We start from the raw sequence: 144,179 nt of genomic DNA, 5'->3' as shown, positions 1-144,179 counted from the left end.
TGGCTTCCTGAAGCATAAAATTCCGCTTAAAATCCGAAGATTTTGTATTTTGCCGCAGCAGAGATCGCGTGGTTGGCTGGCTGCTGTCAGCGACTTCTGAGAGGGGCCCCTTAAGGGGGATCCCGATAGCAGTGTCATTGCACTTTACTGCATTGACTATCAATGGGGCGCTCACACAGTTTGTCGTTTCATTTTATTCTTAACCTGTCGCTGTCTTGGGGCCCCAGGCCAGCTCGAGGCCCCAAGCAATTGCTTGGTTTGCCTGCCTTGTCGCGACGGGCCTGCACACACACACACACACACACACACACACACACACACACACACACACACACACACACACACACACACACACACACACACACACACACACACACACACACACACACACACACACACACACACACACACACACACACACACACACACACACACACACACACACACACACACAGAAAGAGAGTTTAAAAAATAACACAACACTGCCACCCTTTAGTGAGGGGAGGGCAGACAGAGAATAAATATTCAGAAGAAATATATTAAATAAAATAAATATATTGATCTGAAAAATAGTATGATTATTTTAAAGCTATTTGGTTACATTTTAATAAAACATTGTTTTAGTATGTTTTTAAACACACACACATACACGTTGTAATACCAGTGTAATACCCATGTCATTATACAAATTTGTGTCCTCATAAATCACAAACAAGAGAGAGAGAGAGAGAGAGAGAGAGAGAAACAAGTTTTTTTTTTATCCTGCTTCAAAACTAATACAATGCTGCCATCTTGTGTTCCTTGAGGGGAGAGCAGCAGACAGATAATTTCTGTTCCCCTTTTTTGTCCTTATTTAATCCCTCGCCATGGAAACACCGTTTGAGATATCCAATATCCGTTCACATTTTAGCATCTTCAGTATCTTTGTTTCATGTTGACAGAGTTTGGTGGAGATTGAATAAAACGCCTACGAGGAGAACATAAAAACTCAGACCCCGATTTAACCAAAAATTTACCTTCAAACCAAAATATCTGACTTCCTGTTGGTCGGAGCTAATGACTGTAAATTAGAAAGTTGTCCGGCTCGATGAGGTCAATATATATACTGAGTTTGGTGATTGTAGATGAAACGAAGCCCTTCACTTTTGTCAAAAGGTGGCGCTAGAGAGCCCCTCATCCCCGCCCGTTTCTGAGGCTTTGTCCATGTGTACTGACTGACATCTCTGATGTGTGTGTTGAGTTTCAAGCAGTTTCAAGCAATTTCAAGCATGCTAAGAGCCTCAGAACAGCCAAAAGATTATTAAACTTTGACACGTTGCCATGGCAACAGTATTTGAAATTTCAGGAATCCATTTCATACGTCTCTATCTCTCATGTTTTCACATTATACTGATGAAGTTTGAAGTAAATGGGGTGAAAATAAGATGGTGATTCAAAGCATTTTTGAAAGTGACACACTTCCTGCTGCCAGTTGGTGGCGCTATAACTTTGACTCACAAAAGTCATATCCATGTGATCGGCCTCTTACAACAAACACACAGCTGAAGTTTCATCCAAATCAGTCAATGTTTGCACAAGTTATAACACACTTCCTGTTTCCCTTTTCTCGCCATAAATTCGTTGCTTCGCCACGGCCACACCATTTGAGATATCAAAAATCCGCTCGCAATTTAGCATCCTGGATATGTTCTCTTCATGCTGACCGAGTTTGGCGATGATCGAAACAATGGCCTCGGAGGAGTATATTAAATTCCAGAGCATGGGTTTTCCGAACAACCGATTATAGCTCACTTCCTGTTGGGCTGACGCATAACTATGAGCACGAAAGTTGTTTGGCCCGATGAGGTCTATATGTGTACCGAGTTTCATACATGTACGTGCAAGTGTGTTTGATATATGGACCAAGTTTTCAGACCCCACTTAAGGGGGCGCTGTCGAGCCCCCCTGCCACGCCCGGGTACCAGCTTCAGCCCGGCTCTGATGGCCGCGCATTCCGACGCCTGTGCGAAGTTTCAAGAGTTTTCGAGCATGTTAAGTGCCCCAAAAGTACCCGAGAAGTCGAAAAAAAAAAAAAAAAAAAAAAAAAAAAAAAAACAAAGAATAATCTGAGGAAGAACAATAGGGCTCTGCGCCCTTTCAGGGCTTGGGCCCTAATAATTAAAGCTGCGAGCAGCGATGACGGGCCCAAGCCGGTGGCACTGCCACGCCGGTGGCATCAGCATAACTGTGCACGGCAGGCAATATGCATTTAAACAGGATAATTTTTTTAAATCGCTCGAATATGTCACATTAACCGCAGCAGCTGGTGCCACTATCACCACAAGCCACACCCATGATGTCATTTAAATGTAGATGATTTTTAATGTCATGGGATGAAATAGATCTCTTTCAAATATGTGAAAAGTTATCTTTTCCTGCTCAAAATGTTATAAGTCCAGAAGGCCAGTATTTAATTCAAGGTATTTGTATAGTTCTTTTTTTACTTATTCACAAGTGATAGTTATTTGTGATAGTCTATGATATGAAAGGGGTAAATTATCATCATCAAGAGAGAAAGGCACACACACAAACTCACAGGGTGAGAGAGAGACCCCACACACACACACACACACACACACACACACACACACACACCCAGGGTGAGCCTGAGAGTGAGGGGGGAGGGGAAGGACTGAGAGAGAGGCAATCTGCACATTGAACAAGATTCACAAGATTTTAACAACAAAAAGAAATAAAATCGAAATGGTGGGAGAAAGTTTTTTTTACTTCAATCTCTGAAAACATTATTTTGAATATATTTGAAATCACAGATGTTGGGTGATGAGAATTGTAACTCAAATATAATTTAGAAAACTAGTCCTGTCTGAATAGTGATATGTCAGTGAGATCAGCTCGGGCGCGCACACCGTCTATGGGTGATGTCACGTATTTTGCGAAATGCGCAGTTAGGTGATGTGTCGCCCTCCACACGTTGCGAAACAGACTCCGAAATGGGGAAATGTAAATTTGCGGACTCCTGGTTGGAGTAGGATGAGTTTAAACAATGACCGCAGGGTTTTTCTATGGTTTTTCCTGCATAGCGGCCGCATCCGTCACATTTCGTGCCACCTCCGTCTGTCGACAAAACTCAAGACAGGCAGTCACTTGCTCAGATTAGGCATGTCGTGGTAATTAAATAATCATCAGAAATATATATTGTCACATGATCTTTCAGCAATCATTATTAGTATTTTATGATTTGCTAGTACAAAGTCATCTAAAGCCATTCCATAGCTGAATGTCTTTCCTCCGCTGTAGCTGTCCATCATTCTCCGTTCAGCATTCAAACTGCGCGTCGCGTTTGGTTACAGTCAGTCAGCTGCTCGGTAAAGCTCACTCCAAGATGATATATTCCCGTTATAATACTTGATATGCAGATAAAATAATTTATCTTCCTGGAGTTTATCTAGCGGTTTCTGAACGATGTTGTGCTCGCCACCCGGGTGACAACACAAGGCATCACACGCACAATAACCGGAATTTAAAACTGTGAAGAAACCGACCGATATACATAGTAGACTAGGATTTGTGCGCTCAACGCTCATCGTCTCTTTATGCCGTGAACTTTTTAATGTGCACTCGCGCTGCACTGCGCCCTCTGACTCCATGTTGCTTTAAGCACATCATTCTGCACCCGGGATGCGCATAAGCGCATTGTGCCGCGCTTTCATATATTTTCATAGTTTTGTGCACTTAAAGATGATTAAAAAAAATCTTGTTCTCACGTATCTATCATATATTTGTTGCCCCTTTACAGAGCTGCACATTACGTTTACAATAAACTATAAATCTTGAAATGTTATATTATTTGTGTAGGCCCATATAATTATTTACATTCATATATAAATTAAATATAAATTGTTTTTTTTATAAATGTATTTAATAAGAACACAAAGTAATTTGTACCTTTTCATTAACATTTTTAGATTTTATAAAATTAGTCCAGAGATGTTTTTTCAAGAATTACTTTTTGTAATCGCAAATTTTTTTAACTATCCACTCACCTAATTTAATATATATTTTTGTTATAGCTTATGATTATATATTTTTATTTTATTGCTCAACAGTAGTTCTCATCGCCGATGAGGTCTTTAAATATTTTGAGAAGGTCTTAAAAAAGTCTTAAAAAGGTATTACAATTTACTTCAGGATTCCTGCATATACCCTGCATATGCATCATATGTGATCTTGGCAAACACAGCACATGACATTTTTATTTAAAATTAGAAAGTTTTAAATTAGTTAAATTAGATTAGTTAAATTAGAAAGTTGTCCGGCTCGAAGAGAACAATATATGTACGGGGACACATGAAATGTCTACAAATGTATGTCCTCAGAAATCACAGAAGCACACACACACACACACACACCACACACAGAGAGAGAGAGAGAGAGAGAGAGAGAGAGAGAGAGAGAGAGAGAGAGAGAGAGAGAGAGAGAGAGAGAGAGAGAGAGAGAGAGAGAGAGAGAGAGAGAGAAACAAGGTTTTTTTTTATCCTGCTTCAAAACTAAGACAATGCTGCCATCGTGTGTTCATTGAGGGAAGGGCAGCACACATTCCCCTTTTTTGTCCTTATTTAATCCCTCGGCATGGCAACACCGTTTGAGATATCCAAAATCCGTTCGCATTTTAGCATCTTCCGTATCTTTGTTTCATGTTGACCGAGTTTGGTGGAGATTGAATAAATCGCCTACGAGGAGAACGTAAAAACTCAGAGCCTGAATTACACCAATATTCACGTTCAAACCAAAATATCTGACTTCCTGTTGGTCGGAGCTAATGACTGTAAATTAGAAAGTTGTCCGGCTCGATGAGGTCAATATATATACTGAGTTTGGTGATTGTAGATGAAACGAAGCCCTTCACTTTTGTCAAAAGGTGGCGCTATAGAGCCCCTCATCCCCACCCGTTTCTGAGGCTTTGCCCATGTGTACTGACTAACATCTCTGATGTGTGTGTTAAGTTTCATGCAATTTCAAGCATGCTAAGAGTCTCAAAAACAGCCAAAGACATTATTAAGCTTTGACACGTTGCCATGGCAACAGTATTGGAAATTTCAGAAATCCATTCATATGTCTATATCTGCCATGTTTTCACATTATACTGATGAAGTTTTTAAGTCAATCGGGTCAAAATAAGACAGTGATTTAAAGCATTTTTAAAAAAAAGTGACACACTTCCTGCTGCCAGTTGGTGGCGCTATAACTTTGACTCACAAACGTCATATCCTTGCGATCGGCTTCCTACAACAAACACACAGCTGAAGTTTCATCCAAATCAGTCAATGTTTGCACAAGTTATAACACACTTCCTGTTTCCCTTTTCTCGCCATAAATTCGTTGCTTCGCCACGGCCAAACCGATTGAGATATCAAAAATCCGCTCGCAATTTAGCATCCTGAATATCTTGTCTTAATGCTGACCGAGTTTGGCAATGATCGAAACAATTGCCTCGGAGGAGTATATTAAATTCCAGAGCATGCGTTTTCCAAACAACCCAAAATAGCTCACTTCCTGTTGGGCGAAGTTTATGACTATGAGTGCGGAAGTTGTTTGCCCCGATGAGATCTATATGTGTACCGAGTTTCATACATATACGTGCAAGTGTGTTTGATATATAGACCAAATTTTAATAGGGGGCGCTGTCGAGCCCCCCTGCCACGCCCGGGTATCAGCTTCAGCCCGGCCCTGATGGCCGCAGATTCTGACGTATCTGCAAAGTTTCAAGAGTTTTTGAGCATGGTAAGGGCCCCAAAAGTGCCCGAGAAGTCGATAAAATAATAATAATAATAATTAAAGCTGCGAGCAGCGATGACGGGCCCAAGCCGGTGGCACCGCCACGCCGGTGGCATCAGCTTAACTGTGCACGGCAGGCAATATGCATTTAAACAGGAGAATATTTTAGAATCGCTCGAATATGCCACATTTACCGCAGCAACTGGTGCCACTATCACCACAAGCCACACCCATGATGTAATTTAAATCTAGATTAATTTTAATGTCATAGGATAAAATAGATAAAAGTTATCTTTTCCTGCTCAAAATTTTGTAAGTCCAGAAGGCCAGTATTTAATTCAAGGTGTTTGTAGTTCTTTTTTACTAATTCACACTAAAGTGATAGTTTTTTGTGATAGTCTATAATACGAAAGGGTTAAATTATCATTCCCAGAGAGAAAGGCACACACATAAACTCACAGGGTGAGAGAGACACCCCCCCCACACACACACACACACACACACACGTGCGCGCACACACTCAAACACACACACAGGGTGAGCCTGAGAGTGAGGGGGGAGGGGAAGGACTGAGAGAGAGGCAATCTGCACATTGAACAAGATTCACAAGATTTTAACAACAAAAAGAAATATAATCTAAATGGTGGGAGAAAGTTTTTTTTATTTCACTCTCTGAAAAAATTATTTTGAATATATTTGAAATCAATATGTGTGGTCCAATATAAAAAATAAATTACAAAATTAATAAATGGAACCAAATCACAGAAACAGCAAAGATGATTTTAATATCAGTGTCAGGTAAGAGTAAGATGCGTGTCTACATTTTATGGAAGTTTATTATAAATAGACACTTTTATAAAATCATGTGAAATTTATGTTTTAATACATTTATATTATATCAGTAAATAATTAATTTAAAGACATATGCATCATCCGTGATCTTGGCAAACACATCACATGACGTTTTTATTTCAAGTGAAAGTTATTTGTGATAGCCTATATAAAAAGGGTTAAATTATCATCATCAAGAGAGAAAGACACACACACACACACACACACACACACACACACACACACACACACACACACACACACACACACACACACACACACACACACACACACACACACACACACACACACACACACACACACACACACACACACACACACACACACACACACACCGCAGCATAGCCATACAGTTTAAGTTCACCCACACTATATATTAATAAAAAGGTTTACAGTGCAAATACTGTTGTTGCAAATACTGTGCATAAAATTTGAAAACATTTGCAAAAAACACCACTGTATCATTACATTTTTTTTTTAAACCTTTAAGTAACCATTTTTTAAACATCTATAAACATTACATTTACATAGATAGACGGACCAGATATTCCTAACACTTTGGGAATACTTTAGGGTTACTAGTTGTTTTGTAAACTGTCTATAAACATTATCTGGATGGTTATTGTAAAGTTGCAACCGATGACTATAATACCTTGTTAAATAGTTTAATAAACAGTACCAGTAAAACGTGGGCAGTACCAGTAAAACATGTAAAAAGTACCAGTCAAACATGTGGGTTGTCCTGATACTGTACTTCAAAATGTAATAGTGTAAAAATTGCCACAGAATAAAGTAATTGTTCAAGATCTATTGGTAACTCATAAAAATAATGTCATATTTGCATAAACTGTCACTACCGTATACATCCCGACACTAGCACATTAAGATAAGCTATGAAAAAAATCATGTTCCTCTGCCTCTTTCTGGTTAAATAATGTTTATAATAATTGTTAATATAGCATGCTATATTAACTATTCCAGGTTATTTATGCATAGCATAAATAATAGTTAGTATAGCATGCTATGCCACTTTCATCAAAACATATTACAAAGCTATAGCAATCTCATGTCATTCCGTCTGTTCGAAAAAAAAGTTGCACTAACTGTTCGTTACAAGCAGCATTTGCCGTCAGGCAGGTAACGATAGCTAACATAAACATATTTTTGCTAGCCTACCTGCTGCAAACTTACACTTTTTTTGTACAAGACAAGTAGAGCTATTTTATCCAGTGTAATTTATCACATACCACTATCTTGTTTTTTCTTATCCTCCTCTTCCTTTCTCTTTTTTCTTTTCTGGCTTCCTGAAGCATAAAATTCCGCTTCAAATCCGAAGATTTTGTATTTTGCCGCAGCAGAGATCGCGTGGTTGGCTGGCTGCTGTCAGCGACTTCTGAGAGGGGGCCTTTTAAGGGGGATCCCGATAACAGTGTCATTGCACTTTACTGCATTGACTATCAATGGGGCGCTCACACAGTTTGTCGTTTCATTTTATTCTTAACCTGTCGCTGTCTTGGTGCCCCAGGCCAGCTCGAGGCCCCAAGCAATTGCTTGGTTTGCCTGCCTTGTCGCGACGGGCCTGCACACACACACACACACACACACACACACACACACACACACACACACACACACACACACACACACACACACAGGACATTGGCATACAGCGTGTTCTCTTGTGTCTTGTCGCGCTTGGAAGCATTTACATGAATAGGAGCGTGATCATGTAACGCTAAGCAAAAATGGATATAAAAACGGACGCTGCGTTATTTGCGTTAAATATTTTTAATGCGTTAAGCTTCCGTTTCACGTTGACCGAGTTTGGTGGAGATTGAATAAATCGCCTACGAGGAGAACGTAAAAACTCAGAAACTGAATTATACAAATATTCACGTTCAAACAAACTTTCTGTGAAAAAAGACACTTATAAACAGACACTTGTAGAAAATAATGTGAATTTTTTTTTTTTTTATAAATTTGAACTATGTCAGTAAATAATGAATTTAAAGACAAATGTGTCAAAAGTGATCTTTGCAAACACAGCACATGACCTTCTGTAAAGCACATGTATAGAAAACACACTCACACTCCTCTGTTTTAAAAAAAGAGTTCTGTCTGAATGAGTACATGAAATCACGGCTGTCAGGTGAAAAGAATTGTAACTCAAATGTCATTTAGAAAATTAGTCCTGTAGTGATATAGTGTCATAGTTCATGTCCACATTAACCACTACGTTGTAATATCAGTGTAATACCCATGTCATCATACACATTTGTGTCCTCATGAATCACATTAACAAGCACACATACAGAGAAAGGGAGTTTCAAAAATAATACAACACTGCCACCTTGTGGTGATAGAGGGGAGGGCACACAAACAGCCAAAAACATTATTAAACTTTGACATGTTGCCATGGCAACATTTTTTGAAATATTAGGAATCCATTCATATGTCTCTATCTGTCATGTTTTCACATTATACTGATGAAGTTTGAAGTCAATCAGGTGAAAATAAGATGGGGATTCAAAGCATTTTTGAAAGTGACACACTTCCTGCTGCCAGTTGGTGGCGCTTTAACTTTGACTCACAAAAGTCATATCCATGTGATCGGCCTCTTACAACGAACACACAGCTGAAGTTTCATCCAAATCATTCAATGTTTGCACAAGTTATTACACACTTCCTGTTTCCCTTTTCTCGCCATAAATTCGTTGCTTCGCCACGGCCAAACCGTTTGAGTTATCAAAAATCCGCTCGCAATTTAGCATCCTCTGTGTCTTGACTTCATGCTGACCGAGTTTGGCACTGATTGAAACAATGGCCTCGGAGGAGTATATTAAATTCCAGAGCATGTGTTTTCAGAACAACCCATATTAGCTCACTTCCTGTTGGGCTGACACGTAACTTAGAGCACGAAAGTTGTTTGGCCCAATGAGGTCTATATGTGTACCGAGTTTCATACATGTACGTGCAAGTGTGTTTGATATATAGACCAAGTTTTCAGACCCCACTTTAGGGGGCGCTGTCGAGTCCCCCTGCCACGCCCGGGTACCAGCTTCAGCCCGGCTCTGATGGCCGCGCATTCCGATGTGTGTGCTAAGTTTCAAGAGTTTTTGAGCATGGTAAGAGCCCCAAAAGTGCCCGAGAAGTCGATAAAATAATAATAATAATAATAATTAAAGCTGCGAGCAGCGATGACGGGCCCAAGCCGGTGGCACCGCCACCCCGGTGGCATCAGTTTAACTGTGCACGGCAGGCAATAGGCATTTAAAATGGGAAAACATAAAAGGACTATGTCAAAGTCATCTGAATTCACCACATTAACTGCAGCAGTTGGTGCTGCTATGACCACAAACCACAACAGCCACATCTATGAGATCAATTAAATTTATATGAATTTCATGTCAGATTATGTCAAAGGTCAAATTGGAATGAGTTCAGAATACCATTCGAATGCTGATGTTGTTTTATTCTAACACTTCTCTTCATGTGTTTTTGAGCTACCTTAGCTACCATTTGTGCACCAATCTTATGCACCATAAAACATGCTTTAATTTCAATATGGGTGGTCCAATAAATTTTTTTTAATAAAAAATGTATAAATGGAGCCAAATCACAGAAACTGCAAAGATGATTTTAATATCAGTGTCAGGTAAGAGTAAGATGCGTGTCTACATTTTATGGAAGTTTATTATAAATAGCCACTTTTATAAAATCATGTGAAATTTATGTTTTAATACATTTATATTATATCAGTAAATAATTAATTTAAAGACATGTGCATCATACGTGATCTTGGCAAACACATCACATGACGTTTTTATTTCAAGTGATAGTTATTTGTGATAGCCTATATGAAAGGGTTAAATTATGATCAAGAGAGAAAGTCACACACACACACACACACACACACACAATGATAGAGTGAGAGTGAGGGGGAGGGGAAGGACTGAGAGAAAGGCAAACACACAAACTCACAGGGTGAGAGAGAGACCCCCCCCACACACACACACACACACACACACACACACACACACACACACAGATAGAGAGGGGGAAGGGGAAAGACAGGCAGATGGCATTCCATAGACTTAATGGTTTGTATACTGTACAAACTGTACATTCTATCCCCCTACACTACCCCTAAGCCTACATATCGCACACACACACACACACACACACACACACACACACCATAGCTGTCAACCCTCCCGTTTTTTCCGGGTTTCTCACGTATTTTAGCTCTTTTCCCGCTGTCTTCCCGTTTTAGTATTTTCCCGTAAAATATCCCGTATTTTTACGTTCTGATTGTGTTAACTCAGAACACGCAACTATCTGGTTTAGTGCCAGAAGACGCGAATGAGAAGTCGCGCGCACTGTGAGAAAATTTTCCGTGCACTCATCCGAGAGCGCGCACACGTCTCTCAGCGCGCAAATATTGAGTTCTCTTTCAAGTCTTGCTCTTGAATGGACAAACTCACGCAAAAAGTATGTCAACATATTGATGAGTATTCTAGCAGACATAGTCTGTATATGGCTTAAGTAAGCTTTATACAGTCCAGAAAAGACGACGCATATCCGAGGTCTTAAAGGGGCAGTAGCCTTTACTGCTGTCTGTTTAATGTCAAACAAAAGACAAGGGCATCACTCACTGCTCTTGATTGAATAACGTTTGTAAGTTTAATAGGATTAATCTTTAATTTATACAGTCATATATGCAATGTTATTTTACATTTGATCAATTTCTGTACCTGAAAACTAATGTTAGACGTACCTGAAAAACCTGAAAAGCATAGTTTATTTTATTAGTATCTTTGCTCAATAGTATTTATTTGTGCTGCTGCTTGTATTTAAATGATTTGTTCTTATTATTTTCTTTTGTTTTATTTGACAGTAGTCCTTTTTTCCCTGAACATAGCAAATACTGAACCGTACCGAAACGGTGAACCTCAAACCGTGATACAAACCGAACCGTGAGCAATCTGTACCGTTACACCCCTAGCGTAACGTATGATAAAATGACTGAAAAAAGGTTGGGAAACACTGGCTTAGGCTACTATCGAAGAAGAAGAAGACAGTTGCAGCCGCGGTTGGGAGGAAGAGGGAAAAAGTAGCGGGAAGTAAACTTCAAGGAGAGTATAGTAATAATAAATGATAATAAATGGAATAAATAAATAATAAATGAAAATAATAAATGTTATATTTACCCATGGCCTTCCCTGTTATACAGAAATGTAATAGTTATCAAACCTTCCTTAACTGTATAAATAATAAATGAAATATAGATGAATCATCATTAAAGCTACAATTTTCTCTGTTCCCGTTGATCTTTGATGAACATTAATGACAGGCTGACTCCACAAAATGACTCTAATTTGCCTCTTTGAAAAATAATTCTCTAATTTAACCTTATTACTATACTAATTGTAATATAAATAATACAAATATTAGAAGAAAAATATTTTAAGTGGTCATTATTGACAATAAATATTGCACAACTAGTATTTAGTACCAAAAGATCTCCTCAAAATATTCAATAAATATTATTGAACTAAAATATAGAACATTTATTTAATTGAAAAATAGTTAAGGTGTATGGTCACATTTGACCATCAATTAGTATGAGTATGACCAATTAGTATGGAATACCTGAAGGCTAAGTACAATAAAAAACATTAACATTAATGTTAACATTGTTGCATTACTCTCCATTATAAAACGATCCTGTATGGTTGATGTAATAATCAATGCACACTATGCTGTACTGTTTACCAAAACTTGCTGCAAACCCCTGTAAAGTGGAGCTGTTGTGTATCAAGCCATTCAAATGTATTGACACAGCGCTAGAAGTATTGAGATTTCTGTGAAGCACGACTGCGCGCGCCGCCGGGAGATGATAGAGCATGTCGCAACTCCGTATGGTTTTTCAACACTCTGGCTTTAACTGTTATGCCATATTAGCGCCAAAACGCTATTTATTGTTTGAATTTCGCATTAAAACTTTAAAAAATGTAAAAGCTTAGACATTGTTTAATATCAAAAGCAGGTTTGGCAATTTGGCGTGAGATTAAGTTGGGCAGCGTGAGAGCGTGAGACAGAGCCTGAAAGCGTGAGTGTCACGCCAAATGCGTGAGAGTTGGCAACCCTAGGCAAAAGAGAACTCGATGTGAGCAGGAAACTGACGCGAGTCTATCTATGCATCGAGTGTGTGTGTGTGTGTGTGTGTGTGTGTGTGTGTGTGTGTCAGTGTCCCTTGAATAGCTGACATGAGACGCATCCACACAGACAGGACACTGACACACACACATACACATACACACACACACAGACAGGACACACACACACACACACACACACAGACAGGACACTAACACACACACAGACAGGACACTGGCATACAGCGCGCTCTCTTGTGTCTTGTCGCGCTTGGAAGCATTTACATGAATAGGAGCGTGATCATGTAACGCTAAGCAAAAATGGATATAAAAACGGATGCTGTGTTATTTGCGTTAAATATTTTTAATGCGTTAAGCTTCCGTTTCACGTTGACCGAGTTTGGTGGAGATTGAATAAATCACCTACGAGGAGAACGTAAAAACTCAGACCCTGAATTATACAAATATTCACGTTCAAACAAAAACTTTCTGTGAAAAAAAGACACTTATAAACAGACACTTGTAGAAAATAATGTGAATTTTTTTTAAAAATAAATTTGAACTATGTCAGTAAATAATGAATTTAAAGACAAATGTGTCAAAAGTGATCTTTGCAAACACAGCACATGACCTTCTGTAAAGCACATGTATAGAAAACACACTCACACTCCTCTGTTTTAAAAAAAGAGTTCTGTCTGAATGAGTACATGAAATCACGGCTGTCAGATGATAAGAATTGTAACTCAAATGTGATTTAGAAAATGAGTTCTGTAGTGATATAGTGTCATAGTTCATGTCCACATTAACCACTACGTTGTAATACCAATAGCCATGTCATCATACACATTTGTGTCCTCATAAATCACATAAGCAAGCACAGAGAGAGAGAGAGAGAGAAAGGGAGTTTCAAAAATAATACAACACTGCCCCCTTTTGGTGATAGAGGGGAGGGCACACAAACAGTCAAAAACATTATTAAACTTTGACATGTTGCCATGGCAGCATTATTTGAAATATCAGGAATTCATTCATATGTCTCTATCTGTCATGTTTTCACATTATACTGATGAAGTTTGAAGTCAATCGTGTGAAAATAAGATGGTGATTCAAAGCATTTTTGAAAGTGACACACTTCCTGCTGCCAGTTGGTGGCGCTATAACTTTGACTCACAAAAGTCATATCCATGTGATCGGCCTCTTACAACGAACACACAGCTGAAGTTTCATCCAAATCAGTCAATGTTTGCACAAGTTATTACACACTTCCTGTTTACCTTTTCTCGCCATAAATTCGTTGCTTCGCCACGGCCAAACCGTTTAAGATATCAAAAATCCGTTCGCAATTTAGCATCCTCTGTGTCTTGACTTCATGCTGACCGAGTTTGGCACTGATTGAAACAATGGCCTCGGAGGAGTATATTAAATTCCAGAGCATGTGTTTTCAGAACAACCCATATTAGCTCACTTCCTGTTGGGCTGACACGTAACTTAGAGCACGAAAGTTGTTTGGCCCGATGAGGTCTATATGTGTACCGAGTTTCATACATGTACGTGCAAGTGTGTTTGATATATAGACCAAGTTTTCAGACCCCACTTTAGGGGGCGCTGTCAAGCCCCCCTGCCACGCCCGGGTACCAGCTTCAGCCCGGCTCTGATGGCCGCGCATTCCGATGTGTGTGCAAAGTTTCAAGAGTTTTTGAGCATGGTAAGGGCCCCAAAAGTGCCCGAGAAGTCGATAAAATAATAATAATAATTAAAGCTGCGAGCAGCGATGACGGGCTCAAGCCGGTGGCACCGCCACGCCGGTGGCATCAGCTTAACTGTGCACTGCAGGCAATAGGCATTTAAAATGGGAAAACATAAAAGGACTATGTCAAAGTCATCTGAATTCACCACATTAACTGCAGCAGTTGGTGCTGCTATGACCACAACAGCCACATCTATGAGATCAAATAAATTTAAATTAATTTCATGTCAGATGATGTCAAAGGTCAAATTGGAATGAGTTCACAATACCATTCAAATGCTGATGTTGTATTATTGTAACACTTCTCTTCATATGCATATCAGGGTGTCCGCGGGGTCTTAAAAAGTATTAAAAGTTGATAAATTCATTTTTGGAAAATGAAGGCCCTTAAAAGGTATTAAAAAGTCTTAATCACGATTTTATGAGGTATTACATTTTGTTCAAGCTTTGTCAAAAGAGTTTGACTCCAAAAAGTATTCATGAATATATTTATTTTCATCCCCATAACTATATAAAAAAAAAAACCGGTTTGCTCGGTCAGTGAGATCAGCTCGGGGCGCGCGCACCGTCTACGGGTGACGTCACATATTTTGCGAAATGCGCGGTTAGGTGATGTGTCGCCCTCCACACATTGCGAAACAGACTCCGAAATGGGGAAATGTAAATTTGCGGACTCCTGGTTGGAGAAGGATGAGTTTAAACAATGACCGCAGGGTTTTTCTATGGTTTTTCCTGCATAGCGGCCGCATCCGTCAAATTTCGTGCCACCGCTGTCTGTCGACAAAACTCAAGACAGGCAGTCCCTTGCTCAGATTAGGCATGTCGTGGTAATTAAATAATCATCAGAAATATATATTGTCACATGATCTTTCAGCAATCATTATTATTATTTTATGATTTGCTAGTACAAAGTCATCTAAAGCCATTCCATAGCTGAATGTCTTTCCTCCGCTGTAGCTGTCCATCATTCTCCGTTCAGAATTCAAACTGCGCGTCGCGTTTGGTTACAGTCAGTCAGCTGTTCGGTAAAGCTCACTCCAAGATGATATATTCCCGTTATAATACTTGATATGTAGATAAAATAATTTATCTTCCTGGAGTTTATCTAGCGGTTTCTGAACGATGTTGTGCTCGCCACCCGGGTGACAACACAAGGCATCACACGCACAATAACCGGAATTTAAAACTGTGAAGAAACCGACCGATATACATAGTAGACTAGGATTTGTGCGCTCAACGCTCATCGTCTCTTTATGCCGTGAACTTTTCAATGTGCACTCGCGCTGCACTGCGCCCTCTGACTCCATGTTGCTTTAAGCGCATCATTTTGCACCCGGGATGCGCATAAGCACATTGTGCCGCGCTTTAATATATTTTCATAGTTTTGATTCTTGTTCTCACGTATCTATCATATATTTGTTGTCCCTTTACAGAGCTGCACATTATGTTTACAATAAACTATAAATCTTGAAATGTTATATTATTTGTGTAGGCCCATATAATTATTTACATTCATATATAAATTAAATATAAATAGTTTTTTTATAAATGTATTTAATAAGAACACAAAGTAATTTGTACCTTTTCATTAACATTAGAACATTAGATTTTATAAAAATTAGTCCAGAGATGTTTTTTCAAGAATTACTTTTTGTAATTGCAATTTCTTTTAACTATCCACTCACCTAATTTAATATATATTTTTGTCATAGCTTATGATTATATATTTTTATTTTATTGCTCAACAGTAGTTCTCATCGCCGATGAGGTCTTTACATATTTTGAGAAGGTCTTAAAAAAGTCTTAAAAAGGTATTAAAATTTACTTCAGGATTCCTGCATATACCCTGCATATGCATCATACGTGATCTTGGCAAACACAGCACATGACATTTTTATTTAAAGTGATAGTTATTTGTGAAAGCCTATATGAAAGGGTTAAATTATCATCATGAAGAGAGAAAGTCACACACACACAGAGAGAGAGAGAGAGAGAGAGAGAGAGAGAGAGAGAGAGAGAGAGAGAGAGAGAAAGAGAGAGAGAGTGTGAGAGAGAGAGTGAGGGGGAGGGGAGGAGAGGGGAAGGACAGAGAGAGTGAGATTCTGATTGAATAAAAACATTTTTAAAAAAAATCTAAACAGTGGGAGAGAGTTGGTATTTCATTGTCTGAAACTTTATTTTACTATAGGAATAAGTTTTATCTTCAAAATAGATTCTGCATTTACATTTTTAATAAAACATTGTTTAGTCTGGGGTTTTTTTGGACACATGAAATGTCATAAACCATGTAATACCAGTGTAATACCCATGTCATACAAATTTGTGTCCTCTTAAATCACATAAACAAGCACACACACACACACACACACACACACACACACACACACACACACACACACACACACACACACACACACACACACACACACACACACACACACACACACACACACACACACACACACACACACACACAGGCAGAGATGCATGCTTAAGCGGCCAACCCCCACCCCCCTTCAAACACACACAGTGAGAAAGTGAGAGTGAGGGGGGGAGGGGAAGGAAAGGCAGAGGACATTGCATAGACTTAATGGTTTTTATACTGTACAAACTGTACATTCTATCCCCCTACACTACCCCTACTCCTAAACCTACCATCACAGAAAACATTCTGCATTTTTACATTTTGAATAAAACATTGTTTAGAAAGCTAGACAGTGAATTAAAGCATTTTTGAAAGTGACACACTTCCTGCTGCCAGTTGGTGGCCACACACACACACACACACACACACACACACACACACACACACACTCACACTCACACTCACACTCACACTCACACTCACACTCACACTCACACAGACAAACCCCTTAGAGAGAAAGAGAGATGGGATTTTTTTATCCTGTTTCAAAACTAACACAATGCTGCCATCTTGTGTACATTGAGTTCATATATATATATATATATATATATATATATATATATATATATATATATATATATATATATATATATATATATATATATATATATATATATTCATCTGAAAAATAGTATAGTCATTCCGTTTCATGTTGACCGAGTTTGGTGGAGATTGAATAAATCGCCTACGAGGAGAACGTAAAAACTCAGACCCTGAATTATACAAATATTCATCTTCAAACCAAAATATCTGACTTCCTGTTGGTCGGAGCTAATGACTGTAAATTATAAAGTTGTCCGGCTCGAAGAGAACAATATATGTACGGGTACACATGAAATGTCTACAAATGTAGGTTCTCAGAAATCACAGAAGCACACACAGAGAGAGAGAGAGAGAGAGAGAGAGAGAGAGAGAGAGAGAGAGAGAAACAAGGTTTTTTTTAATCCTGCTTCAAAACTAACACAATGCTGCCATCTTGTGTTCATTGAGGGAAGGGCAGCACAGACAGGCACAATAGATTCAAAGAAATATTTATAAAATATGTATATATTCATCTGAAAAATAGTACAGTCATTTTAAATTAATCTAAGTTCAATTACCAAACATACAATCTTAATTTAATTGAAATCAAAATATGATTTTACAAGATATGAGACAATTTCTGTTCCCCTTATTTTGTCCTTATTTAATCCCTCACCATGGCAACACCGTTTGAGATATCCAATATTCGTTCGCATTTTAGCATCTTCCATATCTTTGTTTCATGTTGACCAAGTTTGGTGGAGATTGAATAAATCGCCTACGAGGAGAACGTAAAAACTCAGACCCTGAATTATATAAATTTTCACCTTCAAACCAAAATATCTGACTTCCTGTTGGTCGGAGCTAATGACTGTAAATTAGAAAGTTGTCCGGCTCGAAGAGAACAATATATCTACCGAGTTTGGTGACTGAAGATAAAACTAACCCCCCCACTTTTGTCAAAAGGTGGCGCTATAGAGCCCCTCATCCCCACCCGTTTCTGAGGCTTTGCCCATGTGTACTGACTAACATCTCTGATGTGTGTGTTAAGTTTCATGCAATTTCAAGCATGCTAAGAGTCTCAAAAACAGCCAAAAACATTATTAAACTTTGACACGTTGCCATGGCAACAGTATTGGAAATTTCAGAAATCCATTCATATGTCTATATCTGCCATGTTTTCACATTATACTGATGAAGTTTGAAGTCAATCGGGTCAAAATAAGACTGTGATTTAAAGCATTTTTTTTAAAAAGTGACACACTTCCTGCTGCCAGTTGGTGGCGCTATAACTTTGACTCACAAACGTCATATCCTTGCGATCGGCTTCCTACAACAAACACACAGCTGAAGTTTCATCCAAATCAGTCAATGTTTGCACAAGTTATAACACACTTCCTGTTTCCCTTTTCTCGCCATAAATTCGTTGCTTCGCCACGGCCAAACCGATTGAGATATCAAAAATCCGCTCGCAATTTAGCATCCTGAATATCTTGTCTTAATGCTGACCGAGTTTGGCAATGATCGAAACAATTGCCTCGGAGGAGTATATTAAATTCCAGAGCATGCGTTTTCCGAACAACCCAAAATAGCTCACTTCCTGTTGGGCGAAGTTTATGACTATGAGTGCGGAAGTTGTTCGCCCCGATGAGATCTATATGTGTACCGAGTTTCATACATATACGTGCAAGTGTGTTTGATATATAGACCAAATTTTAATAGGGGGCGCTGTTGAGCTCCCCTACCACGCCCGGGTATCAGCTTCAGCCCGGCTCTGATGGCCGCAGATTCCGATGTATCTGCAAAGTTTCAAGAGTTTTCGAGCATGGTAAGGGCCCCAAAAGTGCCCGAATAGTCGATAAGAAAAATAATAATAAGAATCCTAAGGAAAACAATAGGGCTCTGCGCCCTTTCAGGCTTGAGCCCTAATAATAATAATAATAAGAAACAGAGGAAGAACAATAGGGCTCTGCGCCCTTTCAGGGCTTGGGCCCTAATAATAAGAAACAGAGGAAGAACAATAGGGCTCTGCGCCCTTTGGGCTTGGGCCCTAATAAGAAACAGAGGAAGAACAATAGGGCTCTGCGCCCTTTCAGGGCTTGGGCCCTAATAATAATAATAATAAGAAACAGAGGAAGAACAATAGGGCTCTGCGCCCTTTCAGGGCTTGGGCCCTAATAAGAAACAGAGGAAGAACAATAGGGCTCTGCGCCCTTTCAGGGCTTGGGCCCTAATAAGAAACAGAGGAAGAACAATAGGGCTCTGCGCCCTTTCAGGGCTTGGGCCCTAAAAAGAATAATCCTTAGGGGAACAATAGGGCTCTGCGCCCTTTCAGGGCTTGGGCCCTAATAATCTGAGGAAGAACAATAGGGCTCTGCGCCCTTTCAGGGCTTGGGCCCTAAAAAAAAAAAAAAAACAAAGAATAATCTGAGGAAGAACAATAGGGCTCTGCGCCCTTTCAGGGCTTGGGCCCTAATTATTAATAATAATGCATTTAGTTGGCTATTGTTTTTGTAAGGGATAATCCATGGCTAGCTATGCATTAAAATCCTTTAATGCATGGATAGCCATGGATTATCCCGCTTATATCTTGGTTATTTGCCAAGTTAAAAACAAGTTAAAGCTGTAACTGATGTTTACAGTGTAATTTTTTAACAGACGGGTTAAAATGACAGTTATTTTCTTAAGTTACAGCTCAATAGTTCTAGCACTCCGTCCGCTTTAAATAAAGCAGAGCCATCGGATTGTTTTTATTTGAACGAATTATCACATTTATTTAAATTCATTATTAAAAGAGAGAGACAGAGAACTGAAAGAGAAAGATCAGAGAGAGAGAGAGAGAGAGAGAGAGAGAGAGAGAGAGAGAGAGAGAGAGAGAGAGAGAGAGAGATGCTTGCGCGAGTTACCTGCACTGTGTGCATCTCTTCTTTAAAGTCTAACGTACAGTCTGAAGTTCCCTCGTTGCTTAAACATATAGCTAACATAGGCTAACTTAATGATTCTATAATGGATTTATTAAAACTCTTTATGAATGACAGGCAACACTGACAGTGACAAGGCAATCTTTATTTGAACTAATCATGTAATTTATTTAAATTATTTATGTAGAGTGTGAAATAAAACCGGCGTCTCTAACCACAGTTTAGGCTACTATAAATATAAAGACACATTACATTTATTGAAATACATTCAATTAAATAATAAAAATAAAAAAATCAAACAGTTGGAAATTTTGTTTGGGGATGTTATACTAATTGATGTTAAACTCAACATTTCCATTTATCGTGAAATTAATAAATAATTTTTCCTGTAGCGCTTTAAAACTGATTTAAAGACGGCATTGCTTGACTTGAAGTCTTTATCACGCATGATGTTGTATTTTGTAATGTGACGGTTAATACCTGCTCTGAGACGCATCAAACTTGCAACACTGTATTTGCGTCCAGCGGTAGACTGAACAGAGGCATTAAACTCCCGCAATGTCTCATTTAAAAGAGAAGCAGAGTAGGTCTCAACATCACAATTGCTCTATCTTTGGCGCAAAAAGTCACTGAAAGTGTTAACTGCCCATTTATTGACCTCATCTTTGTCGTCTTCTATCTTATCTAGCTCTGCCGTTGTTAAATCCTTGTGCCGCTTTTTGTCATTCCACGTCTTCTCCAAGTCTGCTATTTTGTCTTGTGCCTGGGCCCATATCTCTAAATTGCCATATTCGCCGTACAAATTAAACAATATGCAAAAATCATCCATTTAGCCTACCTAAATGAATGTTTTAATATATGTCTCTCACTCTGTTTGCAAGCGTAACTGTGTTACTAAGGTTACCAATGTTTATAGTGGCGGATTAATTTCGAACTGTAATCAAACTGACTGGAACTATCTGTGCATTAAACGGTTTTACTGCACACCTTCCAGCCAATCAGAATCAAGTGTTTAAACAGACCATGGTATAAATATATTATAATTTGGTTTGTTTTCCCCCAAAACACAGTTCATAAAATGCTATAAAAGTCAGTATTTTGTGCCTTGGGCTGCTGAATTTGTTTTAAATAATTGGTCTCTCATGTTTTGTTTCTCTTTCATAATGGTACCATTATGTTTTCACAAAGTCTGCGTGAAAACTGGTGTTAAGAGCAAGAACTTCAGTCTGGTATTTGGTGCCTCTCAATTCTCAGAGCGCCTAATTAGTAAATTAATTATTTGGTTAACATTTAGGTAGATGCTTTCTTATCCAAAACAAGTCTCAATTCACTAATTGCACGGACCGTCCCTCTGGATCGTGTTAGCGTGGAGGACATTGCACAATGGCACAGAGCAGGATCGTGTTCTTGGTGATTCTCCTAATTGGAATCAAACATGTGTTTTCAGCCCAGATCCATAAATTGTTAGACTGCCAATACCAAAACACAAAACCCCTTTTCATCCCTGCTGAAGGGACTAGAAGGCTAGTTTATGCTGATTTGATACTGTTATACAGGTGCTGATCTTTTCAGCATATTCTTTACATTATATGTAGTGCTGGAGGCAGGATCTAGAAGAGATAAAGCTGTGCACATGACCATAAACTTGGCCAGCATGATTTGAGTTTCCCCAGCACTGAGCGTATTAAAGACCGTGTGTGTGTGTGTGTGCGCGCGTGTGTTTTATTTGTGTTTCCCCTGATGAGGCACACTGACTATTGCAAAACACTGTACTGAGAGGAGTTTCCTGCATTGTGGAAAGGTTGATGGAGGAAGTGAGAGACAAAGGCAAAGAAGAGCGTGAGAATCAGGGAGGAAGAGAGTGAATATAAAGATACATGTTTGGACATGAATGAGCATGAAGAGGAATCTGAATTATTATTTATGAATATTATTTGCATTTGGCAAACGCTCTTACCAATGCAGTGTTTTCAAGGTAATAATGTATCGTGTGTTCCCTGGCTGGGAGTCCAACCTTTGACCTTGTTGCAAGCGCCATGCTATGCTGGAATTTGAAAATCAAACTGGAAACACTATTAAAGGAAACCTGAAAATATCAAGCAATTTTTTACAAGTGTGATTTAAAAAATGTATGTTAATTTAAGTGTTTGGATGTATATAAATAGAAAATGCGTTTATAAATTCAGTATCTTAAATAACTGGAAAAGTCTCCAAAAGGTCATGGAAGTTTATTGGTCAAAATGTCTAAAGGGGTATTTGTATTTTGTATCGTGCATTTTATAAAATATGTGTGTGTATACAGGTCGGAGGACTTTCCCTCGGAGCTTTATGCCTCAAGAGAACCTGTTTCAGCTGGTCCCGTCCAGCCGTACACGCAGCTATAATGGGGAAAGCACTTTGCTGTACAGTGGAGATCTGCACACCATCAGCTGGACTGAGAAAAACTGCCAACGCAACAGTCCTAAATGTAAGAGCACACACATACATACACATGAGGACATTTATGCAGACAATTAGAAAAGAAAATCCCATTAAACACATTTGCATGCTTGCCTCCAGACCAGAAATGTCAGTTTTTAGTGTTTCATATGGAGGGCTGCACCCCTTTCTAATGCGGCTCAATCTATAGCACTGCAGCAAAATAAATCATATTTTACAACAAAAACACTGCACCACAAAACAATGGAATGAAACATCTTTCTATTGAGTTGTCCCTACGAACTGCATGCAAAAATACACGTATAACATGACCAGTTTAGTCCGATTGACAAGAAAATGACTCTTATGAACTGGTTCTTTTTAGGATTGAATAAAACAATACTATATTCTTGAAATACCTGAGTTCTAGGACCCAATTTTTTTGTGACAGCTCCACCCAGCCAGTTCTAGACCAGATTCAAACTTCAAACAAACAGATTCAAAGACTAAACCCACAGAAATTATTCATTTTTTCAATGATCTTTCCAGCTTATTTTAACGTAAGAGCAGCCATTTTAAACTTGTCAGCAGTCTCCAGTTATTATTTAGCTGTGCTGTTCGTTGTGCTGCTGTATGTTGTAACTGGTATTTGTTTTCAAATTACTTTAATTTATTAACATACTACTAAACAATAATTTGTAGGGCAATTGTTTTACCGTTTACTGAACTTTAAGTGTTTCACACATCAGACGTGAAGCGCCACACCGCATGCGCCGTGGCTAATAAATTGAAGTCTAGCACATACACAGAAAATGGTCTCTTTCAAAGAAAACTGAATTTAAAACCATAATAGAGGAGCTCATATATTGAAACAAATTAGGTTAAATATTTCAAGAGGGTTACCAACGGGTATGTTTAGGGTTAGGGGTCGTTTAGGACAATATATCAATTAAGTTTATACAATTAAACAGCTAAATCATTCCTGAAAAATAATAAAATACAGAATTGAATAGTAAGTGCTATAAAATAGTTTAAACTGCTAATACATAAAAAATAAAGCTTTCAGTCCTGAAACTGCATCCTCTGGTATTGCAGGAATACCCTACTCCAATACAAAGCATACACAATTGCCAGTGAAGTCTGATTCACATGCAAATGACTCTTATGAACCAGTACATTTTAGGGAATCAACAACATACAGCATGACCAGTGTAGTCCGATTCACAAGCAAATGACTCTTATGAACCAGTACTTTTTAGGGAATCAGCAACATACAGCTCAACCACTGTTGTCCGATTCACAAGCAAATGACTCTTATGAACCAGTACTTTTTAGGGAATCAGCAACATACAGCATGACCAAAGTAATCCGATTCACATGCAAATGACTCTTATGAACCAGTACTTTTTAGGGAATCAGCAACATGCAGCTCAACCACTGTAGTCCGATTCACAAGCAAATGACTCTTATGAACCAGTACTTTTTAGGGAATCAGCAACATACAGCTCAACCACTGTAGTCCGATTCACAAGCAAATGACTCTTATGAACCAGTACTTTTTAGGGAATCAGCAACATACAGCTCAACCACTGTAGTCCGATTCACAAGCAAATGACTCTTATGAACCAGTACTTTTTAGGGAATCAGCAACATACAGCTCAACCACTGTAGTCTGATTCACAAGCAAATGCTTTTTATGAACCAGTACTTTTTAGGGAATCAGCAACATACAGCATGACCAGTGTAGTCCGATTCACATGCAAATGACTCTTATGAACCAGTACTTTTTAGGGAGTCAGCAACATGCAGCTCAACCACTGTAGTCCGATTTACAAGCAAATGACTCTTATGAACCAGTACTTTTTAGGGAATCAGCAACATACAGCTCAACCACTGTAGTCCGATTCACAAGCAAATTACTCTTATGAACCAGTACTTTTTAGGGAATCAGCAACATACAGCTCAACCACTGTAGTCCGATTCACAAGCAAATTACTCTTATGAACCAGTACTTTTTAGGGAATCAGCAACATACAGCTCAACCACTGTAGTCCGATTCACAAGCAAATACTTTTTATGAACCAGTACTTTTTAGGGAATCAGCAACATACAGCTCAACCACTGTAGTCCGATTCACAAGCAAATACTTTTTATGAACCAGTACTTTTTAGGGAATCAGCAACATACAGCATGACCAGTGTAGTCCGATTCACATGCAAATGACTCTTATGAACCAGTACTTTTTAGGGAATCAGCAACATGCAGCTCAACCACTGTAGTCCGATTCACAAGCAAATTACTCTTATGAACCAGTACTTTTTAGGGAATCAGCAACATACAGCTCAACCACTGTAGTCCGATTCACAAGCAAATGCTTTTTATGAACCAGTACTTTTTAGGGAATCCGCAACATACAGCATGACCAGTGTAGTCCGATTCACATGCAAATGACTCTTATGAACCAGTACTTTTTAGGGAATCAGCAACATGCAGCTCAACCACTGTAGTCCGATTCACAAGCAAATGACTCTTATGAACCAGTACTTTTTAGGGAATCAGCAACATACAGCTCAACCACTGTAGTCCGATTCACAAGCAAATACTTTTTATGAACCAGTACTTTTTAGGGAATCAGCAACATACAGCATGACCAGTGTAGTCCGATTCACATGCAAATGACTCTTATGAACCAGTACTTTTTAGGGAATCAGCAACATGCAGCTCAACCACTGTAGTCCGATTCACAAGCAAATGACTCTTATGAACCAGTACTTTTTAGGGAATCAGCAACATACAGCATGACCAGTGTAGTCCGATTCACATGCAAATGACTCTAATGAACCAGTACTTTTTAGGGAATCAGCAACATACAGCTCAACCACTGTAGTCCGATTCACAAGCAAATGCTTTTTATGAACCAGTACTTTTTAGGGAATCCGCAACATACAGCTCAACCACTGTAGTCCGATTCACAAGCAAATAACTCTTATGAACCAGTACTTTTTAGGGAATCAGCAACATACAGCACATGCAGCGTAGTTATATTCACAAGCTAAGGACTCCTATGAACTGGGATTTTTTAATAAATCAAAAGCATTCAGCAAGACTAGTGTATTCCAATTCGGGAAATGAATGACCCTTATAAGCCGCTTTTATTGAATATTTTCTCATGTTTTTTTTATTTCACACACAAATAAAAACACTGCAATAAAGTAAAAAACTTTGTTTGCACTTATTTCCCCCCCACACATTTAACTGAATGAGGATGGAAAAAGATCCAAACAAAAACTACACAATGAGTAACAATCCTCACCCCCTACCCTCTGTGCAGGTTCTTTAATCAGCTCCATTAATCTTGGACGGGCGCCTGAATTTGACGTATGAACATGAATGCTTGTCTCTACTGCCTGCCTGTGGTTTTTTTCCCCCCCAGATCCTCCATAAACTATTCAGATAGCTTCATGTCAAATATCATTATAGGAACACTAAGTCGATTAAGAAGATCGTAAATGCTGACGCAAATGTGTCCGTCATAGAATAAGTGGTAAATGAATCTGAGAGATGTCTGGCGAGGGTTGTTCTCAGACTTGGGTGCAGTTTAACTGCATCCAGACATAAAGTTCATCTATCTATGATTAGATCCATACAGCATGTTTAGAGAACAATAGCAGAAATATTAAATACAGACACATATTGTGCTATTATGTATGTGGCTCATGATAGCCATCAGTCATACTGCGAATGGTTAGAGAGCCATAAAAAGAGATAAAACAAAACGCATACGCATTAATGTGTTAAAAAACACTCAGAAGGATTTGCTTCAGTTCCACATAGCCTTGATTTAAAGAAGTAATATTCAGGTGTGTAATATGTAGTTTTGAATAACTTGCAGCGACTGCCAATAGCTCACTGTCTGCCTCTCTGTTCATTTATTGCCTGAGAGGGGAACAGTTGCAAATAAATCTGAAAGTATAAATCTGTACAGCATCCAGTTGTAAATACAGTTGCGGTTTGACTTGGTGTCGTCAGCAAGTCTGTGTGTGATTTCGTCTGTGTTGAGTTACAGTCTGCGGCGTGCTGGTGAGGTTAACATGGTTTGTTCCTTCTAACCCTCAGCTCCAAGGGCTCCGGTAAACTGGCGTCAGGGGAAACTGCTCGGTCGGGGCGCTTTCGGCGAGGTCTACCTCTGCTACGATGTCGACACGGGACGCGAGCTGGCGGCCAAGCAGGTGCCCTTTGACCCTGACTGTCATGAGACCAGTAAGGTTAGTATGAAGTGTACTATGCTGGTGACAGTATTTATGCACTGAAGAGACGTTCTGAATTTTCTCTTTGTCTCACTCCACAGGAAGTGAATGCACTGGAGTGTGAGATTCAGCTCTTGAAGAACCTGCGTCACGAGCGTATAGTGCAGTACTACGGGTGCTTGCGTGATGCAGTGCAGAGAAAACTGTCCATCTTTGTGGAATTCATGCCCGGGGTGTGTATAAAACACACAGAGCATATTGTGTTTGCTCTGTTAATGCTATTTATTGGAGGAATTGGGAAATGTGTACTATTACTTTCACTCGTTAGTTTCAGCCCCTCTGTATCTATTATTGTTTGCTATATATTCATTATTTTGTTAAAGTTATTGTACATTTCATGCATACCATGGTACGCATGAGAAATCTTAATATTAAGTATTCTGTAATATTAATGGCCAATTCACACGGGGTAAGAAATCTCAGTAAAACTAGCAGAAGTGTGAGGGATAACTCAATGTACGTACCACCGTCTCCTCCCTGTCGTCATGTGCATACTAAAGGGTTAGTTCATCCAAAAATGAAAATTAGCCCATGATTTACTCACCCTCAAGTCATCCTAGGTGTATATGACATTCTTCTTTCAGACGAATAAAATCAGAGTTATATTAAAAATGTCCTGGCTCTTCCAAGCTTTATAATGGCATTGACTTGATGGGTCATTTTTGAAGTCCATAAAAGAGCATCTATCCATCATATAACTGCTCCTCACGGCTCCGGGGGTTAATAAAGGCCTTCTGAAGCGAAGTGGTGCTTTTGTGTAAGAAAAATATCAGGACTGGGTAAAAAATATCGATTTCTCGATTTTAATCAATTCTCATTTTTACGGAACAATATAGATTCGTAAATCCCAAGAATCGATTAGTCATCCTGTTTTCAGTTGATGAATGAACGGGACATTGTAGCGCACCTCCCATCCAATAAATCGCAATAATCTTTGTGCTTTGTTACTTTGGATATGAAACAAAGTCTCAGATTTGAAATTACGTCCATTTTATTACGTAATTCAAAAACATAAATACCATTTTGGCGTTGTGGCGCCTCAAGAGAAGCAGTAGTGCGGAGTGAACATGATCTTTTCCTCCGTCTTATACCAGTTACAGCGCAAAATAAACATGAATGATCATCTGAAAGTGTGTTAAAAGATACAGTACAACTTACCGAAATCCTTATCATGTCTCATGTAATCGCTCAATCAGTGTTTCAACCGCAGAAAGACGTCAGTAAAACGTGTAAACAATGTCATAATGTCACATTTACGTCAGAAAAACCATATCGAGTGTCCATAAACTCGTTAGTCAGCTAGAAAAATTTACTCTAGAGAGGAGCATTTTGCTAAATATATGCACCATATTTACATAAGCTATTCATCATCATTTTTAATGTATTTCAATATTTAATGCATGTAGGCTATGTATAAATCTGGCAAGTTTTTATGATGGCCACCATTTCAAAAAACGAATTGGAGTAGAAATATGATTACGTAATTTTAGATAAAAATAACTAACTTGCGGCGGTCAGCGCTACGCAAGTCAACTTGCGCTAAAAGAAAAACCCCTGAAGCGATGTACAGGAGCATCGCAAGCTTTGACGCCTCTCACGGATAGGGCTGGGCAACAAACTCAAGCCCCTCTTCTCTTATATCGAAATCCTCCGCCATTTATAGAGCCAGGACATTTTTAATATAACTCCGATTTTATTAGTGTCATATACATCTAGATTCTAGGATGACTTGAGGGTGAGTAAATCATGGTCTAATTTTCATTTTTGGGTGAACTAACCCCTTAAGTTGCTTCCTGATATCATGTGCGCAAACACATATATTCTATATATAACCTATAACAGTTAGGTCCGGTCGAACATTTTATTAATTAAATTATGATTGGATTCTGTTGGCAATAGGCATTTTCCTTAAAGCTAAATCGAAGTTTTGTGCATCTGACAAGTGCTTTCGACTTTTTATTTGATCTGAATTGTAAGCAGAAAACACTTGAGGTTTGCCACAGACTTGTCCCACCTCTCAGAATTCAACTGAATGCTTTTTCAACCGCCTCCATATTTAAAAAAACGTGGTATTTTTGCGTACATATTTATAGCGGATCTATTCCCACAGGATTAGTATTACCTGAGGTAATTTTTCCAAACCTTTTTACAGAAGGTAAAAGTCGGCGTAATCTTTACTGACATTGTCCAAAATAATTACTGAGATGGCACATTTGGACAGGACTAAAATCAATACGAAGCTCTGGTAATAATTACTTTACCCCACCTCTCCATATTAAACTAATCCCATCCGAATAGGGCTTTATTCACTGACAATCTAGTTTAACCAGACACTATGTCTAAATAGAACCGTTGGAGCACTAACACTCCTTGTTTCTATGTAAATTAGTCCTTTTATATATTGCAACTTATTTACAAAACGTAGTGGTGTTTCTTTGGTGCTGTTAATATCCACTGTTACCTGAAAGGATAGGGTACCATGAAATAATGTCAATGATTATCTTTCTATTGAAAATAGTATCATTGTAGCCCGATTCCTGAACAACTGACAAAAAGTCATTTTAACTAAAACATACAGCCTGTATAGTGTGGTCTGATTCACAAACAAAAGGTTCATATGAACTAGTTCTTTTAAGTGAATAAAAACATGCAGCACATCCATGCTGCATCCCAATTCCCCCACTTATACTACGCCCTGATAACTACGTCTTTAACAGACAGCTATGTCGCTTAGTTATGTGCATCCTGTCACCGTTTAAACTGCCTTATCAATCATCTTGTCACCGTTAAAATCCTCCACATTCAATTTAATTTAATGTCCTACCATTTCGGAGAGAAATGTAGTAGCACGTTGATCTGCCAGCCGTGGGTCTTTCATATGGAGAACTCTCCTCATGAGTTTGCATTTTGCATAATGGTGCATTTAAAAGTTAATGGTCAAACTTATCCCTACAAAAGTTCACAATGCTGCTGCAGATTAAATATAATGGGGAATGAGTCAGGTTAGATACTGATATGAATCACTCAAACCGCTTTATCTAAACCTCTACTTAACCGTCAGACTCGGACATCTGTCATGTTTCTAGTTTTTTTGTAGTTCTAATGGAATCCTCGTCCAACGCGCAATGGGTTGTGGGCTATATTAGCCGTAAAGAGTGTGCACAGATCTACACTTCGGATTCTAACTGGAAAAAGTAGACAATCCAGGTATCTTTGGAACACTCATTACAATATTTAGGACACACTAATTCTCATTTCGAATACTATTTAGGACGGATAGTATGTGCATTGGGACGAAACCAGTGTACCACTGATTCACAAACAAATGACTCTTATGAACCATTTCCTTTTAATTAATCAAAATATACAGCACAACCAGTGTAGCCTGAACTTTCATTGTATCTCAGTTCATGAATAAATTACTCTTAGGGGATCAAAAAGTACAGTGTATTTAGTGAATCAAAACATAAAGAAAGACTAGTGTACCTTGATTCGCAAACAAATGATTCTTATGAACCAGTTCCTTTTAATGAATCAAATACACAGCACAACCAGTGTAGCCTGATTCACAAACAAATTACTCATATGAACCAGTTTGTTTTAGTGAATCAAAACACTAAAAGCAGTGTAGGTCAATTCACTCTGATGAACTGTTTCTTTATGGTGAATCAGACTATAGTGTGACAAGTTTACAGCTTTGTAGAAAGACAGAATTTCTTCCATATGTAAGCAAATCTTAACCAATTGAGAGCTACTCATATTCCTTATTCTTTTCTTTCAGGACCTAAAAAAACACCGATAGCATGTGCAAAAAAAAAAAAAACAAGACTAAGCAGGCACATTCTCAATTCCTCCTTTTTGTGTTTCAAGAAAATGACATTGTTAAACGCACAATGAATCTGCGTTTTCCAAGTAATAACAAACCCACTCCAAAATGTCACTGGCTCGCGAACATATCCACAGTGTTCTTTGTCAGCACAACCGCACAGCTTTACGAGTTCATTTTCTCTGCAAATGGGTGTTTTAATGAGCGTCAGACGTGGTCTGTCCCATCTGTCAGCTCGATTTTAATATGCACAGACTGAGTGTCTTAGTCACATATTGTCTGGTAAAGGGGAATGTTTCACCAAGGTCTCTGGCAGACAGATGCATCGCTGCTCAGAGCCAAAGCCACCAGCCTCTCCACAGCACTGCTGCCTCCTGATAAGAGCAGAGGTGAAGGGAACAGGAGAAAGCGTTTGAATGAGTAGGATGTGGAATAGGGTTACATGAGGTGAGAAATGTATTGCATAATAAGGGATCAGAAGAGCGCTAGAGCCTGTAGTGGTGTATTACAGTAGGATTGCGTGTGCGGTACACATTGCTTCATTTTAATAAATTGAAAAGGACATTATGGTACTTCATAATACAAAATAATACTGTTTGGAAGGAGCTGTGCAGATGGATTATTGCTAGGAAGGCATTGTAGTTTGCGTCACAGGTGTTTCACGATGTTGTCCTTGAGGAGACATTGTTTCTTCGGCGAGGGGTGTAAACAGGAAAGCTGAGGAAAAATTGACTTTGTTTGCGCCAGTGTTTCAAAGAAACACAGACACATGTGAGGAACGTTTGGCACTGTGATCTGTTTTTCCAGAAAGTTAAAAAAAAGTTCACAGTTCTGACTAACTATATACTTCCAGCTACAGTTTTGTAAACACATCTGAGTGTGACTTCCTTGAAAACACACTGGTTTCAGCAAGTATAGCTTTATATACAGCTGCAAGAAAAAGTATGTGAACCGCTTGCAGAATCTGTGAAAATGTGAATAATCTTAACTAAATAAGAGGGATCATACAAAATGTGTTTATTTTTTTGTGCTGTCCTGAATAAGATATTTTACATAAAAAAAGTGTTTACATATAGTCAAAAAATAGCTGAATTTATTCAAATGACCCATTCAAAAGTTTATGAACCATTGATTCTCAATACTGTGTGTCTTTCCCTGGATGATCCACGGCTGTTTTTTTTTGTTTTGTGATGGTTGTTCATGAGTCCCTTGTTTGTCTTTAGCAGTTAAACTGCCCAATGTTCTTCAGAAAAATCCTCCCGGTCCTGCAAATTCTTCAGTTTTCCAGCATCTTTTGCATATTTGAACCCTCTCCAGTGACTGTATGATTTTGAGATCCATCTTTTCACATTGAGGACAATTGAGGGACTCAAACACAACTATTAAAAAGGTTGAAACATTCACTGATGCTCCAGAAGAGAGCACAATGCATTAAGAGAAAACTTTTGAACAAGAGGAAGATGTCCAATTTTTTCTTATTTTGTTTAAATATAATTATTTTTTCATTTAGTACTGCCCTTCAAAAGCAACAGAAGATACTTGCATGTTTCCCGGAAGACAAATGAAGTACAATTTACCTTGATTCAATAAGCTTTCACCCCCCACCTCCCTCCATATATATATATATATATATATATATATATATATATATATATATATATATATATATATATATATATATATATATATATATATATATATATATATATATATATATATATATATATATATATATATATATATATATATATATATATATATATATATATATATATATATATATATATATATATATTGTATATATATATATATATATTGTATATATATATATATATATATATATATATATATATATATATATTGTATACATTATATATATATAATGTATATGTATATGTATGTATGTGTGTGTGTGTGTGTGTGTGTGTCCTCTCTGCCTGATTTCCTTCTGTAATGTTATTTCTTATTGTATAACTATTATGTATAGCATTAATTTAATAAAAATATTATTCAGCATTCATATCTACTGTGTAAAAAAGAAATGTGCTTATTTTTTAATTATATGTTACACAGGATAATAATATTGATTATTTTATTAATAGTTTTATTTTTTATTAAAATGACGTGCATTATGCATAATGCATTATCTTACAATGTGCAGTACATTTGTTGCAATATTGATTAATCTTTTTGTTGAATATTAGTTAATAAAAATAGTTATTAGAATTATTAAATAATAGTTACAAATAATAACTTTTTTTAACTATTATTTTATACACATTTACACATTTTGATTTTAATAATGTATTTGTAAATATGTAAATGAACAATAAAGTATAAACGCATATTTTGATTTTAAATGATCCACTAGGGTTAAAATCACCATAGTTTATAAAAGTAACAGCACTACTCTCAACAAAATATGAGTTACAAAGCTATTTTTAATACTTTGTACTTGTTACTTAATACATTTTTAAATCCCTGCAAACAGTGTGAACAAAAATAATACAGCAAAACATTTGCAAACAGGAAATCTGGAATGGGTCAAACCATTTTCCTTTGCACTGTATCCTTTGGTAAACAGGTTTGAGTCCTGCTTTTATGTTTCCTGTCAAAGCAAATGCTGACAGCTTGTTTTTTCAAGTTTCTTAATAAAAATACAAAGCCTTTATAGTTCTTTCTGCTTTTAGAGAATAAAACACATCATGCACTTTATACACTGAACATGGTATCTGAATTCGAGCGGGATTCGTTGCTCTTGTTTAATAGCTCTCTGTTGAACAGTATGATAAATCTGTGTGTCCATGTGTGTCTAGGGCTCTATTAAAGACCAGCTGAAGGCGTACGGAGCGCTGACTGAAAAAGTCACCCGCAGATACACCCGACAGATCCTACAGGGAGTCTACTATTTACACAGCAACATGATCGTACACAGAGACATCAAAGGTAAATCACAGTTATCATAAATCACCTTCGGCTGTTGCTTTGTAATGTAAATCTAAAGGATAGTGTTACTTGCACTGCACTATCTGAAATGCATCTCTTGTTATTAAACGGTTATTTCACCCAAAAATGATAATTCTGTCATTTAATTACTCACACTCATGTCGTTCCAAACCCGTAAGACCTTCGTTAATCTTCGGAACACAAATGAAGATATTTTTGATGAAATCTGAGAGCTCTCTGAACCCTCCATAGAGCGCAAGCACTTCCAGAACGCTGGCTTACCATTGGCCGACGCTGTTCACGTGAGCACCATGACGCATGAGTCGCTCTGCCGTAGAACTAAGAAGCGCTACATGTCAACAGCGCAAGAGTCTGACACAGGCTAGAAGAAATTGTTGAATAAAGTCATTATTTTTGTTTGTTTCATAAAAATTAAGGTTGAATCACTGGAGTCACATGGACGATTTTAACAATGTCTTTACTACCTTTCTGGGCCTTAAAAGTGTTAATTCAATTGCTGTCTATGGAAGGGTCAGAAATCAGATTTCATCAAAATATCTTCACTTGTTTTTCGAAGATGAATGGAGGTCTTGCGGGTTTTAGAATGACATGATGGTGAGTAATTAATGACACATTTTTTGGTTGAACCAACCCTTTAAGTAGAGTAACTTTGGAGGTCTGGCTCAGATTTGTGTACGTACTTCCTTAGGTATTGCCAAAAATAGCAAGAGGGAAAGGTTTTGCATTCCTTCAGACTTTAGGGCTAAACTACCAGACAGTGTCTGCATTGCTTCTACTAGACATGGACACTCTTTAATCTATCAATTTATTAAGGAAGGCACAAGTGGTCCCAAAAACACTTAAAAATGTAAAATCAGAGTTATATAAAAAAAGTCCTGGCTGATCCAAGCTTTATAATGGCATTGACTTGATGAGCAAATTTTGAAGTCATAAATGTGCATCTATCCATCATATAACTGCTCCACACGGCTCCGGGGGGTTAATAAAGTCCTTCTGAAACGGACTTATCCGCTTCAGTAAGAAAAATATCCATATTTAAAACTTTATAGACTAAAATAACTAGCTTCCGGCGGTCAGCGGTATGCAAGTCGACTTACGGCGAAAGAGAAACCCCTGATGCGATGTATAGGAGCATCGCAAGCTTTGACGCCTCTTGCGGATAGGGCTGGGCAACAAATTCAAGCCCCTCTTCTCTTATATCGAAATCCTCCGTCATTTCTCTTTCTCGTTTTAGACTCTAATACATGACCGGTGTTTTCTTTTGCTCTATCCTCTGCGCTTCTGCGTTCGTCAATACACATGCGTCAAGGGTTCAATGGTCAAGGGTTACCCTTTTGCCGTAAATCGATGCGTATGGCAGTTTATTTTAATCTATAAAGTTTTAAATATGGATTTTTTTCTTACACAAATACACCACTTTGCTTCAGAAGGAGTTTATTAACCCCCCGGAGCCGTGTGGAGCACTTTTATAATAGATAGATGCACTTTTATGGACTTCAAATACAAATCAGCCATTCACTGCCATCATAATTCTTGGAAGAGCCAGGACTTTTTAATATCACTCCGTCTGAAAGAAGAATGTCATATACACCTAGGATGGCTTGAGGGTGAGTAAATCATTGGCAAATTTTAATTTTTGGGTGAACTATCCCTTTAAGCAGAACATTTCACAAAAAGTTAGATTTTTAAAAATGATCCTGATAATTTACAATTAAAACAAAACGGCAGCTTAGTTACCATAACATTCACTGTAAAAAAAACGCAGTGACAATGTATCTGGTATCAAAAGATGACATTATGTTTTATAACATATGACCATATATTTTATTAAGTAATTCTAAAATATTAGCTTTTATCTTAATATTAACTGATATCCATCATAATACAGGCGGTAAAATAGAAAGCCACATGAGAGAAAATGTAACACAAAACAACCTTATATACTTTTATTACACTAATAAGAAGAAATAAAACTGTTTATGTAACATTTAATCATATATGATGTCACACAGGGACTTTTTACTGTAAATTACTGTAAATTATATAGTTTTTACTAGCAAAAAACTAATTTGACTTATGAATTACGTATAATGCAACGTATAATGCATACTTAGTAATTAATGTTTCTTAAACATTTAAGTAATGCTTCAGCAACATTGGTTTGCATCTAATATAGTTACATTCAGACATTTCTAAGTGTGTCTAAATACTTTTTAGGCCACATACTTTTTGTATATGTGACCAATCCAGTCTCTGTCATTCCCATAACAAACCGAAGATCCTCAATTGGAAATATCCACAAGAAGTGTGGGCCGCAAAGGAAGGAGTTTCTGTCTTTCCTTTCATATTCTTTCTTAATTTTCCATTCACAATACAGTGAGACTTCCAGGGTGTGGAAACCTTGCGGCTGGCGGGAATTAGTCACTACTCAAACAAGCGCAAATCTCACAGGCAACACAGCTAAAGCAACGGAAAATCACTCCGACTAGAAGCGTGGGAAGAAAGGCCGTGTCTCAAACTTCAAACGCCATCAGCCATAGGCAGCTTATAATTTTATGCAGTTGTCATCATTGGTCGGTCAAACATCCCGGCCGGTGTAACTCTATCTGCATGTGTTTCCTCACAGGCGCAAACATTCTGAGGGACTCCTCTGGAAATGTGAAGCTGGGAGATTTTGGGGCTAGCAAGCGCATTCAGACCATCTGCATGTCCGGGACGGGAATCAAGTCGGTCACCGGCACCCCCTACTGGATGAGCCCGGAAGTCATTAATGGAGAAGGATATGGACGCAAAGCAGATATTTGGTGAGATCTGATGCACTTGAAAAATGGAATATCGATACAAAACCTTCACTTCCTCGTACAATTCAAATTATCAGTAATAAAATTAAAATAGCTGCAATCAGGAAAGCCCATGACTCTTTTTTTCCCCCTACAAAATAAGGGCCATGTTTACATAACAGCTTGCACAAACCCTCTTTTGGCATTTGAAAAATTAGTGATGAAAAGGTGTGGACAGTTATTTTTGTGGCGTTTTCATCCAGCTTTTTTTTAATGCGATATCCAAAAATACAAGAATGGAAACATAGCTATTGTTTGTTAACAGTCCCTTACGTCTCTCTCTCCTCAGGAGTGTTGCCTGCACGGTCGTAGAGATGCTAACTCAGAAACCCCCATGGGCTGAATATGAAGCAATGGCAGCCATTTTCAAGATCGCAACCCAGCCGACCAAGCCAAACCTGCCTGAGAGTGTGTCCGACGCATGCAGGGACTTCCTGCGGCAGATCTTTGTGGAAGAGAAATGGCGGCCCACTGCCGAGGGGCTTCTCAGTCACCCCTTTGTCCAGGGCAGCTTTTGATCCTGCAGATCTCGGCTCTCTCTGGAATCCCCAGGGAAAACCACACACCTGCCCGCGAACAATCACCACTCTGCCTTCCAGGGTCCGGAGAAACCCACCAACCAGCCAACCAAGAACAAACTTGATCATAAAGAGGGGATGTGTATTTCAGATCTCCTCAATGCAGCTCGACAAATATCACGTTAAGAGGGGGAAACTACGGACGTAAAAAAACGAATAGCACTTCCCGTATTGTTAAAAGGAATCATGCATAGCTCTGTCCCAAATGATGCACTTGTGACCTTTTGCTGAATGGACCCTTTTCACATTTCCAGGGTTTTCAGAAGCGGAAGATGTCGGATAAACAGTTGGATGTTAGCGGTGAATGGGGGATGATAGCAAATATAACGTTTGTATTCCAATTTCCTCCAAAAGCAAAAGCAAAAATCCAAAATGGTGTTACCACGACTTTCCAAAAGATTTTGTTGGTCAGAGAAGAGAATGATGCCAAAATTGCCGTCAGCCATTGTATTAGACACACCATCACAGCAGTGTTAATTCATAACTTTTTTGGTAATTTACTGCCAATATATAACACAAAGTATGCTCTTTTACTAGATTTGCGATGTTGATGCCTGGAAAAGCATCATCACAGTCGTTCACTGCACACTATTACCCAACATCCCTTGCAACAAAGTATCGTTACTTTAAAGGGCGGTGAGAGCTGAGAGTGGGTCAATGACATAACGCCATTCATTTATTCAAAAATACATTTAAATAACTGCCCTTATATCATAATGAAGAAAACTGAAATAATTCAGTTCTTTAAAAAAATTGTAGTTTGGTATAATATTTCATTATTTGATTGATTTGTAATAAATAAATAAGAAATATTTTAATAAAATATTCACGTTTCAAAACGTCATGATTCTTCAAAACCTTAATATTTCTGATTTAATAGTTTGTAGTTCGAAATAACCACAAACAATAGTGAGTGTACACATAATAATTGTTATACAACACAATCACAAATTATGTATTCAAGTAATTTTTTACTTGATGGTTACACCACAATGGACCCTTTCAAATTTCAAAACCATATGAAACCAGCATAAATATACTAAAGAATGCTTTTCTGAAAATGTACGTTTATAAACTGCATTTTTAAAGATTTTTCCTTTTCTTTATATGGACGCTTTGATTTGTCATTGACCCCGGTGCCATTTGGGACAGAGCTTGTGTCTAGGGATTGAACCAGATTTGCTAGGATGCTACAATGCATCCGAAGTGTCAACACTTATTAGCACATAATGTGTCACTGGTAAAAAAAAAACATATTGATTACAATAGCATAGTTTACAGCATTACTGCCGGTTGACTTCTTCAGATCCCCTGATGCACTTGAAACCAGTCCAAGCGCTCTGATGCGTCACTACAGGGGTTGCTGAACAAATCACATAGGGCCTGAATATGGCACAGATTTATTAGAGTGTCATTTTAAGGTGGCGAGAGTTAAACATGGTCTTTTGTATAGCAGAATTCATTCGGTCATAAAAGAGAGTTGATTTTGATTATGGCTCATGTATCTCTGTATTCCTGAGTCCAATCCTGAGTGTCATTGAAAGTACATAGAAAAGACCTCATGGAGCAAATAGAGCGATGGATGTACTGTACAATACTCGTTGGAGTAATTTGTTTTGTTAAGATTACTGTGTTTGATGGTTAGAATCTAACCAAATGAGAATGACACAGAATAAGACGTATGCAACCACCAAAGTGGTACAGTATGAGACAGAGAAATGTCATTTTTTCATGTCTTTTCAGCTAATGACGACTGTATAAACACGTCTTTTTTTTTTATATTGTGTAAAGTTTTACTTAAAGCACTCTTTCCCCTGAGTTAATCACTGTAAATACATTCCCATTGCACTCTTGGACTCATGCATAGAGAACACAGGATAATCAGCTGAGATTCAATGAATATTTTTATACTTTCTTTTTTAAATTCACGTTTGGAATGACAATACCGAACTTTTTGTATTATTATACAAATTACCCTAAAGTGTCAAAGCAATATTTTAGAGAAGACTACTACGGCTGGTGATTTAGCATTCTTGTACTGTTCGCTCAGTCAAATACAACCAAAGAACAAGTGATATGCTTGAATTATTGTTAATTTGGACACTTCAGAACTGTCGCTGTCTTGATTTGTAACCTATAATGGTGAGTTGTCGACTCAAACATGCAAACTTTTTTGTTGTCATCATTATATCATGAATATGGACACAATGTAACGGATATTAAATGTACATTGTTTTAAATGGCATGTTATTTTGATTTTGTCCAAATGTAAATGTTCGACTTTAAACACTTGATACTATGATTGCTGTTTTTGTTTTTGAACTCGAGAAATACACCAGCAGCAATTCATGTTGCAAATAGTGCCTTCTCTGATGCCCTTATTCTGAGAGGTCAGTCATTTTAAAAACATTTAACAGTGGAATGTGTTTTTTGATGTCCTTCAGATGGTTTCAGTCTCACACAGTGATGCTGTCAAAGACACTTTGATGCTGAAGATGATTGTATTGTAAATAGACACTGTACCGAGCTGTCATAATGTTTCATTATATTCAAAATACCTTAGTCACAGTATATTATGATTGTGGAGAGCTCTGGGTTTCAGATGATCTCAGTTGAGAGTGAACCAGACCAAACTGGTTTTTGAGGGGCTAAGAATGGAGAATTCTGTGCTGCCTTGATGAAAAAGCCTGGAAACATTTATTGGTGATTTTGTACATTTGAATAAATACATTTATTGTCTACAACCAGCTTCTGTGCCATATTGTTAGTTTATGGAACTGTGGGGATTTGTATTATTATCCTGTCATAAAACTGATCGTGCAGACCAAACCGTAAGGCCTAGACTTGAAACCTGGGTAGGTGGTAGTAATCTTGGTCAGATACACGGGCTCAGCCAAAACAATCAATATGGGGCGCTACAGCAACCATTTGTTGTAGACTCAAGTGATTTATACCATTGGAAACCTACGCTATATATAACTCCGCTTTCATGTCCCTTTTTCAAACTCTTCATAGGCCATTTGTCAGATTTCCTTAACTTGACATGCATCATCTACACTAAAACGTAATAAGTTGACTTTACTTAGAAAAAGTGAGGAAAACGATTGCCTTAAAATTTGCAAGTAAAGCAGCGTATTATTTTTTTGTCGGCAAAACTTAACAAAATTTGTACAGAAAACTTGTTAATGAAGTATACTTAACACTATTAGTTATGTTAACTTGTTATTAGTGCTCACATTACTAGGAAAATATTAGGAAACCGATTGCCTTAAAATTCTCAAGTAAGCTGAACTTAAAAAAATAAGTGAAGACAAAAAGCAACAACTGAACTCCATTCAACACTTATTTATTACTTATCAAACTCTACAGGTACTACACTGTAAAAACAATTAAGTAAGCATTGCTTAATTGCATTAAGCTGTTCTTACTTAAACCGTTTAAGTTTTGTCAACTTAATTCTATCTGGGATCTGAGGAAGTGTACTCCCAGAGTGCATTGTGGCATGAATAAATTAATTGCTTCGTTTGACTATTTTTAGCTTTATTTTACTATTTGTCTTTTATCAGTATAACCCGAATAATGACAGCAAGTAAAATAGTAAAGGTCGTATTAATAATAAAAATAAAAAAAATAAAGAAATCCTTGTTACCATTGTTGTGTTTTGCATGCTGAATGTTGAAGTCTGTGTGTGACACACTCAAGCATGGTCAAATGATATTGTGACAAATATAGAGGGATTATGTCAACTAAATTAAAAGGTTATGCCATAAATATTAGCAAAAATAATGTTAAAAGGTCATTATTTGACATTAAATATAGTTATGTTGTATATCATTAATGGACAATTATTTGATATATATATATATATTACTTCCCTTCTTTTGAAATCATACAACTATGATTTCTTGTTGCATTGCTGCATTAATAGGAAGTTAATTACTATAATATGTATGAAGTTCCAAGTGTCCAACCAAAGGGAACACCAATCAAAATTATGGTGAGAGGAAGTGGAGGAAATCTAGTCTATACAAAATTGCACCACCTCAAAAACACTTTGCCCGCCCGCTTGTTGTTGTTACTCAAACCAGTCGAGTAATATTTACTTGAGTTTTCTAAGTAACGAAGGCATAGCATGCAAATAGTTCAGATTACTTAATTGTTTTAAGTAAGTTCAACAAATTATTGGACATTAGGTAAAATTTACTAAAAAGTCTTAGTAAGAACAACTGTTGGATTTTACAGTGAGAGACCCTCGTGGCCAAAAGAATTTAGATCGGTGATTCACGCTCGCGACGGGACGCCAAAAGGTTTGAAGTAAACAGGGCAACTTTGACTAAAATGGCTATAACTAAGTGTGCCAATGAGTGGTCCTCAGCTGCCATCTACTGGTTATAATGATCATTCTGTCATTCTACTCACTAATATAGTTCTTTTCACAGGTTTTGCTTTTGCATTCCTTTTAGACATTCAAAAATCACTATTATAACATTTACAATCACATTTGTCAAAGTTTATCACTTCATTTTCACTTAAGTATCAGTTTTGACAATTGTGCAACATTCTGATTAATGTGAAACCTGAAAATGGTTATACAAAGGGGTTGGCCTAGATCCTAAGAAAATAGCTGGTATAAAGGTCTTAAAGTGCTTGAACCCCATTCATTTGCTTTTTTAAATTAGTTTTTAACCTGAAAAATTTAAATGTTATTCATTTTCAACAGCAAAATTATAACACTATCAGGTCCTGTTAGTTAGCGTATTTCATCAATTAGCTAACATTAACAATAAACCTTTGTCAGGTTAGACGCCATATTGAATTTGAAGCAGATGAAAACGAGGCTGTAACAGCACAGCACTGTTGTATGCATTGTATAAAGGTTCAAACAAACAATTTTTAAGACTGCTTAATGGAGTTTTTGTCTACTGAAATGTTTTGTTTGGAAAGTTGTTTCGTCAACTAAAAAAATTGGTATGTTGTTAAACAATAGTAAGCTACAATCCTTTGAATGCACTGCCTAATTCTATCCCCTCTTCGTTTTCATTCCAGTCAAAAAATTAAATATGGCACTACCCTGACTAAGGTCAATGAGCAATACATTTCTTACTGTTATTATTTGTTAATGTTCGTTAATAAAATACAACTGTTCACTGTTAGTTCATGTTCCCTCTGGTTCATTAAATAGGCCTAATGTTAACAGATACAACTTTTGATTTTAATATTAGTAAATGGTGCAGCATTAACTAAAATTAATAAAGTGTTCCTATTATACTTATCTACAAATAGGGTTTGTATGGAAATTTTCATCTTGCATAATTTTTTAATGCAAACCTTAAAAAAGGTCAAATTTCATTATGAAGCGTGCAGTTGTCAATAACATTAATATGCTTTAAATAAATATATTTAAAGTACATATCTGGAATGTAAATGTATGACTTTTATTGCATTTAATATAAAATCAAAGCAAGTGGCATCTGCAAATACATTATGCTGGAGCTGTTCTCAAATTTAAGCCATTTTGGCAATTACTTATAAGCAAATGCTCTCAAATTGGGCAAATTGGATCCTAGACATAAATGACTAGATATCACAACATTTCTTACAGCTCAACCAAGATAAAACAGAAGTTTTGATTATTGGATCAAAAGTGCAGAGAGAGAAATTGACCCCTAAACTACAAATACTGGGATTAAACCCAAGCCAAGAGGCGAAAACATAGAAGTTGTCTTAAACTCTGATTTTAAAATTCAAAGCTCATGTGTGTAATATTACCAAACCAGCATTTTTTCATCTGAACTAAAATAAGACCCCCCCCCCCTCTCTCTCTCTCTCTCTCTCTCTCTCTCTCTCTCTCTCTCTCTCTCTCTCTCTCTCTCTCTCTCTCTCTCTCTCTCTCTCTCATACAATGTATGCAAGAGAGATCACATTACACCTGTATTAAAGTCATTACACTGGTTATACCATATTTTTTGTATTGGAAAAAAATTGTTAATTAATTTATAAGGCATTGCATGGATTAGCTTCAGACTAGGCTATCTCTCAAAAATGCTTTCAGTATATGAAGGACTCTCAGATTCTTTACTTTTACACACAGAGTAGAACTAAAAGATTCGGTGATGCTGCTTTTTGCCGTTATGCTCCTTGCCACATAACCTTAATAGTTTTAAATATAAAATTAAATTAAAAACATTTTTTTTGTCTGCCCTTTCCTATAATGTCTTATAATGCTTTTATATATATTTTTATTATATATATATTTGTTTTTAAATGTATATTTTAATCCTTATAAACTTTATTCTTATTTGGTCTATTTTTACTTTTCTTTTTATGCTAATATCTAGCCTATTGTTTTTGTCTTGCCTGTAAAGCACTTTTAACTGAATTTATTTGTTTGGAAAAGTTCTATATACATAAAATTAGCTTGCTACTCTATATCTGACATCCATGTCTAAGGAAAATATATAAATTTTTGTAGTTTGAACAAAAGCAAACGTTTTTATATATATTTATTATACGTATTATATTTGCTAAATCGTGCAGACATTCGCGTTCACATTCAAGTGTGGCTTACTGTAAGAGTTGAAACACTTTTTGTTTATTGACAGAGTAATATTATGGTATGGAGAGCATGTTTTGTAACCTCACGCGCATCATGTTACTCAACGTGCTCGTCACTCTTTCTTTGCTGCTGGTCTGACTGCATGTGCAGCGTAAACACGACCGCTCGAGACTTCTTTACACCGTTAAAGACCGACTGCGAGGATGTCCGCTTGTCGTACGGTCATATGTCTGCTGAGAAACGACCTGCGTCTGCATGACAACGAGGTAAATATAATAATCACAGATATTCTTTGTAATCGTACAGTCTCTTGTCTCGAGCAAACTCGCTCCTAAATCCACGTGGATAGTCCTGCTCGATATGATGATGTCTTGATTTAACACGTCTCAACGTTTCTCTTTCTAATACTACTGTTTACACACTAAACGGAACACTTGAGAATAATAAATGGAGTTTGTTACATCTATTTGCGAAACATTGTCCATATGAAGCGAAATCTGGGCGCTCATTGGGTAGTTTGTCGGCAATCGTCACAAGGGGCGTGGTCACATGGTGCCTACATTTGCACAAATATACAGAAAAAAAAACATAATTTATATGTAAATAATAAATGACTCGATGGATATATATATATATATATATATATATAATGTCTAAGTAAAGTAAAGTAAGGGATTAGCTACTCTTTATTTTAAGGGATTACTTAATTTTCTGTAATTTAATTACAGTTACTTCTGATGTAATTGCTTTAATAATAGACAGACTACACAACAATTTTATATAAAACAATAGTGGGTTTAACATCAAAATGTAATGTTCTAATCTTTGTTTTCAATGTAACCGTCTCCCTTTACACACTGGTCGGTTCAAGAATAATTTTTGAAATTGTATATTTTTTATTTGAAAGAATTAAAAGAGCAGTTTTATGTCTATTCTTGTATTGTTCAACTGCTCGAGGGTTGCTATGGGATTTAGAAAGTAATTATTTTGAACAATAACTAAATATTATATATATAAAATCCAATACGTTTGAGAGAGAGTAATTGGTAAATTTCATTACACTGTTGAAGATGTAATTGGTAGCTAGTTATTAATTAATTAATCAATTAATTAATTACTTTTTTAGAGTAATTTACCACACACACACACACACACACACACACACATATATATATATATATGTATATGTATCCTATGTCTACACAGTATAAAAACTAAATACTTATAATATAATATACAATAAATATAAAATATAATAAATGATTACAAAATACATGAATTAAGGAGAGTATATTAATAAAAAATACATAAAAAAAAAGAATTGCAATATACAAGTTTAGTCCGCATAGAAGTGCTATCATGTGACGATTACAGACAAACTACCCTATATATTTACCTAGTTTAATTTGTTTAGTAAACAAATGTTAGGTCTATGAACTACATTGTGCAAATGAACAGTGATTTTACGAACTGCACTGCTTGCTTTGACACGTTAAGCTTTGTTGGACCTATTAAAAAAGCATGACAAACAGGTTTTACTCCATTCATCCAGGTGTTTCACTGGGCTCAGAGGAATGCCGAGCACATAATCCCACTCTACTGCTTCGACCCGCGTCATTACCAAGGCACTCATCACTTCAACTTCCCTAAGACTGGCCCGTTCCGTTTACATTTCCTCCTGGACAGTGTGAAAGACCTGAGGGCAATACTGAAGAAACGGGGCAGGTGGGAATTTTCCATCACACACAGGATGTACATTCTGTCCACGCATACTGTATTGATTAATATATGTTTGTATGCCTTTGTGCAGCACGCTGTTGGTCAGACAAGGAAAGCCGGAGGATGTTGTTGGCGATTTGATTAAGCAGCTGGGTTCAGTCACAGCTGTGGCATTTCATGAGGAGGTGTGTTTCAGAGTGGATACACACTGTATATGAATGTAGAAGTTCAGTATTTACAGTCTTTCTGTCAATTACCTGAAGGTGGCGTCAGAGGAAACCATTGTGGAGAAGAAGCTAAAGGACATCTGCTGCCAAAACAAAGTCAAAGTTCAGACTTTCTGGGGGTCTACACTTTACCACAGAGATGATCTGCCATTCGGTCACATTGGAGGGTAGGACAAGTGTTGCAGTGTTATTTTAGTATTATTTATATGTTATTATAGTATTTATCCATATTTTGAATTAGCTTTTTTATATATTTTATTTTATGTGCTGTTGTCATTTTTATTATAGTTTTCCATTTAACATTTATGTTTTGCTTCCAGTTATTTTTATTTCATTCATGAGTTTTATTAATTTTGATACTTCAACTTCAGCTGATTTATTTCAGTTAGTTGCTAAGGCAACTTAAGTTGTCATTTTTGTTTTAGTTTAAGTTTTTTAATGAATATTTTATTTCCGCTTTATGTCAATTACAAAAATGATTTTTAATAGTTTTAGTTACCTAACAACACTGTTGAATTAAGTTTAGTTAATGATAATGTTAAAACATTTTTGGTGTATTATGAAACTTTTATGGTCTCTGTCTATGCCTCCCTACATAATATTTTGTCATAAAAAATAAAATAAAAGACACTTAATATAAATATTAGATCTTCCATACTGTACTTTCAAAGTTTTTTCCAAACAGGAACTTGATTAAAAAAGTGTCTAATAAAACGTTATATGAATTTTAAGAATATTTATTTAAGACATTATTTTATAACAAACCAAAAAATTGTTTGTTATTGTGTTTTAATATGTTCTTGTCAATAAAATAGATTTTGGTGCTGACATATAATAATAAAAAAAGTGTTGTGTAAGTTACTCTAAAAAAACTAAAAGTTAATTATTAGTTACTAATTACATCTTCAATAGTGCAATTAGATTACTGTACAAATTACTCTCTCCAAAAAGTTTAATTGAATTGAATTACTAATTACTTTCAAAATCCTTTATCAACCTCGACTAGTAAAGTGATTCAAGGACAGAACCTCTTTTAATTCATTCAAATAAATAATATAAAACTACATCAATTATTCTTATTAACTAACCAAAGTATTATAAATGTATTCTATTGTATTATATATAATTGTTCTACAGTCTATACACCGTATTTAGTTCAATTACATCAGAAGTAACTGTAATTAAATTACAGAAAAAATAAGAGTAATATCCCTAACTTAACTTTATCAAGGGAAAAATACTTAAATTACAGTAACTAATTACTTAGTAACTAGATGCACCCAACACTGTTCCTGTTAGCAGGAACTTCATCCTAGCACAGCTTTGTAAAACAAGTTAACTAGGAATCTTTACAGAAAAGTACTGGAAATCCACTGTTACTGTAACTTCCTTTTTAAGGACCTGATGGCTAATTACAGTGTCAGTTTCGGTGCATGTGAGGTCAGCAATTTAAACGTATGACTTCATTTCCTGTCTTTGAAAGGTTACCTGATGTTTACACCCAGTTCAGAAAGGCGGTTGAGGGACAGTGCAGAGTGCGACCTGTACTTTCCACACCAGAACAGGTTAAATCTCTTCCCGTTGGACTGGAGGAGGGTCCTATACCTACGTTTGAGTGCCTGGGACAGACAGGTACCCCCCCATTCTGAATGTAGATGTAAAAACACATTATATAAACATAAATAGATGTGATTCATGAATGCTTTGGAATAAAGGCCTATGGTTGGTCTCTTTTTAAATAAGACAATCAGCAGATTATTTTACTACACATTTTAGATTCGGACTAGCGCAGTTGGAATAACAAAGTCATGTACCCATGTCAATTGGAATTAATTGGGCAAATCCGATTGTTAGGGGTGGTTTAAACCTTTTCTAATTCTTTCGTTGGGACATGTAAACACTTGATCAGATTGGAAACTGGAATGTTTTGCGCATGCGCAATGACGTAGAGATGGCGTAATGAAGTATGACGCACGGAACAAGCTGTTGTTGTTGTTGTTGAATATAGTGGTCATAAAAAAAGAGTATAGTGCTATAAATAAGTCGTGTCATTAAAAGATCAAATGTGATTTAAAGCTTGTGACATAAACGCACACACCACTTTATTTAGCGTTCATGTAAACACTATATTCGTATTCATCAATCGGAATGATTTTATGTAAACGTGGCTATTCACATTTAAATGATACTTAGAGTAATCTGCACCAATATCTCTAGATACAAAACTAAAACAGGACGGTGAAAAGGCTGAATCAGTTACTCATATTTCCTTTTTCTATAGCAGTATTAATATGTGCTCTGATTTCCTCTCAGGTGACTGAATGATCCTAAGGAGGATATTTGGAGGGGAAAAAAACGATTTATGTTATGTTAACCTCAAAGACTAATCATATTTCCTATCTGTGGTTTCAGAGCCAGTGATGGACTGCCGCTCTGCTTTCCCATGTCGTGGTGGAGAGACTGAGGTTCTTGCTAGGCTGAAACATTACTTCTGGGATACAGTGAGCCTGCTCTTCCTTCTTCCTAAAAAATAACTTAATCAATTAGTACGTTTACATGGACAGCAATATTCCGATATTAACCTGATTAAGACAGTACTCTGATTAAGAAGCTACCATGTAAACAGCGATTTCTAATTACCGTAATCCGGTTAAAATCATACTCGAAGTAAACGCAAATCGAATTAAGACATGTGGAGTATGCCTATTTTTGTCGCATTATCGGAGAGCATTACAGACATGTACACACCTTAATCACACTATTAACGTTGTGTAGGAGTTTTCGCCGCATTATGTGACAGGACACATTTGCACACCAGGTACAGGGGAAGGCTTTGGGGGCTCAAGCCCCTGCCCTTTTTAAAAATTTATCAAAAGTGCCCCTCTCAACAATCATCAATAATATTGTGGCCAATAAAACAGACTTTGAATTATAATTAATATAACAACGCGCACAAAATAGTAACAAAGTTACTAAAATGTCGGAAAATTCCCGTTTATCTTTTACGTATCTGTCAGTCTGAAATGTCGTTGCCATGACGTCTTGCTTGACTGCTCACTCTGACACTATTTTTTTCTTTTTGTTGTAATTATTCTGCTCATTGTAAAAGTAAAATACAGTATGTTTGTATCTGTAATTCCATATTCATAATTGTGACCAAACTGTCTGCTTACAACAGCTGTCGGGAACCTCTAGGCTCGCAAGCCATATAGGTCATTCAGTGAACGCCTGTGGCTCGACGGCAGGAAAAAACAATCCAAACAAAAACGATTTTGAAATCTTTTTCATCATTAATCAAAGCTATCATTTGAAATGTAGGCTGTCAAGAAGGAGGCAAGAGTCTCTTCAAAAAAACTGAAAGAGACAATATATAATATTACAAAAATAAAACAACATAAATATATATATATATATATATATATATATATATATATATATATATATATATATATATATATATATATATATATATATATATATACACTCACCTAAAGGATTATTAGGAACACCTGTTAAATTTCTCATTAATGCAATTATCTAATCAACCAATCACATGGCAGTTGCTTCAATGCATTTAGGGGTGTGGTCCTGGTCAAGACAATCTCCTGAACTCCAAACTGAATGTCAGAATGGGAAAGAAAGGCAATTTAAGCAATTTTGAGCGTGGTATGGTTGTTGGTGCCAGACGGGCCGGTCTGAGTATTTCACAATCTGCTCAGTTACTGGGATTTTCACGCACAACCATTTCTAGGGTTTACAAAGAATGGTGTGAAAAGGGAAAAACATCCAGTATAGGGCAGTCCTGTGGGCGAAAATGCCTTGTTGATGCTAAAGGTCCGAGGAGAATGGGCCGACTGATTCAAGCTGATAGAAGAGCAACTTTGACTGAAATAACCACTCGTTACAACCGAGGTATGCAGCAAAGCATTTGTGAAGCCACAACACGCACAATCTTGAGGCGGATGGGCTACAACAGCAGAAGACCCCACCGGGTACCACTCATCTCCACTACAAATAGGAAAAAGAGGCTACAATTTGCACAAGCTCACCAAAATTGGACAGTTGAAGACTGGAAAAATGTTGCCTGGTCTGATGAGTCTCGATTTCTGTTGAGACATTCAGATGGTAGAGTCAGAATTTGGCATAAACAGAATGAGAACATGGATCCATCATGCCTTGTTACCACTGTGCCGGCTGCTGGTGGTGGTGTAATGGTGTGGGGGATGTTTTCTTGGCACACTTTAGGCCCCTTAGTGCCAATTGGCCATTGTTTAAATGCCACGGCCTACCTGAGCATTGTTTCTGACCATGTCCATCCCTTTATGACCACCATGTACCCATCCTCTGATGGCTACTTCCAGCAGGATAATGCACCATGTCACAAAGCTAGAATCATTTCAAATTGGTTTCTTGAACATGACAATGAGTTCACTGTACTAAAATGGCCCCCACAATCACCAGATCTCAACCCAATAGAGCATCTTTGGGATGTGGTGGAACAGGAGCTTCGTGCCCTGGATGTGCATCCCACAAATCTCCATCAACTGCAAGATGCTATCCTATCAATATGGGCCAACATTTCTAAAGAATGCTTTCAGCACCTTGTTGAATCAATGCCACGTAGAATTAAGGCAGTTCTGAAGGTGAAAGGGGGTCAAACACAGTATTAGTATGGTGTTCCTAATAATCCTTTAGGTGAGTGTATATATATAAAATTACATTAAAAAGTGTAAAGATCACTCGTTTTTATTAAGTAACACTGTCCAACAGCGACACCCGCAGGTAAAGTTACAGCGGGTTGCCTGAGCCCATTAAATTTTAACAGACCCGCCGAAGTCGCGCTATGATTAGACGTCGGACAGCGTGGCATGAGGACGTAATGAAGTGCCATTAATCGAGCTATGTTCTATAACGTAAAACGGGAACATGAACGGAATATTCTAAAAGCAACTCATGTAAACAGCTTAATCAGAATATTGTCTTATTCAGAACAAGGTCAATAATTAGATTATTGCTGTCCTTGTAAATGTAGTCACTGAGAGAGGGTTATTTAATGCTCTTGTTTTATCACAGAATGCCGTTGCGACTTATAAGGAGACTCGGAATGGCATGATCGGAGTGGACTATTCCACAAAGTTTTCTCCTTGGTGAGCCTTCGAAATGATGTTTTCATAATGCATAAGCAAAGCACAGACTAATGCTGACCCTCCTTCACTCATCTTCAGGCTTGCGTTGGGCTGCATATCACCCAGGTACATCTATGACCAGATAAAGAAGTATGAGGCTGAACGAACCGCCAACCAAAGCACATACTGGTGAGTAACTGGAATGTGTTTTCAAATAAGATAAACTCAGGTTTTTTTATGTGCAAGAATACTAAATTTGTCTCCACCAGGGTGATATTTGAACTTCTGTGGAGAGATTACTTCAAGTTTGTGGGTTTAAAATATGGAAACAGAATATTTGATATAAATGGTAAGTCTGGATTTGTTTTGTATGCATTTAAGATTTTTGAATAAAATAAGTCTATTATGCTTATCAATGCTGCATATCTTTGATCAAAAATACAGTAAACACATTATTAATTCCTGTGATGACACAACTGGATTTTCAGCATCATTACTCCAGTCTCCAGTGTCACATGATCCTCCAGAAATCATTATGATATGACGATTTGCTGCGCATGAAACATTTCTTATAATCATCAATGTTGAAAACAGTTGGGTTGCTTAATACTTTTGTGGAAACTATCATTTTTATCCAGGATTCTTTGATGAATAGAAAAAAATAATTATTTTAACATCATAAATGTCTTTACTTTTGGTATGTGGAGGGCAAAATTCTCAAAATGGTCAAATATTGTGATTTTTCATTTATTTAAACTTTAACTGACATTAAGTTAAGGAAGTCAAATAGACACATAATCATAAGCAATGCAATAAAATAAAAATACAATAAATTGCATTGCAATAAAATAAATGAAAAAATATAAATAAATAATAATCACCAGGTCTTAAATAACAGATTTATAGTGCTCATTTACATTTTAATAGCTCTTATTCAAATTAAATGGATGTTTAAATGATTAATATGATCATTTTGTCCCTTATGAACTTAAGGTCTGCAAGACAAACATGTGCCCTGGAAGACGGATATGACAATGTTCAATGCATGGAAAGGTAATGTGTCCTCTAATTCTTAATTTTGTACGTAATTTCATAAATCAACTGAAGGATACACATTTCAATTGATTTTCTGTGAATTAATACCAAAATATTTTTCACATGTTGTCCAGAGGGGAGAACCGGGGTGCCGTTTGTAGACGCAAACATGAGGGAGCTCGCACTGACAGGATTCATGTCCAACAGAGGACGTCAAAATGTGGCCAGCTTTCTGACCAAGGACTTGGGCTTAGACTGGAGACTGGGCGCTGAGTGGTTTGAATACCTGCTGGTGAGAAACATTCCCTACAGTTTATTTGATGGAGTGGGTTGATGCTTTCTACTCTTTGATGCCGTTTGATGCGCTATTATCTTCCATTGTCATCAGGTGGACCATGACGTCTGCAGCAACTATGGAAACTGGCTCTATAGTGCCGGAATAGGAAATGACCCACGAGAAAACAGGAAGTTTAATATGATCAAACAAGGACTAGACTATGACAATAACGTAAGTCGTAGTTTTTACAGGTATCTTATGGTAATAGCGCATAAAACCAAAAAACACTTGCATTATGATTCATACATTTTGTTAGTGGCCTACATCTCAGCAAAGAAGTAAGAGACTAGGTAGGTGTCACACTTTTTACCCCAGGCAATATTTCTCGTTGTAGGGTTTTTTGAAAAAAAGTTTATTATTATAAGTAGGAGAAAATAATATAAAGTTCACTGTACACATATTGAACTTTTGTGACAACTTCTGCATACTATAAGCTGTCACAATGGAACATGTTTTAAACAGTAAAATAATTCTTTTATTTTAAAGGAAAACCAAAATTAGAAAGGGAAAACTATTGTTTTAGTCAATATAAAATTCAATTAATAAGTTAACAGCTTGGTAACAATGAACAGCCTTTCGGAATAATTTACATTAAAGGACATTAAAATCTACACTTTATTTTAAACTTTCCTTGTTACTGTGTAATTATACACAATTTATAGTTATAAGTGTATTAACTACATGTAACGTGTAACAAGGACACTGTAAAATAAAGTGTTACCCAAAATAAAAAGTAAATTAAATCTCGAACTACAAGTTTAAAAGTGCTCAAGGATATTTTATCTCATATAAAAAAATAAAGCTTGGAAACAATTAATAGCCTTTTGTAAAAACTATAAATTACATTTAAATTAAAAAAATAAATATACTCAAAATTCAAGATTTATTTTTAAGTTAAGTGCTCAGTTACATTCTATCTAATATCAGCGCTTAAAATGGATGTTTAAATGATTAAAATGATTGTTAAAAATTAATCTACAGCTGCCTTTATGGACTAAATTGTTCATATTTGTAAATGCACGTCCTGGTATTTTCCACTTTTAAATGATTTTTATTTTCACTTAAAGGGACATAACATGCTCAGTTTCTGCCAATGTCATGTTAGGCCCTGTCCCAAATGGCACACTTCATGTGCACTTTCGGTTTTGTGGACTTACAATGGCCGCTGCGTGCACGTGTCCTTTAAGTCCACGAGACCGCAGGGTGTCCCATTTGTCATTTTAGGTCTCAGAAGGGTGCTCGCGTGCGCCCCCTTTGAGGTCGATATGCGCCCTCGATGCGAACTTCTACCGAGCCCGCACTGGTCTGGGTAACGCATCAGACTTCTTCCCGGCAGTCAAAGCGGCATTACGTTGTGAAAGTGAGGACTCAGAGGAAGACCGTGAGGGTTTAGGGTGCCATTTGGGACAGGGCCTCAATCTTGAGTACCTATAGAGTAGTACTGCATCCTTCATATCTCCGAAGAGTTTTTAGTTTTAGCATATTTACCCCGAGCTCGTGCAGGCGTGCAGTGGGCGGAGCTAAAGAGTAATGAGCACACACACACAATACATAATCGCATTATCCCTGGAAAACTTTTGATTCATTATACGTTCGTGTTGTTTACATTATATGCACTTACGTGCCGATTGCCAACGAAACACAGACATTTGATGCAGTTTCACTCACCGCCTGTGGTTTCGACTCATGACCGGGAACAAACAAACACTTTCAGAACTCCATTGCTGCTCCGGAAATCCACTGTTTCCTTAACGCTGGATTATTTGGGAAGCTGAACAAGGTTATCTTTCCCTCACAACCAAAAACACACTTCTTTAGTGATATTGTTAGTCTAAAAACAAAATGACACCGCTGCCCCGTAACCCGAACGAAGCCCGTTGATGGACGCGCTCTTGCTCTCGCTCTGATTGACGTGAGCACACGCTCATTCGGGAGCCCATACAAGGAATCCCGCCTTTTATGACGTCATACAGGGCCATACTCGAAAAAAACTTTCAGAAACTTGTTCGAATATTGTTTAGCATGAGAATACAACTCTTTAACAGTGTAAATAAGTCAGAATGCACGAAATAGCATTATAAATAGCATGAAGTAAGCAGGTTCTGCTATGAACGCAAGTGTAAATATAGGAAAAGGAAGTTACACATGTGTCTGCTGTGTCAGAGAGGTTAATGCAGCATAATAAGGCATTTTTTCTGCACAAAATTGACACTAAATATTGTATCTGTAAAGGGGGACTATGTCCGACAGTGGGTTCCAGAGCTTGGAGGTATTAAAGGTGGAGACGTGCACACGCCCTGGACCCTCAGCAACTCGGCACTCTCACACGCCAAGGTTTCGCTCAACGACACATACCCCTCGCCCATCGTCATAGCACCCGAGTGGAGCCGTCATGCCAACAACAAATCAGTAAGATTATTAACAACTGATTGTTCTTGACCATTAGGGACAAATGCAAGCTTGCATTAAAAAAATAACACAATATATTTGTGGTTTCTTTTTCAGTCCGGTCCATCATCAGCAAAAGGGAGAAAGGGCTCATCTCACACACCAAGACAACACAAAGACAGAGGCATTGACTTCTACTTCTCCAAGAAAAAGACTTTCTGAGGATGCGATGTAGTGGATTGGCGCTTTTTCTTGAGCTACATCACACAGAGTAGTGAGGAATCTGCAAAGGTTACAGACTGGAATGAGGAAGAGGAAATGAAAACATAGTGTGGTTTTGTGTTGCTCATTCTGAATCTGTTTTCACACGCAGATACAGAAATTGAGGACAAACTGTTAGTCTAATTTTCACGTGTTTATATATTGTATTGAATACAATATTGTATTTTTGTTTGTTTTCATACATTTCTGCGAATGTCCTGGTTTACTCAAGGAGGATGAACTTTTTTCAGGCTGTTACACCTAAAAATAAATGTCTTTTGCCAGTGATTATATGTACCATGATTATATGCAAATTATAAACAAACCATGAAAAAAGTTTGAATAATGTGCACATTCAGAATATTTTCTTCATTTATTCGGAAATAGGAAGTGAGAAGTGCTAACTGTTTCAGTTTGGTTTTAAAAAGGCTGTAAGACAGCTGTGTGCTCAGAACTATGATTACTAGTCCGAGTAGGCTACTAAGCTAAAAGTACTACAATTAATACATTTTTGAGGTATGGATATCAATTACTTTTTCTTAGGGTTAGTTACTTCATTTGACCTGAACAAAATATGCACTTTCACAAAATATGTAATATTATAAAGAGGTCATCTATGTTTTATGGGTTGGTTTCTTGTCACATGACAACGAAATTGTTTCCTGCATGTTGGTTACTGGACAACATTTTTTTTTGTTTCTTTTTTATATATATATTTTTAAGTGCGACTTAGAGTGTTTTCCCTCTCCAAACACATGCACCACTTTCCTTTGATTTATATGTTTGGAGTATTCTCTGTGTTCAATACTGTTAATGTTGACTAAATTATAATAATGTTATAATTAACAATTGAACACACGGAAGGCTCTAAAACATACATAGACATTTATGTAGCTAATATTCGTTACATTAAGCCAAAACGACCCTGGGAAGGAAGCCACTTTAAGCCTTTTTCCGACCACAGCGAACTTTCTAGCGGAAAAGTGTCGGAAATTGTCCATATTTGGTGTTGAGCGCTGTGTCCTTGTAAGCAGGCCTGAGATCAGTGTTTGACCAATCTCTCAATGGCGCACTAGATCCTCAAAGGCGATCCTGAAACAGTCGATCCTCCCTTTTTGTACGTAATTGTCTGCTTATTTCGTCATTTCTCTGACGTTTCTTTGCGAACATTTCCTTAATCTGATTTCTAAACAACATATGCAACTGTTAGTTTTTACTGTTCTGTACTGCGTCGCATAATTCGTAAGTTTTGATTTCTATAAGTTTATCGGTAGTTTCAGGAAATGACACCTTAAAATATTTCGCTTGTTTTTGTTAATCACGGTCTCTTCTCGAGGAGATTAACAACCTCAGTGGATAACAGTGATATTTTGCCCATGAATATGGCATCAAAGTCGAGTATAGACCATGAGGCAATTCCAGTAACAGCTTTAAACTGCAGTTTCCGAAAGAAACTGGGACTGTATTTGAATCCTCAAAACACAGTGGCCGCAGACTGGAGGACAGTCGCCGAGATGATGGACTTTACTTACCTGGAGATCAAAAATTTCGAGAAAAGAGACTATCCCTTTGAAAAGGTTTTAACGGAGTGGGAAACTCGTCCAGAAGCCACAGTAGCAAACTTACTGTCGATTTTAGAAAAAGCTGAAAGGAAAGATGTTATATCAGACCTCAAAGAAATTATAGGTATGTCATGTACATTTATATTATATTTTTTTTATATCATAATATATATGTTATGTGATATAATATAGCTTGTTGTAATAATATAAACTACAACATATATTTACTATTATTACTGTTGTTACTAATATGTTCATTAAAATATACAAATATTACAACTATTCATAATAATTAAAATGGTTGCTACAATAAACAATTCAAATGTAATTTAAGTGCTTTATGTTTTATTAACCCATAAAAATGAATAAGAAAGGTCATGCGTTATTGCAATTCTTGTCTACTTCATAGAAAAAAATCTTTTTCAGAAGAGTGAGCTGCCAGCAATGTTGCATATATTTCTGTTATTATAGAAACAGACATTATTACATCACATCTTTTTAACACAAATATGGTCAAAGACCACATTGAGAAAACAATGACTAATCATGACTACAAGAGGAAGTGACCATTTAAAACATGAAATGGCATCAATTATCTTGGACAATAGCGAAAGTCTCCAAATAAGTGTTATTGTATCTTGTCGGTGTTTCTGTACAGATGACGACTGCAGGAAATATTTGGAAAGACAACTGAGGAAGCCCGTCCAGGTTCCAGTGGTGGACAGCTGCGGGCCCCGCACAAAGGAGCGAGAAGGCATCACTCTGGATGATGATCCAGAAGGTGAGTTTTGTTATGTTGTTATTTCTGAATTCACTGTGGAGTTAGTTGTTTAGCAGTTTACCAATCTAACCATTGTCTTCACTGTCAACAGGACTGACACCGGAGACCTTTGATGCTTTCATTTGCTATTGTCAGAATGACTTCCAATTTGTCCATGAGATGATCAAACAGTTGGAACAGACTGATCACAACCTGAAGCTGTGTGTCTTTGACCGAGACGTCCTTCCTGGCACGTGTGTGTGGACCATCGCCAGCGAGCTCATTGAAAAAAGGCAAGTCTGTTTAGGGTTATTTTTCATCCAATGCTCACTTGAAGAATTTCAAACAATTTAACTAAACTTTTAATTGTAATATTTTGCCAATGTTAAACTGAATATCAGTTGTGAAGACAATTTTTTTTATATATTTTTTTGTTTTTAGCAAAATAATATATTAGTCATTCATTTTTTCTATCAGCCATAACACAAATCAGTATTGGCTAGATTTTTAATATTGTTGCATGCCTTGCATGTTAATATTATTTCACAGTTTTTTTTTTCTTTCCAGTTGTACATTTTTGATGAATTGTCTAATATCTTATTTAAAGGCACAATATGTAAGATTTTTGGATTCAAATATCCAAAAACCACTAGAACAATGTTTGTTGAACAAACTTTTGTTGTACTTACATTATCACAAATGATTACAAGAATTGTTCAATCCAGAGAAATAAGCATTTAGATGCAGGCATTTTAACCAGGACACGGACCGTGTCAATGACATCATACCCGCGTTACCCTCGATTTTTATTTTGTAGAAACCATGGAAACACCAAATACGCTTTAATATATTATGTGTTTTATAAGACAGGTGAGCAATTGTTTGGATACATTCATCGACAGGGAACTAATCATTGTTATATAGCTCAACACAGTTAGTCTTAGGCCGCATGCATGTCCACCAAAGCGTTTTTAGCCGGCTGAAAACGCGCTTGAGAGCGTTTTGGCAGCGCAGCTTTTTTTTCAGTTGAGACTCTTTGCTTGTTATGATACGTAATATCCGTGGAAGTGTTACTAGTATCTCATTTCACAGATAGTTTGTTTCTGTATTGATTCTATATAAAAATGCTGCTCTGGCTCTTGTGTTAAAGTATTTTGTTCCGTTATTATACTGCTTGTTGTCATCTGTTGACAATGTACAGTACAAGCAGAATGTGGCGGTTGGTCGGTGTTGTATTTGTCCCGCCCCTCCTCCACTGTGATTGGACGGCTGGGTGAAAAGTGACAGTGATGAGCGCTGTGTTTTACTCAAAGTTGAACATTCTTCAAACTCTCGGCGACCCGTTAAAAACGCAGAAAGCTCAGCGCTTGAGCGTGAAATACTTGCTCAGCACCTCGTTATGCTCATGGCGTTCTAAAAACGCGACGCTCCCATTGAAAACAATTGAATACGCCAGCCAGCCGCGTGAAAAAGCGCTTTGGTGGACACAAGGCCTTATTGTTTAAATCTCGTTTTCTTGATTTACCACGAGTACCATGTTTTACCATACCTAATATCCATCTAGCTCACAGTAGCCGCCGAGCGAATGCACAGAGTAGCATAACATAACTTTCAACACACTAAAATGTATCTAAAGCCCCGTTTCCACTGAAATTACCCGGAACAATTTGTACCAGGAACTTTTTTTACAGGAACTTTTTTTTCCCCAGACCTGCTACTGTCTGCGTTTCCACTGTGGTCTAAAGTACCGTGAAGATTAGGCAAATTAGTCCAGAGACGTGGGACTGCGTGCGACTGTTCCTCCCAGTCAGCGACGGACAATAATAATTTTTGTGCGATACTGTCTGCAACAATAACAAGTATGGAGGAGATGCAAGCAGCGCTGCTTTTGCTAGCTATGTATTGGTTTACTAAATATGTAATTAACAAAACGGCGGAAAAGAGACAAGCACTGATACTAAAGCCTTCTGAAAGCTCGTAAAGCTAGATTTAAAAAAAGACAACGTATTACGGACATTGACCGTGCCACTGCTGAGACGAACGCGCGCCATCGGACAGAAAGAGCAGGACTGATATTACTGAACGCAGAACGAACCTCACAAGACTTTTAAAAATGCCGGTTGAAATAAAATGCTGCGTGAGCTCAACCAATCAGCATGTTCAGCGCCCAAGTCCCACCCCTGAAAGTTCCGGAACTTTGAAAAAGTACTACCTCGCGAGCAGGGCCGTTTGGAGGGGGAAATATTTACCCACAACTTCATTGAGACCCTGGTTCCTGCGGTCGAAACACACAGAGCCGCGTGTTGAGCTTGTCTCGCCCCGGTTCCGCTCCAACAGCTTTCAGCCCCACCCTACTTCATACTACAGTAACGTTAATAAGTCTATAATACATTGGCTCATCCATGATTTCTGCCCGAATCCCGTCGGATTCTTTTCCAACGGCTGTAGAGGTGAAGACAACAACTCCCATGATTCTGCGAAATCAAGGCGTCATCAAGCTACGCCTTTGTTTTCTAGCGGCAAACATTATATATTGGGCCTTTAAATGTTTGTAATCAATTTTAATGGTTGTAATAAAAATAAATATGCCCCTTAGGTGTAAGAGGATGGTGGTGATAATTTCCGATGACTATCTGGACAGTGATGCCTGTGACTTTCAGACTAAGTTTGCACTCAGCCTTTGCCCAGGTACAGTATCTTTTTTAATATATTTTTTTTTGAGTTGCAGTACTGTTTTAATTACTAAATAAGTGAGATTATTCGGGCCCAATGGTCTTTTGAGGCACTTAACACGCTTAAAAACTAAAATTTGAAACACAAGACAGAGTTGTCCCCCATTAGGCATGGTCGTTTTTTTACATGGTACATAAACTTGTATGCGTATGAATGCATGATCTTGTGAATGCAGTGATTTTTTAAATAGGATTCATGTGATTGTCGTCAAATTTAGACAGCATAATGCCATTTGTATAGCGCAGATCATTTATTTCAACATTTTCTATATTATATAGTATAAATCGCTTCTGCTGACAACAACAGGCTTTAAAATAATAGTCCTCCTATATTTGCAAACATAAAAGCAAGTGCCCACCTTGCATTGTTTTTCTAGAGCCAACAGGTGGTGGTTGTTCCCGTCATCGCTGCTTGCAGCTATATTTGAACCATTGAATTCTGCAGTTGTACAATATATTTTTTCAACTCTTTATATGATATAGGATAAATATTGTAAGCTGTGCTGACGTATGTCATAGAAATGTTCTTATTTCCAAAACTGTAACTGCCTTCACCACACCAGCTTCACTTTTGTCTCTGCTGCAGGAGCTCGTTCTAAACGCCTTATCCCTGTTGTCTACAAAACCATGAAGAAGCCTTTCCCCAGCATTCTCCGTTTTCTGACCATCTGTGATTACACCAGACCCTGGACACAGAACTGGTTCTGGACCCGGCTGGCCAAGGCACTCTCACTCCCCTGAACTTTTCTATAGAAACCGCTGAAGGTTTACTATAGTGTCACCACTGGGTAAAGCACTCTGTTCTCTACGGAGGATGAAGGGAAAGTACCTTCTGTGATTTTTGCTTGCTTGGAGAGTTTCTCAGACTCTGTATTGAGTCCAGTTTATGACCCTTTCAAGAAAGGTACTTTCTTATGGTATTTATATCTGCCCCAATCAAAAGGTCGCGCATCATTCCAAGGCAATTCATGTTTGCAATGTGCTCAAGTGTTTCTTTAGTATTTTGTTCATGTTAAGTGTTTTTGCATGTGAAATCTGAATGTGCATAATCATCCTGTCGGTTTACTATCACTAAACTTTAACTGAAGTGGAGGTACACTCTTAAAAATAAAGGTTCCATAAGGGAGTTTTCACAGCGACGCCATAGAAGAACCATTTTGGGTTCCTCTAAGAACCTTTCAGTGTGCAGTTCTTAAAACTCATCTTTGATCACAAAAGTGACATATTTAAAAAAAAAAAAATAGCTTGAATGTAACTCTTCACCCTTGCTTCATTTAATATCCATGAATCTCTTTATATGGCTTATTCATTATATCCATATGGCTTATTCAAGATATTAATTTTAGGACCTATGAATATGCAAATTATCCTCACACCAGCTCAGAGACCCACTCGCTCAACTTTTACTCAAGTTACTGTAGTAAACACTGCACAAAGGTATTGCTCTTTACAACATTGGACACATAATCGTAATTAATATGATTATCCTTTTGATTGACTGCGTTATCAAACGGCTAATAATGTGTTGCTAATGTTACACAAACCATGTTCCCGTTCTCCATCTCAGAGTCAGCTGCCTTCAGTGGAGAAAGGCATATTTTATCATAACATCATAATTCACTTGCTATTGCTAAATGTACACATTTTTTTTATATCAACAGAAAAATATACACAGGTAAGGTATATTGAGACTCCACTGCTTTTGCAGCAAAGTAATGATGATAATGCTAATGATGATAATGCTAATGCTAAAAACACCACATATAAACAACATTAAAAATCTAAAGAACCTTATGTGGAATGGAAAGGTTTATTGGATGTTAAAGGTTCTTCATGTCATTTTTAACAGTGTATTTAGTACTATGGGCATGTCATAAGAACAATTTGCTCTGATGTACTTTTAATCTGTCTTTCATACCGGCAGTGTTTTGTGTTATTAAATATTCATGTGAAATATTTTTGTGTGTATTATGTTTGCTCTGCTATTTGCCATGAGCATTATTATGCTGCATTTCTTGGCAAGTTAGCAGCTAAAAACAGATTCACAGACTGTCACAATCTTTATCTTGGTTTCACAGTCACGGTTGGTTAACCATGTTTTTACGTCTTGAACACCTCAATCTTCCTCTGACGACACACGTTTGTCTGCACAGAAAAGATAATGGCTTTTGATCTGTTAGATCAGACCTTGTGACTATATTGTTTCAGTTCTTTAAAAAGCCTTCTATTTTAAAGTACATAGAATTAATATCCAACTATTTGTTTCCACATTTTTCAGCTTTAACAATTTATGTGATTGGGTTTGTTTGTATTGTTGCTTGTGTCGCATAACGCTATACAGGTCATTTTTAATAGTTTTTTTTAATATGAAAACATTTACAGTACATTTGACAGCAGTGAACAACATACACACACACACACACACTATATATATATATATATATATATATATATATATATATATATATATATATATATATATATATATATATATATATATATATATATATATATATATATGGCTGCTATGCATATTATTTGCATTAATAGCAAAAATCGTATACATACTACACGCAATAGGTAATTTATGTGTGTATAAAGATGCAAGTCTGTGTAGAGATCAGGTTGGCCACATTTACCACACTTCCTGTTAGTGGAAACTGTTTCTATACTGGAGCAGCGAGAAATGCATTCTTCGGAAGCGGATTAGAAAAACCAACAAAAACGATAGCCTCTGCAGCAAACCTTGCAGATTTTATGACAGAAACTTTTTTGAAATGTGTTGCGTGGGTGTGAGAGGATGAGCTTGTCTCTACTATCCCTATATATATATATATATATATATATATATATATATATATATATATATATATATATATATATATATATATATATATATATATATATATATATATATATATATATATATATATATATATATATATATATATAATTCATTTTTTTTCTCCACTTATAACATGGAATTTATTAAAATATTCTTGGGAATGTTGTTGTAATCGATCATCATTTTATAGGACGTTCCTGTGTTCTCAATATCATTTTCCATTCTAGTCTTTTGCAATATCCCTTTAACTAAAGTCAGTTGCTTAATGACATCATCTTCCAGGAAGTGACACGAATTAGCTAAAGGTTTGATTAATTCTCTGATGTGTTGTTCAATTAGTTGGTTTGTCACACTTTAACATTCCGTTTAACATTCTAAAATGACTTTACAGAAATTAATATTAACCAAAATCTTGGTTGGGTTGAAATAAATGTTCAGTTGACACTCTGCAAAATGACTAACTTCAGCGCTATATTTACATCCTGTTAGGCATTCTTTTAATCTACTTATCACGAATCGAGCTTTAATTAAAAGAAACGACTGAGTTATTACGCTTGAAAATGGAAAATCTACCTTTTCATTGAAATACTTTTTGAGGAATGGCCTGTTTATTCCGCGAGATGGCGCTATAACAACAACAACAAAAAGACACAATGCATTTTATAGATTTTTAAAACCATTTTTTGTTGTTGTTGTTGCAATAATTGACCCTGAGCGAAAGTGCTGAACTAGGTTTTGGAGGTTATGCTTCTTGCCGTACTGTAGGCTACTGACGTTTATGTTTAGTTTAATTTTGTGTAAAGAACGAGACTCATAAATTAAAACAATTAATGTATATAATGCTTGATTCTTCTTGCTTAGCCTTGCAAATATTTGCAGTTGTAATAACTATAGTTTCTACCAAATAAATAGTTATACATTTGTTGTTGATACTGAAAGATCATAATAGTAAATAGCAATTTGCAGTAAGCAAGTAATGCAATTTTGCCAGAATGTAGGCCCTACAGTACCATGGTAGACATTTTTAAAGGGATAGTTCACCCAAAAATTATAATTAGCTCATGATTTCTCACCCTCAAAGTCATCCTAGGTGTGACTTTCTTCTTTCAGACGAATACAATCGGAGTAATATTTAAAAATGTCCTGGCTCTTCCAAGCTGAATAATGGCATAATATAGGCCTTTTGAAGCGAAGCGATGCGTTTGTGTAAGAAAAATATCCATATTTAAAAATGTACAAACTGCAACCAAAATTCCGCTAACTGTTGTATGCACCTTCACCCCCCGGAGCAGTGTGGAGCACTTTTATGATGGATAGATGCACTTTTATGGACTTCAGCCATTCACTGCCATTATAAAGCTTAAGAGCCAGGACATTTTTTTTTATATAACTCTGATTGTATTCGTCTGGAAGAAGAATGTCATAGATACCTAGGATGACATGAGGGTGAGTAAATCATGGGCTAATTTTCATTTTGTTGGGAGAACTATCCCTTTAAGGCAGATAATAGCAAAGTCCCTCATATCTCTAGTTTATGGTGAGGGTGACTTTGTTATTACACACTCAAGATGGCCGTCTATCGCGCCCGTCAGTGTGTAGGAATGTGGTGGGCGGGGCTTTTGGCGCTGGTGGCAAAGTTTGGGAATGATAGAAAGGCTATCGAAGATAATCGTGGAGAGGAGCTGGAATGCTACTGCTTCGCGGATTACAGTAACATATACACGTTGTTTTCTGTAAGCACCCAACACTAGTGCTTAGATTCAACAGGATCTAAATAAAGGTGCGCAATCCTGAGACATGTCGGAGGACCTGAGCTCCCAACCCTGGTCCATCAACAAGGATGACTATGAGCTGCAGGAGGTGATCGGTGAGTGTGTACCTGATATGATAGCCGGTGAATACATGGGCTTTGTGCGGCATTTAGAAATCATTTGTTTTTTTGCTGCAAACAGTGCGTGAAAGTGAGTTGTTGTTATTCAAGGTACAGTGGCGGTTCTGTAAATATGGAGCTTTAAATGATGTATTACAGCCAGGGTTTGGGGGTTTAAAACAATTAGCACTTGTTATGAGCACATAGCATTGGATTTCAGCTCTCAAAAAGTCTTAACTGAAGTTAAAAGCTAATGCGTTAAAAAGGTGTCTGCAAAAAACTCATAACCACCACTTCAGTTGTCAAGCCTGTCACGTATGCCAAGTTCTCTCTCTCTCTCTCTCTCTCTCTCTCTCTCTCTCTCTCTCTCTCTCTCTCTCTCTCTCTCTCTCTCTCTCTCTCTCTCTCTCTCTCTCATATTTAATCATTCACCTCCTCACTGAAATGCAGATGGTTTATTTGATGAAGTTTAATGGCACTCATGTGAATAGCCGGTTGACATAGAGTTTGTATGGTAGTATTCGAAGACCTCTGACAAACAGCAAAACTATTCTGCACGCGACAACGCCTCATTCTGCTGATAAGCCCGAACACGTGCAATAACGCTCCTTCAGTAATGGCACCCTTTTTATGGCTTTTTCTATTCTTTAATATTCTCAATATTTTGTAGTGTATCCATTGGTTGACAGCATGCAATGTATTATGAAGCTACCGCCCACTTTTACTTTTGGTTAAAAACTGCTTACTGACTCAGCATTAGTTTACAGAAGACTGTTGAAACATTTCTAAGTGTTGGCCTATTATGCTTAATTTAGAACCGAGTCATATGTGTATTCATTGTGGGTCTCAAAAACCCACAGAGAATGTCCAGCACATGCTGTCATAAACTAGTGCGCGCGCACACCCTACACGAACCTCTGTAACATTCCAGTCATGCATGGCTCATCGCTCCACATTTACATCAGTGAAAGTAATAAATACATATCTTGTGACGGTTTTGTATGACCTTTTTATTCAGTTAGTGAACAAATAAATCTGTAGCCTGGTGGTTTGGTCTGGGGACTGGAAGGGATGCACTGAACAAGATGTTTGACAGTAGCTTTCTCCAGAGGGACTTGTTCTGGAATAATAAGTGCACCATATGTGTCTTAAAGGAACACTCCACTATTTTTGAATATTTTCCAAATCCTCTAGAGTTAAACAGTTGAGTTTTACCGTTTTTATCGTTTACCATGGTACCCATGGTTCCTTGATTATTACGCAGGAATGAGAGTATAGTTCCTAGGCCTAGAAAATCGACAACTTAGTACGCAATGTAACTACATAAGAGTCAAGTTCATTTCTGAGCGAGATGCTAACGGTCTAATAAGATTCAATGAACTATGCTAAGCTATGCTACCGCCAGATCCAACTGTTTAACTCTAGGGGAGTTGGAAAATGAAGAGTGTTCCTTTAACATTTTCCATCACCCCATGTCGTGTGGCCATAAAGACATTGTTATAAGCTATAATTCTTTTTGATGATCCATGACTCTGACCGGCGAGCGAGTTTTATGGTTCTCCAAATCTGCTTCCTTGGCGTGATCTTCTTCCACTCTTTTCATTCTCTGAGCACTTTATGGTCTGTATTGTTTTGGTTACTAGTTGATTTAATCTTGATACATCGCAGGGTTTTAGCATGAGATTACCTCCCCTCTGCACAGTCACACGAGCGCTGGAAGAGTCATCTGATACCTGACATAGCTACTTCTTTCCAGGGCTTTTAGACCCCAAAGGGAGCTTTTTGCATGTTCCATGTTTTGACAAGGTTTTACTAGTTTTCAAAGCTGTAAAGCTCTTGCCAGAGTTACTCATAATGAAGTTCAAACTTTTACCACTTTTTTTTTGTATTAAATTTGTAGTAAATTACCCTCATCCTCTATTATAGCTTCATGTTTTAAAAATACAAAAACAATGGATTCAAATATGCAACAACTAATTGAGTAAAACAAATGAGTAAAATATTGATTTTTGCAAATGGTTGCTCTTCTCTGGAAACAGATATTTTGGGCAAAAAAAATTATATATATATATATATATATATATTTATGTTTATTTAGTTTAAGAATGAATATTAAAAGAAAAAAGTTTTTGAAATAATAAGGGATGCAACGATAACCGATAATTCTTTATAATTGTAGGCCGGTAACTGATATTGGCTGATAAATCTATATCCAAATTTGTATAATTTTTGGGAGCCTGATTACAAAACCAAAAGCAATGTCCCAAGCAGACAATTATAATGTTCCCATCACTGTACATGTTGCACTTAACTATTTTCCTTTTTTGAAGTGATTCCAATCATATTTCAAGCAGTGCACATCTGAAGTGTCTCAGCTGAAGGAAATAATCCATTATTTATTGGTTTATATATATCTGTCAATTTACAGATAACAAGAACATTTAAAAATTGACATCTATCAGCCAATACTGATAAGGTGGCCGATATATTGCGCATCCCAATAATAATAATTTTGTAAAATAATAATCATTTTATATAACATTTAAGTGGACTGAACATTAGGTGGTATAATATATACGTGAGCTTTTCCTTTAAACTTACTGCGCATTAGGGCCTAAGCTGTGTCTTAACAGTGTGTGTGTGTGTGTGTGTGTGTGTGCGAGAGAGAGAGAGAGAGAGAATGAAAGACTGGTCAAACCTGTCTTTACTGTTGCCTTTTTTTTCTACCATGTCTCTTCTTTTGACTCATCAGCTCTAAAAGTACTCCACACCTTGAACATTTCCACTTGTGGAGGAGAAATCTTCCTTCATGCTTTAGACACAAAAATACTTTATCTCAGCTTGAGGTAAAATGTATCCTTAGTCTGTACTTTCAATAAGTCCTCTTTCATTTTAAAGCTTTTTATCGAAGTGCACCGATATAGACCTCAATGCTTTGTGTTTGTTTTTGTAAGCTGCAGTTTCCCCAAAAGATTTCGTTATTATCCCCAAATTCCTTGAAACCCTGTGTATGTCTCCCTCTGAGGATATGTTGTGCCCTCTAGCATGCACCTTCAGAATTGCTTCTTTGTTGTAACCTGGCATGTGACGTGACATGCTAAAACAGGAGTTCATGCTAGAGGCGAGTTTGATTGTAGACCTTCTGGAATTCAGTTTTAAGGTTGGACGTCTCAAGCTTCAGTGTCTTGTTGTAATAATACTGTACTTTAATCACAGTCTCAGTTACTAGTCTGCCGTTAAACTCAGTCCCGGGTGTCCCAGGACCAAATTAATCGAAACAGCAATGTTTAATAAGCACCAAAGACCCGTTAAAGCAAGTCATTTCACTCGGCAGCCATCTTTGAAACTCTTCTCGGGCAGCTATTTCAGTCATGCAAGTACAGCTCCTAATTCTCCAAAGCTGTTCACCAGGCTTACGATTAAATTTCATATGTGAAATTACCAATGAAATCTGACAACTGTCTCATAATCATGACAAATAACTGGAACAGCCAATGCGCATGTGCAGAACACTGACTGTTCCTAAAGCAACTGGAGCTTCTAAAGGCAGCTGCAGTGACGTGATGCTAGTTTACACTTTGCACCTCCCATAATTTAAGTGCACCATGTTTGTAAATCTAAAGTCTTTTGTTAGCGCCTCGCAAAAGGTAAACTTCAGCTGTGTCTAGGGCTGGGTTGACATGACAATATCAATTTCTTGATTTGAATCAATCTTCATTTTGATTAACTGATTCTTATATCGATTCTTAAATCCCCAAATCTGTTTTTTAGTCTATGCTGTTTTCAATTGATGCATTAACAAAACTTGACTAAGCATTATTTGTAGCACGTTTGCCATCCAATAATTGCAATAGAGGGTGACGTCACAGTAGGTGGGAGTCACTGCGTTTACACACACTGGGAGCCAAAAAAGAGTGTCAGCATTAGCGTCCAGCTTGAATCCTGCGAATATGCGCAAAAAACGCATGTAAAATGGGAAAGAGCTGTGCGATGACTACAAATAGATTCAACAAGAAATTGGAGCTAACTTTTTACAGACTGTCGAAAGCTACAGAAAAGTAAAAGCAAATGGATTCGTATAAACAACTGGAATCCAGGCAGCGAAACGTAAATTTGCAGTTATCAATGTGTAGGCCTGTCGCAATAATCAATTTATCGATATATCGCACAATATATGTACATGACCTCTATAATTTTTTGTGATGCAATATATCGCCCATTATGTTTACATGATAATGAATGTCACCAACATTTTACTCGATTGTGCTGACATCTTTTATGTTTTCCGTGACGGAGGCGAAAGTGATTCTCGGGCAGTTCCTTCCTACACAGAGGGGTTATCGACAGGTGAAAAAAAGGCGCCATTTGAGGCGTTTTAGTGTTTTCCTGACAACTACTGACAGTTTGGAAGAATAAGCCCAAATGGACTCGATTTCAAAGCCGCAATCCCCTGTTCTGGTGCACATTTAAATGTCAACGCAGAATGACGAGTGTTATATTAGGATTATTCAGTGGCATAAAATAGTCTTAAAATGACAAGAATATCGTTTATTGCAATTATTTCTGGGACTATATATCATGAAACAAAAAGTAGTTATCGTGACAGGCCTACCAATGTGTGTCAGATATGTTGAATTTTGGGGTAAAATCTTATTTGGATAAAATCCGTTTGGATGGATGGATGATAGATAGATGGAAAAACAACGCAGTTCTTAAATAGATTCAGTTTACACTGCTGAACTCATCTGTCTGACTGAAACCGCTGACCGTTATCCAGATAACTTAAAAACTTTCCTCAAAATGTCAACCCAAGACACCCGATTCCTGGCTACGTCAATGTCCACGGACCATTGGTTTTTTGGTAAGTTGAAAGCATCACTATCGAGTCCAACTGTCTTTAATTTAACAAGATAATTGTTTGTTTTGCTCCTGTTTTTGCAGTTTCCCCTATTAAATCCAGTCATGTTGCAGGATGTTTTGCCGTGCAGTCCGGCTGAGGGGGTGTGTCCCAGCAGGAAAGTGATGTCAATGCGTTCACTATAAAACACTGGGTTAAAAACAACCCAAATTTGGGTTGCTTTTAACCCAAGGGCTAGGTAAATATAGGACAGAACACGCTGGGCTAATTTTACCCAGCAAATTTGGGCTGTTCATTTAACCCAGCATAATGGGTTGCTTTTATTAAATAATTTTTGGGTAGCACTGTCGCCTCACAGCAAGAAGGTCCCTGGTGTGCAGTCCTTTTGTGTGCAGTTTGTTCTCCCCATTTCATCGCGGGTTTCCTCCGGGTGCTCCGGTTTCCCCCACACGGTCCAAAGACATGCAGGTTAGGTGGACTGGACATGCCAAATTGACCATAGGTGTGAATGAGTGTGTATGTGTGAGTCCCAAGCCATGTAATGGGGAGGGTTGGGGAACAGCCTACTCCGGAAAAAACATTGTCTCTTGCATATAACTCGTTTAACAAACATTAGAAGTAAAAATGAAATATTTAGAAGGAATTCAAGTGTAATCAACCAGTCTCTGTTATCCCGTTTCCACCTTAACAGCGTTTGTTCTAGGGCTGCCACTAACGTCTATTTTTATATCGATTAATCTATCGATTCATTTATTGCTTAATCTATTAATCTATCTAATTTATCAAAATAATTTTCAGCAATTTTACTTATAAACATTTAATTTAACTTGCAACGTTGGCCTTCAGTAGTGTACTATAAAAAAGTATAAATGTAAACAAGCCCTTGACAAAATGTAAAACTAAAAGAGTAAAAATGTAAAAAGGTACAAATTTGTAAACCAACATAACAAAAAAAAGAGAATATCAGCAAATACGTTTTATATCACGATACCAAAATTATGACTTCGACACGATACCAGACTAAAATACCTCAATACCGATACTGAATCGATAACATGGCAAAAAACTGTAAAAGTAATTGAATAATATGACAGAACTTACTATTCATTGTTTTATCATTGTTAAAAAAACAACTAAAAACTCACTTGGACAGCATGTTTCTGCCCTGCTTCACACAGAATATTTGGTCCGGCCCTTTAAGAGCTTCACGTACCAAATTCATTGTAACACCCGATTTCTCATTCAACTCTGTATACGTTCACTAAAGACATATCCGACTGCATTTACCCGAATATTCGCCAGGACGTGCATTTTTACATATTTTTTACCATTCAAACCCAATATTACACGAAACTGGCGTCGCAATCTGTCTGAGTGAATGGCGTGGGTGCGGCTGCGAGCGCTTCAGGTCAGAGTCCGGCAGCGCGCGCGAGCACGTCCCGGCCGCGCCGCACTTTTCTGTTGCGTTCTTTTTCCAGAGCTGCTTGTATATATTTGACTGTTCTGCTTTCATTGTTAAGTGAACGGTGGAAGCAGAGCTCACACACACGTCCTCACTCCTGCTGTCACACATCGACGCAAATGAAGAAATACTGCTCTTATTAGAGTGCTGTCATTTTTAAAGTACCCGCAACATACTCCGCAAGAACAGAGAAAAATGTTCTCGCTCCCAGGGCCTGGTTTGGGAGTTCTCGCAGCTCGTTCTCGGCACATCGTCTGAGCAGAACTTTTTTCTTGTGGGTGTCCGAGAACTATTGTGTGATTGATCAGAATTTTAAAGTGGGCGGGGTTAATGCGGAGAAACGGAGATGTTCGGCGTGTATGCAGTGTCCAGGCCAGAACGAACGTTGTTCTTGTTCTTGCCACCTCGAGAAAACGAACAAATTTCTTTTGTTCTTGCAGAGTATGTTCCAAGCTTTATACAATTTCATATCATACCCAGCTTACTAAAAATATTGACGTTGACTAATTAACAGCGTTGACGCAGTCGATTGTATCGACCAATCGTGACAGGCCTAGTTTGTTCTCGGAACTGCTAACTTCAGACCGCAGCCCTGCGTTTCACTCATAGCGGAAATATGCTGTGAGTGACTGACTTCATCACTTGCACATAAACAAACATTGCTCTGAGGACATATTTAACATGTAAAGTATTTAGATTTAGCATCTTTACGAATAAAAATCGTTTATTTCACGCGCTAAGACTGATGCAACACTTGTTTAGGTGACTCACATCACGTCCATGAATTTTAAATGAGTTTATAGATAAAATAAAATGTACACAAACCTGTATTTTACAGAAGAATGTGTTCTGAGAGCTGCTCTGTTAAGAGAATTCAAAAAGTCTGCTATAATTAACTCTGGGTTGTTTAGTCTGACCCTGGAGCCGGGTAACACAAAAAACTACTACTTTGAGTGTTTAAGATTAAATACATTTGAATTTATAATTTGATTCAACTTTAATTTTGATTTCAGTTTTCGGGCTGAATGAAAACTAATTTCAGTGAAAATTAATGAAAAATTAATTTCAGTGCACTAATCTTCAATCCTAAATGTCACTATTTTAAGGATAATGTAGGCTTGATGAGCATAGGCTAATAAAGGTGCTGGTTGCTCTTCTGTCGGCTCATTTTATAGTGCTAAGCATTTCTGTGTATCTGAAACCTTGTGTAAACTGGCCAGTGGTTTTGAGCCCAGCTGGAAGCTGTAGTTGCTGACCGGAGCAGCTTTTATGAAGGCCCTGTATTCTTGTATTCCAAGTATTGCTTCAGTTGGTTTAGAGAAATGCACTAAAAGAAAGAATGACTATATGTGCAATGAAATAAGCACTTTTGTTTTCATCAGCCACCTTGTAATTATTAATGGTGCTATGCTAGTGCTGGTATTATTGCTCATACTTAGAGCTCATACTTACACACCCCTAACCGTAAGTGTTAATTCTCAGTGCATAAATCATCCTCCACCATTGTTTTGTGGACATGAATGATACCTCAAACAGTTTGTAAGTCATCAGACCTTTTTCTTGGCGGATGATAAAATGGGCGAACATGCATTCAAGGTTGGATGACATATCTAGCCACATGAATATTATAGAGAGTTGTGAATAGCACTTTTTTTTTTTACTTTGGCTAATGAGCAATTTGCGGAGAATTTTTTTTTGCATTCCCTCAAAAAAAAAAGCTTTCTTTTGCAAATGTGTTGTCCAAAGAAACTTTGCATTTGTTCGCAAAACTTTTGCGTTCTCTTGCTAAAGTATTGCATCCAGGCATTGAAATATAGATTTTCCTCCCACCTTACTTGATTTCCATAATGCTAAGTTTGTTGGGGAACACAAACAGTTTATGAGAGAAATAGAAAACATTAAAGGAACTAACTTAAAAATAGGCTCATTTTCCAACTCCCCTAGAGTTTTACCGTTTTCTAATCCATTCAGCCAATCTCCGGGTCTGGCGGTAGCACTTTTAGCATAGCTTAGCATAGATCATTGAATCTGATTAGACTGTTAGCATCTCGCTCAAAAAAAAGTTTCGATATTTTTCCTATTTAAAACTTGACTCTTCTGTAGATTGTGTACTAAGACCGTTGGTAAATGAAAAGCTGCGATTTTTTTTATTTATTTTTTAATCCCATTAAAAAAAAAAAACGGAAATGCTAAAATGCTAACTCGCTTCCAAGTTTGGGCCTACAAAGTAATGTCATACCTGAACCACTCTTAGAGCTCTATTATTAATTGTTAAGAGTTTGCGAATCTCAATTCAATCACCAATATGAACTTATGACAGTGATTTGACAGTGTCTATTAAACAGTGACAGTGTCTATATGCCCCTCGGATTGAGCCCTGTCAATGGTGAGTTTCCAGACCCAACATCTTGATGTGGGTCTGGCTTGTCAGGCTACATCCCTACAGCAGTGTATTTTTAATTTATTTTAATTTTAATTAAGAATAGGCAACATTATGCCAGGATGACTGTCCTTCCTACCTGAAGTTGCTGCATTTTGGCTGCTGTCTGTAGATTCCTTAATCTACTTGCCACCATGAGACAAATTGGCATTTCAAATTGAACATGTAGCTCGACTTGAATCGCCTTCTTTTGACTTAAAGTACTGCCAAACAACATGTTTTCTGTTCACGAGTTCCATTTTCACTTTCTCACAGCCGACTGGATTCGAACAGTCCAGCTGGTAAACACGTTCCCATAATCAATGGCGGCATCATTGTGTTCGACCAGCGGAGCGCTCGTAGCCTAGGGTTCGGTTCGGTGAAAAAAAATTGAAGGTTCGACGGAAACCGTACCCCGTCAAAAATCCCAATATTCGGCCGAATCCGAACCCGAATCCTGGATTCGGTGCATCCCTAATTCAAACCAATTTTTTTAAGTTAATGGTTAAGTTAATGAAACCTTTTTAAATAGGCAGCAATTAACATTTTGTCACAACCTCTAGTAAATTACATGTTATTTTTAGGGCTGTCAAAATTAGCGCCTTTAATGTTTAATGCTTTTAAAACGCAATTAACGCAGCATAATTTTTTTCTGGCATCTTTTTTTATATTATTAAAATATATATTTGAAACTTTAATGTTAGGTGCGATTAATCACGATTAGGTCTGCACAATATATCGAAATATCGCAAATGTACATATCGCGATATGCATATCGCAACGGCACGCAATATCTGAATGATTTAAATAGGCTACTTCAACATTGTGAAAAGGTGGATGCATATAGCAGAGAATAGACTGGGCACACGACTGAAACTTATGTGACTTGCTTGACGTTAAAAATAGTTTTAAAAAGAGAAACTTATGAAAAACAACTCCTTGCAGTTTCGCGCTTTCTGCTGTCTGACACACACACCGAAATGTGTGCACAAGCCACCTCTCTGAAAGCGTGTGATCCCTTGAGTTCTGTTTCTTGTCTTGTTACACACTCAAACTGTCAAAAACACACACCGTTATGTCAAAATGGCATGATGAGTATTCATGTAAACACAGTCTGTTATGCTTTAAGTGAACAATATCAGTTGGGGAAAGAAACCGAATGAGTGTCAATAGGATCCGTGCATTAGGTCTTAAAGTGACAGCCTGCTCATACAGTAAACCTGCTCATACAGTAAACCTACTAATACAGTAAACCTACTAATACAGTAAACCTGCTCATACAGTAAATCTGCCGCTGTCTGTCAAACAACAAAAGAACAAGAGAAAATCACTGTGCTCTTGGCTGAATAACCTTTGTAGCTTTATTATGTATCAGTGTATATTTAATTCATGTATCAGTGTATATTTAATTAATGTGAAGACTACTGTTTTTAGTTCTTATTTTTAATAACAAAGATAAATTAAAATAACAAAAATAATCGTCCACCTAGTTCAGGTGTCTTTGTTCACCTGGATGTTCTTGATGTTAAGTTTTAGGTTGATATAACTATATATTACCAAGTCAAGCAAAGAGTTTTTGGTATTTGAATATTGGCATTACATTTTTTTCTTTGTTTACATTGATGTTAAAATTATATTGTCAGATTTGTGACATGAATTTTTGCTAAAACACTGCTGGTCACTTTCAGAAGTTGTAGCGATGCTTTCTTTTCCCAGAAAGAATGTGAAACACATAAATATGGTATCATTCTCTGTTTTTAAATTTTTTTTGTAATATAATTTAAATAGATTTTACTTAAAGCAATATCGTACCGCATATCAAATATCGCATTATTTAACAAGGTGTTGCATATCGCATTTTTCTTCAATATCGCACAGCCCTAATCACGATTAATTACAGAATAATATCAGATTAATTAGTACTTTTTTTTAAATCTATTGACAGCACTAGTTATTTTCTTAAGTTGTTCAGAATCGTGGAAAACCGGTGATCTCTATTTGAAACAAAAAACTGATTGTGATTCTCAATTGATCCAGAATCGTGCAGCTCTACTCCTCATTCATTATTTAAATTATCACTGAAAATTACATGTTTAACATGTTTGCCTTCATAATTTTCTAATAAATATATATATATATATATTTTTACCAAAGTCTGGCAATTACTGGGCATTCATCAGAATATGAGTAGAAAATGTTCAGCCAGATTTCAGTTATCGTAATTTTCTAAAAACCAGCAGTGTTAGGGTGTGAGTGTATGTGTGTTTACCATCCACTTTAGGCTGTCAACATCTGCAGAATGTACTACACTATGTTTCACCTCCCATTGTAATTCTGAGAAATTGTGAGCAGCTTTAATTTCATAGAATTGAAGCTGAAGGCACATGTTCTTTCGATTAAAAGCGTGACTTTCTGAATGGAGTTGAAATTAGTCAATGTTTCCTTTTGTCTTCCAGCCAAGGATGGGTTTGTCTGATTTTCTTCGACCCCGTTACTATTGATCACAGACAAAGAGTTGTTTTAGCTGGATCTGATTGTAATAAACCATATAGTCCAGGAGGATTTCTCGAGTACTTCTGTTATTCCACTCTCCGATGGAAAGTTCACTGTGTGTGAGTTTGGAGCGCACTCAGCTGAACCATTGTGTTGGTATCTTCCCAGGGGAATTGGATTCTTGTTATTTCACTGATCCTAGCTGTTTTTTCCACCTCAGAGAGCACAGAGTCTCCTCGGATGGAGTCAGACCCACACTCTGTTCCTCTCAGGTTCCACAGTCCTTCACTGTTTTAGACTGGAAATGTTTGATTACTGCTGTTGCACAGTCTGAGACTGTTAGGCGAAACAGAAGCTGTGCTTATCAATGTTGACTTGAATTGGAAATTATTTTCCCCTTGTCAGATCATATGACTCATTAGGTGTGTTCAACTTGAAGCGGTGCCGGGCAAACCGATCAGTGTATGATGACATCAAATGCTTTCGGCTCACTCTTTGGTGTCATACACCGATCAGTCTGCGCTAGGGCTGGGCGATATGGCTGAAAACTGTATCACGATATAAGGGTTTCATATCGGTCGATATCGATAATTATTGATATGTTTTATGACCTATTTAAAATAAGGACCAGGAGAAAAATATTTTACATTTAAACATTTTTATTTTAAACTTAACCTTCCTCTGATTAATATCCCCTCAGTGATAAAGGTAGAAATGTCAACACAACCATGGAAAACACTCAAATAATTAAAATATAAACAAGTCTAAAATTTCAAATATCTCTTAACATTAAGGTGCAGTGCTTCCATTATTTCTTTGTAACTTTTACCGTTTAGATGCTTTGTCATAAGGCACTGATGCAGAGTACCTCTCCATGTAGTTTCAAAGGCTGAATCTGAAATCGCCCCTTATACCCTAAATAGGGCACTATTTGAGGGGACAGCCATTTGTAGTGGTCTCCGAAACCATAGTGGACGTTATTGAGTGCACTCATTCTATCCCACTTTGCACCGCAATAACGAGTGTACACAGCCGATGTACACACAGCGGCTGTCCGAATCATAGACAGTAAAAGGTCCGAATTTGCTCACTCGTTTTCATTCACTCGTTCAAGTGAACTGTATCAGTGGACTAAAGTAGGGAATAGTGATTGAGGGTTTAGGGGGCGATTTCGGATTCAACCAAAGTCAAGAATAGCACAACGGCGAGCGTGTCGAGTATAAACACGTCCCCAAACGAACGAGGCGCGCGCGCTGTCAGCGGAGGCTCGCGCTGCGGAGCCAGACAAAAGTATAACATGGCTAGTAAAAAAAAGTTTGTGGTATTACCAGTCTTGGTGGGGGCGACAGTCTTGCAAACGACATTGGTCTGACTACGGTCAGACTTATACAATCCAAAAAACTGTCATACTGGTGAGCTGACTTGTTTTCCTGTTTTATTAACAATTTCCTCGCTCGCTGCGGCACTCATTTTCCACTTATCCCTCCACGCCGGTTCTGTTTACTGAAGAATGAATCCAACACGAGACAACGATATGGCGCAAGCAGACTTGTTACAATTACATGATTGGCTGTTAGCCTCTCACTCCCTACGTTGCTTGGTTACCAGAGAGTGAGTGTCTTTGTTTCTTCCGACGAAGAAAAATAATTATCGACCGCTTTATCGAACGCATTTTTTATTGATATCGATGTGTCTGTCGCGATACATATCGTTATCGTTTTATCGCCCAGCCCTAGTCTGCGCAGTGCAACTTCCAAGTCGAACACACCTATTTTCTTCATGAATCAGACACTGGTTGTTCTGTATGTTTCTAGAGCCTGTAAAATGAACCAGTTCATATGAGTCACTTTCTTTATCAATTGGACTACACTGGTTGTGCTGTGTGTTTTTGATTCACTAAAAAGAACCAGTTCATATGAGTCACTTTCTTTATCAATCAGACTACACTGGTTGTGCTGTATGTTTTTGATTTACTAAAAAGAACCAGTTCATATGAGTCACTTTCTTTATCAATCAGACTACACTGGGGCCCTGTCCCAAATGGCACCCTAAACCCTCACGGTCTTCCTCTGAGTCCTCACTTTCACGGCGTAATGCCGCTTTGACTGCCGGGAAGAAGTCCGCTGCATAACCCGCACCAGTGCGGGCTCGGCAGAAGTGCGCATCGAGGGCGCATAACGACCTCAAAGGGGGCGTTTGCGAGCACCCTTCTGAGACCTAAAATGACAAATGGGCCACCCTGCGGTCCTTTAACGGACACGCGCACGCAGCGGCCATTGTAAGTCCACAAGACCAAAAGTGTACATGAAGTGCGCCATTTGGGACGGGGCCTGGTTGGGCTGTACGTTTTTGATTCACTAAAAAGAATCAGTTCATATGAGTCACTGTCTTTATCAATCAGACTACACTGTTGTACTGTATGTTTTTGGTTCACTTCATCTTTATCAATTGGACTGCACAGGTTGTGTTGTAAGCTCTGAATTCAGTTAAAAGAACCAGTTCATATGAGTCATTTGTTTCTAAATCAGGCTACACCGGTTGTGCTGTATGTTTTTGATGAATTAAATAGAAATGGTTCATGTGAGTCATTTGTTCAGGAATCGGACTACACCGGTCATGCTGTATGTTGAGGCATGTTTTGCTATCATTTCGAGATTGTTATTTGTTATTTCTTCTCCATCTTTTTATGCTACATACTCCACCAATTGTCCAGTTGTACTTTCTGAAATCCAATTCGCCCTCAAAATGAATTGTACGCATTTCTGTGCATCAAGTGCTCCGTCAGAGCTTTTCTCTAGTACGAAGCTCCATAGGTGTGACATGTCTCAGTGCGGCCCAGAATAGTGTGCGGAATGCAAGCCTAGGAAATGTAATAAAGGGCTCCTGAAAGGACAGGCTGGCTCAAGGTAGCACAAACAGAGAACTATGCATGAAGGAACACATTCACACCGCTCCGAGGGACCTCAGACGCTGGTCTATTGGGTCATGCACCGCAAAGAAGTCAAATTCCAAACTATGTCCTTTTATGACCGGTTGATTTTGTTTTGGACACACATAAAGGTTCAATACTTGTTTCTTCCAAAATGTACCTTCTTAAATCAAGTGTCGTACTCCCCTTTAGACCATTTAATTATTCGGAATAAAATGATTCCCTCTTCATTTGTAAGACAAGTGTGTGTGTGTGTGTCCAAATGAACCTGTTTCTTGAAAAGTGGCTTTGAATTGAAAATATCAAGTTAATGTGTGATACTGGAAAGTAATTGAAGGATATTAACCTTTATCTCCTCCTAAACTCCCTCATGAAGTTAACATCCTCTCTAATGAGGGACATCAAGTAGGAAGGAGGAAGAAATGAATAATTCAGATTTTAATAAACCTTGGATCGGATGCATTTGGATTTTTTCAGTCTCCAGGCACGTGTGGTCTGCTCATTTATCTTGGTAAACATTTGGCTAATGAAATGAATGAAAATCCTTGATTAAAACCAGGCGTATACCCTCTTTTTCTGGGATAATTAGGGAAGCAACCACACAACATCAGCTGGTGGTTCTTCATTTAATTTTTCTAAGGCCGTAACCTGGTAACGCAATATTGAATCATTCAATTCAGAAAGCAGCAACAGGCCTCCATAAAATCCTGTTGCTGTGGTGCAGATGTACAGTTTTGTACACACAAACTCTTCTTCTGCAGTATTTTCATTTATATCAACAGACGAGTCTGTGATCCTCAACTAGGGTGAGAACTTGAGAAAACTAACATAAAACCACTTTATTGCACCCAACACACCTGCAATATTAACGTCTAATAACTGACCATATAAAAGTAAATCTTTGATATTCACTGGTTGTTTTCAATACTTCATTATGTTTATAATGAAGTATCATGACTTTATTATATTTGTTATTGGGTTGCTAGGCTGCTTTTGCTCTTTTATTACTTCCTTCTGTGTGAGATATTTGACGCGTTTATTGGAGACAGAAGGAAGTTAAGAAGCATCAACGGTAAAACAAGAGTTGGCCTTTATTAAACGTTTTATATACACTAGCCGGTCAAACGTTTGGCGTTACGATTTGTTTTATTGTCTTTACAGCGTCTTATGCTCACAAATGCTGCATTGTATTTGATCAAAATACATAAACTATTTCTATCTTCTATGAGTTCAAAAGAACAGCATTTATGAAATAGAAAAATGTAATAACATTATAAATGTCTTTACTGTTACTTTTGATTAATTTAATGCATCCTTGCGAAATAAAAGCATTTATTTATTTTTTAAACAAAGAAAAAACTTTCTGAACAGTAAGAGTAGCATACACAGATGAGCCAAAACATTATGACCTCCTGCCTAATATGCTGTTGGTCCTCCGCGTGCTGCCAAAACAGCGCTGACCCGCAGAGTCATGGACTCTACAAGCCCCCTGAAGGTGTGCTGTGGTATCTGGCACCAAGATGTTGGCAGCAAATCATTCAAGTCCTGTAGGTTGCGAGGTGGAGCCGCTGTGGATCGAACTTGTTGGTCCAGCACATCCCACAGATGCTCAATTACATTGAGATCTGGGGAATTTGGAGGCCAGGGCAACACTTTGAACTCTTCATCATGTTCCTCAAACCATTCCTGAACAATGGCAGGGTGCATTATCCTGCAGAAAGAGGCCACTTCTACCAGGGCACTCATGACGTGGTGTATTTGGTCTGCAACGATGTTTAGGTGGGTGGCATAAGTTAAACTTTCGTCAGCATGTATGACTGTATCTAGGGTTTCCCAGCAGAACATTGGAGCATCACACTCCCTCCACCGGCTTGTTGACGTCCCACAGTGCATCCTGGTGCCATCACTTGTCCAGTTAAATGGCACACACTTACACAGCCGTCCACATGATGTAAAGAAAACGGATTCATCGGACCTCGGGACCATCTTTCACTGCTTTAAGGTCCAGTTCTGACGCTCACATGCCCATTGTAGGGGCTTTCGGCAGAGGACAAGGGTCAAACTGCATAGTCTTTGTGGTATCGCTGAGCCTTGGGTTTGTGGTTTGTTGCCGTTTTGTGGTTTGTCCCTTTGTAGATTCTGCTGGCCCAGTTGGCTTGCCATAACAATTTGGCTCTTGGGTGCTTCTCAATTCTCAAATTGATTCTTCCTCGATTCCTCACCCCTCCATCCTCCAGCCTGTGACCCGGAAATCGATCAAAGAAAGCCATCTTGAAGGACACCTCAATTCTCTAAATTCCACCACAAGGAACGAGGAGTGAGGAAGCTTCCCGAGGAGACATGAGTGAGGATGCAGAGGTGTATCCTATGCGGAAGTCTTTCTTTTTGAATATTCTCCTCCCCCTTCACATTTGTCAAAATAATTTGAATTTATGCTTTACCTTTGCAGTTTAAATAAACCGTATATCGCACATATTTCAACAGGGCATTTTGCTTTAATTTCTTAAATAACCAAACTTCAACAACATACGGGCAGATCCTTTGAATGCAGCTCTGAAGCGACGCTTGAGTGATCAAGAATGTTCCAATACAAATAAGTTTTCCTTCGATTCCTCCGTCCTCCATTTCATCCTTGCATCCTTCCCTCGCATCTTAAGGAGGGTGGAGCTGAGACGCGAGGAAGGGAAACGAGGATGCACAAATGAGAAATTAGAAGTTATATTGTTTTACTAAATTAATTCAAAAAAAAAAATTTTTTTATGCAAAGTTAGTTTGTGTTTTTATTATTTATCTGAATAAATTAATGCATAGGGAAAATGTGTGTGCACAGTTAAATGCTGATGATTATCGCCACGAAATCAAAATGGACAATTCTTATTTTTTATGGAATATTGCAGCATTTATTTGAAATGATTTATCCATGCACATATACTATTCTCTGATGATATGTTTACTGACGCATGAGATCAAAGCAATAGCTGCATCCAATAAATTCCCAAAGGACAAAATCAAGTCCTCCCCTAAATTTTTTTTGTTCTTGTTTGAGAAGCCATTTTACTTGGATATACGTCACAATAGTGAAGTAAAGACTATTGCAACTTCTGTTTCATGCCAACTAAAAAGAAAATTATCCTAATGAAATATTTTCTCTTGGCACGTGCATGCTAAACTTTAGGACAGACTCTTTCCTGAATCATAACAACCGATTGTTTGTTTCTCTGTAGGAATTTACACTTAAACTCATGCTGTTGGCACAGGCAACTTAATCTTCTTTCCATCTGGTGCACTTTCAAGCTCCTTTTAATGTATAGCATGGGTTCTCAAATATAGCTCCAGACTCTGATTGATGAACATTGAACATCACGGGTGACCTGTATTCACAGCTGGCACTGTGAGGGCCGTTTTGGGGACCAACATCCGTCTGGGGGCCATGATAAGGCCAGGATGTGATTAATGGGATTGCTGTCAGCACATTTTAGTAACGTTTTAGCTATACTACTTCAGTTCGGTCTCATCATTGTGGTTTAAATTCTCCAATGACTATATTTGGCTGTACATAAACTAGACAAACCAGTTCAGAAATTGAGAATTGTTGTCAGATTTGTTCCCTTTTTCCTCTAATCCATGGTGCCCTGCTGGTGCAATCAAAATGCCGAACAATGAGGACTTTGTTGTTATTAGGCCATATGGAGTTTGAGTAGTTGATTAAAGATGATTAAAAAATTCCCTCTGCCTCATATCAGCACAATGATATGTCATTTATATTCAGCTCGCAGTGGAAACATAGGTGCTTGCTGATTTACGAGGGTCTCCACGCCCTCAGAGTCTTGTCTTCTATTATTCAGGATGTGTGGACCAGGACAATCTCAAGGATAACCGTCTCCAGAAGTGTCTTGTATGCTTTCTCTCCTCTGCCATGAGCAGAACCTCATTAAAGCACTCTGGAGATTAACCTCTGCAGTAAAGTTGAAAGCCAAGTATAGCTCTCAAATCCTTTGACTTATAGTCTGTTAGGATTTAAGTCTTCTCGAATAAATGTTCAATGCTGCAGTGGCAGAGGAATGTTTTGATTTAGCATTTAGCTGTCAGCCTTTCTCTAACACTTTCCCAGGGAGTAAGTGTAATGGCTAGAGATGGATGCTATTGTTTTTAATGAGCAATTATCTTTGATAAAGTGTCTAACCAATATGCAGAACTTATCATTATTGTATTTCTGCTTTTTGACACAGTAATATTCATTTTTCAAAGCATAACATTTTTAATATAACAATATTTTAAATATAATTATTATTTTTTGATTAATACTATTAATAGCTTTAAATAAATGAATTATGACTGATTTTTTTATTTTTTTTAGTTCTGTCAGTCGATTAAAAAAGAACTAATTAATCACACATTTTTCTGTAATCACGAATTAACGCATGTAATATATTTTTAATACATATTTTCACACTGAATCTCCAAATTAATGTAGAAACAAAATAAAGTTGGTGTTTTTCTCATCTTTTTCTCATCTAAGTACTATGAATGAGTAATAACCGTCTGTATATTTATTCATAGTACATAGTCACCTGTAAATTCTGTTTATAGTAATAGCCATCTGTATATTATATTCATAGTACATATTCACCTGTAAATTCTATTTATAGTAATAGCCATCTGTATATTATATTCTAGTACATATTCACCTGTAAATTCTGTTTATAGTAATAGCCATCTGTATATTTATTCACTGTATATATTCATCTGTAAATTCAGTTCTACTTATAGTAATAACCATCTCTCTACTTATACATATTTATATATATTCAGAACATTTTTACGTCCTGCACTTACGCAACCATTGTATATCCTGCACTTGCTGCTATTGCACTTCTGGTTAGACCTAAACTGCATTTCGTTGCCTTGTACTTGTACTTGTGTAATGACAATAAAGTTGAATCTAATCTAATCTAATCTAATGAATGAAGACCTGTATCACTGATACCATAACTACTACTGCTGTTCTATTAAGTGGATTTTTTTTTCTCAATTTTTGAAGATGAAATTAGTAATTATAGTTAATTGAAAGCCATTATTTTAACATTTAATAGAGGCTAAACTTAAAGGTGCACTATGTAACTTTTCCGTCCACTAGAGGGCGCCTTTTCAAAACAAAGGCGTAGTTTGATGACGCCAAGTTTGAGCGCAGAATCTTGGGACATGTGGTCTTAACCTCACAGCCGGTGGAAAAGACTTGGGCAGAAATCATGTTCATGGATGCGATTATTGATGTTACTGTAGTATGAAGCAGAGTTTTGTGGGAGCTGAGCAAGGCCGCAGGAGCGATTGTTAATAAGAAGAGTAGCGAGCAGCGGGACTTTTATTATGGTATAGTCGACGGCGGGACTTTTATTATGCCACAGTTGCTGGCGCCATTTCCGCTTTTCCGGTCATGAGTATGAGCCGGTAACGCAGCTCTGTTTATCATATTAGATACATCTGAGTGTGTTGAAAATGAAGTTATGACGCTACTCTGTGCGTACGCGCGGCGGCTGCTATGACACTTGTTCACACTGCAGTGTGAGTAAAGCGTTTCTGCAAAATAAAACCGGAAACCGATGGTAACGCAGATATGACGCAATTGACAGGCGACTCCCTCACACGTCCCGGTTCCTTGGGTAAAATAGCAATTTTCTCACGATTTACAAATAGTTGGAAACATTTGGGACATTGTAAGTACTCAATTGAGCAAAATATATAACACTGGCCTAGTGATTTTTGGATATTTTACTGCAAAAATGTTACATAGTGCACCATTAAAGGGGTCATGAACTGGCTTTTAAAAAATTATACTGTTGTCTGAGGTCTACTTATGACGTTTGCGTGGTTTTTACATTCAAAAACATCATAATGAATAAGCAATAGGCTATTTTCTACCCTGTTTTTGAGCCTAGCTCTTGAAACGCTCAGTTTTTATGGGCGTGCCTGATTGAAAACTTGGAAGTAAATACCCACTGCTATGATTGGATAACAGCGCGCGCGTGTGTATTTCACTATTTAAGATGTGCGAGCCCTGGCCCATACATGTTCGAGTCTGATCACGAATCGCAGGACAATGAACCAACTCAAATACAAAGCCTGTGACAGCATGGAAGTTATGTTTAGTTAAGACACGTACATAATCCGTAGAGCTCAAACGTAGCAATGCAATACTATCACATATAAAACAAAATTTTTACTCCCATAATTGTGTTGCATCATTCCTGTCAGATCCAGAAGCCACAGCATTGTTTTTTAACCTCATCCTGTCTGCAAATACAGTCTCTTACAAACCAAAAAATAGAACGAGGCATCAGTTTACTGTAGGGGATTTGTTGTGTCGCGCTGCATCCAGTGTAGACAACATCACCGATTATAATGGGTTATATTGTCATTTGTTGCGTCACATCACGCTGCTCGCGTCTGGTGTAGACACTATGTAAGAAAAAAAGTTCACTGAAAGGTTCTTCCAGGAACCAAAAATGAGTCTTCTATAGCGTTGCTGTGAAAACCCCCTTTTGGGACCTTTATTTTAAGAGTGTATATAGTGTCAAGCCATATGTGTTATATGGTTTCAGGTGTTTAAGAGGGTTTTGTTAGTGAAATGTATTAGTTGTCAGTCTAGAACAGTGAGTTTCATCTCCTCTTCATTCTCCTATCTGTCATGACTTTATGCGTTCTTGTGTGTTTCAGGGAGCGGAGCTACGGCTGTGGTCCAGGCTGCCTACTGTGTGCCCAGGAAGGAGAAGGTCGCCATCAAACGCATCAATCTGGAAAAATGTCAGACAAGCATGGATGAGCTCCTGGTATTGAACTTGTTACCACATTATTAAATGGCACTTGTTGTTTTTTTGGTTTGTTGCTTTTGAAGATATTAGCACAAGTATGGAAGTAACATGAGTTGTGAATTCCATTCATGTCAACTTGGGCTAAGAGACATTCTGCTTAACTCTTTGCCCGCCAACGCTTTTTTCTAAAAGTTGCCAGCGTTTTTGATCAATTTCACCAAAAGTTCCATGGCTCCCAGAATTTTCTTGTGGTTAAATATCTGAAAATGCATTATATCAAAAGAAAGAACAGAGCCTCTGCTTTTAAACAAACAAAAATGCTTCTAGCGTCATTCAATCTTTTTTATCAACACTTGAGTGTGGGTAAGTTTCATAAAAAAAGGAGTATATCGAGTCCATCAACAGCCCCAAAGCTGCACAGTCCTATAGCTCATCCTGGGATGGCATTTCATTCAGTAATATTAGACAGTTTTGATTTATATGCTGTTTAATTTCGATGTTCGCGTCATTTTAAATATGCATATGATTACACATGATATCACTTGTTCATCTTCGCATGTGTTATGATCAGGAGATTCAGTATTCTTTCAGAAGATGTGTAATAGCGCCTCCTACCGTATAACAGTGTAAACACGGAAATCAGTGGCGGGGAAGCGTTTTCTCACAAATGACGGAAATTTCTGTCAATGGCAGGGAAAGAGTTAAATGTATGAAACCTGTTGGACATGATCCCATCTGTGCAACATTTAAAGGCTGCATATGAGAAATACCACTCAATAAGTCATGGCTCATAAATGCCAACACATTTTATGAGCTGACAGTGAATAATGACCATACAGGACTGATTGTAATGCATGGACAGAACTTATCGACATTTGGTATGTGTTTTTTAGACAATGGGAACAGGTTTTTACATATCGCCGCTGTCGGGCGGAAACCTTGTGTATCCGTTTTGTATCATTTTATTTTTTCACAAATCAGAATGATTTATGAAAATCATTATTTTCATAAATCATTTTGTCAAAAGGCCATTTGACAAAAATCTGAGCGCCCACATAGCTCCAGTAATCTTTATAACCTGTGAGTCGATGAAAACGTAACGCAATGCGCTTACAGTTACGATATGTGTATTAAGGCTGGGTTAGAACCAATACCGATTCTTAAATCCCAAGAATTGAACAGAAATCCCAAGAATCGATCTTTCAGTCTGGCTGTTTTCAGTAGATGAAAGAACAAAGCTTTATAGCACATGATGAACCGTTATGTTTTTATTACCTTAAAATGAGACATTTCTATCTACATACACCGCGGATCCGCTTGCAGTGAAGTCACCATTTTTGCACAGTTGTGTTTCTACAGTAGCCCTAAACAGACAAACTTCTCTACAGAGCACTAGCTACTCTCTGTTGTCTCAGACGACGACATCTTTGCCCTGTGCCGGCCACCGTAGCTTCTCTATGTGCTTCGAAAGGGAGGGGTGAGCGGTGGGTGGTTGCAATTCACAACCTCATCTCTAGATGCCGCTAAAATTCACACCGTGCACATTTAACTGTAGACACTGAACTGATCATCCTATCCACTTTTCTACTAGTTACAGCACGAAATATAAACATGAATGAACATCAGAAGGTATGTTGAAAGCTACAGTACAATTTACAGAAATCAGTGTTTCAACAGCCAAAAACCTTTGTAAAACGGCTTGCCATGTAATGTTACATTTACCTCAGAAAAAACATTCAAAACATGCTAGTCAGCTAAAAAAATTATTTTGCTAAATATATGCACTATATTGCATATTTATTGAATTCTTCAATATTTAATGCATTATTAAATAAGTCCTTTGTTTTTATGACAGCCACCATTTAAATGTTTACATTTCCTATAAACGAGTAAAACCACAGTTGTTTTTAAAAATATATATTTATAATATAAAATGTATATAATTATAACAATATTATTATTAAAAACTTCCATATGTGCAATTGAAATAGTAGCCTACAAATCAGTTAATTTTAACATTTAATATTATAGAGATGTACCAAATGGGATTCCCTGTATTGTATACAACATTCAGAGATATTTTTTCCTTGAGAAAATTAGCCATGTACTGTACCTGATAGGCCCCAATTAATCGAATTGAATGTTTTTGTGAAAACTGGTGCATTTTTTTCAGGATTCTTTGATTAATTCTTTCTTTGATTAAGTTCACAAGAACAGCATTTATTTGAAATAGAAATCTTTTGTAACAATGTAAAAGCCACATTTGATTAATTGAATGCGTCCTCGCTCAATAAAAGTATTAATTTCTTTTGAACAGTAGTATAAGTGTGCATTCGCACTGTCAGAGAATCAGAACATGTGAGGAAAAGAGCTAACACATGGATTCTACCATTTCCAGATTGCCTAAACTGTTATTAACTGGACCAAAGGGAATCCCTGTGTTGTTCCCCAGTTTTATGCCAGAGTTTTTATTTGCTAGTCAGAATTTCCCCCTTCACTTCTGTGTGAATCACAACATTGACTAATATAAGACTTTATCCCAGTTATTAAAGAACTTTTTTTTTTATTGCCCGTGTTCCCGTTTTAAGGGCGTTTTCACACCTGGCTCGTTTGATGTGGGTTTTTTTTTCAGAACCTGGTGCATTTTCTCCCTTTGTTCAGTTCTTTTAGACATATATATATAAGCACTCAGATCTGCACCAAAACAATCGCTCCGAGATCGCCTGAATGACGTAGTCTCAGTCTGATTGAAAACAAACTCTGAAGCGGTTCGGTTGAGGTGAGAAAGCGATCCGACTCAACAGACCAATGAACCAAGTGGTATCATAATTCATAACTGGATATGTTATATAAAAGCAGCAGTGAGCACCAAAGAGCTAATCTTCATCTTAAAATGTGTAATTGTTCATCTCTGTGCTTTGCAAGAATGCTGTCCCGATGAAGCCTTGATTCGCACTCTAACTTCATTATAAATGATCTATACTATATACTGTATATGTATATATATCATTTATCAGTCAGAGCGGGAATCAAGGCTACATTTGTATAAGTATTTGCGTGTGTCATGGGAGCTACGGATAAAGTTACAATAAGCCTCGGAGCAAACTTGTCAATCCATCTTGATGGATGACGCAGAGGAATGTAAACAGGTGAGAACTGATCAATTTTGGTATGCTTTGAAATGTTGCCTTGTGAAAGCAAACCGATCCGAGAAGAAAACGCAGCATTGTAACAAATTAAGTCCTCGTTTCGGAATAAAGCAAATTACCAACTGGTTTGGTTTGAAAGTTCCCCCTTTTTTGTTCGATTCTTGTCAAGTTCAAGTTGAGTCCTCAAGTTTCTACGCAAATCCTTTCCCCTTCCCATCTTATTAATTTCATCTGTCAACTCCTCAAGGAGCTCAAAAGGTCATACTTTTGTTCCTCGTGACCAGGCGATTTCGTCGTTCACTGGGAAAGCTCATATTCCTGATTTCCAAGCTCTCTGCGGGAGGCTACTAGAAACTCAGTTTTTCCCATATCCAGGTGTCTAACAGAGGAGTTAGAAGTTGTTAGGGATATTATCTCTAGTCCTGCCTTCTGTGATTTCATAAAAAAAGTCAGTAAATGGAGACTTTCTTCCAGCTGAACTGAAGTAAACCCTTGGGAATGACTTGGGTGAAAGTTAACGGATTCTCGGTTAGGGTCACATGGAAAATTTGCAGTTCAGGTTTCCTCAGATGCTTTCTTTGCCTTTATGATCTGCTGAGCGCTCTCTTAAACTCAGAGGAGGCATTAAATTAAAGCCAGATTGCTCCTGTAATGAGCGGGAGCAGCAGCCGGCAATTGCGTGTAATCTGCATCGAGGGCTGCACTCGGAGGATATTCCTTCGAGGTTTGGGTCAATTTCACTTATGATCAGGCCAATTTGCCGCTGTATAGCAGGCTTTAGTTCTTCCCAGCATGCAGGAGCAGCCCAATTGCTGTGAAAAAGAACAGGACAATCCAAACAAGTCACAACGCAGAAGCCGTGTGACTCTGTTGTGGTGGGAGGAACAATTTTCCTCTCTGACTGAGCTGAGATCCTGTCAGTGCCATTGACGTCAAGCTGAATCTATAGTGAACCCACTGTGTACCACTGCAGCGCTCATTCTACGGGGACGTGACAAGACCTCCCCAAGGCCTTCTGAAATCACATGACTTCAGTGTCTGCCAATTGTCCATCAGATGACGGTGTTTAAATGTGCTGCATTTCTCCTAGATGGATTAGCTGCCTAGGGATGTGTCGCTCGTATATACAATATATTCAAACTATCCTGTATTATATATATTCACAGACGTCAGCCTGAATTTGATGGTGTGGGCTACACTTTATATTTATTAATATTATTACTATTTAGTATTACATGATATTTATATTACTATACAGAAGCACTGCGGTATGTCAAACGTTTATCATAATAATTTGTGAAATGTTAATCAAAATTACATTGAAAATTTAAATGGCCAGATGTCTTAATTCAGTTTTCTGCAAGTGGACCAAATGTAAAATATTTTTAAATATATATATGTATTAAATATAAATATAAATATAAATATTTTAAATATAAATATATATATATATAAATATATATATAATAATTCTAATATTCAGGATTATTATTATTATTGGTAGTAGTAGTATTAATAGCTGTTGTTGTTGTTAATATTCAGTATTATTTTATTTTTATATTACTATGCAGAATCAGCACGAGATGTAAAAATTGTTATCATAATTATTTATTAAATGATTTAATTGCAGTTATAGTCAAAGGGGTTCTTCGGTTTATGCAACAAAATGCGTATTATTATTATTATTATTATTCAGTATCAGATCATTTTTTACTTTACTAAACAGTACCAACATTAGATGTTAAACATCATAGTTAGATGTTATTTATAGATATCTGAAATTTATGTAAATAAGATTGTTTGTTTTTCTGATGAGAGCGATTTTTCTTGTACCGATCTTAAATTAAATGTTCTAAAAAAAAAAAAGGGAAAGATTGTGCTTCTCTGAAAGTGAATCAGCAAAATATCCTGCTGATCTGTTTTAATCTGATTTTCCTTGTGGCGTGTTGGTAGAGAGAGGGAGAGAGAGAGAGTGTGTGTGTGTGTGTGTGTGTGTGTGATGAAGGCACTGTGAGAATATCAGTGGGTCAAGGTTAAGTAAATATGTTGAAGCAAATGCACATAAGTGTGTGGATTGTTTCGATGTATAAGATTTAGACTGAATAACCAAAATGACAAATATTTACCCCAGGGTTTAACGTAAATGTAATGCAAATTGAAATGTATACTGGAGAACATCATATATTGAGTGAGAAATTTGGCCTGAGGAAGAAGGAAAGTGTTTTTTCCACTGGGCGTAGTGGCAGAAAGGCAGTGACATAACCACAGACAAAGGGTCTCAGTGCTTTTCTTTGCTCATTGTCCTCTGGACGTACATGAATCGGGTGGCAAACAGTCTCTTGATGTCACCCTCCCTGCTTGGGCTATTGTTTTTGTCTCTCTCGGGTAGACATCGGCCAGCCACGCTAAGATGACCCTCGGCTACTACTGTGAGAATGCAGATGGAGCTCTAGCCATTGAATAGTCCAAAGACCGTCCTCTGCGTTATTGTTTTCATACGCCCTCAACCTGGTGTCTATCGTGGAACTGGACGCAGCCTTTGTGGAGCCAGCCAAAGCTGACTAAATTGTTGAATCAAATCCAGCTTTGGGACAGAGGAGTGGGACATACCCAGTGGCCCACTGTTGGGGTGTCAGTGTCCCTGCAGTGTTGGCACGGGAAGAGCTTTGTGTTCACTGCATACATGGTTGCACTTGTAAATTCATTTTTTTGGGGTCAGTGGAAGCGTGGGTCATTTTAGGACATCTGCAACCTGTCCCTTAACTTGAAGCAAAGTAGTACACTTAATAACAAACATGGCTGCATTTTTGCTACATTCCATTACCAAACTTGCATTCAAACCATAGTTAATTTTTTTTTTAACTGTAATTTACCATCCTCACCCATACAGGATAACTCTTTGGGCCTGGCCTGTGAGAGGTGGAATTAAGCCCCCCGTCAGTCATAAGCCCCTTTCACACAGCAATACCGATAAATTACCGCAATGCTGCGTTCACACCAAACGCGAATAGAGCGTCAAAATCGCGTCTACTGCGTCTAGTTGGATGCTTGAACATTGGGATTGTCCCTGTAATAAGGGCACCGTAAGTCGCTTTGGATAAAAGCGTCTGCCAAATGCATAAATGTAAATGTAAATGATTCGACTAATTATGAGGCGAAATCGCGTACATCGCGTCGCAGGACCTCCAGACGCGCGTCGACACGTCTTTACATTGACTTAACATTGAAATCACTCGCTCCAGATGCTCTATTCGCGTTTGGTGTGAACACAGCATAAAAATTACCAGAATGACTTTACCAGTAATTAAACAACTATGCTGTTCACACAAGCAACGGCATTATGGCTTTTTACCGGAAAGAGACGTTCACACATCAGCAGCAAAATACCAGGACATTCTGTGATGTCAGTCATTACGGAAACTGCAGAGCCGCAACGCTGATGAATGGAAAAGGCTGGGTTTCAAGCACGACACTTTGAAAAAGCTGGGAGAAGTGGCGCAATGTCAAAGATGATCATTTAGTGCATATTTAAATAAAAAACTATTCATACGTTTACTGTAAACAGTGCAGAGTAATCACATCATCTTCATAAGTCTTTATGATTGGCCCAAAGCAGACTTACGTCATCGCGCTCTGACTTTGTACGTGCAAATACCGGTAATCTTCATTCCGTGTTCACACAGAGCATATTACCGGTAATTTACTGGTAATGTTACAACTTCTCTTACTGGTAAATTGCCGGAACCAATTTACCGGTATTTTTAAAAAGGTCCTGTTCACACATTATCTGTTACCGGTTATTTACCAGTAAAGACTTTATGTGTGAAAGGGGCTATATACACTATTTGGCAAGTTGGGCTACACCGCATATTTCTGTGCGATTTTATTTATTTTCATTTATTTTATTTCGACTAAATGTGTCTGAGCCATGTGGTGCGGTGCTAGGAGCCAGTAGGTCAGGACCATAGACTTGTAAAAAAATATGGACGTAGTGTTTGTGACGTCACCCATAGGATTCTGAAGGGCAGTTTTGAAGCGTCAAGTAGGGATGAGCTGGCCATTGCCATCTTGGCAGCACGTCATCGCGCGTCATCTTGGCAGCACGTCATCGCGCGTCACTCCCGGATAACAGAAAATGGGCAAAGAGGTGGGACATGGGCGAAGCTGAGGTGACACGATGACTAACAGACAGCAGATAAATGGCTATCCACCTGTCACTCAAAGTGGCAATGCCCTTAATTATGCAGAACTTTAATGCTTTATAAAGTGTAAACGAATGAGTTATAAAAAAATTCACGGTCCTCACAGTTGTCATGAAGGGCAAAATTAGATATATAGACCAAAACCACAATTTGTACCAGGCTGTAAACATGTTTTTTTCTGCTGTAAAGTTTGGCATTTTAACATGGGGCTCAATAAGATTCTGCTCCATTCTGGAGCCTGTCCCTAGCAGCCAGTCGATGAATTGCAGTTTAAGTCACTTCCGTATTGGCTTCAAGAGAAACTGGGGGAGGTTGCTGCTTGGTCAGGACCCAATCTGGGAGTGGTCTATATCTCCCATTGTGAAACACAGAGCGAAGTTTTAAAAAGAACGATGGGTTACTTAACGTAATCCTGAGTTCCTTGATAACTGAGTGAGATGTTTCACCAACACTTCCTTCCTTGCACAGGAACGGAAAGAAATCTCTCCATAATGATTTTGACAGGGGTCGACGTGTCACAGGGGCTTACGTAGTTGGTCACGCCCAAAGCGATTCCCATAGTGAACCACTCTATTATCAAAGAACCTGGGATTACGTTAAAGGGGTCATGAACTGGATTTTTTAAAATGTTATACTGTTGTCTGAGGTCAATTTAGGATCGCGTTTGCATGGTTTTTACATTAAAAAGCATCATAATGAATAAGTAATAGGCTATTTTCTACCCTGGTTTTGAGCCGAGCTCTTGAAACGCTCGGTTTTAATGGGCGTGCCGCATTGAAGACTTGGAAGTAAACGCCCACTGCTATGATTGGATAACAGTTTTGCATATTATAATGAGCTTCGGCTCCCCAAGTCATTATACGTGAGGAATTGTTTTGAAAACTTCCAATGTGGAGAAACGACAACCAAAATGATTCGCCCACAGGGCTCGCAAAATGTCTTTATCAAACAAACAAACACAATAAGTTTCGACTAACGCAACTCAACGAAGCCTTGCCCATTTTTTCTGTATGCCTTGGGCGGGAATGACTTAAATGAGGAATATTGTGGCGTGTGCTGAGAATATCTAACAATGAGCAATGTATTTTTACAGCCCTAATTAACCTTCGTTAATGTTAGTTAATAAAACTGTTCTTGTTCTTATTAGTTCACTGTGCAATAACTAATGTTAACAGACATATTGATCGTAATAAAGTATTAGTAAAAATTGAGATTACCACAGATTAATAAATGCTGTAGAAGTATTGTTCCTTGTTAGTTCATGTTAACCAATGTTAACAAATGAAACCTTATTGTAAAGTGTTACCAGAAATTATTTTCAAAATACATTTTTTATTAATAAAAACAACTCTGGTGCCCATTGATTTTAATATTAGCAAAGCATCATAAGACTATATGAAGCTTCAGCATTGTGGAATGAACAAGGTATATCTTGTGTGGCCGTTCATTAAGCCTGCAGGGGTTTTTTTGTGTTTCTCTTATTGATTGCTTTGCATTGCGTGTAACAAATTGAACAAGACTGGGCCTGACAGCTGAAAAGAAATGGCAGAATTGCTTTGTAATATCATTAGTAAGCCCCCACCATCAAATGACTCGAGGAGAGTTTAGAGTGATGGATTCGGCCGCAGTGCCAACATTACCTCAGATGTCAATCTCTCTCAGCTGCTCCGTCAACTGGAAAGACTAGCAAATAAACAGGGGATAAAGAAAACTGCTTGTTTTTCCTTCTGTCTCCGATTGCTGAAAAATCAAGCAGCGCCATTTTTCTGATGAATATTGACAGTAACACACCTTGGTTATTTGGAACGGGCTGTAAGGCAGTCAGATGAAGGTGTCGTGGTGTTTACAGCAGCCTTGGATTGATGTTTATTTTTACAGTTTGTGCGTGCTTTGCGGTCAGTGAAATGGGCTGGAGGTGCTTCTTATACGAGTGAGCTAATAAAAACTACTATTTCACCTGAAGTACGTAAATATCTGCACTGAACCTGAAGATTTGCCAACTTGTGCAACTGAGCCAGACTTGTTTAAACATTAATCCAGATCTGGAATGGCACCATTGTGAGGCACCACAGTTATTCGGTTAAGCCATGAGGCCCAGTGCATTCTGGACCACATACTATGTGACTGTATACACAGTAAATGCCTTCTGGAGAGCTGCTTCAGTCTGCGACCAGCACATGTACTGATTCCTGTGTTTAACGCAGTTTTTACTCCTCTAAAGAACAGGGTCTCCATGGGTCCTTAAAAGTCTAGTTTAATCAAATTTGACATCATAAAATGAAGAGAAGGCTTAATTATCTTTGCAGGATGTCTTAAATGGCGTAATGTAATAAACTTCATTAAATAAAAGAAGTGAAAAACGCAGCACTTATGCTTGTTCTACAGGCTCACACTTTCAGAGCGGTTTGCAATATCCGAAAAGCCCACATTAAGGCCAAGCAATTGATCTACTTTTGATGATTTATGACTGTTTGTGTTTATATCATTCATACCGGCAAACTTTTCATATTAGATTAGATTAGATTAGATTAGATTCAACTTTATTGTCATTACACAAGTACAAGTACAAGGCAACGAAATGCAGTTTAGGTCTAACCAGAAGTGCAATAGCAGCAAGTGCAGGATATACAATGGATGCGTAAGTGCAGGACATGGATATGTACTGAATATGTATAAATATGTATAAATAGAGAGACGTTATTACTATAAACAGAACTGAATTTACAGGTGAATATGTACAGTGAATAAATATACAGATGGCTATTACTATAAACAGAATTTACAGGTGAATATGTACTATGAATACAATATACAGATGGCTATTACTATAAACAGAATTTTACAGATAGAGGTATACAATAATATGTTAGGCTAATATGAGGAATAGCAGTGGATTAGGGTAGTGCAATAAATTATGGACAGAGCTATCCGGAAAAAAAAGTGTAAAGTGCAGTGGAAAGTGGTTGCATATTACATTTAGAAGTACAGTGCAAAAATGCAAATGTAAACATTGGTACTATAAATACAGTCGGCAGTGCAAATGAGCATAATCCAGTTAAGATATGGCAGTGTAAGATGCATATGTAAACATTTGTTACTGTGATAAACAGTCGGTAGTGCAAATAACAAAGTGAAGGAAGATGTGAGGTAGGAGAGTTATCAGTTTATGAGGGAAGTGGATCAACGGGGGTTTGAGTTCAATAAAGAGACAGCTCTGGGGAAAAAAACTGTTCTTTAGTCTGCTGGTCCTGGTCCGGTGGATCCTGAAACGCCTGCCGGAGGGCAGGAGAGAAAACAGTCTGTGGGCTGGGTGAGAGGAGTCCTTGAGGATGCTGCGAGCTCGATGCAGACAGCGTTTCCTCTGGATGTGTTCGATGGCAGGCAGTGGAGTCCCTGTGATGCGCTGGGCAGTTTTCACCACCCGCTGCAGTGCCTTGCGCTCCGCAACAGAGCAGCTCCCATACCACACTGCCACACTGCCATTACCTCCATATAATGCCTAATACAGCAAGCGCTACTTTGTTTACAGAGGTAACCGGAGAAACCTCTATACTGTATTACGTCTCTTCCATCATCGCTATCTAATGGTAGAGATTTATTTGCATATTCATTCAGCACATCTGCCAGTTTTGTTCAGACCAATGCGAAGATCGACTAATCGATAATAAGATTTGATCATTTTATTTTACACAGCTTACACACAGTGTTGCAAAAGTTAAAAGGTGGCTTGCTTATTCATTCAAAAAAAATTAGAATAATAAGGTAGAAAAATAATACTATTACTTTAATGTTATTAATAATAATTAATATTAATACAATCATGTTTTGTTGCACTTTATTTTACAGTACAGTGTACTTATTATGTACCTGGGAAACAGGACTGTAAAATAAACTGCTACCCATATTTTTTATGAATGTATCCTTTTGATTCTTCCCTTTTCTTAAAAAATGTTTTAACTGCTGAAATGTGAGGTTTATAATTGTATAAAACTTGTTTTTGTCAAAACTTGTACTATTTGAACTGGAAAGTTGTTTAAATCACTGTTTTTACAGTCATTTTATGGTTTAGGACATTGATCTGCATCCTCTCCCAAAACGATATTGATTGTATTTGTGGAGGTCTTAAAAAAAGGTCATAAAAAGCCTTAAATTTGATTTTAAAAACCCTGAAGGAATCAGATTTCGTCCAATTTGTGCTGACTCTGAATCAGTTGGAAAGGATATTGGCTAAATCAGGTTAACTGTCGACAAAGAGTGATTGTCGCTCTCCCTTTTTTCTCTCTCTTCTAGAAAGAGATTCAGGCGATGAGCCAGTGTCACCATCCCAACATTGTGTCGTACTACACATCATTTGTGGTGAAGGATGAGCTGTGGTTGGTCATGAAGCTGCTCAGTGGTGGTAAGTCTTGCCCACTTGTTCTTTTTTCCTCCAATTCAATCACTTAAAGGTGCACTATGTAACATTTGTGCAGTAAAATATCCAAAAATCACTAGGCCAGTGTTATATTTTTTGTTCTTGAGTACTTACAATATCGCAAATGTTTTCAACTATTTGTAAATCGTGAGAAAATTGCTATTTTACCCAAGGAACCGGAACGTGTGAGGGAGTCGCCTGTCAATTGCATCATGTCTGCGTTACCATCGGTTTCCGGTTTTATTTTGCAGAAACGCTTTACTCTCACTGCAGTGTGAACAAGTGTCATAGCAGCTGCCAAGCGAACACACAGAGTAACGTCATAACATCATTTTCAACACACTCAGATGTTTCTAATATGATAAACAGAGCTGCATTACCTCATACTCATGACCGGAAAAGCGGAGATGGCGCCTACGATTGTGTCATAATAAAAGTCCTGCTGCTTGCGAGGCGTTTGTTGCGCTCTTCTTATTAACAATCGCTCCAGCGGCCGTGCTCAGCTCCACAACACTCGGTCCTGCTCTGCTTCATACTACAGTAACGTTAATAATCGCATCCATGAACATGATTTCTGCCCGAGTCCTATCCCGATTCTTTCCCACCGGCTGTGAGGTGAAGACCACATGTCCCAAGATTCTGCGCTCAAACGTGGTGTCATCAAACTACACCTTTGTTTTACTTCTAGTGGACGGAGAAGTTACATAGTGCACCTTTAATTTCCGTCTATTTCATTGCATCCAAGCACTGAAAAAAGCCATTCCAATATTTATTCAACATCATGTGTACTGAGAGGACTTGATTTTGAAGGCAGCATCTGAAGGAGCTTCGAAACAAGAAAAATCAACTCTTTATTTTTATTGAGAAAAAAAGCACTGAAGTTAATACATTTATTTGTTCGGTTGTAATTACTTGAATTTGTTGTAGTCCATAAGAAAATTTCTGGGTTGGTGGTACATTTTTACATTTTTTAAGTCTTTTATGCTCACTAAAAGCTGCTTTTTTTTTAATAAAAAAAAAAACTGTGAAATATTATTACAATTTAAAATAACTGTTATAAAATAAATGTATTTTAAAATGTAATTTATTCCTGTAATGGCAATGCTGAATTTTCAGTCACAAACTCATTTTAATATGCTGATTTGGTGCTTATTATCAGTGTTAAACACAGTTGTGCTGATTTTTATGATTGGCCCAAAGCAGACTTACGTCATAGCGCTCTGACTTCGTACGTGCAAATACCGGTAATCTTCATTCCGTGTTCACACAGAGCATATTACCGGTAATTTACTGGTAATGTTACAACTTCTCTTACTGGTAAAGTAAGCTTTGATAAATAGAATGTTCAAATTAACTTTTTTTGAAATATAATTTTGTTGTAACATTATAAATGTGTTTACTGTCACTTTTGATTAATTTAATGCTTCCTTGCTGAATAAAACTATTATGAAAAAATGAAAATTCTGTCATTAATTTCTCACCCTCATGTCTTTCCAAACCCATAAGACCTTCGTTCATCTTCGGAACACAAATTTGATGAAATCTGACAGCTTTCTGACCCCTCCATAGACAGTAATTTAATTACCACCTTCAAGGTTTTTTGTGCACAAATAGTATTCTCGATGCTTTATAAAATTAAGCTTGAACCACTGTAGTCATATGGACTATTTTAACAATGTTTTTATACCTTTCTGGGCCTTGAAAGTGTTCAATTAAATTGCTGTCTATGGAGGGGTCAGAAAGCTTGGATTTCATCAAAAATATCTTAAATTGTGTTCCGAAGATGAACGAAGGTCTTACGGGTTTGGAACGACATGAGGGTGAGGAATTAATGACAGAATTTAAATTTTGGGGTGAACTAACCCTTTAATTTCTCTTTAAAAAGTATCTTACTGACAGCAAACTTTTGAACAGTAGTGTTTATTTGGTCCTTCATCTATCAAATACTGTTTGACTGTTTGAAATGAAGGGTTTCTCTTTGTAGTAGAAATACTTTAATGCATTTGTATTTCAGTTTTGAGTGCTATAACCACTGATTGGGATCTCAAATGAGCCGTTAGAATGATAATAGAGTCTGCCAGGCGCTCCCCTGCGGAGTTAATCAGAGACCGCTGTTAATTACAGCAGATGTGTTAGTGCTGCAGCAGCCTGAGACTCACAGGATGTCTTAGAGCATTATTGCATTATGACTGTGTCCTGCACGGATATCTTCCGACATACTTGTCATTCTGGCTTTTGAGGAATTTCTCATAAGACATATCTTGACACATTAAGTTGTGCAAACAGATCAGAGTTTTTTTCCGTCTTTTTTGCAGCTGTGAAGTTGCTGTAAATAGTTTTATTTAGGGCTGCAACTGCAAGTTATATCGAAATAAAATCAATATCGCGAAATGGCTTAGTGCAATTGTCAAATTGCGCAGGGTACGATTTAAACCGGGTGCACACTGTAAGATTTATAATAGTCGTTTTGTTGATTTTGCTTGTCAGACTTACGAACATGATCTCCGCTGTAAGCCTTGTCACACTCTAGGAACTCAGTTGTTGTTAATGTCAGACTATACAACAATTAAGCATGTGTTAAAAAAAGAAACGCAGACAGAAGACTCGTCCGGAGTTTTACATCAATCCGTTTACAATCAATCACTTTCGGTGACTGTGTGCTGCGTTTACGTGCCGAATAGAAATGGTGGCTAGCAAACAAAAATAATATCTAGTGTTGATTTTGACGTTGACGTAGAAGAAGCCACACTGAAGGACACTGTCAGAATTTCATTGGAGGTAAAATTTGATCGCAACAGTTATTAATCTTCAGATTTCAGATTTTGGCCTAGGATCAGAGGAATCTTTTAGGATTCTCAAAATATGTGTGGGAAGTCCAAATCGTGGCCAGAATCGTACAGTACGAACCTTGCTTTATTAAAAAATATATATGCGCCGCTGTTTTCAGAGTGAAGCGTGGCATTTACACACACAGTTCAGTGTTTCAGTGGTGCTTCATTCTGAAACTGCCAGCTCAAATTTTTATTTGCTGGCAACCCAAAATAAAATATAAGTCAAAATAAAAGCTTGTTTGAAAATGAAGAAATTAAGATGTAAATATTAGTATTGTAATTTTACTGTAAAATAAAATTATTTTTGTTATTATTTTATTAGTGTTAAAGTTTAATAATATTACAATGTATTACTTTTGTTTAATAATTTTACTTAATAATAGTAATATAAAATATAATTAAATTATAAAATCATAACTTCACATATTGAAGTACTGCATCTCCATACAAATACTGTACATACATATATATATATATACTTTAATGACATCCCATTCTTAATCCGTAGGGTTTAATATCGAGTTGGTATAACAGCTTCAACTCTTCTTGGAAGGCTTTCCACATGGTTTAGGAGTGTGTTAATGGGAATGTTTGACCATTCTTCTAGAAGCACATTTGTGAGGTCAGGCACTGATGATGGACGAGAAGGCCTGGCTCGCAGTCTCCGCTCTAATTTATCCCAAAGGTGTTCTATCGGGTTAAGGTCAGGACTCTGTGCAGGCCAGTCAAGTTCCTCCACACCAAACACTGGTGCGCAGTCATGTTGGAACAGGAAGGGGCCATCCCTAACCTGTTCCCACAAAGTTGGGAGCATGAAATTGTCCAAAATGTCTTGTTATGCTGAAGCATTAAGAGTTCCTTTCACTGGAACTAAGGGCCAAACCTACCCCTGACAAACAACCCCACCCCATACTCCCCCCTCCAAAAAACATTACACTTTTTCCATAATGCAGTCAGGCAAGTACCGTTCTCCTGGCAACTGCTAAACCCAGACTCGTCCATCAGATTGCCAGACAAAGAAGGATGTCATCACTCCACTGCTTTAGAGTCCAGTGGCGGCGTGCTTTACACCACTGCATCCGACGCTTTGCATTGCACTTGGTGATGTAAGGCTTAGATGCAGCTGCTCGGCCATTCCATGAAGCTCTCTGCGCACTGTTCTTGAGCTAATCTGAAGGTCACACAAAGTTTGGAGGTCTGTAGCTATTGACTCTGCAGAAAGTTGGCGACTTTTGCACGCTGTGCACCTCAGCATCCGCTGACCCCGCTCTGTGATTTTTACATGGCCTACCGCTTCGTAGCTGAGTTGCTGCTGTTCCCAATTGCTTCCACTTTGTTATAATTCAACTAACAGTTGACCGTGGAATATTTAGTAGTGAGGAAATTTAATGAATGGACTTATTGCACAGATGGCAACCTATTACGGCACCACGCTTGAATTCACTGAGCTCCTGAGAGCGACCCATTCTTTCACAAATGTTTGTAGAAGCAGGGTGCGTCTCAATCAGCTCCCAGTCGTGAATCAGTATATTGTGTACATGAATGTGGCCGACTCCCTGATCAGTGGCCTGACTACTGCACTAGGGAGCTGATTGAGACGTTCCCGCAGTCTGCATAAGTGCTTGATTTTATGGTGATTGGAACAGCAGAATTTAATGATTTGGAGGGGTGTCCAAATACTTTTGGCAATATAGTGTATATATGTGGCCTATGAAAAGTAATATTTCAGCTTTATTATTACTATTATTATTATGCTGATGCACCCCAAAAAAACAAATACCTCTTAGTGTAGAATAATATTTTTTTTTCCAAATATAGATTGGGTAAAAATTCCTGTATCTTTTCATATCGCAATATATTTCGCAGATAAACAGAATATTGCAATGTCAGTTTTTTTTCATTATCTTGCAGCCCTGGTTTTATTTCAGAGTTTTAAACAGCACGTTTCGCTTCTTGATTGCATTGCATCTTTTAAGCTCCAGTTGTGCTCCTGTCTTTCCAAACCCCATTGTGTAAAGCAACTGCTGAGAGTTTGATGATATGTTTCAAGCCAGTGTGTAATGCTCTGTCCCAGACGCAGCCAAGTGCTGGACAGGGAGATTATAGTCTGGCTCGTGCTGACACTGACAGCCGTGGGACGCGGCCTTTCTTCCCCCGGTGCAGAGCTGAAATCACTCTGTCTGGATAATCGCTGTTCATTTTACGCCTGTCGTCAGCTGTCGTGCCCTCCTCCTTCTGCTTCTGCCAGCGGAAGATGCCCAGGTGGCGCGCTGTTCGTTTTAAATATAAAGGTAGGACACAACAGGTCTCACAGCTGGACTCTCGATGTAGTGCCTGGTACATCACAGTGGGCTTCATCTTAAATAAAAATGGCTCGGGCAGGCAGCTAGTTTAAACTTAACAGATACTGCTGTGTTTTATTGTGTAAAAAGGGTAGGGGCCTTAAAGGCATAGTTAAGCTAAAAATGAAAATTGGCATCAAAATGTGTCCATACAATGAAAGGCAATGGGGTCCAATCAGTGTTGACTTCCATAGTATGTACAAAAACAGTTAAAACATTCCTCAAAATATCTTCTTTGGTGTTTAGCACAAAAAATAAAGTCAAACTGTTTTGGAATAACATGAGGTTGAGTAAATGATAACAATTTTCAGTTTTTGAGTGAATTATCCCATTAAATGTTATTAAGGCAAATATGAGCCAGTGAACAGTTAAAGAGATGTACTGCTCAAAGCCTTCTTTTGTTTGACAGCCTTAAGTTGTCCTTGAAATGTGACTTTTACGTGTTAACTGTCCCATTGTGACAGTGACGTTTGTAATGTTCCCTTTGACAGCTGTCAGAAGTGATGAAGTAAATAGGAATGTGATTTTACATGAAGCTGCTTGGAGGCATTCCATAGTTTCAGCATAGCAAGGGTGTTCATGAAAGAACTCTGAAACAAATGATCTAAATCTCTTTTTTTTGTGTGGTTTTACTAGGAAAATGCAATGTTGTTTTTCAAAATGATACATTTTGTCATTCCCTCCTGTGTACTCTATACTGTCCTGTAACATAATGGCAAAATAGTCTTCGATTTGAATTTAAAAAAAGGATAATACATCTCATAGTTGCTTTATTTACTCGTCGTGGCATTTACAGGAAGAGCAGATGTGGCAGAAAGTCAGCTTCTCAGCCTGGCCTATTTGTTAGGTACAAAGGTATGTGAGATAGGAACGCGATCAATAACTTCATTAGCACAAAGCACAAAAGAGCTTGTCCTCTCTGTGGCCTCTGAACAGCACTTGTGAGTAGATCTTTTTCAGATAGATGGGAGTTTTACAACTTTACAAGCACACATTGTTGGCTGTAACCTGTGTGCTGCACTGGATATAAAGAGGTCGTTTTGCAAAACGGGTCCCATTTGTGTACATGTGTAAAAACAGAAAAATGTCTAATATCACAGTAACAGTTGGAGTAACTGGAGTTGTAGACCTTTTCTACACAATAACAAGCGTCCAATAACTTTTATTATATTATGTTTTATTTTGTATTTTTTTAAATATAAAAATGTATTTTTTGCAAATACATTAATATTTACATATTAGGGGTGCACGATATTCACAAAATGTGATATTGCGATATCGATAATTAATATTGCGATATCGATATTAATTTCTATATTTTTAAACCAATGTAAAATTACAAAAGTTACGGAAGACACATCAAAATAGATTCATAACATATAAAACAAGTTCTTACAACACAAGGTTTATTTCAACTGACAGTCATATTGGACTGGTACAACATGAATAAATAAATAATAATCTGTAAATAATAATAATGTCTGGTTGTACAGTAGGGATGCAACAATACAGTTAGTCCACGGTTCAATACATACCTCGGTTTTTGGTTCGGTTCGGTTCGTTTCTGATGGCTTGTCACATCAGTTTTTTGCTATTCTATTCTTAGGCGACAGGAACAGAAAGAGGTTAAGGAAGAAAAATATTATTGCAATATTCTTTTTTTTATTTTACTAAAAAGACTGTGTATAGTACATTCTTAGTGTATAGTATAATATAAAATAAATATATATAAAGATTTACAGTGGCAGCTCAGAGCTGTACAGCAGTATTTAAGTATGAAATTGTATGAATAAATGTAAATTAAAACACTATATAGTCTTCAATAGAAAATATACATTGATTCTTACAATGTGATATCGCGATAATGATATTGAATCGATATATCGTGTACCCCTATTACATATTAAATTGATTGATATTAAATGTAATTTTGCAAATAATAGAATATAATTCAATTTATTTATGCTTACACGTTGGTTATATCTAATAGAAAATAAAAAAAATATCACATAGTGATACAGTATAGACATTAATATAAACATTTTCTACACATTAGCAAAAATCCAATAACTATGTATTTATTTATTTTTTGCATTCCAATCATATATTCAAATTAATATTTGAATTGACATACAAGGACGTATTTCAATTCATTTAAACGCTTTATGTATTTGTAATTTATTTATTTAATCAGGGACAATACACATTAATAATAATGCGCCAGATTTAGCCAACACTGGCTAATTTTCATTCATAGTCCCGTGGCAGGTTGATGTTAGGGACAGGAAAGAAAAGAAAAGAAACAAAAATACAAACATCAATATAAATCTATAAATGTTCACAATTTTTTATTCAACAGTAACCATGAAAAAAACACCTGGAAAAGTTTTTTATTGAATGACCCAAATGATGTCCATCCAATACTAAATGTAATGATTGCGTTTCAAAGGGTTAATGTGAACAATCCACTTAAGCAGATAACATTTTGGAGACTTAGCATATTATACACACACGTTATACATAAGCACTAGCACACACACACATACTTTAAGGAATTTCAACTTAAACTCAGTGCTGCATTCTTGAATGTGACTTTTTTTTTCATCCAGCGAGCAGATTACTCGGAGCAACTGAAATTTTTGGTGCAATAATATTTTAAGCTGTCGCTGTCTTGTAGGTTTTAAGCACAGTGTTTTGAAATATGGCATTGTGCCCGTAGTTACTCACAGCCCACTGAGAGACAACAGATGCTTCCTATCTTCCTTTTATTCTCTCTGCTCCTCCACCCTTATTTTCTTAGAGTAATCTTTCCCTCACCAGCAGCCCCTGTGCCCTTTGGCCCAGTGGGCACGACATGGCATGTTCCACCCACATCAATGCGGGATCCTTAGGAAGGCAGCAGTGTCAGATAGTCTGACAACTGTTGGTCAAAGAGTCATTTGCTTTTCCTGTTGCGGAAGCATAATTGGAATTACAGAATGGGCATTAGGGAGATTTCCTGGAGATACTTTTCCTCAAAGTGTCATGAGAGAATATTTAGAATGCTTTTGCACCACATGGTCATGGTTAAAGTTACTTTCAAGAGCGTTTGGAATGGGCGTTTGGCTCATGTGAACAAAACATAAATTGATTTGTTTAGTATTTAATGAAGTTAGAAGCGTTTACAGGCACATCTCCATCAAACCTCAGCATGGGGCTTCACATGATTGAGGCGTTCCTGGATGAGCAACATTCTTGGGAACCGACACTGGGGAAGTTTTGTTAATGAGCCCCTTACATTCATAGTTAAAGGATTAATTCATTCAAAAATGAAAGCTTTGTCATTTATGTTGCTCTTAATCCATATGATTTTCTTCAACAAGATTAAGCTTAACCTCTAAACGCATACCTCGGGTCTTTAGTGACCTGGGACGTCATTTACTACCCCCCTCCTCATTAATTTTTTTAAAGTTAACCTTACATTAGGGTTAACCTTAAAGTTAACCTTACATAACTGTTTATTTCACACCGACAAAATGAATTGTTCTGCATCGGCGAGAGTGTGGGCGGGCTTTTGATATCGCGGCTTTACTTCCTGCTTTCTACTGTGCAGACTCCGGTCCCTAGGTCACTACTACGCAGACTCTGTCCCAAATCTGCGCCATATTCGGACCTCCTGCAGCGTCACTTTTTTTACGTAATGATGAAGTGATGTTTCACTCATAGTAACCGCAGGCAGAAAACAAAAAGTATCATCAGCAAAACTTAACTTAAAAATGGCTCAGCGATTTACTGCAGAGCAAGTACTGAACACAATCAAATATTAGTGTCTGTCAAACTGTCAAATGATAGTTTTGAGAATGTTTGAGATGGCGAATATGCCAGCCAGATGCTGAATATACTGGGAAATGAGCTCTGGAGATGATGGTATAAACATCTGCTCAACCCTCCCAAGCTCCAAAAGGAAACAAAATATGCTTTATTTTATTCTTCTGTAATTGTTACTCTAATATCAGGAGAGTTTTATATTATCGCGACAGGTAGAGATCTATCCGTGTTAGAAATAGATCCGGGTTGCTAAAGACCCGAATATGTAATAATGATTAGCAAAATAATGATATATATTTAATGGTTAAAGACATTGTTTCATCGTCATCATTTACTCACCCTTATATCGTTCCAAACCGTATCACTTTCTTCTGTGAAACACAAAAGGCGATATTAAGCAAAATGTTCACGCTGCTCTTTTCCATTCAATGAAAGTGAATGGTGACCAGAAATCAAACTCCAAAAATGACAAATGGGAATTCATACGACTTAAGCGCTATATTTCAAAGTTGTCATCTGGCTTCAGAAGGAAATATAGCCCACAAATCACTATTTCCATAATGTTTTTATGGTGCCTATTGTTGTTTTTGTAGTGTGAGAACGCACACACGAAAAAAGCAGTATGATCATTCTGCTTAATATCTCCTTTTGTGTTCCACAGAAGAAAGTCATATGGTTTGAAACATGAGGATGAGTAAATGATGTCACTATTTTATTTTTAGGTGAACACTGTCTTAAAGTTTATTTTATCCCTAGAGCTCAAGATATTGAGGGGAGTTGTAAGAAATTACAACATTTTTATCTCTCTTGCTTTCTGGCCCTCCTGGTGTATGTTTGACACGAAGCAATTTTGCTGGTTTCACTCAGCAGCCTCACCCATCCGTCTCACATGGGTTTGTAAACTAATGTGGCATCATTTACCAAGATCTCTCTCTCTCTCTCTCTCTCTCTCTCTCTCTCTCTCTCTCTCTCTTCACCGTCAGTGAAATTTGATGTGTTGTTCGCTCAGTCAGCAGTGCGCTGGCTTCATGCCATACACATGCCCGCACACACACTGTAACAGCCTCTTTTTTCTTTCATTTGAATGCTCACTTATTTGAGTTTTTAACAACCTTCAGGCCACATGGAGGTCTGGTCTACAATACCCTTTTTAAACCACGGAAGAAGAATGAGCTGTAGGAAGAAAAAAAAGAAACCAAAATAAGAAAACACAAGCCATTTTTCTGTTTGTCGAATCACTTTTACCATGAACTAGGGCAGGGGTAGGCAAGTTCAGTCCTAGAGAACCGCTGTCCTGCAGAGTTTAGCTCCAACCCTAATTAAACACACCTGAACCAGCTCATCAGTGTCTTCAGGATTACTAAAGCTACAGGCAGGTGAGGGTTTTTCAGGGTTGGAGTCAAACTCTGCAGGACAGCGGCTCTCTAGGACCGAACTTGCCTACCCCTGAACTAGGGTGTGGGTGTGATAAACTACCTTGATTTCCTTGGCTATGATCCCTCAATTTTTCCTGGTGAGTCATGGTGCACTTTGAAAATACAGTAGGCCTGTGTGAAATTGTATATCTGTATTTTTCACCCTTTTGAATACATTCAGTATATGTATTTTTGTATTTGTATTTGATTGTTTTATTTATTTATTCTTTTCTTCTTCCAATGGATCAACCTGCATAGCTGATATGCAGACATAATAACGAATGATTTTCATTCAAATGCACAATCCAACAATATATTTAACTACTGTTCAAAAGTTGGGGGTCGGTAAGATTTTTAAATGTTTTTGAAAGAAGTATCTTATGGTTACCAAGGCTGCATTTATTTAATCAAAAATACAGTAAAAACAGTAACATGGTGAAATATTACTACATTTTACTTTCTTTCATCTATTTAAGTATATTTTAAAATGTAATTTATTCCTTTGATGGCAAAGATGAATTTTCAACAGCCATTACTCCAAATGATGATTTGGAAACATTTCTTATTATTGTCAATGTCGAAACCGTTGTGCTGCCTAATATTTTTGTGAAAACTGATTTTTTGATGAATAGAGAACAGCATTTATTTGAAATAGAAATCGTTTGTAACATTGTAGATGCACTGTCACTTTTGATCAATTAAATGCATCTTTACTGAATAAAAGTATTAATTTCTTTTTTTTTTTATCTTACTGACCCCACATTTTTGAGTGGTAGTTCTCGGAACTTTAGCCACTTATCCACTGCATGGTACGACTCGGCTTGGCTCACTTTACTTTGGCTCGGTTTGTTTTTCCACTGCTGTTTAGTACCGCTTCAAAGTGGGTGGGATTATAGTCTGATTGTTGTAGTTGCGCCGCCAGCTCGTCTACTGACCATGATACAGCCATTTATTTTTTCAAGTTGCATGGAACGGTTGTTTAAAGCAAGTAGTTTAAAAAAGTCGTGCAAACAAATTATACCTCGGTGGCTGTTGTTGGCTATTTAAATCTAGGGGGTTTGGTGTCTCCTGTCGCAAATCCAATGCCGCTGGTAGTGATGATTCTCTCTGACCAATCAGTGATCTGCAGTGTTTACACGTCACATTTTAGTATCGGTACGGCTCTCTTGGAACTTCAACCGAGGTGATACCAAGCCTGCCTCGATTGCCCCCAGGTGGTTGGTCCCAGACAGTATAGCTCAGAAACCCCGCCCCTCCATGTATTCTAATGGAAGCGAGACAAACTAAACAATCAAATTCATATCGTTTTTTTCCCAAAGTTGGTTTCTGTCATTTTAGGCAGTTTTTATCATGCTAATTTAATTTCAAATGTTCATTTTTTTAAATAAGTTTGGTTTTAGTTAGTTATTTGATGCTATAAAAACGGGGTGTGTGAGGTCATGATTGACAGCTGCGATTGAGAGCTTTGAGTGAAGTAGTCACTCCGGTCCCGTGGTCACTACTGCACAAACTCTGTCCCAAATCTGCGCAAGATGTCAGCGCCATATTCGGACCTCAAGCAGCTTCACTTTTCTTCAGCGGAAGAGAATGAAATTGTGTCGTTTTTACGGTCTATGGATGGTACTAAAAAAAGTACTAGGTGCTAGGTACTTTAAACACCCGTCCTCCAAAAGTGAGCCGCACCGAGCCGTACCATACAGTGGAAAAGCGCCATTAGTTCTAGGAACTATCCACCAGGGTGGTTCCCCGAGAACTCATTTCCCTTAGGGCCATTTTCCTGGTTGTGTTTGCATCGGTAGTAGGAACTCTGAAGTGACATAAGCCACTCTTGTTGTTGTGACTTTTTTTTTTTTTACGGACTGAGACTGAGCACAAAGCTCTCCCATTCTCCATCATGTCTAATACTTTATTAGATAGAACTATTATACAAAGAATTAGACAGTATATGAAAAAGTATTTGCGTTTGTCGTGTGGTTGTTGCCCAATGTCGCTAGCTGAGCAGAAATACAGAATCATGTTTTGCTTGGTGCAAAGTTGCGTTAGACTTTTTTCCTTAGCGTAAAGGTTGAGAGGTCCATCTATCACTGTTCTCCATGTTCATAGAGTTAGTGCATGGAATAAATATATAGGCTATAGTGTGTGTGTGTGTGTGTGTGTGTGTGTGTGTGTGTGTGTGTGTGTGTGTGTGTGTGTGTGTGTGTGTGTGTGTGTGTGTGTGTGTGTGTGTGTGTGTGTGTGTGTGTGTGTGTGTGTGTGTGTGTGTGTGTGTGTGTGTGTGTGTGTGTGTGTGTGTGTGTGTGTGTGTGTGTGTGTGTGTGTGTGTGTGTGTGTGTGTGTATATATATTATTTTTAATGGCGAGTGCTGGTGTTTCGCATGTATCCGTCCAATCAGGGCATACTTACGTCACTGGTAGTTCCTATTGTGCTGGGTTGTACCCTACTCTGAAGTAGGAGCTAATTTAGATCCCCCATCAGGAGTTCCTAGAAATAAAATCGTTCCTAGTGCCTGCGGTGTGAACACGCCAAAAAGCGGGTACTTCCACCAATAGTTCTAGGAACTATGAAAAGGTTCCTCCGGTGCGAAAGCCCCTATAAGGTTTCCATCCTTAAGAAATATCCTAAAGTGATTGTACTATTAAATATCCTTGTGCCTCTGGACTGTCGCTCTGCCCCACAAAAACACTGGCCAGCCGCCCACTCTGCTGACGGCACGCTGTTGGACTTCCTCTCCCCCGGAGGGTTTAAAGTTCCGCTTTCGGCGTCAGTGAAGAGAACCCTGTGAATTCTGGGAATTCAGAATACACTTTCTCAGAATTTCATTTCAAGGAGCGGGATGAAATTGTATCTGCTATTAGTTCACTCCAACTTTTCACATGGATAGGAATTACATATGCAACTCTAGGGTGGTTGCATGAACAGACCATCTTTGTCTAACTGATGTCTGAAATGAGGCCGTTCAGAGCGCTCCCTGACATGGAGGCCAGCAGTCTTTTTGGTTTATGCCGTTTACATCAGCTCCTGTCTGTCTGCGCTGTTTGCGGGAGGTGCTGGCCGTCCTCCAGCTCAAAAAAATATCTAACTGGTTAATAAAGTTGCTGGTGGAACATTCCCTTCATTGACTCTGGTATAGGCCTTAATTAAATGTCATGAGAAAAATAAGGATTGACAGATTGTTTTCCTAAAACATTTGCTTTGGGTGTCCATATTTCTGTCTATTAGGGTTAAAACAATATTAGTTTTTTGGGTGTCCTGTAATCAACTTAAGCTTTTTATATATAAACAGCACTAAAAGACTATGGTTTTTCAAGTGACAAAGATTCTTGGGAAGCAGCCAGAGCAAGTTCCTGTAGATTATGAAATTTGTGTCTGACCTTCTGAAAAAGCTTTAAGGTCATACACGCAAGCCAAATGCACAAGAATGAAGCACATCGGCCTTCGATCTGTTAAGTCTGCCACAAAATGGCCTGGTATATAACATGTGCCCTTTGCAGATGCTCTTCTAGCATGTGCACTTGTGATACTAATGACACTACAACATTATGTCTATTGACAGCTCTCTGTGTTGTCTTTGTTGCAGGCTCAGTGTTAGACGTGATAAAGCACATCATTTCGAAGGGGGAACACAAGACCGGTGTGCTGGATGAACCCAGTATAGCTACGGTGCTCAAAGAGGTCCTTCAGGGTCTTGAGTACCTCCACAAAAATGGCCAGATCCACAGGTAACACACTTCTCACTTTTGGAAAAGTTTTTGAATAATTGTTGTTATTTACTCACCCTGCAGTTTTTTCTGTTTAACAGAATTTCAAAGAAGATTCATGCAGCTTTTTTTCCCATACAATAAAAGTTTATATTGATCACATCAGTGAAAAGTGACTAAAAGAAACCCAGTGAGAATAATTGAATCCATGAAGAATCATTTAGGCCAGTGGTTTTCAAACTTTATGATGCCAAGGACCCCCAAATATGACAAACCTTTAATGAGGGACCCCCTTCCTAAAATCCATCTATATATTTGTATGTATGAAAAAACATTTAAACTGTTAGATAAATAGTAAGTGTGACATTATAAATACAACATATTGTTTCTAAACATAAATTGGCTATACTCAATGTTGGATGTATAAACCTGAAGAAGAACATTTTTCAATGACAAATAATTTGTATAAGCAACTTTCACAATAAATTTATGTAAGCATCTTACGCACTGCATTAAGAATGCTGCCTTACAATCCCAGTGAGCAAGATAAAGAGGGCTATAGTGAGAAACTCACTATAGATACAAAGCAAACGTATTCAATTCTGGAAAGTATGTATATGGCAAGAAAGGATAGAAATATTTAGAACTGAAACAGTTAGAATGTTTGGTAGACTTTGTTCATTTTTGGTTTGTCTTTTTATTCGCTGAAAATGTCTGGGGACCCCTTAAAACCTTCTGGAGGACCCCTGTTTGAAAATGCCTGATTCAGGCTAATTTGTGAACCAGATCAACTCGTTCACTAAAAGAACTGGCTTGAAAGAACGATTCATTCACAAGTCGGACTGATATGCTTCTTAATCAGTCAAATGACTGTGATTCTTTAACCACTCACTGGAAGAGGAAGAATTTCAGGGAATAATAACTTTTGGCCTGTTTTTCACACAAAGTTATTGTACACCGTAAACCCGAATAAGTTGGCAAAACGGCAATCGGTTGCCTCAAATAAAAAAAAACAACTAATAAGATATTTAAAGTTTAAGCAAAACTTGCAGATATTTATTTTGTAATCATACATTTTAATTGCTCTGAACTTTAAATATTTGAGTAAGATAATTCATACATTTAACTTAAAAATATCATGTAATCTCAAATTTGTATTATTGGAAACTTGACCATTTTTAACTAACTAATCCAATAAATGCCATCTTGCTAATTGTTTACACAATGCTTTGGTAACATTAGCAAAGCATAGCACTTGCTGAATGAGGACAGCAATATAATACATTTAACATATATCTGTTCTCAAACTAAGCTCACGCTCCACTCATCACCATGATAGTAACCCTACAAAAAAACATAACAAAAACTCTTCTAAACTAGCCTAACAAAACATTGAACACTACTAAATGTCACACTTTACATTAATCTTGCACAAAAAAAAACATAATTTAATACTTAATTTTGGCATTTACTGTCCCTTTTGAGTGTCATGGCAAAGCATTCTGGGGAATATAAATCTTAGCCCAGTTTCCGTTAAATTTAAGTTAGTCTAAATGAAAAGAAACAAGTTCATAAAACTCGAAAGAGTGAAACAATTCAGACTACTTAAAATATGTCAGTTTCGAGAACTCCAAAGACAAAAAGTTCTACATACTCATAAAAGTTAATTAGTTTGAGCTAATTTGTTTCATTTGAGTTGGCTCTACTCAAACCAATTCATTATTTTGAGCGTAAGGGTTTACAGTGTAGGTTTCAGAAGACAAGATTTTAAATGGACCACTTTTATTATACTTTACAGACTGAAAAATATATGTGTAGATATGTGTTCTACAGGAGGAAAAACAACATACAGTATGAGTAAATAATGACAGACTTTTCATTTTTAAATGAACTGTCTCTTTAAGAGAGGACTTGTTTTAATACAAAGAAGGTCTGTAGGATGCCTCTGGACCAAGACTCCATTTAATCAGCCTAATCTCAGATGATGATTGATGGAATTAATGAATTCTGTTTCAGAATCAACATCTGCTTGAGTTTCCAATGGAAATCCATGGAAAAACGGAGTGAGCTGTCTAGTCTAATTGTACCCTTCAGTCTTTTATCATAAAATCTTTAGAACATACAAATCTCAGTTGATGTAAGCCAAGCGTGTATGGCCGTTTCATTCTCAATCTTTTAGTAAGCTCATCAAAGATTCCTTTGCTAGTTTATCTGAGACATTCATCTTCAGACGTCAATACACTCTTTGCGGTGATGACTCACTGATGGCTAATTTAAATCATCTGTCGGTTTCTCTCTCTCTATCTCTCCCTTTTTATATTAATTGCTTTCTTCTCATATCCCTTGTTCCCTCAATACACGCACAAGCTTGTTAAAGCAGACAGTGTAAATAATTCACAAGCTTTTAGTCTGGTTAAATACCCATGACTTGCAAGCTGGACTCTGAATCTCAATGAAGGAGACCTTGTGTTTTTGCTCTCTGCTGTGCCGCCTGTGTGACGGCAGGTAATTTTTGACTCTTTAGAAGCTTGTTAGAGTGTTTTTTAGATGTCTGACACTAGGGCATAAGCAAATTTATTAAATTTAGTTTGTTGCCTTTGGACAGTTTTTGGAAGATGGACTTTAATTATGTAGCCAGACTTTTCCCCCCATGTTGACCTCTTAAATGTTAATGACGACATATTGAAGTGCTCCATATGTGTGTGTGTATATATATATATATATATATATATATATATGTATGTATATATATATATATATATATATATATATATATATATATATATATATATATATATATATATATATATATATATATATATATATATTAGGGATGCAACAATACAGTTAGTCCACGGTTCAATACATACCTCGGTTTTTAACCACGGTTTTCGGTTCGGTTCTGATGGCTAGTCACATCAGTATTTTGCTATTCTATTCTTAAGCGACAGGAACAGCAAGAGGTTAAGGAGAAAAAATACTATTTTTTAATTGCAAAACTCTTTCTTTATTTTACTTAAAAGAATTGAAAAACTTTACTTAAACTTAAAACTTTACTTGTACACATTCCTAGTGTATTGTATAATATAAAAAATATATATATAAAGATTTACAGTGGCAGCTCCGATCTGTACAGCAGCTTTTAAGTATGAAATTGAATGAATAAATGTAAAAATAAAACACTACATAGACTTCACTATAAAATATACACTGATTCTTATTAAATCTACTGTATTAAAGTTTTTCAGTCAAGAGCAGTGAGTGATTTTCTATTTGTCTTTTGTTGTTGTATTAACATTAAATGGATAGTTCACTCAAAAATGAGAAATGAATACAGGTTTGGAACAATATTAAGGCCCATTTATACTTCTGCGTCGAGTGTACGCCGTAGTGTACGCCGTAGGCTACGCGCGTAGCCGACGCCGTCGTGAGCATTTATACTTCTGCGCTGTTGTCTGCGTCAATGTGCAATTCCACATGCAGACACTAGAAGGCAGTGTCCTCGGGCATGTTGGTGTAATCAAGACAACAGCCGAAGAAGAAGCAGCTTGATGTGTAGAATCTGTACATTCATGTCGGAGTATCAGCAGCAGTGAGAGAGCGGCTTTTCTTGCAGCTTGAGTTGTTGTATCTAATACAAATTAAGCATCTCTAGTTGATTAGTAAAGTTAAAAAAGGCGATCTGGCGCTGGAATGCATTTGTGAAACCATGCGGAGCTCGTGGCCGCTGTTTTCAGCAGCGGTGGCTCAGCAAGCGATTGTTGTTGCGGAGACTTCATTCACGAAATATACCCTAATGTGTCCCTGTTCTTGATATACAATTACTGATTAACATCTTTGGTTTTAATGAGAAAATAAATAAACTATATTCAGCGGATCTATGTATTTATTTACTACCATAAAGAATCGCTGGACTGCAAAATAGTGTGTTATAGCAGACGTAAGGAACTATCATCCAATTTCTGGACATACACACACACACACACACACTCCTATCGCAGATTTTTTATTTATTTATTGACCTGAGGGAAGGGTTCTGGCAGACCAATCACAGCGCTTGCGGTCCGCGTAGAATTGACGCGTTGTTACATTTTTGGAGAGGTGCGCGTCAGGCTCAAGCCTGTAGTGCTCCAGTCAGAAATTGAAGCTTTCGGGCCTCGATCGCCCCCCGGTGGCCGGTCCCAGTATAGCTCCTAAACCCCGCCTCTCCATGCATTTCAATGGGCGCGAGACACACTAAACTATTTAATTACATTTCAAATAATTGTTTCCTAAAGATGGTTTCTGTCATTTTAGGCAGTTTTTATTACAATAATTTCATTTCAAGTGTTCGTTTTTTAAATAAGTTTAGTTTTAGTGAGTTATTTGATGCTATAAAAACGGGGGTGTGACGTCATGATTGACAGCTGAGATTGACGGCTTCTCTGAGTGAAGTTGTCACTGAGGCACTAACAGACTTTTTTCTGGATTTTTGTGAGGAGATTGGAGCTTTAGCTTTCATTTCTACACTTCCATAACTGTTTATTTCACACCAACATAATTAATTATTCTGCATCTGTGAGAGTGTGGGCGGGCTTTTGATAATCGCGCCTCTACTTCCTGTTCTCTACTGCGCAACTCCGGTCCCGAGATCGCTACTGCGCAGACTCGGTCCCAAGATGTCAGCGCCGTGAGCGGGCCTATGAAAGCTTCAACTTTGGTCAGCGGAAGTCAATGGAGTCGCGTCGTCCATATTTTTTTACAGTCTATGGTCAGGCTACGGCGTAGGGTACGGCGTATCCAACGCGTCTATGCGTAGGGTACGCCGTACCCTCTGCGTGCACTCGACGCAGAAGTATAAATTGGCCTTTATTAGAGTGAGTAAATAATGACATAATTTTAGAGGTGAACTGTCCCTTTAAGGACCGCGTGTTCACTAGGCTGCTGCTGTCAATGAAGACAGACACGCGCCGATTTTACTTTCACTTTAGACATAACCGACTGTGTTTATGTAAACCTTGTGTGTATTTGACAGTATTAGCGCAGTAAGACGACTTAGTCCAGTAATCACGTGTTTGACAGGCGTTTAGTGCGCGCGCTCGGAAAAGCGCATGTTAAAACCGCGCACGCGAATGAGCGGCAAGGCTTTAAAACGCATGCAAATAATGAACTTTCGTGATTGTGAATATCTATAGTGTTCCGTGAGTATAACTCTACCACTAACGTTGGATGTGAATGTATGTCGCGTTGTTCAGTATATTGGGATGGAGGCAAATGATAGAATTTGTAGAAAAATACTTAATTAAATGCAAAACCGAAAAACCGCAATTCACAGGCGCGTATTGAACCGTGAAGGCCGTACCGAACGGTTCAATATTATATTGAGAATTGTGGCATCCCTAATATATATATATGAACTTGATTGACATCCCATTCTTAATCTGTAGGGTTTAATATGAGTAGGCCCACCCTTTGCTGCTATTACGGTTTCAACTCTTCTGGGAAGGCTTTCCACTCTAATTCATCCCAAAGGTGTTCTATCGGGTTGAGGTCAGGACTCTGTGCAGGACAGTCAAATTCCTCCACACCAAACACTGGTGCGCAGTCATGTTGGAATAGGAAGGGGCCATCCCACAAAGTTGGGAGCACGAAGTTATTCAAAATGTCTTTGTATGCTGAATCTTTAAGAGTTCCTTTCACTGGATCTAAGGGACCAAGCCCAACCCCTGACAAACAACCCCACACTATGATCCCCCCTCCACCAAACTTTACACTTGGCACAATGCAGTCAGGCAAGTACCGTTCTCCTGGCAACTGCCCAGGGAGTCCATTGGATTGCCGGACAGAGAAGCGTGATTTGTCACTCCAGAGAACACGACTCCACTGCTCTAGAGTCCAGTGTCGGCGTGCTTTACACCACTGCATCCAACACTTTGCATTGCACTTGGTGATGTAAGGCTTGGATGCTCAGCCATGGAAACCCATTCAATGAAGCTCTCTACTCACTGTTCTTGAGCTAATCTGAAGGCCACACAAAGTTTGGAGGTCTGTAGCTATTGACTCTGCAGAAAGTTGGCAACTTCTGTGCAATGTGCGCCTCAGCATGCGCTGACCCCTCTGTGTGATTTTACGTGGCCTATAACTTCGTGGCTGAGTTGCTGTTGTTCCCAAATGCTTCCACTTTTAATACCACTAACAGTTGACCGTGGAATATTTAGTAGTAAGGAAATTGCACAGATGGCAATCTATCACGGTACCATGCTTGAATTCACTGAGCTCCTGAGAGCGACCCATTCTTTCACAAATGTTTGTAGAAGCGTCTGCATGCCTTGATTTTATACACCTGAGGCCATGGAAGGGATTGGAACACCTGAATTCAATGATTTGGAGGGGTGTCCCAATACTTTTGGCAATATAGTCGATGTAAAGTTAGAATATATATAAATATATATATATATATATATATATATATATATATATATATATATATATATATATATATATATATATATATATATATATATATATATATATAATTTGTTATATTTATATATATTAAATAAATTAAATAAATATATATACAGTATATACTTGCAAATATTTCTTAAATATATACATGAATAAGTGTGTGTTTATATATACATAATAATTATACACAGTACATACACTTATTATGTACACAAACTTTTATTTTGGATGCGATTAATCGCGATTAATCACGATTAATCGATTTGACAGCACTAATATACATTCATACATATACATATACATACACACCCATCCATTCAAAATTATAATTACATTATCATTAAATGATTGCCGCAAAAAATAAACAAAACTGTGATAGTGTATATCAGTGAAAAGTGCATTTTATCTACCTTCTAGGAGTGTATTGTCATATATATCTAATAAACAAAAAAGCCACATAACTTCAAGCATGTGTCAGGCTGTAATCTGAATCATATGAGTGAAAGGTGAAGAGGGTTTGAGACCACATCAGTGTTTGCATGCCCGTGTGCCGCAAGGAGGGAGACACACGGGACCCTCCACATCCTGGGAGGATGCAATTAGACACTGTGGCTTAAGGCTGGCTTGAAGTCAGCTGTCAAAATGGAGTGAAGAAGCAAAATTCTTCATCATCCTCACTGCCCTGTGAAGTCCAGCAGATGGTTGTAAAAATCAACCGTCTACTCTCACACTCATTGCTTCTCGTACAGTCTTTCACCCTCGCCACAGTTTAAGAACAATCTGTTTGTCGATGTGAAGCTTTTGAGCTTCCCTCTGCTCTGGTGTGATTGGACTCAAATGGACTCTTTGGGTCTGTCCTCACACTGAGGCTCTCTTTGTTATAATTGTCAGCTGGAGAAACCAGAACACGTTGTCATGGCTCCTCCCACAGAGGGGTGACATCATTGCTCAGGCCGTAAGAGATCTGTATCTCTTAGATCTCAGGAAACCATTCCGCTTTTGTTCGGACATTCTTTGGATTGCCTAGTACCATCTGGGTTTTATATGGTGATGCAGTTGCATTCTGGGAAGTTTTTGAATGTCTGAACTCTGACGCCTGTAGCATGATTATCATTCACCTAATAATCTTCCAAGGCTTCCTTGTCCTTCAAGCTTTCAAGTTTTAAGATAAAATGTGAACAGGCGCTTTTGATTGTTTTCATTTTTAAATGAATAAGCAATTTTTTATGTTAAAAATATCTATTTTCATAGTTGATCCAGATTTAAACAAGATTTTTAAACAATTTTAGAATAAAGTGGCAGACTTGTTTGCTTTAGTGGTGGTAGTTATAATAAAATTAATATTTTACACGTATACACTTAGCAGATGCTTGTATCCAAAGGGATTCATCTTGAGTCAATAACACAAAGTGCTAGCAATACAAAGTTTTAAACAGTGTCTAGAATAGACTAGTACTGGAACTTGAAATTTAAGAATTTGTTTTATTTTAGTTATAATAATTGATATACAACATTAGATCATCCTACTTTTACATACAGAATATACTGTATAGTATAAGGCATTTAAAAAGTTAGAGCTATATTGTATATAATTGTAAAAAATATATAATATTTTAAACTTAAATTTAAAAGTGAAAATATTAATAATAATAGCAGTTTTTTTTAACCTTTTGTATCACAAGCTTCAGCCCCTGGTGCATAAATGTGCCTGTAATTGAAGAAAACCATATGCACATGTGTAAATACAGTATTCTGTACCTTACACACGCATATCCTGTACACCGCATCTTGTTCTTCAATATCTCGTTTTCCAAATCAGACATGTTCTCTCTTCTCAGTGCCCTGTCTGAGAAATATGCAAGCGATTATCAGCTGTGCTCACAGACAGCAGGAGTGTTACCACTCTAATAGTCTCCAAACATCTTTTACACTTCAAGAACACCTCCAAGTGTGCATGAGTTTGGAGTGGACATGTGTTAGTATGTTTTGATTTGCCCAGCAGGAGTGAACAACTGGGGCCCCTCTGAATATGTTGGCTCGCGCGCACGTGTGTGTGTGTGTGTAGGCTCATACTGCAGAAAGGTTGCAATTATGGTTTTGCACCCCTGAAGCGCATAATTGGATATCGTCATGGCAAGAGAATGTGACTGTTATGATAAAAGAAACAAAGTCTTCTTATTATGTTCAAAAGTTAATTTACTTTATGCCGTCACCTTCAGTTTAAATCATATCTCTGCTGCCCCCAACTGGACAGTAAAATATAATGCAAGAAATTATAAATTATAAGAAAACAGGCTCATCATACAGGATGTGTGTGTATGTGTGTATGCGTGTGTGTGTGTGTGTGTGTGTGTGTGTCTGTCTGTCTGTCTATGCATGTAAGTATGTACAAGTGTGTGTGTGTGCGTGTGCGTGTGTGTGTGTGTGTGTATAGATATTATACAGTATATTTTCAAACTTTTATGTTAGATGCGTTTAATCGATTTGACAGCACTAATTGTAATTAATAATTAATGTAATAAATAATGCAAGTAATACATCAAAATTAATGACCTGTTCATGTGAGCTGAATTTAATCATGTTAGATATATTCTTATGGGTTTCACTGGCATCTTAAGTCTTAAATATAATATCACACAAGAGTTCTGAATATCCAATGAATGTCCATGATTGCGAGAGTAATTTTGCTTTTATATAGAGTAACTTGCATAATTTATGACAACATTTGGCTGGTGAATTTTGAATATATTTTTTTCCCACAATTAAAAAACTTTTAATTTCAGCACACTGAAACGACTTTCTATACAAGGCCACAGAAATTGAATGTCCACAGTATCATAAAATATTAATTATCCATTCATCAGTCTCCTTTGGCTGTTCTTTCAATTCTCCGCTTTGCTAGTGAGATAGAAAACAGCAAAAAGTGCAGATTCTCTGTGGATTGAAGTACAAAACTCAAACTCTGTGTTACACAAACACACACACACATGACTTGGTCATCAGTTATGGAGGAGAGCAGATGTTTGCTGGCTTTCAGCTGAGTGTTAAACACAGGGCAGAGGGACAGATATAGTGTTGATCTTGTTTGTGTCTAAATAAACAGGAGTTTGTCACCATGACCACAGATTTCTGGATGCTGCTCTCTGTAGCTTTAGTACCAGCCAGTCACAGAAACATCATGCACACATGGTTGAATCCCCCTTTAGTAGGTCTTTATTCTTATACTGCACAGCTCTTTGTGTGTCTAACGTCCGACACTATGTTTGTGTGCAGGGATCTTAAAGCTGGAAACATCCTGCTGGGGGAGGACGGGTCAGTGCAAATCGCAGGTAACAACTTTCTGTTTAACTGTAGTGTCACAATTCACTACTGCTTGCCAGAGAATTTGCCCATTATAGTCCAGATAATTAAAAAAAACAATATTGTGAAATATATCTTGTGTAACTATATTTTAAAACGTGATTTATCCCTGTGATGGTAAAGCTGAATCTTCAGCATCATTACTCCAGTCTTCAGTGTCACATGATCCTTCAGAAATCATTCTAATATGCTGATTTGCTGCTCAATTCTTATTATTATCAATGTTGAAATAATAAGTTTACCTGCTTTGTGGAAACCATGATGCATTTTTAAAGAATTCTTTGAATTTATTTGACATAAAAATCTTGCATTAAATTGATCAAAGGTGGCCGTAAAGAAATGTATAATATTACAAACATAAATGTCTTTACTTTCACTTTTAAATCATTTTAATGCACCCTTAGTAAATAAAAATATTATTTAGCATATTCTTTCAAAATAAAAAACATACTTAACTCTAACTTTTGAATGATAGTGTATACATCTGAATACTTTTTACTTTTTTTTTAAAAAAAAAACTTTATTTCGAACATTTTCATTTTACTGCACTATTTATTTTTAAGTGCAATGTTTGTGCCCTTTTATTGCTTTCTGTAAGTTTCCACACTGAATTTTACTTTAGTTGTATACAAAGACAGTAAGAGTACTCACTTGCTTATTAGACAAAAGCACTTACTTATTGGATAATACATTTATTCATTATTCATTTTACATTTTGATGAATCATTTTGTTGTTGTTTATTTTTATTTCTTTAGATTTTGGAGTAAGTGCCTTCTTAGCAACTGGTGGTGACATCACTCGAAATAAAGTGCGGAAGACGTTTGTGGGAACGCCATGTTGGATGGCTCCAGAGGTGATGGAGCAGGTAAGCATTTCCACCCTACAACCACTTTCTCCTTTACTCACACACTGCGTATTTAACGTCATAAAACGAATGACATGAAGATTCCAGTGGAGAAGATGCAGTGGGCCGAGATCACATGGAGGATTATTTGTATTCAATTAGAATAAAGTAGAAAGTAGACTGTTGGACCTCACTGTATATGGACTGAATCACATGGACAATTAAAGCTCTTATTTTTTCTTGAAGTCTAAAGACTTCAATGTGGTGTAAAATTGCCAGTAACTGCTGGCATATGGATGCATCTCTCGTGTTAAACAAATCTCTGACTACTTGTGTGCAGGTGAAAGGTTACGACTTCAAAGCAGACATCTGGAGTTTTGGGATCACAGCCATCGAGCTGGCCACAGGCTCCGCTCCTTACCACAAATACCCTCCTATGAAGGTGAGGATAGAACAGTCCCATTTAAGCTCTAATGACTCTTACGGCTCGATTAAGAAGTCATGCGTCACTCTAATGAGAAACATGTTGTTTTATAGCATGTTGGCTGCTTCAGAGAGCTCTGTGTGTGTTTGCAGGTGTTGATGTTGACCCTGCAGAATGATCCGCCTGGCCTTGAGACTGGAATCACAGACAAAGAGATGGTGAAGAAATACGGGAAGTCCTTGAGGAAGATGATCTCGTTGTGTTTGCAGAAGGAGCCAGAGAAAAGGTGCTGAGCAGAGCCGCAATGTCCTTGTGGGGTCGTGTGATAAAAATACAAAAGTTTGGGCTCAGTAAGATTTTTGTTTTTCTTATGCTCTGCATAAGAAAATTCTGCATTTATTTGCTCAGAAATACAGTAAAACAGTAATATTGTAAATATAATCTATATACTGTATTTATTTTAAAATGTAATTTATTCCTGAGAAGCTGAATTTTCAGGGGCTTTTACTCTAGTCTTCAGTGTCACATGATCCTTCAGAAATCATTCTAATATGCTGATTTGGTGCTTCTTTTTCAAACAGTTGTGCTGCTTCATATTTTTGTAGAAACTTTGATCATTTTTTGCAGGATTCTTTGATGAATAGAAAGTTTAAAAGAACATCATTTGTTTGTAATAGAAATCTTTATAAATCACTATAAATGTCTCTTTTGTCACTTTTGAACAATTTATTGCATCCTTTCTGAAAAGTTAATTTCTTAAAAAAAATCTTATTGACCCCAAACTTTTGAACTGTATGTTTATATGTTCAGTAATATTCAGCTGGTCATGATATCCTGACATGGCAGCCACCACTACCTGCTCAATGTAAAATAAAACAGATTTGATTTGGCTGATATGATATGATTGTAAACGCTTTTTAAAAGTACAATTCATTTATGTGTAAACGTTTTAATTAGGAAAATGCTGATATTCCCTGATAACACTTTAAGTTACAACAAAAAAAAAAAATTTCAATAGTGTTTGCTTTTCAGGCCAACATCATCAGAACTCTTAAAACATAAATTCTTCCAGAAAGCCAAGGTAAGAATCTTACTTTCAGGACATTGTTTTAGGTTTATTTTATTATTGTTTCATGTTTTTATTTTAATGCTAGCCTTAAAGGGATAGTAGTCAGAGCATACTTTCTTTCATTGAACACAAAAGAGGATGTTTTTCATACATCATCATTTCATTGTTACCACAGCTCCAAACAACAAAAAGGCACCATCAATTATTTCATATGGCTTTTGAAAACATATGATAGCTTTCACACCATATTAAACTATACTTTTTTTATCTTTTCATATCCTTGATGTGGTTCAGTACAAGTGTGTTATGATCCACATCCATCCATATATCCATGCATGAAACAAATAGCAACTTTAAAGACCTGACAAAAACGTCCTTTTGAAGACATCCTCATTTGTAAAAAACGGCATAAAAATAAAGTAAATACAGTTTTTATTTTAATCGTAAAATGCAGAACGTTTTCAGTTTGGGTTAGGTTATAGCATTTATAACTAGCTGTATATAAATACAACAGAAAACTATGTGCCAAAGAGATCGCCAAATAAGTGAGTGTGTATGTGTTCCCCCATGTAAATGAATCATTATTGAGTTCAGTCCAGCATTCCTCTCATTACTGGGTCGTCATGTCGGTGTCAAACAAAAGCAGGGACTGGCTGATAAACTCTCTGCCAAACAGAGTTCCCTTCTACTATTCGAATCAAGCCAGTCCTCCCTCCTCCCAGCATTGAGTGCTCAGATGTGCCCAGTAGGGGGCTGGAGTTTAATTTGATCAGGCCATTTTGTAATTCAACGTTAATTGGTGGTTATTTGCAGAATTTAAAAAAATATTTATCATGCTGTTCCGTTTTGTTTGACAGAATAATGAATTCCTGCAGGAGAAATTATTACATAGAGCACCTACAATTACAGAGCGAGCGAGAAGGGTGAGGAAAATGTTATGTTTTATGAGTAATTATATATTTTTTGTTTTATAATGTTTTCATTTTTTCAATGTTTTATGACCGATATATTATTATGATATACTGCTCATATTTATGTATTAGAATGATTTAGCCAATTTCTATATATATGTACAGCACAATTAGTTCCACGAAAAAAGATACTTAAAATTTAAGCTAATTAAATGTATTAATTTTGATCAAATCTTTTTGTTTTCCAAGACAAATAAAGAGATTAAAAATATAATAAAAATATAAATGTAATTATTAATTATATTTTAAATATGAACTGCATTTGTTTTCACTTTAAAATCTTTTTTTAAACACATATTTTACTCTTACATACATATGTCTGTATAAACATAATGTATGTGCATGTTTATGTATATGTATATTTGTGTGTGTAGGTGCGGCGAGTTCCTGGCTCCAGTGGGAGACTCCATAAAACAGAAGATGGAGAGTGGGAATGGAGCGATGATGAACTGGATGAGGAGAGCGAGGAGGGTAAAGCTGCTGTTGCTGCCTTACGGGTAACACACTCACACACGCGTCGCGCACACTCAGTTTTAGCACTGGTTCAGCACTGGATGTTTGCACTCTTTTTTCACTCGTTTGTGTGTGTGTTTGTTTGCCTGTTGTGGCACCTCTCATCCCTGGGCTCTGTGTTTTTTGTTTGCCGCTAAAGGAGCAGCAGTCGAAGTCGACAAGGCGACAAGTCCGTTTCTCTCAGCCTCTTGAGCTGCCCCCACCCAGGGTTGTTCAGTTTTCCCACTGATACAGATGGCTCACCTTAACAAGGAAGCACACTCAGTTAGACACAGCGTTGCGGAGTGTAGGAATTGGAAGTGCTAGATAAAGAGGAAGTGAATTTGTTCACAGAGCATAATATATCTGCTAATATTCTTATCAGCTTCAAAGACTAAAACAATAAAGATTTTAGAGTTCAGTTTGGTTAAGGGTGACCGTTGCACCTTTACCTGTCTGTGATAATCTGTTGCACTGCATATCTATGCAAGAAGTAATCATGTACAGTATAAAAGCATATAGATCACTTAATGTGATAACTTTTGTTCCGTGTCCCCTGATCATAGCTTATGAGCCTTTTGAGATCACCTACGGAAATATCTACTTACACAGCTACTTAAAGGGTTAGTTCACCCAAACATGATAATTCTGTCATTTATTACTTACACTCATGTCGTTCCAAACCCGTAAGACATTCGTTCATCTTCGGAATGCAAATATTTATGATGAAATCTGAGAGCTTTCTGACCCCTCCATAGACAGCAAATTAATTAACACTTTCAAGGTCCAGAAAGGTAGTAAAAACATTGTCAAAATAGTCCATGTGACTGCAGTGGTTCAACCTTCATTTTATGAAGCGATAAGAATATATATTATATAGGCCTAGGGCTATTCAGGCATCTGGCTACACAATGGTATTACTGGTGTTAATTTTAATCCTTATTAACAAATATTAGTGCTGGGCAAATTAACACGTACATTTTTTCAGTTTAACGCATTAAAAATATTTTACGCAATTAGCGCAGCGTTCGTTTTTATATCCATTTTTGCCTAGCGTAACATTATATGATCATGCTCTTATTCATGTAATGCTTTTAAACCATTTAAATGCGACAAGACAAAAGAGAACACGCTGTATGTCAATGTCCTGTCTGTGTGGGTGCGTCTCAATCAGATCCCTAGTTCAGTAGTTAGGGCACTGATCAGGGAGTCGGCCACATTCATGTTTGTTACACGATATACTGATTCACCACCTAGGAAGATAGGGAGCTCACACACACACACACACACACACACACACACACTCGAAGCACAGAAAGATTTGCGCCAGTCTCGTGCACACATCAAGTTCTCTTTCGCTCTTGAACAAACAATAACAACAACACAGAGAATGTTGCCAAAATACCAGTTTTGTCGAGTTTTAGGAGTCTAATAAGCCCTATTCGGACGGGATTAGTTTAACATGGTGAGGTGGGGGTAAAGTAATTATTACCAGAGGTTCTCTGTGACCCGGAGCACTTGGTGCCCTACGCGCAGCGCGTGATGCGCGTGGTGGTAGCGGCGTCACTGGGTGGGACAACTCTGTGGCAAACCTCCAGTATTTTCCGCATACAATTTAAAGCAAAAATAAGATCGAAAGCACTTTTTAGAGGCACAAAACTTCTTTTAGCTCTAGGTAAGTGTCTATTACCAACACAATCCAAACAGAATCGTTAGACTGGACCTAAATGTTTATGTTTATATATATATATATACATACATATACATATATACATTATACACACACACACACACACACACATATATTGTGTGTTTGCTCACGTGAAAACAGGAAGCAACGCACATGACGACAAGTTGGTTACGGTGGTGCGTAAAGCGAGTTACCCCTCCCACTTCTGCTAGTTTTACTGAGATGTCTTTTCCCGTGCGAATTGGCCATTAATATTACAGACGTCCTGAGGTAAAATTACTTTACCCCCACCTCCCCATGTTAAACTAATCCCGTCCGAATAGGGCTATAGTCTCATAATAGGAGTCTTAAATTAGTTAAATAACGTCTTAAATGAACGTGAGAAAATGAGATGCGCGTCAGATCCGCATCATGTTCGGCAGCGGCCGATCTTAAAGTCACAGCAGTCAATAATGATGTCTGGCATTAATGTTCATCAAAGAACAATGGGAACAGAGAAAATTGTAGCTTTAATGATGATTAATCTATATTTAATGTATTATGCATGCAGTTAAGAAAGGTGTTTGATAACTATTACATTTCTTTATATGTCTAACAGGCCATGGGTAAATATAACATTTATTATAATGGGTTTATGTAAAGATTGTTTTAAGTTCACTTAAATTAAAAGTTGTTGTTTTCAAAGCCCAATAAATGTTGAAATTGGTAACTTTCAGTTATACTGTAATGTAATGTCATTAATGTTTCATAGAGACATTAGTATCAGTGATACTGGCCTTCATTCATAAAAAGATGCCATTACAACACATATTTAAAATATGCTGTCTTTAAACTGTTTCTACATTCATTTGGAGAGTAACTGAAATTAATACAATATCAAAATATTAAAAACTTGCTATTAATCATGATTCATTACAGAATCAAGATTAATTAGTAAAAAAAAATGTAATGGATTCCCAGCACTAACAAATATGTACAAACATAATTTGGTATGTATGTATTTGTTAATTAATACCAGTAAAATACCATGGTTGCTTTTCAAAATTTGACTGGGTGCGCCAATAAGGATTTCACCTACAGCGTCAAAATGGCTAGAAACGGCCCTGGCGTCGGCCAATGGTAAGCTGGTGTTCTGGAAGCGGTGCACTGTTCACACTACGTCAGCAGCGTAAGAGTCTGACACATGCTAGAAGAAACTTTTGAAAAAAGACGTTATTTTTGTTTGTTTTTTGCGTGCAAAAAGTATAATCATCACTTCATAAAATTAAGGTTGAACCACTGGAGTCACATGGACGATGTGTCTTTACTACCTTTCTGGACCTTGAAAGTGTTAATTAAATTTCTGTCTATGAAGGGGTCAGAAAGCTCTCGGATTTCATCAAAAATATCTTCATTTGTGTTCCGAAGATGAACGAATGTCTTACGGGTTGGAACGACATGAGAGGTAGGGTGAGGAATTAATGACATAGGTGAGGAATTAATGACATAATTTTCATTTTTGGGTGAACTAACCCTTTAAGCTTGACCACTCACTCTAATTTCAATGACTAAACTAAGGTGAAGCAAAAACTTTGTAACCAATTCTTGCTTGAAAAAACAGAGAGACTGACTTAATAGTGATGACGTGTGCTTCCTGGTCGCCATTTGTATTGTGTTTTAACTTTAAATACTGACCAAATCAATTACCTCTGTTAACCAACCAAATTCTGTTTAACAGCCTTGTAATGAGATTTCTGCTGTTTGAGGCACTAACATGCAATATGGCCACTTCTGGTCACTAAATTATCTTTTTTGGTCACTTGTTATATGGCCTTAGATGTCATGTCATATCATGTCATATCATGTCATTTATGTACATTACCGTTCAAAAGTTTGGGGTTTGTACGATCTCTATCAAAGTCTCTTATGATCACTAAGGCAGCAAGATTTTTGGTAAAGCCAGAATTTTCAGGATCTCATGATCCTTGAGAAATCTTTTGTAACCTTATAAATGTCTGATTAATTTAATGCATCATTGCTGAATAAATGTATTCATTATTTAAAATAAATGAATAAATAAATACTAAATAAAAACTGACCTAAACATTGAAACGGTAGTGTAGTCTGAACACAACTCGGTTTAGGTGGAAGTGTTTCAGTGTTTCTTTGTTGGTTTTTTGGTTAAGAGTTTGGGAATAGTTTGATGTAGTGTATACTGTTGAATAGAATATGTTCGGAGCAGATATTGTGGAAATAACCTGTAATTTGGTTGCATATCTCAAAACAATCCCAATAGTCCTTGAATTCTTGAAGGTAATATGAAAGCTATGAAATGTGTACTTAAAATGAAATACTTATGAAGGGCCTTAACTCTCTGCTTCATTCCTTACTACAGTGTGTTTAAATCCAACGCTGACCCGCTGTAACCCAAACAATTAAATATTATTACAAGAGACTTTGACCTTTGACTTTTGCCTGTTCTATCTCTCTCACACAGTCTCCAAGAGTAAAAGAAGGACTCCAGAATGCAGAGGTATGTAGACTATAACTACCATACTAATGCACCATTCTTATGATTCCTGCTGTTTGTAATTCTCACATAATGCATTATTTTTGTATGCATGATATATTTAAATGATCTGTATCATTTGGCAAAATAGGTATGGCACTCTGCAACTACTGTATCCTACAATGCACTTGAGTAAAAAGTAATTAAACATCTGAATAGATTTTTTTGTGTTTGTATTATAGTATTAAGGATTTGAATTACAACTATTCTTAATTAAAAGTGCAAAATATTTTTTACCCCAAACTACAACTAGATGCCACTCACGTGCAGTGTATACAATATTTGGGTACACTTTATTTTACAGTGTCATTGTTACATGTGTTACATGTATTTACCATAGTAATAACAGTAAATAATGCATAATTACATGCAACTAACCCTAAACCGAACCCTAATCCCACCCTAACCCTATAGTAAGTACATGTAGTTAATTAAAATTACTCCGCCCATAAATATATAATTACACCGTAACAATGACACCTTAAAATAAAGTGTAACCCAATATTTTTTAATTACACATTTATTGTGTAATAATACCTACTGTTTCACATGGGGCCAGATTTACTAACTGTTTGCGGCAGCGCAAATCCTCTTTTGGCGTTAAAAAACTACGGGCAGGATTTACTAAAGACACGCAGTGATAAATTAGCGCTGCGTGCTAATTATTTTTTCGGCTGCGTCTGTGCTCTTTGCGGTTTAATATTCACAGAAACTAACAGAATAAACTTACCTCACAATCGGCTGGCAGTTACTCTTAGACATATACAGCTTTTCTTCTGAGGTAAATTATTCCAGGATTATTCCTCAACGCTTCATCAAAAATGATGTAGCTAAAGTATAGCACTACACTTGATGTGTTAATTTGAGTTGATGTGGGCATCAGTATTTGAATCTTAAAAAAGCGCGTGCTCCATGGGCGTGGCCGCATTAGCGGATAATGAAGAGGCTCGCAAACAACTGACATCTCTCTCTTCTCAAACAGAGAATAAACAGATTTACATTATTTAAAACCTGACATTTCAACGTTTCTTTAGACATACGTCTCATGTTTGTGTGATAAGTTTTCGCTAAGTTACAGTTCATTTTCTGAAGACTATCTGAATGAACGTCATTGAGAGAGATGCTGCAGATCGCAAAAAATCGACAGTTATTTGAGTCTCTTTGGCACTGATAAGAAAAAAAGCGAGTTTATCGCGCCGGCGCGACGGCCAACTCGAGGGGGTTAATTTGCGAGTCATCAGTAGATCACTGACACTGCACAGTATACACTAGTATTCAATCTAGTATTCCATTCCAGATATTTAATTTAATGTTGGTATTATTTTAATCTAATATATTTAATGAGTATAATGAGTTTCAATTTTTTCAATATATATATATTACATAATTACTACATGCTTGTGTGGGTCTATCCATGTATTTGCAGATATTCCAGCCTTTCAGCAGTCACCTCCAGCCTGAAATACCTCAAGCTGCTGGCCAGGGCCCGGCCAACACTCAACACACTACAACCCCATCACAGCCTGCACAGGTAGCTGTTGTATCAGGCATTTCAAAATTCAGTTATTAGGCCACCGTAGTTTTTAAACGAAGACATCTTATAGTGAGAGAGACTTATGCTTCTCTTCACCATCTCTTCCTCTATCTCTAGGCCCCAGTTTCTGGAAGTGACGCCTCGCAGTCTCCCATCAGTTTAGTATTAAGGTTAAGGTAAGTTGTTTGCTGATATTAATTTTGATCCAGTGTACACTCCTGTAAATAAAAGTTCCAAACGGGGGAACCATTTTTGGTTCCCTAAAGAACCTTTCAGTCGACAGTATTTAAAGATTTTTTTTTCTCAGTGTAAATATTTTTTTTTTCAATATAAAGAACCTTTAGACCAATGGAAAGGTTTTATTAAAGGAGTAGTTCACTTTAAAATGAAAATTACCCCATGATTTACTCACCCTCAAGCCATCCTAGGTGTATATGACTTTCTTAATAAATATAAATATCCTAACGCTTCCAAGCTTTATAATGGCAGTGACGTGAAGGCGTCCCATTATAGTGAGTTTGAAGCTCAAAGATGCCTCCATCCATCATAAACATACTCCACACGGCTCCGGAAAAGTTTTAAATATGGATATCTTTCTTACAAAACCCCATCGCTTCAGAAGGCCTTTATTAACCCCCCGTGTGGAGTAGGTTTATGATGGATGATGGAGGGGCTTTTTTGAGCTTCAAACTCAATGGACCCCATCACTGCCATTATAAAGCTTGGAAGCGTCAGGATATTTTTTTAATGTAACTCTGATTGTGTTCATCAGAAAGAAGAAAGTCATATACACCTAGGATGGCTTTAGGGTGAGTAAATAATGGGGTAATTTTCATTTTAAAGTGAACTACTCCTTTAAGGTTAAAAAAGTTCTTCATGGAACCATAAATGCCAATAAAGCAGCTTTATTATTAAAAGTGTAGACAGGAGCAGTAGATTATTATATTTCTCCTCCTGTCCTACAGAAACTTGAAAAAGGAACTGAATGACATACGATTTGAGTTCATGCCTGGCAGAGGTAAGAGCATAAAGACACGTGGCTAATAGTCTAGCAACAATAAATCAAGCAATACACTCTTAAAGGGATATTCCATCCTAAAATTCTCACATATTTTCCTCACCCCAGTGCTGTCCCAGATGTACAGTATATGCCGTTCTTTCTTCAGATAACCATAAATGAAGATTTTTAGAAAAATAATCCATCTAATGTTGACAACCACACAAAACTTTGTATTTTTTAGATGGAGTACCCCTTTAATGTAGATGTATTCCCAAACTGTCTTTTTTTTTTCACAACTCTTTTGAAAAAAACTCAGATTATTATGGTTGACAGGTGAACATCTCAATCAATATGATTTAGGACACACTTGGGCAGTTTGTCCAATGTTTTTTTTCCCTTTAAAAATCATTTTAACACCCTTTTAGAATCAGTTCCTGTTTATCTCAGTGTTTTGCCCTCCAGCAGAGCAGAGCAAACTTTTTCTACCCCATCAGATGTCAAAGAGCCTGCTGCATCTGTGTTTTGTCAGTGCCATGTTGCGAATTTTCCCAAAATAAAACATTTAGTGACATGCACATAGGGCTGGCCTGTACTGTCTGTACTGACTACAGTTTGTTAGCATGATTTGTGCAGCTGATCAGCTATTAAGTTGTCAGCCTCATTCTGGAAGATCTACAACCGTGTCAGTTCAAATATCCAAGAGGTTGTCATTTGCCAGACTCAAAGTTTGTTGGTCTGAGTGACATTTTCTCACATATATTTCTCTGTTCTGTAGACACAGCAGATGGGGTTTCTCAGGAGCTGGTATCGGCTGGCTTGGTAGACGGGCGAGATTTAGTTATAGGTAAGGATTTTTTTTAATATATATTTTTAAGGAATTAATACTTTTATTGATCAAGAATGCATTAAATTGATCAAAAGTGAAGACATTTCTAATGGTACAAAAAATTTCTATTTCGAACTAGCACTGTTCTTTTAAACCTTCAATTCATCAAAGAATCCTGAAATCTTTTTCCACAAAAATATTAAGTTGTCAACATTAATGATAGTAATAAGAAATATTTCTTGAGCACCAAATCAGCATATTATACAATCACAGGAATAAATAACATTTAAAAATATATACATTTCAAATTATAATAATATAATAATATATGTTTGGAAACATTACTATTTTTTTTTAAGAAGTATCTTATGCTCATCAAGGCTGCATTTATTTGATCAAAAATACAGAAAAAAAAACATTAATATTGTGGAATATTATCACAATTTAAAATAATGGTTTTCTATTTTAATATACTTTAAAATATATATATATTTTCTGTGATTACTCCAGAATCAGCATCTTCCAATAAAAATAAAACTGTAAAATGTTGATGTTACCGTGCAGTGCAATATGTGATGAAAATAAATTGCAATTTCAAATAATTTCATGGTTTTAGTCCTAAACTTCTGTTTTGTGTCATTTCAGTGGCTGCTAATTTGCAGAAGATAGTTGAAGAGCCTCATTCCAATAAAAATGTCACATTTAAACTGGTGAGTGACTGTTTAGTTAAACACACTGTGTGTAAAGGCCCGTTCACATCAAGGACAATAACGATAAAGATATAGGGCCCTATTTTAACGGTCTGAGCGCATGGTCTAAAGCGTACGGCGCCAGTGCACTTAGGGCGTATCCTAGTTTAATGACGGGATCTTTACGATCGGAAAGACTGAACGATTCTCTAATTTTTCATATTTAAAATGTTTGTGTGCTTCTGCGCGTCCTTGTGTGTGTAATAAGCAGAGTGTACGTGTGTTGTGTACTCGCCTATAGGTGCATATTACTATGTGAGCGGAGTGGAGCGGCAGCAATTTCCCCTCCACGCTCTAAGCATTCAGTAATCACTCCGCTCCAGCTCAGGATCACCATTTCCCACTCCTCGCTCACTGATATCAGAAACACCGCTCCGTCTTCGCACAGAGGAAATTTGCGGCTAAAGTATTTTCAAGTAAAGTATAGTTTCAACATAGTTTGTGTTTATTGCAGTGCAAATTTAGTTTGGAAAGAAGAAAGTAGTACGTTTTCATCAGTTATTTTATCTACGGGTCATTACATTACAGATTTCTGCTCATTCAAAATCAGATACAGATAACTGTAAGCAGATAAGCACTGTAAGGGTGCGTTCACACTTGTCATGTTTGGTTCGATTAAAACGAACCCTGGTGCGATTGCTCGGTTAGTGCGGTTCATTTGAACATATGTGAACGCTGCCATCCGAATCCTGGTGCGCACCAAACAAGCGGACCGAGACCGCTAAAAAGATGGGTCTCAGTCCGCTTCCAAATGAACTCTGGTGCGGTTCGATTGATATATGAACGCAACACGGACCAAAGGCATGTAAACGAACCAAAAACAGGACGTGATGTCACAAGATGCGACGCTAGAAGTCAGCTGATTTGACGGCGCGGAAAGATCGGAGTATCCAAAATGAGTAGAGGGCAAACGTGGAGCAACGAGGAGGTGAAGTGCCTCATCATTATATGCAGATCTTCGTTTCTGCATACACCGGAGGAAATCCTGGTGCTGTTTTGAATGTTTTGAACATTTTATGAGCTCTTTGTGAGTTCTCAGCTGGTAAAAATAAAACCATATGTACACGCATAAATGATGGTTCGTGCCTTTGGTTCGGTAACTTTAGGTTCGCTGTTAAAAATGCCAGTGTGAATGCTAAGCGGACCAGGACTATATGTTTTGTTTTAGTTTTTTGGTCCGGACCAAACAAACCAAACTACAAGTGTGAACGCACCCTAAGATTACGTTTGTTTGAATGCATTAGAGAGAGTCCCGATCATATTCCGTATATAGAAGGTACAAAAAAATTCCTTGAACTATAAGATCCCGCTCATGGCCATCGCCGTCAACATAACCTTTACATTCTTTCTGATTCGAATGATCTGTATCAAGCTAGTTAAATGTGTTTAACATGTGAGTTCTGGCTAAAAATGCTGTTATATTATGGGCCGTTGGCATGAAATGTATTCGTGATGGAGTGGTAGTGGAGCACTCTCGCTCCGACTTAAAAATCCGCTCCTTATTCCATTCAAAATCACGCCGCTCCACTCCCACTCCACTCCGCTCACATACTCGGTTGCTAACACGTTTTTAAATAACAAAAAATGTGGCGCAGTCCTTTTCAGTTGCCTCAAAATAGCAACACACCAACAATGCACCTGAACCTCGTTTTCAGACCAGCACGCCCATAGGCGAACAGATGGGAGCGAGGACATTTGCTATTTAAACAATGTGGCGCTGGACGTGCAAAGGATAACTGCGTCGAGACGAAACTAGCAAAAAACACTTGCGTCGCACCTTGCGCCGAATTGTGCTGGATGTATGATATGGCGCATAGTTGTAAAAAACGTTCTACAAAATAAACAATACAGAGTCCACACGACTATAATGACACAGAGAAACTATATTGTTGGACTCACTTTCAGAATGATTTTTCCCAGCTGATGAATAATAAGAACCTTGACAGCCAATCAGAATCCATCCTGCTTTAAAGCGGCAGACGACAAACCTGCAGCGCGTGCTTAGAATAACCAGAATGATATGGTCCACTGGTGTGGTCGTAATATAGTTATCGTTATAGTTGGTTTGGTGTGAACAGGCCTTAAATCCTCAAAGGTGCATTGCAGTAACACGTCATGCGTGGTGTTTTTCAGGCCTCTGGTGTTGAAGGCTCTGAGATTCCCGATGATGTCAAACTCTTGGGATTTGCTCAGCTCAGCATTAGCTAAACTTTGGCTCTGTGCGGGACCATGACTTGCCTACAAATGTGAAAACAAACCAACACTACCAACAGAATGACACATTGATTTTTTTTTCTTCCTCCTTCAATTGCCCTCAAGAAACCACTGTTGCCAAAGAGAAAGTACCATTGCGCAGCCCATAGGATTTCCAACGGCAGAGTTGCACAAACATGAGATTGATCAGAATTAGTAGGAATCCAATCAAATAAAGTTTACGATTTATTCATATAAGGATACAGTTATCATAACCAGATATACCTTAATGCTCTTTTAATGTTTCTCTTTTTTTCCCCCCTCTTTTTTGTTTGTTCTATTTTTGCACAATCTGAACTGACGCCCAAAAAGTGAAATATAAAAATGCCTCTGATTTAACTACTGAGTGCATGTGAGGAGAGTGGAACTCAAAGTGTTAATAGAGGAAATGAGTGAATGGGTTTGCAGTAGCTAAAGCATTTTTACTTGTGTTTTCTACGCCTTTAAAGAAAAGCAGCTAGCATGTTTTACCAGAGCGCTTGCTTTATTTACTTGGGTTCATTTAAACCGGCTTGATAAACAGTTTAGCTCAATCCAGCTCAAAAACAACTTTTCCGTTAGTTATACAGAAAGTCTTATTTCTTCATTGTACTCTGGTTGGCTGGTGTCAATACAAACACAAATATCCTTTATTTCAGATGCAACACAGATTGGCTGATCTATTCAGTGTCATTGAGCCTCGACGAACACTCCTAAAAGCTGGTTTATTTTGCTGCTTTTCCCTTGTTTATTTTATTTGTGTGACTGTGCGTGCGTGCGTGTGTGTGTGTGTGTGTGTTTGCTGTCTCAACAGGGCACATTTGCAAGTGTTGCTATCCCACGCTGCTCTAAAAGTTATTGCCTTAATGTTTCTGCACATTTTTGCATCAACCATATCTCTCCCTTTTTTTAGATTTCACATTAATTTGGTTTTAAAATTTTGACTATCTGTCACTTCTGCTCTTTTTTTTTTTTTTTTTATAAGTATCTGTGTAAGCGATTTAGATGTTTGAAAAAAAAAAAAATGCGTGTGGTACCTGATGAAATTTTCAGTGTTTGGCTTTTTCTGCTCTGGAATTGAACTCTTAAGTATTCATGTATTTCTGATCTCGATTGAACATGTAAATAATGTAATTTGCCATTGGTTTGATTTTATATGGGATGCTTCACTCATGGCCTTTGTGTTCTCCATAAATAAGGTGATGGGAGGTGGTGTCGGTTACAAAAGACACATTGTGAGTTTTGTTGGTTTGTCTTATTTGTCTATGAGGGTGCCTATAATCACAGCGGGATCTTAGGTGGCCTATATTTGCCTGATGTTTCCTGGAGGTCTGTCCTGAACTTCTGAAGTTCTCCTTAGAATTTATGTGAGAGGTTGTTTACTTCACTCAAGAAATCTCATTAAACATATTGCTACCTGTGTGCAAGAACAGCCTGGAATAATCTTAAGTATCTTAATTATTTTAAAGCAGTGTTTCACCAGATTTTTTTCCTTTGCCCTTGAAATTTTAATATTAATAATATTAATATTATATTTGTGTGTGTGTATATATATATATATATATATATATATATATATATATATATATATATATATATATATATATATATATATATATATATATATATATATATATATATATATATATATATATATATATATATATATATATATAGGGATCTGTTAGATTTTTTATGTTTTAAAAAGAAGGCTCTTCTGCTTACCAAGGCTGCATTTATTTGATTAAAAATATAAAAAACAGTAATATTGTGAAATATTATTAGAATTTAAAATAACAGTTTACTGTTTGAATATACTTTAAAATGTCATTTATTCACGTGATGGCAAAGCTGAATTTTCAGCATCACTCCGTCTTCAGTGTCACATGATCCTTCAGAAATCATTCTAAAATGTTGATTTGTTGCTCAAGAAACATTTCTTATTATCAATTTATTTTATGAATAGAAGGTTAAAAAGAACAGCATTTATCTGAAATAGGAAGCGTTTGTAACAATACTTTTATTCAGCAAGGATGCATTACATTGATCAAAAGTGACAATAAAGAAAGACATTTAAAATGTTATAAAAGATTCCGTTTCAGATAAGTGCTGTTCTTTTTGATCTTTCTCTATTCATAAAAAAATCCAAAAAAATTCTACACAACTTTCAACGTTGATAATAATAACTGTTTTTTGAGCATCAAATCAACATATTATAATAATTATATTATAAATATTATGAAAAGGATCATGTGACACTGAAGACTGGAGTAATGATGCTGAAAATTCAGCTTTGATCACAGGAATACATTACATTGTAAAATATTCAAATAGAAAACAATTATTTAAAATGTTTAATATTTCACAATATTACTTTTTTTTATTATCAATAAAATTCATTAAAAATCTTACCGATCCCAAACTTTGTGTGTGTGTATATATATATATATATATATATATATATATATATATATATATATATATATATATATATATATATATATATATATATATATATATATATATATATATATATATATATATATATATAGTAGTCAACTAATTATTAAATAATTTAAGACAATTTTTCCTACTTTATTTTCCCGTTTTATTGGGAGGTTTCAAAAGATAAAAGGAGGGAAGTAAAAGAACCGCACAAGTATTTTCTTTTCACCTCTTTACAATCACAACAAAGCTGTCCACTTAAAATAGGAAAAATAATAATAAAATTGCTTGCATTTGAAAAGGCATTAAATAAGCTTTAAAAAAGGAATTTTGAATACCGAGGTTGCTATGCAGCAGATATATGGTCAACATGATTATATGGTATAATATCCAATCTTGGTAATATGCATTTTAGAAAGCTGCACAAATCTCCATGGCTTCTTAATGCAGACCAGTGTTGTAGTAAAAGCCAGAGACAGTTTATTGTAAGCAATAAAAAACTTAAAAGTAAAATATTTTCTTTAGTTTATGTTCTCACTTTTATTTTTATTTTGCTTGTTTTGAATTTTAAGGCATGTTTTTAAATGCTTTAAAATCAATAAAGAATTCACGTAAAAGGTGCATAAATGCCTCCTTATTGCTTACGGTATACAGTATGTAAATGTATTTGCATATCATGCTTCTCACAGAGCTGTATACGCATACAAAAATCACAACATTAAAGAATATAAAAGATTTAGTTAAAAATAAACACATAAAGCAGTGGAGACTGCTGGCTGTGATTTTATTTAAGAGGCACACTTTATTCAGGTGATGAAACGTCTTGATATTCATGACTTAGAAATTCATATTTGAAAGAAAAAAAATATTACCTTTTAAAATGTTTTTGAATATATTGAGTAAGTTTTGTCATTGATCGTCCTTATTTTTCTTTGGCCTTATTTTATCACATAGCCTGGTCTTGTCACAATCATCATATTTTTTTATCTTGAGAGTGTGGTTACTTTGTTACACATGTATTGTTGTCTAAATATTGGACATGACCCTACAAGCATATCACATAGTTTACACATTACCACACTATTAAGACCGCCTTACCTAGCAAAAAGGCCTTCGTGTTTAGCTGCATTTGCCTCATGATCCAAAGTCCCCCACACTCAAACGCACACACACACACACACACACACAATGCAGGAACTCCTCTCAGTACATTTTAACAATTGGAATCAGCTTATTTACCTGCTATGCCTGTATTAGGTATAGGCTACTTTATTATTATGATTATTTAAAGTCTTCTAAATTCCCTTCTCGCTGTGAACAGTTCTTTATCTCTGATCGTAACAGATTAGTGCGCGCTTGCAGATATGCTGAACCTGTGACAAGTTTAAAAATTAATTTCTCTGGTGTTTTAAGCGCGAGCCGGCGCTGATGGTCGCCCACAGTGATCATGATAGACTTCGCGCAGATCCTGTCGTCTGTCGGCGAGTTCGGGGCGTTTCAGAAGCGCTTGCTGGTGGCGGTATGCCTCCCGAACATCTTCACAGCCTTCCACATGTTCGGCCAGGTCTTCACCGCCATCAGCTTCCCACACAACTGCAACAGCAGCTGGATCTTACACCGGGCTCCCAACCTGACAGAGGAGAAGAGGCTGAACCTCACCATCCCCCTGGACACTAAAGGACAATATGAGAGCTGTAAGATGTTCTCACCTGTTGAGCTTGAGCTTGATGACATTGAAGCTTATGGAATAAACACAACGACATCATGTACCCATGGATGGGTTTATAAGGCAGAAGGCAGCAGCACTCTTATAACTGAGGTAGGCTACTGTAGCTAAACGACATATATTAACAGGCTATTTAATTATTTACGGTGCATTATTAGAATTTTCTTAATTTGCTTTATAAAATTAACTTTTAAGCCTTAATTCTCTGACTATATAGGCCATAAATATTATTAACTTGTATGGTTACATTTTTAAGCATATAATGCGTTACAGTTTTGATATATTTGTGATGATTAAACCTGTGATTTTTTTTTGTAAGTTTAAATAAAATAAGTAGCCTAATGGCATTTGTCGATGACAGGGATAGATTTCACGTTGCCATGGTTGAAGGCAATTTCTACCTCGTAATTTAACTTTTGGTTACCAAATCATTGAAAACGCGTAGCCTATGTGCTTAAATCGAATCTAACAGAAAGTTTGCATGTGTGCATCAAACTGCGTCTGCGTATATAAATAAATGACTTTTATGTCACAAAGTGTACAACATTTATGAAAAATGTTTTAATTTAGGGCTTTCCCTCAAATAAAGCTCTTTTTTTTTTTTTTTTTTTTTGGTTTTGACCGTGTCTACATTACTTTTATTTTAAGTAAAAGAGCAGGAAAGATTTGGAATGAAATGAGGGTGAATAAATTAATAAATAATACAAAATTTAGGTTGAACTCCTTTAAAGGTTCAGTGTATACAATTTAACAGCGAGGTTGCGAATTGCCCACTGCTCAACCCTCCCTTTCGAATTAGAGAAGCTATGGTGGCCGACACAGAACAAAGATATCATATATATATATATATATATATATATATATATATATATATATATATATATATATATATATATATATATATATATATATATATATATATATATATATATATATATATATATATATATATACACACCGGTGCTGGTCATATAATTCGAATTTTATCAAAAAGTTGATTTATTTCACTAAATCCATTCAAAAAGTGAAACTTGTATATTATATTCATTCATTACACACAGACTGATATATTTCAAATGTTTATTTCTTTTAATTTTGATGATTATAACTGACAGCTAAGGAAAATCCCACATTCAGTATCTCAGAAAATTAGAATATTACTTAAGACCAATACAAAGAAAGGATTTTTAGAAATCTTGGCCAACTGAAAAGTATGAGCATGTACAGCACTCAATAGTTGGGGCTCCTTTAGCCTGAATTACTGCAGCAATGCGGCGTGGCATGGAGTCGATCAGTCTGTGGCACTGCTCAGGTGTTATGAGAGCCCAGGTTGCTCTGATAGTGGCCTTCAGCTCTTCTGCATTGTTGGGTCTGGCATATCGCATCTTCCTCTTCACAATACCCCATAGATTTTCTATGGGGTTAAGGTCAGGCGAGGTTGCTGGCCAATTAAAAACAGGGATACCATGGTCCTTAAACCAGGTATTGGTTGCTTTGGCACTGTGTGCAGGTGCCAAGTCCTGTTGGAAAAGGAAATCTGCATCTCCATAAAGTTGGTCAGCAGCAGGAAGCATGAAGTGCTCTAAAACTTTCCGGTATACGGCTGCGACCTCAGAAAACACAGTGGACCAAAACCAGCAGATGACATGGCACCCCAAACCATCACTGACTATGGAAACTTTACACTGGACTTCAAGCAACGTGGATTGTGTGCCTCTCCTCTCTTCCTCCAGACCCTGGGACCCTGATTTCCAAAGGAAATGCAAAATAATTTACTTTCATCAGAGAACATAACTTTGGACCATTCAGCAGCAGTCCAGTCCTTTTTGTCTTTAGCCCAGGCGAGATGCTTCTGACGCTGTCTGTTGTTCAAGAGTGGCTTGACACAAGGAATGCGACAGCTGAAACCCATGTCTTGCATACGTCTGTGCGTAGTGGGGCTTGAAGCACTGACTGCAGCTGCAGTCCACTCTTTGTGAATCTCCCCCACATTTTTGAATGAGTTTTGTTTCACAATCCTCTCCAGGGTGTGGTTATCCCTATTACGTGTACACTTTTTTCTACCACATCTTTTCCTTCCCTTCGTCTCTCTATTAATGTGCTTGGACACAGAGCTCTGTGAACAGTCAGCGATCTTTTGCAATGACCTTTTATGTCTTGTCAATGGTCGTCTTTTGGACAACTGTCAAGTCAGCTGTCTTCCCCATGATTGTGTAGCCTACAGAACTAGACTGAGAGACCATTTAAAGGCCTTTGCAGGTGTTTTGAGTTAATATGCTGATTAGAGTGTGGCACCAGGTGTCTTCAATATTGAACCTTTTCACAATATTCTAATTTTCTGAGATACTGAATTTGGGATTTTCCTTAGTTGTCAGTTATGATCATCAAAATTAAAAGAAATAAACATTTGAAATATATCAGTCTGTGTGTAATAAATTAATATAATTTACAAGTTTCACTTTTTCAATGGAATTAGTGAAATAAATGTACTTTTTCATGATATTCTAATTATATGACCAGCACCTGTGTATATATATATATATATATATATATATATATATATATATATATATATATATATATATATATATATATATATATATATATATATATGTGTATATATATGTGTGTATATATATATATATATATATATATATATATATATATATATATATATATATATATATATATATATATATATATATATATATATATATATATATATATATATATATATATATATATGTATATATATATAGGCTAAACACACACACTTTGTAGATGGGCTAATATGAGGTAAATATGTGGGCTACTAAGAACGTTTTGCTAATGTTCATATTAAGTTATGGAAATGTTATTTATTAAGTTATGGAAATGATCTTTAAACGTTCAAAATGTCCCGTTTTTTAAATGTTTTAAATGTTTTTAGTTTTTTTTTGATTATGTGAACATTAAGGAAACATTCTATTTTATAATTTTGTAAACATTATAGGAATGTTACATTTGAATGTTTGAATTCTAAACAATCTAAAAAGTTTTATCAGAAGGTCATGCCAATACGTTTGAGAAAAAAAACCTTCTATGAACAATGTATAAATGTTGTTTTTGTACTAATGTTTTAAGAACATTGAAGACCAGATAACTTTGAATTAACATTCTGTTACTGAAAGAACATTTTTTGTTCATAACTTGAGAACGTTGTCAGAATGTTAGCTAAAGGTTCTGAACACGTTCCCTGTTAGCTGGGTCAGCTTGTTTTAATTTGTTAGCATAAAATGCAAATTGAAAGTTATTATAAACTGTAACAAATACATATCATTTTCATTGGCATCATTTGTTTACTGTCTTTTATCATGTTTTCTTTTTTTGTTTATCTTATCATAGTTTGACCTGGTGTGTGAAAATAAGATTTATAATGAGGCATCTCAGTCCATCTACATGGCTGGTCTTCTTATTGGAGCCCTATTGTTTGGGCCAATGGCAGACAAGTATGTGTAGAGTACAATCAACATAAGAATGATATAAAACACATGATTATTTTTTTTATGATTGGAGTTTTTCCAAAACATACAAATTATTAATTTTGTTTTAAAAACCCATCAGTAATGAAGGGCTACTTTTCTGTGCCAAATAAGTAATTTGAGTGCTTTCATAACTGTAGTGTTAACTTGTTTTCTCGTCACAGGTATGGACGGCGGTTTGTCACACTGCTTTCCTTGTTCCTGCAGTTTCTGTTTGGGGTGGGAGTAGCATTTGCCCCCAACATCTATGTCTACATAGCCCTCCGCTTTGTGGTCGGCGCTACAGTATCAGGGATCTCTATTAACACGTTTGTTCTGGGTAACACCTGTGGCTCCTTTTAATACCAGTACATTTCAAAAGTCTGAAATTTCATAGAAACCTGATTTACATCTATGCTTTAAAGTCACCATGAATTACATTTTTGCAGTATTTATTATGAATAATTTATCCTTGCACATCATTATTTTTTAATTCATGTGCTCTCGTAATCTTTAATCAAAAAATGACTCCCCCCTCCCCGTTGCAACGACATCTCTTCTCTTCTCTGATGACATGTTTTTTGCAGCAAGGGCGGGTCAACCTGTCACTCACATGAGATCACAGCAATAGCAAACCACAACCATCCAATCAATTCCCGATGGACAAAACCAAATCTTACCCTACCAAGAAACTATTTCACTAGGATATATATACAGTGAGGAAAATAAGTATTTGAA

The 144,179-nt window shown here is 37.2% G+C and overlaps 5 protein-coding genes across 5 annotated transcripts in view; all 5 read left to right on the top strand.

Annotated features, from left to right (window-relative positions):
- Window positions 1-40,084, top strand: part of map3k22 (mitogen-activated protein kinase kinase kinase 22) — a 129,764-nt gene extending 89,680 nt beyond the window's left edge. The window contains exons 13-18 of the mRNA XM_079806601.1: window positions 22,703-22,867; window positions 26,935-27,083; window positions 27,167-27,298; window positions 33,768-33,897; window positions 36,545-36,722; window positions 37,048-40,084. Coding sequence (XP_079662727.1) covers window positions 22,703-22,867; window positions 26,935-27,083; window positions 27,167-27,298; window positions 33,768-33,897; window positions 36,545-36,722; window positions 37,048-37,276 — 983 coding nt within the window. The 3' untranslated portion in view covers window positions 37,277-40,084. The remainder of the gene's footprint in view (window positions 1-22,702; window positions 22,868-26,934; window positions 27,084-27,166; window positions 27,299-33,767; window positions 33,898-36,544; window positions 36,723-37,047) is intronic.
- Window positions 40,085-44,003: 3,919 nt separating this feature from the next.
- On the top strand, window positions 44,004-55,340 carry cry-dash (cryptochrome DASH). Its single transcript, XM_079806602.1, has 14 exons — window positions 44,004-44,158; window positions 45,445-45,617; window positions 45,703-45,796; window positions 45,875-46,005; window positions 47,322-47,470; window positions 48,251-48,339; window positions 50,912-50,985; window positions 51,064-51,153; window positions 51,234-51,313; window positions 51,958-52,017; window positions 52,134-52,291; window positions 52,388-52,507; window positions 54,569-54,745; window positions 54,842-55,340. Exons 1-14 carry the CDS (start codon window positions 44,096-44,098, stop codon window positions 54,944-54,946), a joined length of 1,563 nt encoding a protein of 520 aa, XP_079662728.1. The 5' UTR covers window positions 44,004-44,095; the 3' UTR covers window positions 54,947-55,340.
- A 677-nt stretch (window positions 55,341-56,017) lies between these two features.
- myd88 (MYD88 innate immune signal transduction adaptor) lies at window positions 56,018-62,287 on the top strand. The gene is made up of 5 exons (XM_079806605.1): window positions 56,018-56,671; window positions 57,206-57,328; window positions 57,420-57,600; window positions 59,904-59,995; window positions 60,626-62,287. Exons 1-5 carry the CDS (start codon window positions 56,362-56,364, stop codon window positions 60,778-60,780), a joined length of 861 nt encoding a protein of 286 aa, XP_079662731.1. The 5' UTR covers window positions 56,018-56,361; the 3' UTR covers window positions 60,781-62,287.
- Window positions 62,288-64,487: 2,200 nt separating this feature from the next.
- oxsr1b (oxidative stress responsive kinase 1b) lies at window positions 64,488-137,264 on the top strand. The gene is made up of 18 exons (XM_079806603.1): window positions 64,488-64,751; window positions 85,630-85,742; window positions 97,366-97,474; window positions 111,463-111,604; window positions 121,304-121,359; window positions 122,147-122,256; window positions 122,576-122,677; window positions 122,812-122,945; window positions 123,692-123,740; window positions 124,586-124,651; window positions 125,074-125,196; window positions 129,358-129,393; window positions 130,856-130,960; window positions 131,081-131,139; window positions 131,929-131,981; window positions 132,739-132,807; window positions 133,435-133,499; window positions 135,672-137,264. The coding sequence occupies exons 1-18, from the start codon at window positions 64,682-64,684 to the stop codon at window positions 135,744-135,746; spliced, it is 1,536 nt and encodes a 511-aa protein (XP_079662729.1). The 5' UTR covers window positions 64,488-64,681; the 3' UTR covers window positions 135,747-137,264.
- A 2,104-nt stretch (window positions 137,265-139,368) lies between these two features.
- slc22a13b (solute carrier family 22 member 13b) overlaps window positions 139,369-144,179 on the top strand; it is a 12,041-nt gene continuing 7,230 nt past the window's right edge. Inside the window, exons 1-3 of the mRNA XM_079805566.1 lie at window positions 139,369-140,034; window positions 143,326-143,429; window positions 143,627-143,781. Coding sequence (XP_079661692.1) covers window positions 139,663-140,034; window positions 143,326-143,429; window positions 143,627-143,781 — 631 coding nt within the window. The 5' untranslated portion in view covers window positions 139,369-139,662. The remainder of the gene's footprint in view (window positions 140,035-143,325; window positions 143,430-143,626; window positions 143,782-144,179) is intronic.

This window comes from Gobio gobio, assembly GCF_949357685.1.
Source record: "Gobio gobio genome assembly, chromosome: 23".
NCBI classification, from domain to species: domain Eukaryota; kingdom Metazoa; phylum Chordata; class Actinopteri; order Cypriniformes; family Gobionidae; genus Gobio; species Gobio gobio.
This window is presented reverse-complemented; position numbering and strand designations above follow the sequence as displayed.

Coding starts and splice junctions, on each gene's coding strand:
- cry-dash (XM_079806602.1), top strand. CDS start 44,096: ATGTCCGCTTGTCGTACGGTCATATGTCTGCTGAGAAACGACCTGCGT. Junction 51,154..51,233: donor GCCAACCAAAGCACATACTG/GTGAGTAACTGG, acceptor TGTCTCCACCAG/GGTGATATTTGAACTTCTGT. Junction 54,746..54,841: donor GTCATGCCAACAACAAATCA/GTAAGATTATTA, acceptor TTTCTTTTTCAG/TCCGGTCCATCATCAGCAAA.
- oxsr1b (XM_079806603.1), top strand. CDS start 64,682: ATGTCGGAGGACCTGAGCTCCCAACCCTGGTCCATCAACAAGGATGAC. Junction 64,752..85,629: donor TGAGCTGCAGGAGGTGATCG/GTGAGTGTGTAC, acceptor TGTGTGTTTCAG/GGAGCGGAGCTACGGCTGTG. Junction 129,394..130,855: donor AAGGACTCCAGAATGCAGAG/GTATGTAGACTA, acceptor ATGTATTTGCAG/ATATTCCAGCCTTTCAGCAG.
- myd88 (XM_079806605.1), top strand. CDS start 56,362: ATGAATATGGCATCAAAGTCGAGTATAGACCATGAGGCAATTCCAGTA. Junction 56,672..57,205: donor AGACCTCAAAGAAATTATAG/GTATGTCATGTA, acceptor GTTTCTGTACAG/ATGACGACTGCAGGAAATAT. Junction 57,601..59,903: donor AGCGAGCTCATTGAAAAAAG/GCAAGTCTGTTT, acceptor TATGCCCCTTAG/GTGTAAGAGGATGGTGGTGA.